Below are 144,179 nucleotides of genomic sequence, written 5' to 3'. Positions count from 1 at the left end.
CATCAGGGTTGAGCAAAGATACCTTGACATTATATTGGATATGGATATGGTTCTGTGAGACCTCAAGTGGCAGACATGCCTAGTATACCTCGACGACGTCGTAGTTCTTTTTCGGAAACGGTCGAGGAACACCTGAGATGGCTGATGTCGGTTCTACAAACGATACAGACCGCCGGTTTAACACTGAAATCAGAAAAGTGTCACTTTGGCTTCGAGGAACTCCAGTTCCTTGGTCATGTTGTAAGTCAAGGCGTCCGCCCTGACCCCGACAAGATCACGGCCGTCGCAAAGTTTCCAACGCCAACGGATAAGAAGGCAGTGAGGCGTTTCCTTGGTCTGTGCTCGTATAATCGAAGTTTTATTGCCAAATTTTCACATACTGCTTCACCGTTAACGTGCCTTACAAGAGAAGTCGTTGCCTTCGTAGAACAAGCAGCATTTAATGATCTTCGAGAGCGCCTGCAAACACCTCCTCTACTGGCTCACTTTGACGAGTACGCCCTTACAATGATTCATACGGGCGCTAGCAACGTAGGTCTTGGTGCTGTGCCCGTGCAGTGGCAAGACTCAGCCGAGAAAGTCATTGCATACGCAAGAAGGATGCTCTCACGTGCTGTGTCTAATTACTCAAGCACAGAAAAGGAATACCTTGTGGTGGTATGGGCGGTTATGAAGTTTCGCCCCATATCTCTGTGGCCGCTCCTTCAATGTTGTCAGCGATCACCACTCACTTTGCTGGCTGACGAACTTGAAATATCCGTCCGGTCGACTAGTGCGTTGGAGCCTAAGGCTTAATAAATTCGATATAACAGCGGTGTACAAGCCCGGCCGAAAGCACTCCGACGCCGACTGCCTTTCAAGGTCAGCGATTGAGCAGGAAGTCACAGAAGATGTAGAAAACATGGCTTTTATAGGTGTTCTAGACACGATCATGATTACTCGTCAGCAGCGGGAAGACAGCGAACTGATTTCGCTTATTGATTTTTTCGAAGGCCGGTTTACAAGTGTGCCCAAAACATTTGCAAGGAGCATGCCATTATTCTGCTTCCGTAACGATGTTCTTTACAAGAAGAACTTCTCTGCAAGCGGAAGCAGCTGCGTACTTGGTGTCAAAACGTCTCTGCATCATGAGGTTTTGCAAGCCTGTCATGATGAGCCCACACCTGGCCACCTCGGCTACTGGCAAACACTGGCCCGAGCCAAAGGGAAATATTAGTGGCCAAGGATTGCCACCTTTGTGAAACATTACGTGCGCACGTGCCTCGATTGTCAACGATGCAAACCACCACATATGAAACCCGCTGGGCTACTTTAACCAGTCCATGTGCCCACGACCCCATTTGCCCAAATCGGGATGGACCTTCTCGAATCATTCCCGACTTACAATACTGGCAATAAGTGGGTAATAGTTGCCACCGATTAGGTGACACGCTATGCAGAAGCCAAAGCCCTTCCAAGCGGCACCGCAGTCGAAGCAGCACGATTCTTTATTGAAAACGTTGTTCTGAGGCACGGTGCACCAACGGTGATAATAACGGACAGAGGTACTGCCTTTACGGCTACACGCCTAAAGACAGTGCTTAGCCTCAGCGGCACGGCTCACCGAAAGACCACAGCCTATTACCCGCAAACGAAAGGCCTAACAGAATGCTTGAACAAAACTATCGCCGACATTTTGTGTATGTACGTCGACGTAGAACACAAAAATTGGGGTGACATTCTACCGTACACCACATTCGCTTACAACACTGCTCAACATGAAACAACGCAAAAGACCCCATTTAGCCATCTTCATGGCCGTGAAGTGACGACGATGCTCGATGCGATGTTTCCACATGACTGCGGTGATATAGGCATGGACGCTGAAGCTTTTGCGCAACGCGCTGAAGAAGCGAGAGAACTCGCCCACGTCAGAATTGCCCCAGAACAGGACTACGACGCTCGACGCTCAATCTACGGCGCCGCTACATCACATATCAGCCAGGTGACAAAGTCTGGGTTTGGAGTCCCATCCGTCGGCGAGGGCTTTCAGAAAAGCTCTTCAGGCGGTATACTTTGGTCTGTACAAGGTTGTACAGCGCCTCAGCGACCCCAACTATGAGGTAATCCCTGGCAGTCCTACTTCCTCCAGGGCGAGGCAGCGTCTACCGGAAGTCGTGCACATTGTGTGCATGACGCCCTATTGTTCGGAATGATGTGCCACACCACGTCTGACACATTTTCCTGCCGCTAGGTCAGCATCGGGACGATGCTCTCTCCGGCGGGAGGCAAATGCCACAAGCAATATGCGGCACGTAGAGAAAGACGAAGATCTCGCACGTTGCAGAAAAGAAGACGAGATCCCTGCGAGATCGTTTTTCAGTTTGCCTGCAATTAAAGCGTCCTGCCCTGTTTTATAAGTCCCTGCTGCTTGTGAATCGTGACAATATCATGATGCAGATACGAGGTACTTAGAAGGTAAGTCATTGAGATACCGATATAACAAACATGCCGCGAATTGATTATATCCAACACAATATGCGACATTTTTACCTTATACGATACTTCTATACCTTACACAAATGCTCATTCCAGCTACATGTTTCTTGCAATAGTTGGCAAACATTGTTCCTTTGAACTTCCGCCATTAATACGCAGAATTTCATTGGACGTTCTAGCGAAGCGCTACATTACCTTTCCGTAACAATTTATGTGGCTGGCAAGACCCCCATCAAACTAAAGCAGCTTTTCTTATAACTTGCCGACATTATAATTCATATGAGACAGCGGTCTGAGGGCTAATCCTAGAGCGGGTGAGCCTCTTGTTTTGCTACGTGGTTATTTTTGTAGTGTGCAGAGGTTCGTAATCATTCCACATGAAGGTTCCGATTTCACACTGAATATACTGACACATGTTTTATGGATTTAAGGATGTCAATAAATATTTTGTTATTCCATAAATTTATCTTTCTTGGACGTCAATAAATGGGCCTGCTTAACAATGGGATAAAAGGCTTAAGCGAATGTTCAAGGTGCTCGTCACTTTGGTAATGGTTATGTTAATAATACTAATAATTTCTGGGGATTTACATGCCAAAAACATGCTTAGAACGACAGAAAGCTGAGCTAGTTGGTAAGGATTTATTATGCAAAAAAGAGGTGAGTCGTGCAGACAGGACACAAGAGTAGAGAAGTAGAGAAGCGTTCGTGTTGTCCATTTCTCTACTCTTGTGTCCTGTCTGCACGCCTCACCTCTTTTTTTGCATAACCAAAACCATGATCTGATTATGAGGCACGCCCTAGTGGTCCATTTCGGATTAATTTTGACCACCTAGGGTTCTTTAACGTGCTCCCAATGCACGAGACACAGGTGTTTTTTTGCATTTCGCGCCCATATAAAAGCGGCTGCCGCGGCCGGGATTTGATCACGCGTCCTCGTGCTTAGAGGCGCAAAATCATAGACGCTAAGCCACCGTGGCGGATAATGGTGATGTTCCAACTTCGAAGTCGAGCTGTGGGCGCCGCTGATGACAGTTTCGCAAAACGAGCAACTCGTCTTATTTGTCTCCGCCAAATGAGAAAACAGCAGATCGTGTAGGTAAAAAGAATGGTCTGTCTAAAATAGAATTTGTGCGCGGAATTTCCTATTACTTGTGTGATGTTAAGTAGAAAAAAAAGAGCTTTCAGAGATGCAGCTGTAGTTGAAGTCGAGATTATACGAAGCATTCATGATGCGTAGAGAACGCTTGTACGAATAATGTAACTGTTGAATAGCGAACCGTTATGTACAGAAAATGAGCTGCGGTGTTTATATCTTTAACCAGGACAGAATTTTTGTAACAGCAAGGTATAACTTTGAAAGCAACCTAAAACCCAGAAAAAAATATATAAATATCCAGTGGCCCCAGTTCACATACCCCCAGCCGACTCAGTAGACACATGTTTAGACTGCGCTATCATTGAGATCGGCCCACGAAAGCAGTGAGATAGACTCGCCCGCTAAAAAGTGGCTCGGCTAAGAAACGAACGGTTCGAATTAAAACGCACCCAGTACAGCTCTCATCGGCTCTCTAAGAATAACGAAGCCTCAGATTAATGAAGGCCTCAAAAGGCTCCGAAACCGCTTGTGGTTCATCCAGTCTGCAGAAGCATGACCTTCGAATAAGCTTTTCTTACCCAGAGAAAGCCATCGCTGTCATGGCCCATTCGCGCCACTAAAGACGGATTTCTCCGCATGATGTAAATCAAATAACGAATTATACGTTTTTGTTTGCTACAAGCACCGAATGCGATAGGTTCTGTCAAAAATACAGCACCGAAAGGCCAATCACATGGTGTAACAAAGGTGATCGTGAAGGCAATGCTTCTACCTGCTACGCGCCAAAATCACGTCGTAGACGTGATTATTTTTGTAATCTGTCATGTCCAAATCCGTCCCCAGCTGATGTCAAAGCTGATCTTTAATAAGCTGATGTCAAAGAACATGCTTTTGCAAGTTGCATGCAGCGGAAGCGATTACAAGAGGCGGAAACGTCGAGTTTTGGACACAACCTCACAAACAAGAGCATCGCCTTCGAAATCGGCTTTCTTTTTTTTTCCGAGAGTTGTCACTAGTGTGCAATAGCTGGTGTCTACGGTGGTGTCCTAATCACAACCCATAGCAATGGCTCTCGCGGAGCAATAAGTGCTGTATAGAGTGTATTAGAATGAAGTCACTCTAGCGGTGTGCAATACCAGATATAGAGTTCCCTACTCAGAGGGAACTTTGGCGCTGCAATTGTTGAGCCACCATGGGAATGGGAGGAAGTAAATGGATTTGTCTGATGTTAATGCTTGTAAATTCAGACGTTCTTGTGGATTCGTTTATTATACCTTGTATGCATTTATTGTAAATTTCAGAGCAATCTATGCTTTTAAAAGTGCAGAAGGCGCTGCGAACACGCACAATCGCTACTGAAACGCTTCAGCTTGTCGAGCTGGACAAGTCGAAACGCGTCAAGCTTCTCAAGGCAATGGCTTGGCCGCGATAAATTGATAAGGGCGTTTTATGTCGTTCCTCGGTGCATGTGTCCGTGGCGTAATGGTTTCAATCAATATCGGGCGTATCTGCTATAGGTACTGTGCTCGAATCCTGCCGTCGGAAAATTTTATAATTTCTTTATTTGTTAATTTACTATGCACTACTTTGTTGAAAATGACGAGTTTACAAAGTCGCGAAGCCAGTTTGCAAGAAGAACGAAGTTCAGGCAAATCCATGTACTTCCCATAATTACCATGCTGGCTCAACCGCCTCCATTGCAGCTCCCGCAGACACTAGCGCCGTAATTCCCTCTAGTAATTATTTAATGAAACACCATAATACCAGAAGTCAAGCAGGTATACATAAAACTGCTGGAGCCAACGTAGCCTGTACCTACCAATGGGCGGTGGGGGCGCTGCGCCGCGCGCGCAGCGACCATCTTCCAATATGCAAGAAACGGGAGCCGCAGCGCCCCTCATCAGGCCCCATAGCAAATTTTGGTTATGCACTGGAAGTTGTTACTTGTCCTCTCGGAAGCGTTCTGCCGCAAACAGTTTTCCAATCGGCTCATTAATAGACGAGATAGAAATATTGCAGTGCCGCGAACTCATGATTTCAGCAGGCGGGCTCCACTGGCAGGCAAGACACTCTCTCTACTCGCTCTCCGTCTAGCCTCCGCAAGCGAAATTCCCTCCCTGCGCGGACCTCGAGGATCGCGTGACGCGTACGTCACAGGCCCCGCCTTCATTTTTTAGAGCGCAGCTCTTTGGCGTCCGTTCCTGGGTTTCGCGTCGTCGTCGGCGTTGTCGTCGGCCTCGTAACCAGCTCCGCCCCCCTTTCATCCCCCCAGCGCTAGCAGCGACCGACTGATACCGCTGGATGCCGCTGACGCCGCTAGAGAGTCAAGATAACGTGACTGCATAGAACACCGTCGCCGCCATGCAGAAAGAGGAGGAAAGGGTCCCCCCCCCCCCTGTTCTTGTGTGGCGGATAGGGTGCTCTTCAGTTGCCGACGCGCCGGTTATTTCACGTAGGCCCCGGCACGTCGACGAATACGTGACCACCTTCCCACGGCTAGACCTGGTTCTTAGCGCTGCGGAAGCGAGGGTATCATATTGTTTGTGTCGGCATCGGCGGCGTTGTCCCTGAAACCAACTCCGCAGCTGGGGTTGACTCACTATCGGCGTCAGCGGCACCAGTCAGTCGCTGCTATCTCTTCCCTCCTCCCTTTATCGTGTTGTCCGCTTGCTGCGCGCGCTTCTGCCCCCATCGTTTGCCGCTGGGTGTACACGCCGCCCCCCTCCCCCCTCTTCCTGCGAGTCTCCGGTTGTCAAAGCGCCGGCTCGAACTTAATTCCTTTCTTCGCTCCTCCTCCAATGCGACCCCTGTGCGGTGGCAATCAGAGAGCCAGATCGGTGGCGGCGGATGTGTATATGTGCACCGCCCGAGCCGAAATTGCCGCTGCCGTTCGCCCTGTGCGGTGGCAATCAGAGAGCCAGATCGGTGGCGGCGAATCTGTATATGTGCACCGCCCGAGCCGAAATTGCCGCTGCCGTTCGCCACTGCGAAATTATCTTGCTGGTAGTAGCTGCCTACTTCGCCCCTACCGCACTCACGAAAGACGTCGTGCACTTCCTGCAACTCGCATTAACCGTCCATCGATCCACACCGATGTTAGTAGTGGGGGACTTTAATGTTGACATAAAGACAAACAGCAATTTCCTAACACTTATGCGGGAGAACATCCCGTTCCTCTCGCTCGTAACGCGTCCCACGGCTGTGACAACCTCGCGAGGCACTTGTATAGATCTCGTCTTTGAGAATCAAGCATTGGTGTACCAAGTCGAACATATATCAGTCTATTTCTCCGACCACAAAGCTTCCTTCATGACTGTCAAGAACTGTTAGTGGAGTCTTTGTTAAAGGAATACGTGTGAAAAATAAAAAAAAAAATTCTGTGATAGCGCATACATGTGTTGCTCGATTTCTTTGCCTCAATCTATCGAAAAGGTGAAACAGCTTATTTGCTGCGCTCAAATTTCGCATTAGGAAGTAACGTAATCGTCGGTAATTTTTTTCTTCTCGCTCTTTTTTCGGCGCTATGCATCTCCCTTGACGGCGTCGTGCGCGAGCCGTTGTCTCGTTTGCGCAGAGCACGAGGTTGCGCACTGTGCACAAGGAAACATGGCTAGCGGTATAATTCAGTGCTACACGAATACTGAGGCACAAGAAGCGTCTCGAAGAGCATGACCACGCGCTGGAACACGGTATAAAATGGCCTAGTTTCGGTACCTGCACACGTGACCGCTCGACTGTGGGAACAAGCAGGCGAAGCGCAAGTACCATCTCTCTTGCTTCGGTGCAGAGCAAAACAAAAAAACATGCAGACATTCCGTTTGTGCGTTTTATTATTTCTCTGAACGTCAATTCATGAATTCAAGCAACAGACGGCACAGATAATAGATGTAATCTTGAATTATTCTCGAAGTCACGTACATGTCACCAAGAGTGATGTCACACTGCGGACACCTGTACGTAGGAGCAGGCACACGAGTACGTCATCCTCCGGCTTGGAGGACAGCGGCCGCGAGGAGAAGAAAAACCGGCGTTCGGTTTGAAATTTCAGATCTTTCCGCAGCGCGTAGCGATGTAATACTTTGTAGACACGATCGTTACTGTGCGATGTAAGCTCAAAATGGCCAGACCTGGTGAGGGGTCCTTTAATGTTTACGGTGAGCACTAAAGGGGAAGTAGTCAATAATAAGGAGCCAAATGGCAGGTAAGAATGCAGTCAACTTTATTTTGTTTCTTTTGGCGTTCTCGTTGTAAGCATGAACGTCGTAGAATGGTCTGTAATACTGTTTTTTAAATATAATCAGCCGTGTCAGAGCAGACCTCACTTTTTCGACACACATTTCCCTGTTTCTTTGTTTCCTCATATGATGGAGTGTGATGCTTATGTAGAGTTCCGCCACTTTCTTGCACAGACTATATATGGGGTTGTCAAAAGCATCACAGTAAAGGATATGCTCATCGAGGCTAGAAAACCATTTCTTTTCTCAAGACAGCCTCAGGACCTCCAAAACCAAGTGTTTTGGCTTTGCGTACTTCAAATTTAAGCATTCAGCTTGCAGTCATCGTAATCCCTTCTCAGAAGCAGCGCAAATCCCAATCACGCCCTGCGAAAGAGAGACAAGCCCATCTCGGCTCTTTTGCCTCACTAGAGGTGGTTGCTGATCTGCTTGCAGAGCCACCACGCACACCTCACAACTCTTTGTCCCGACCACCTTTCTGGCAACAAAGCCTGCGATATAAGGCACTGCAGATTCAAAAAGAGATGACAGGCTCTAAGGAAAGTCTACATGGTGTGTGTACTCATGGTCCTCTGGCTGTAAAAATGGCGATGACTTTGTTGCAGCTATAGCTTTACCTACGCTTTCTTGAAGAGCTGCTGTGCCACTCAGAACGGACACGATGTATTTTGCTCAGTTTCCACTATTTGATGAATTTTCTTCAGTTTGCACCAGAAGCCGCTTGTACGGTGGCATGAACAGCGCTGCTGTCGGGTTATTATTGTGCCTACCTGGTCCTCTAATACACCCAAACAATGTTGCCTCGTGGTATTCACTCATTGTGTGAGTCAGGGTGTACTTAAGATCACCTTGACCGACCAGCTTGTGAAATATTTTTTTCAGTTCTATATTCACGACGAAGCCAGCAAACCCAGTCTTCTTTGCACTTTATAAAATGGGTATCCCTTTCATGGCTTTCACAGCCATTATATAAGCTTTGGCTCTGCAAAAAAACAGCCTCCTGCAAGCTTAATTTTGTTTCATGATTGTATTGCGCTTAGTGTTACACTGATGGAACTAGTAGACCAACATAAGGAATAAAACCTAGGCGTGCTGCGCCTCGTACGTGCGTCCACGTTTTGTTCTTTATGTTTGTCCATTAGTTCCGTCAGTGTAACACTAAGCCCAATAGAATCATCAACGCCCACCAACTAGCCCCGTTTATTGCTTTACTTCGTTTTGCTTACTAGAACGACTTCGCGAGACGATTTCTGGAGTTGAGCACGTGAAAGAGCTGGTCAAAAATTCTTATAAATTTTGCAGTACCACTTGCACCTTTGAACTCGGGCAATCTTATTTCAGTCTCACAAAACTTCAGAGCATCAGCAACTGACGCTCTTACTGCCTGGACGGCGAGCCTCACCTTCATTTTCTGCTTTTCCCATTTCAGATGGACATTCGCCAGCTTATTGCCTAGCCGCAGCCCTTCTTTTCGTTGCGATGCTTCGAGTGCTTTTATGTATGCCCACTTCACATAGTTGCTGTCGCCATCAAACAAGTGCCTGACGGTTTCCAAAGAATTACGGATGAGTTTGACCATGTGACACGCATCTAGGATTATGTACGCTTTTTTGATAGGGTTGCACGGGTTCTGAAAGAATGTTGAAAAGCGCTCAGTGTATGGTATGCGCAGAGCAACTTCGCCATGGTGGTGTTTGATGCAGCGCCACGAGATGTTAGTGAAACAACCTCAACACTTATTGACGTTAGCTTTTCAATACACTCTTTTGTTAGCTCGGCTTTATCTGCTCCTGTCAATAAATCAATTAAAAAATACCCAACTGGCAACTTATGTCACAAGCTCAAGCCAACGAGCATATACACACATGCATTCTTGGTTTCAGGCAGACATTCATCATACATTGATGTCCCAAATTCCACATATCCAATCACTTAGTCGCCCACAAGCTCAGCATGTTTCCTTGATCAAAGTACAGTACAAGTTGTCCGTGTGGCACTGGACAAGCTTTTTTAAGAAAGGTGGCGCCTGAGCTGTGAAGCCAGGTCGCAGCCACGGTGGCGGTGTTTCATTAAACTTCGAGCGCATATACTCATAAGCTGACGGATAATAGAAGTGCAGCGCTAACGCGAATGCACGCAGTGGGGATGGGTACGTGCCTTCTTGGTCTTTTGCTGCTTGTAAAGGAGTTGCTGCACATCAATGGAAAAAGCTGCAGTGAACACCTGCATTCCCTCCGCAGACATGAGCTTTTGGTCCCTGATATCCCTTATTATCTCTTTAGCAGACTCGTCCTTTTTGGTGAATCTCCGCTTGCTCTGCTGCGGAATTTTGATGTTCTCCAGCTTTGTTATCTGTTCTTGAGAAACATGAAACATTTCTTTGTTATGCTGCTCTATAGGTTACGCATCTGCCACATCTTCAACAACTTTGTTAATTTCAACACCTCTGTCGGCTGGAGTACTCCGAGGCCTCGGTGGTGATCGCTTCGTTTTCTGCTGAAACGAAAATTGCCCAGTTTAGAACTACTGGCTTTACTGGCTCCATTGCGTAAAGCAAACACAAATATAAGAACAGAAAAACCACAAATTTAAAACAAAACAGCTGCTCGAGTTGTGAGCAACCCTTTTAATTGAGACAACACAGCAACCGACGACGAAATCTAGGGAGTCGTCTGTTTAACTTCAGCGAATGGAAAACGGTGCGTACATTTCCTGTTCGCCCTGCACACCCGCGATATCAACAAGTACAATAACCTGTACTCACCGGCTTTTGCAGGCGCTTTAGAAATGAGTCAAACACGGTCCGACAACTTCCCAGTCGCAGCCGTCTCGTCTGCCCGGTCAGGTCGAAACAATCCGGCGTGAAGTGCCTCTAACATATGTGATCATCGTCTTTTGGCTTCCCGCCTTCCCGCCGAACAGCCGGCTCCCAAGTGCTTCGCAGATTTTAGTCCTTAGGAAACCTGTGTGGAAAAAACCGTGACCGTCAGGAGACAGATTGCGAGCTGTCACTGTGCGTTGCGACAGACATAGAAGTTTTCATGAAGCTAAAGATGTGCTACTTACAAGTGAAACGTAATCCCAGAGTCTTTTTCGCTCTATTTGTGCAGCCGTACGCAAGGAGGTTCACATAAAACTTGCTGAAACGGAGGAGGCGCCCCTGAGCTGAAGCCGCGCGTCGCCATCTTGCCATAGGCAGAAACCGCGCCTTCCGCCACGGCAGCCGCAGTGCGTAGTCAGCGTGGTGGTGTCAGGACGTTGTAATGGTTACATCGTGCCTTGCATAGGGCTGCACAAATTGAGCGAAAAAGGACTCTGCTATTATGTTTCACTTGTAGGTAGCACATTTTGGCCCATGACTACACACACTGAGTGTAGACTATCCAGAGAGCCTGTCATGTTTTGTTGAATCTGTAGTGCTTATAGCGCAGGCTTTGTTGCGTGGAAGGAGGCCGTGACAAACAGTTCTCAGGAATGTGCGGGGACTCTGCAAGTAGATCAGCACCAACCACTAGTGAGGCAAAAGAACCGAGGTCGGCTTGTCTCTCCTTCGCAGTACGTGATCGGGATTTTCACTGCTGCTCAGAAGGGGTTATGACGACTGCAAGCTGAATGCCCAAATTTGAAGTACGTTCATGTAAAGGCAAAACACTTGGCTTTGGAGGTCCTGAGCTTGTCTCCAAAAAAGAAATGGTTTTCAAGCCTCGATGAGCATATCCTTGACTGTGATGCTTTGGACTACCACATTTATATCCTTTGCAAAAAAAGGGACCGAATTCTGCATAATCATCCGACTCCATCACATGACAAAAGAAATAAACAGTAATATGAGTGCCCAAAAAGTGAGGTCTGCTTTTACAAAGCAGATTTAAAAAAAAAAAACGGTAGTACACGGCACTTCACCGGCGCTCACGCTTACAAGGAGAGTGTCAGAAGAAACTTGACTGCATTGTTAGCTGCCATTTGACTTCTTATTGTTGTCTATTTCCTCGTTAGTTTGCTATAACCGTTAAAAACCACGGCGGGGAGACGCAGTCAGCGCGGCGGGTGCGCTGCGGCTCATGGAGGAAGGAAAAAAACTAGGAGGGAGCGTCACGTGATTCTGCTAACCTCTATAGTACACTATAGCCTCGGTAGCCTCGGCAAGCAACCTCCTCTGAAGCCGCCCCTCCCGCTCGCCACGAGACGTTCATTTCAGGGATCTCCAGTCAAAACAACGTCTCGTTCTTGTCGTACACCCCCTCCGCTCCAGCAAGTTTTATTTAAGAAAAGCTGTAGCTCGGGCCCAACTCCGACGCGTACTATTCAAATACATGTAGAACGCAAAAACGCTTTTCTGAGATAACCATTGGACCGATTTTAATGAAATTTATTGCATTTGAGAAAGTGAAATTCTAGTGACTGTTGCAAGCTGACTTACGCTTTTATGAGGTAACCACTACACCGATTTTATTGAAATTTGCTGCATTTGAGAGAGAAAGTGAAATGATAGTGACTGTTGCAAGGAGAATTTAGATTTAAGGCATGAATTTTGTTGAAAGAATTTTCAAAAAGACGAAAGTTCGACAAAAAGTAGAAGCACAAACTGTACAAATTAATAGCTATCCATCAAGAACAGATATTGCGGTTCTGTATACGGCATCCATTAGATAATTGAAAGCGGATAAATTGGATGTGTCTATTTATATATCACAGGAATTTGTTACGTTGTGCACAAGGGTTCTGCAAAATCTGTCAGAAGTGCGTAGCGCCGAAAAAAGAAACAAGGAGAAAAAAATGAAGGCGGGGCCTGTGATGTGTGCGTCACGCGATCCTCGAGGTCCGGTATGGGAGAACGCTGGGAAGTAATTTCGCTTGCGAAGGCTAGACGGGGCCAGTGGAGAGAGCGTCTTGCTTGGCATCGGAGCCCACCTGCTGAAATCATGGGTTCGTGGCACTCAAATATTTGTATCTCGGCTATTAATGAGCCGACTTGGAAGATTTTTTTTTTGTGGCAGAACGCTCCCTAGAGTACACGTAACAACTTCCAGGGTATAACTAAAATTTGCTATGGGGCCTGGTGAGGAACCCTTTAAATGCAACGAACCTCGTCAAGTATGGTGTAGTGGTTGCTGAGAAAAACGAATTATCCTTCTACATGTATTTAGATAGGAGCACCCGAGCTAAAGCTTCCTCATCCGTGGCTTGTTGCTGGGACCTGAGTGCTGGATATAGTGCACTAGAATAGTCTAGCACACTCTAGTGCTGGCCCCCGCAATCACCGCATGCAGACAGTCACAACATTTACTTCGAGATCGGTAAATGTTTCCTGAGGGTGTTGGGGGGAATGCGTGCTGATGCGTGTTTCGAAAAAGTAAAAGTTCTGTTAAAGGGAAGCTGAAACGGTTTTCAAATTCCATGAATTGCTGGGATTGGGAAGAACAGACCCATTAATTTACGGTTCTGAAATTTTTTTCTTCGTTTTGTTAATATAAGGGGCGGAAATTGCTTTCTAAATCCTCCCCGCGGACACGCCCCCGTCGCTTCCCGGAGTGCCGGGTGAGGAAGCAGCCGGAGGAGATAACCAGCGAGAGTGACGTCGTTCCCGGGGAGCGTGCCGGCGGACCGGCGTGCTGGCATGTGCTGGCGTGTTTCTTTCCGTCCTGCGCTTTACTAAACGACGCTACGAGAGATCTGCCGCCGCTCAAGTTCGCTTTCCTTTGCGATTTTCGGGAACTGTGCTTCCTTTCTGTGCTGGGTGAGTGCCTACAGCCAAGGGTGCCCAACGTGCCCTCATTCTGTGCAGCATTCAGCTGCGCGAACACAGGCGGGCGAGACGATGTGGTGTTTCCCATGTTCCCGAAGGACAAGAAGCTTGCAGCGCAGTGGGTCCGTGTGGTCAGGAGAGAGAATTTCGTGCCGACGAAATCAACTGTGCTGTCCTCGGACCATTTCCGCGACAGGGATTATCATCGGAGCTTGACAATAATGCAGTCAATCGGTACTCCAATTCCGGTGCTCCGGTGCCCACATTGATGCACTCGAGAAATGCGAACATTTGCAGCCGTGAACATCTGGTAGCACAGTTTTAGCGTAGCCGGATAGCCTTACGACCAATGCGGAAACGCGTTGTTGCTAGCGTTGCTAGGTTTGCCTAGCGACATTCGACGTACTGTTGCATTTACCGTAAAGTTACCGTGTTTACCACACGGCGGTGCTAAAACTGCCTAATATCTGTATGTTAACACTAGTATGCAGCACGAATACCGATTCTTGATCGAGCCACAATCGCAAAGTCGTCGAACCATAGTCTGAATGTTGCATTTATAATCCCCCTGGCCATCTCGATCTGGATGTGTATGATAAGCAACTTCCATGAATCTACATCGCAGCACTGTATGAGCGCGCTTTGAAACGCGGTACTTATGTTCGCGATCGTGTATCAACACGCAAAAAACCACCGAACTTTAGAGAAGCACCGGCAAGGTGCTTGACATCGCGGAATTAATTGCACCCGTGTTTACAATCTAATGAGAAGTTAGTGCTTCGGTATTCTTCCAGCAGCAAGTTCCCAGTGACACTTTAGCGCGTTTTTTTCTCCTGTCATTGCAACGTGCAGCTACATGAAAAAAACATACGTACCAGGTAATATTTCCAATGCGCGAGAAGGTGCACACATTGTTCTCGCTGTTGGCACCCTCAATATCGTCGTTGCCTCCATCGTTTTCTGTATCGGCTATCGGTTCGAACATGTAAGGCGAAAATACAAGCTGTCCAAGCCAGCGACAACGTTCCATAATGCTTACAACTCATCTGTGAAGCCAGACCAGAAGAGCGTGCTACCACAGAACACCTTTACACGCTCTGAAACGGCGGCGCCGACCGGTGATCCCCGTGAATGACGTCACAGCGGTCCCGACCAATCACGGGCAACAGCGGCGTTCGCGCGATGCCCTGAGGCGCTGGTGCGCGTTTTCTTGCAAAAAACAGCCGCTTGCGTTAGTTTCCGCCCTTTTTAAACTAGATATTCGTGTTCAATGGACTAAAAACTGTAGAATGCCGCAGGAAACTCATTTTTTTTTTCGAAAAGTGTTTCAGCTTCCCTTTAAAACCAGGAAATATGCTATATTTGATTGTTTTGACTTCAACATGGCGCTTGATGGGTGTTGTCCGAATGCACGGTTCATAGCCCATTACACGCTACGAAACATGGGGCCCCAAATCAAGCAATGGAGATCTGGAAGGCAATGCTTTTGCCATCAGCCTTCGATATGAGGTGAGCCAACGTTCGGCTCTGCAAGCTAAGATTGTCCTTTCCTCTCCTAGGCGCGCTTTAATCGCAGCAATTTTACTGATGCCGCTACAGCTACTACAATTGTTTCTGGGCTGCTTTTCGGGTGCTTTTCGTCCCCAGCCTCTGCCCCAGCAATCGTCAGGTGCACAACCTATGTGAATGGGCAGTAACGCTGAGCTTAGTGTCACCTATTACTCCCCCACCTCACTCCGTTGGCTTCTGGATTAGATTGGAGTGGCTCGCTACGTGTTTGCGCGCGCTTTTCCGAGCGCAGATTAGTGTCTAACAAACGCAGAAATGAGTTTTTGCCGCGCATGTGGCCAATAATTGACTCCCACCACAGCCATGTGAGGTGCGACTCCAGGTGGACTCTCTTTCCGGTGACGGCGGACGAGGGCGGAGCAGCAGCTGCGCCTCAAGGCCGTGCTCAAGAGCGTCGTCGCCGGGTGACGTGACCAGGAGCAGCTGCAACAGGCGCCGCCGGGAGTCGCACTCAAGGTTGAAGACGCGGAGCCAGACGCTGACGAGGAACGCCGCTAAACAGGTGGGCTGGGCAGATAGATCTCCTATGGCTCTTAGCAACAAAGATTTCCCTCCCCTTCCCAAGACCCCCAGAAAGATTGTGAGGAATGCATGCAACTCCAAGCGCTTGTAGTTAAGCAGAATGTGCAAATCAATGCGCTTCTTGCGCGCACGGAAGCATTAGAAAAATCGAAAAGCAGCAAGGATGACACAAAACGCAAAATTGCCAAGAGGGACGCTCAACAGGAGCCCCCGGTAACAACTAAGGAGGCAGAGAAAATTCAATCGAGTCCGTCTGAGAAACCGGCATGGGCCAAGCCCATTCAAGCCCTCACCGAGATGGTCACACAGCTTGCCAGCCAGATCGGCTTGGTAATGTCCAAGATGGCCAAGTTCGACGCGCTTGAAGCTAATGTCAACCAGCTCATACTAACCACTCAGAAAGCTCAAAATGAACCCCGTATGGGAAACCATATATGATAAGTAGTCTCACGACTACCAACCTGAGCCAAGATGGTGGCCAGGCGTAAAAAAAGGAAGGAAGATACAACGACCTTATCCCAATGGAACTGTCGAGGAATTAAGGGCAAAATAGGCGAATTACAGCAATACATAGATAATGTGGAACACAAACCGGATATCCTTGCAATACAAGAAAGGAACTCGCGACTCAAACTCCCGGGCTACGTCACATACACTGATCCCAGAGAGAAAAGGAGAGCGATCCTAGTCCGAAACAACATAGCTGCGACACAGCACATGACCAGACAGAGAGGATGTGAACACGTTCTCTTGGAAATTCACAGCAGAGGCATAGGAAGCAGACAACATCTTTATACTCAACGCATACTGTGGGCCCTCCATAAAGAACCTGGACATAGAGGGCGCGTTACTCGACAGCAATGGAGATGCGGGTAGCCGACCCCTATTGATATTAGAAGATGCGCCTCACTCAATATGGAGCTACAAATTTTGCTGCATGAGAGGCAGGGTGCTGGCGAACCTCATGGATCAGCACAACCTAGCCCTACTCAACGAACCAGACACTCCCACCCACATGGGCACAAGTACGACCGGGGAAACCACTCCAGACCTTATCCTGCTGAGTGGAACCTTGGAGGTGTCGTTGCGGAACACGGGCGTAAACCTGGGGTAGGACCACAATATACTCAATATTACGATCAGGGGCTCGCGTTCAAGGCCCGAATGGGAACAACAAAGATAACTGACTGGGACAAACTTTGAAAAAGGCAAGCAGCCGATGAAGACGAGGACACTAAGAGCACCAAACAGTATGGGGAATGAGCTAAGGAACAACTCGAGCTGGTAGAGAAATACACCCAGAAAATCGCAACCACACTGCAGGCACCCTGTGTGGACACAAAGCTTGCCTACCTTTGGGAAGCACGGGACAGCCTCACCAGACACTGGAAGAAACAACGACACAACAAGAAATTTCGCAAACGCATCCTTGATCTCAACAAGCAAGCCACTGAATACGCGTCCAAGCTGTGCAGAGAGAACTGGCCGGGCGTGTGTGATGGACTGCAGGGCACCCTGTCTACCAGGAAGACGTGGTGCCTCCTTCGTCACTTGATAGATCCTCTCGGCAGCAAGAGCGCCACAAATCGAAGCCTCACGCGCACCCTCAACAACTGTACTAGGGGTGCCGACAAACTCATAATCGACCTGGGAAACTACCAATCTGGGAAACTTCCACAGGAATGGAAAGAGGTAGAAGAAGTCCGCTTCATACCCAAGCCTAGGAAGACACCTCAAATCGACAACATGCGACCGATATCCCTCACGTCCTGCGTTGGGAAGGTCATGGAACGCATGGTACTTAAGAGGTTGCAGTGACATCTGGATGCCACCGATGGGATGCCAGAGACAATGTATGGCTTTAGGCAACACCAGTGCACCCAGGATGTTCTCGTACATCTCAACAAGCGGTCAACGAAGCAGGCGCCGCGAGCGATACTAGCGCTAGACCTCACAGGTGTCTTTGATAACGTCACGCATGAAAGTGTCCTCCGCAACCTACGCAACACAGGTTGTGGAGTAAAAACGTACTACATCCGAGACTTTCTTCGTAACCGAACGGCCAGGATCAGAATAGGAGAGGAGACATCCCAACTGATCTCCCTGGGAGATAGAGGAACGCCACACGGTTCGGTCCTTTCCCCCCTCTTATTTAACATGGCTCTCCTGCCGTTGCCCAAGCTTCTCGAATCAATGGATGGCCTGGGCCATGCATTTATACGCCGACGACATCACCCTCTGGACTGCGAGGGCAGGGTCGGATGGCTGGATGGAAAACACGTTCCAAAAAGCGGCTGACACGGTCAACAGTTATGCGAAGAGCTGTGGCCTTTGCTGTTCGCCTCAAATTTGGAGCTGACCATTGTCAGACCACGTGCATAAGATAACCAAGCAGAAAACATAGAAATCACTTTCGAAGGGATCGGGATTCTTCCAGTACCTCAACTCAGGATCCTGGGCCTCCTGATCCAGGCAGATGGCAAGGCAACAGCCATGATTAGAAAAATCAAGCTCACGTCATACCAGATCTTGAACATGAACAGACGAATGGACAACAGGCGGAGGGGTCTGAAGGAATCAGATATCTTGCGCCTCGTTCAGGCCTTTGTTACCTCGCGAATCGTGCACGCAGCGCCGTACCTGCAACTACTCAAAAAGTACGTCTTACAATCATTATTCAAAAGACTAGCGCAAAATAGCAGGGACGAACACAGAGAAGACGACAGGACGAGCGCTTTTGTCCCTGCTATTTTGCGCTAGTCTTTTGAATAATGATGACACACCAACTAGCACAGCTTTCTGCCTTGAACGTCTTACAACTTGACGCAATAATCTGGAAAGCCACGAAGCAGGCCTTGGGTATTCCCATAAATTCATCCACGACAAAATTACTTCAAATAGCAGTGCACAGCACAGTAGCCGAGCTCGTAGAAGCCCACCTATCCAATCAAAGGGTACGCCTTAGCCAAACCAAGGCGCGCAGAAGCGTCCTCCGCAAGATCGGATGGCAAGAATCGCACTACACCCGCCACGACCAATTACCCGAAAAGTGGAGTGAGAAGCTGGAATGTAAACCACTACCGCGCAACATGGACCCCACAAGGCATGCCGGACCACGCGACGCCCGGGCAAAAGCCATCTCCAGGACCCTGGAGGAACACGAACTGTCCTATATACAGACGCTTCTCTATCCAAACGCTCCACGGGGTCAACAGTTGTGGTCACCGGGCTAGAAAAGCTGGTCACCTGCGCATCAATCAATCAGTCTGCGGAGGAAGCAGAAGAAGCGGCAATAGGTCTCGCACTCCTGCAACCTAACGTCACCAAGATCGTCAGACTCACAAGCTGCATACAAGAACTACAGATCTGGCTGGGTGTCCCTTGCGGCACTAAAAATCCTCGGACAAGCTACGCCTCCTAAACAAACAATCGAATTAGTTTCGGTCCCGGCTCACTCCTCAGTTGAGGGCAACGAATATGCTCATCAACAGGCCCACGTGCTCAACCCCGGCCCACCGAGGAGGCGGCAAGGGGATGGCAACCCATCACAAGTTACATAGATATAGTCAAATATTACATGAATCTCTGGGTCCGGACAGGCCGCTATTGGAATCTGAACCTGGCAACGTTCAACGCTAGAACATTATCTAGAGAGGAGTGTCTAGCAGTGCTATTGGAGGAATTAGCGGGCAGTAAATGGGATATAATAAGGCTCAGTGAGGTTAGGAGGACAAAAGAAGCATATACAGTGCTAAAACGCGGGCACGTCTTGTGCTACGGGGGCTTAGCGGCGAGATGAGAACTAGGACTCGAATTCCTGATTAATAAGGATATAGCTGGTAGCATACAGGAATTCTATAGGATTAACGAGAGGGTGGCAGGTCTCGTTGTGAAACTTAATAAGAGGTACAAATTGAAGGTCGTACAGGCCTACGCCCCTACTTCCTGTCACGATGACGTGCAACTCGAAAGCTTCTAAGAAAACGTGGAATCGGCGATGGGCAAAGCCAAACAAAATACACTGTACTGATGGGCGACTTCAATGCCAGGGTAGGCATGAAACAGGCTGGAGACCAGTCAGTGGGGGAATATGACATAGGTTCTAGGAATAGCAAGAGAGTTATTAGTAGAATTTGCAGAACCGAATAATATGCGGATAATGAATACCCTATCCCGCAAGCGGGATAGCAGAAAGCGGACGTGGTCCAGAGGTGCCTGAACGATGCGGATGGTGGCGTGTCCGTGTAATCCACCCTGGGTGGAGTCGCGGCCTCTGGATCTGAGCTCTCCCCACCTCCTAGGGGTGCGTCACGGGCAAGGTGGAGTCGGATGGAAGAGAGAATAGTCAAGATGCATTTGAAATCTCACAAGTAACGCCAGAAGACGTAAGAAAGCCTTGGGAGCGATGCAAAGGGGGAAGGCAGCTGGTGAGGATCAGGTAACAGCAGATTTGTTGAAGGATGGTTGGCAGATTGTTCATGAAAAACTGGCCACCCTGTATAAGCAATACGCGTACCGGAATCTTGGAACAACGCGAACATAATCCTAATACATAAGATAGGGGACACCAAAGACTTGAAAAATTATAGACCGATCAGCTTACTGTCCGTTGCCTACAAAGTATTTAGTAAGGTAATCGCAAATAGAATCAGGGACACCTTAGACTTCTGTCAACCAAAAGGACCAGGCAGGATTTCGTAAATGCTGCTCAACAATACACCATATTCACACTATCAATCAGGTGATAGAGAAATGTGCGGAATATAACCAAACCTTATATATAGTCATCGTACCTTGCTGGTGAAGCAGCGCACTGACACGGACACAGTAAAGACACAAGAAAAGACGACACTCGTCTTTTCTTGCGTGTCTTCACTGTGTCCGTGTCAGTGCGCTGCTTCACCAGCAAGGTATGATGATTACTCACCAACTAGCCCAACTTTCCACTTTACTGAACATTATATATAGCTTTCATTGATTACGAGAAACCGTTTGATTCAGTCCAAACCTCAGCCGTCATGAAGGTATTACGGAAACAGGGTGCAGACGAGCCGTATGTAAAAATACTGAAAGATATCTATAGCGGCTCCACAGCCACTGTAGTCCTCCATACAGAAAGCAACAAAATCCAAATAAAGAAAGGCGTCAGGCTCTCGAATGCTATTCACAGCGTGTTTACAGAAGGTATTCAGAGACCTGGATTGGGAAGAATCGGGGATAAGAGTTAATGCATAATACCTTAGTAACTTGCGATTCGCTGATGATATTGCCTTGCTTAGTAACTCAGGGGACGATTTTCAATGCATGCTCACTGACCTGGAGAGGCAAAGCAGAAGGGTGGGTCTAAAACTTAATCTGCAGAAAACTAAAGTAATGTTTAACCGTCTCGGAAGAGAACAGCAGTTTACGATAGGTAGGCAGACACTGGAAGTGGTAAAGAAGTACATCAACTTAGTGCAGGTAGTGACCGCGGATCCGGATCATGAGGCTGAAAGAATCAGAAAAATAAGAATGCTGGGGTGCGTTTGGCAGGCATTCTACGATCATGAACAGCAGGTTGCCACTATCCCTCAAGAGAAAAGTGTATAACTAGTGTGTCTGACCAGTACTCACCTACAGGGCAGAAACCTGGAGGCTTACTAAGAGGGTTCCACTTGAATTGAGGACAACACAACGAGCTATGAAAAGAAGAACGATGGGTGGAACGTTAAGGGGATAAGATGCGAGCAGATTGGGTGAGGGAACAAACGCGAGTTAATGATATCTTAGTTTAAATCAAGAAAAATGGGCAGGGCATGTAATGAGGAGGGAAGTTAACTGATGGTATTTAAGGGTTATGGACTTGATTCCAAGAGAGGCGAAGCATAGCAGGAGGCGGCAGAAAGTCAGGTGGGCGGATGAGATTAAGAAGTTTGCAGGGACAACATGGCCTCAATTATCACATGGCCGGGGTAGTTGCTGTTTATGCAAGCATTTTGCAAATGCGGCTCGCTTTTAAGCACCCCTTTTTATGTCTAAAAAAACAAATAACCATCCAGTATTCTTTCTTTAACTTTAATAAGCTTATCATATAGCTCAGTGCTAACATACAGTATTTACAGGTAAGGTTACAGAAAGCAGTAATAATTGACACTAAACACTGCTTGGATGGTGAAAAACATGGCAATCAAGTCATTCTTTTTTTTTGACAACCACCTTTTTTGGCATAGGGGCTAAGCAAGTGGTGATGTAGCAACACTGTAAAGACTGAATAAGATGAATGTGGAATGCCTTGATGCCTCTTTCTGTTTTTGATTTTGCCTTCTAAAGGAATTTATTCTGTTTCAGATAAGGGGGGCAGTTTCGCATCTGCAACAGAACATCGGTGGATATTATGTGAAGCACTTTTTTCATGCTTTTTCACTACCTGGGCAAGGTAACATTCTTGGTGCTTCATCATGCGATTTCTACAGTCAACTTCCTTTAATTCTACTCTCACGAGACCGATGGGTCGAATTAACATGCAAACACCTGCTGAAACACGGTTGATTCGTTTGGCAGTATGTGCTTGAGTAACAGGCCTCTGAAACGAAGATGCATCAACTTTATATTTGTCCAAAGTATAAAACTAAAGCAGAAATGACCTAACTCCAAACCAAAGTAGAAACCTAATGTGCCCGATTTTTTAGAATGGCAGCCGATTTTCTAAAGTCAGCTTCGCCATATTACAGCCGTGATATGCGATAAGGCATGTGAATGCTACAACCACGCTTTTACTTTCGCAATCGATTGCACAGCTAGGCAATTTTCGCATCAATATCCTTTGAAAACAAAAAGTGTTCGTTAGAATCAGATACGTACCACAATCGGTCATTGTCAGCTACTGTCACTGCTTGAAAATATTTCTCGGTGGGTCAAAAATAGGCATTTCAGAGAGGAGATGGCGTTTGTTTAACGCATTCACTGTCCCCTAAACTCTGCTGAGACAGACGCTGCCACTAAAAGGGGTCGTGTTTGGGGTCTGGTCAAGTTCGCATTATCCGGCTAATGCCAGTTTTAGGATAAAAATAATGAATGTTTAAGCCCTTAAAAATGCATGGGCGCCGACCAGGACCTTTGGCCAGGATCGAATTAGCTGAAAATTTAAATTAACTGGAGTCAGATTATTGCAAGTTTACCGTACACCATTTTCTGTTGCACAAGGACTTGCCATTTTAATATGTAGTTTTCTTCTATAAGTGTGGCAGTGGTGCTAAATTTAGCATTTGTTCAAATCATCCATTGTTCCAAGGACAAGTTACAAAGTAGGGGCACACTTTGAGACTTGCAACATTTGCACATATAAAGGCAGGACACGTTAACAGCTGTCCAATTAACATAAGTTGGCTGCATTGTCTGCATAGCATGTGGTTGCTTTTTTGAAATGTGGTCACTCTGTAAAATAAAGTTGCATTTGTTTCAAATAAATTGCTTAACTATTGCTTGTGTGTTTTCCTGTGCTCTCTGTGCTGATTGCGCTTTTGAAAGTGCGGTGAGCGACTGCAGACTGAACTGTACAAGGCTTCACTTTATCATGCCAGGAAGTATTTTTGGCTTGACAAAGGAGCCTTAACCCCTTCCATGCAAACACACTTTTTGTATAACATCAAATGAAAGAGAGTGACCTCATGTATTTTAAAGGCTGGCAGTGTTAGACAGAGTGAAGTACAAATACAATTTGCTGTTAAGTATTGCTGCTAAAAGCTCATGTTTGTGTATAGTATGCACATTCAGTGCTGGCTATGCCGTGGTAGAGCCCTGAAGCAGCTTTCACCACGCTGCTTGCTATAGCATTGCTGCGTTTTGCAACCTGAGGGCAAAACTATATATACCTAGAAATTGAGCAGCGCAATTGACAGTTATTTCGTTATGTTTGACGCACTCCTGGCCAGGGAGTTTTCGTCCATTAGGCAAAATAGATGGCCGCCTCGGACGCTGTTTTGGGAAGACTGCAGCGTACCTCGAAAGCCCCCTCACAATTCTTCACCAGCAGGTTTTGCCAGCGACAGTAGAGGGGGGCACAATAATGACATTACATGGTGCGGCACAATACCTTAAAATGCTGCTGCTTCTGTCTTCAGTTTACTATGACATGCTGGTGCACCTCAACATGGAGCAACCCCATTTTTCTAAAATTCTGAATTCTTCAACCAACATGGTCTGGCTATGTAGATCACTGTATAAAACCGGGGAAAACAGCATGTCTAAAAAGTACAAAAGCTGGTACAACTGTAATGAATGACCTGCAGTCATCCGAAATGTGTAAAATCGCAAGAATTGGTCAAGCTCAAACACTGCAGAGTTTAAGTAGTCTTGGCAATGTTTTTTTCTTATGCGTGCGTAGCTGTCATTCACTTAAGTACAATACGAAACTTTAAATTCCTTCTATGCGCAACAAATATATCATTAACGCAACCATTTAAACGGCCCCATAATCTGGTGACAACATTGCGTAGTAGGTCACAAACAAATGATGCATGCTGCAATTGTTCATGAGTAAGCCATGCCATTATTAGGTCATTGAAAACTGAGCATGTTGCGACCACTATGCAGCACAACATTAGTCTTTCCTTTCTGTCTTGGTGCACACTGTGGAGTGGGTGCATGTTGAAAACCTCAGGCGATTAAAGTTAAGCCGGAGTCTGCAACTATGGCATGCCTCGTAATCGTATCGTGGTTGGGACAAAGAACACTAGAATTAAATTAATTTTTGTTTAGATGTTTGAGAAGAGTCATAAGCAAATTTATTTAGTGAAGCAATACTTAGCACACACTAAGAATCGCTCAAAGCGCACGCAGCTTTCAGTTGCATGGTGTGCTCATAAAAGCTGCCATGTGGAACCACATTAATATTGAAAATTCAGTCCAAAAGTTTAATGTCAGTGCTCCTTTACATGTAAGCATGAGGGACACATGTTTAAAGGCATCATCTAAATCCTGTGTAAGTATTTATTGGTGAATATCAAATGGCCCTACATCTAAGGAAATTATAGTGTGTTATGACAACAGGAAGCCACAAGATTTTTGTTGTGAGCTCTTCCTATAGAGACAATATAGGGCAGCAACAAAATAGTTGGGCCTAGTGAAGAATTCATTCAAGACCCTTGCCAATTTGGCAGGTTCACTGTTACTAAAGATAATGAAGGCCAAGCACCTCGAAATGCATGCCCAAGCCTCATCAGAATTGCATCACTTATTTCAAATAACTTTCATCTTGTCATTTTGCCAGATTAAATGTTCTCGAATACCTGCTTGGCTGGTTTCAAGAACCTTTAGAGAACGGTTTGGTTCCATTCGAATGCAGCATTATCGGTCTTTAGTGAACTAGACCCATCTTTACTGATATGCAATTAAGTAGATCAAAGCAGATGCTGTCAAAGTGCATGTGACAGAGTGTTTGGAGTGGGCATTCCTGGGTGATGTTGCCAAGAAGGGAGTTGTGAGCTTAATGCACACAGCAGCTATAGCATATGAAAACCAGCACTTAATTAATTTTTTAGATACCGCGGGGCTTGCGCTAATGCGGGTCATAGCCTACTATAATTTGCACCGTATATGGCCCTTGACATAACAAGTTTTTTTTTTATTGTCCTACAATATATTCCCTCTGTGTACAATCAACATCTCTGCCAAGGACAACAGAAACAGTACGATTGGAAACTGCAGAATTCTCCATCTGCGTAGGTGGCTGGATGATTGCCGTATAAGATGCTTTGTGAGCTGGCATTGATGTCTAAATCTCAACTCATCTGCAAGCGTACAAAATAGGCTTTGGGATACCTTTACCTCAAGAAGAGAGACTAGAATGACTGTTGCTTGTGGCATATGGCACATACCCATGACGAGGGATCGGCTAAGATTCACCATGAATACAACATCGAATAGCTTTATATTCCCACTATCTTGATAGTACATAATACTGATATGTAACAAAAATAAACAACAAAGTAACTGAAAAACGAACAGGTCTACTATGATTGAGCCACAAAGGGAAAGATGGAAACATTTGTCTTAATTGTATAAAAAAATGTGCCTAAGATGTCACCTTCCCAGCAGCAACAATATGATCATGCATAAACTAGCATTACTCTTCAGGCACACTCCAGGCAGCTCACGCCATTTTGTACAAGATTTGAAGCACAACAGACAAAAGGGGTAGCTGTCAAAATTTTTTTTGCGGCTGAATACCTTCAGCATAAAGGAAGAAAGTTATTCTATTCCATATCCTCACATAAAACAGCAATATTGTTACAAGCCATTTTCACACATTGAAGGCATCAGCAATGTGATGAAGACAATTGAAGAAGCACTCATGTTCTTATTTCTACTGCAATACAAGCCTACCCTTGGTCATATGAAGGTACATGTGCCAAATTCAACATTATAGGCACCGTGTACTGTTATGAGGCACATGGAACACACATCCCAAGGAAGTGAAATATTTGTAATGCAGTTACTGTTGGTGTCGAAAGAATTTGGACAGTCAGAAGGGTAATGCGCTATTTACAAAAAAAAGAGCCTACAGGCCTGCTATGCAATGCTTTTGCCAAACTATCCAAAACTTCAATGTGTGCAAGTCCACAATAACCAGGAAAAGAAGTAAACAAATTTTTTGAAGATGGAATGAAAAAGAAATGTTGCGAAAATTGAGAAATGAATTCTCTGTACTTTCTAGTGGCACGGATAGACAGTCGGTGGGCACAATTTGAACTTGAATTCATGGCAGTGCTGCAAGGGGCAAATACCACACTCACACTTCCGAGAAACGTCAGTTACAATGCTGAGTTGGAAGGCAAACTTTGCAAATACTTCTTCAGAAGTTCAAGCATGTGACCAGTAAGTAGTTGAGCATGATCGACTAGGGGAAATATAATCAATTTCACAAATAGCACCATTCCAAAAGAACTGGCACACTGCATTGATTTCTCAGGTGACAACTATTTTTCTAAAAGCCTCTGTGCGCGTTAATACAACCTGAGGCAGCATAAATCTAGGTCACATGGAATCAAAAAATACAGCGGCGAGTATAACTCTTAAATTTGCTGTCTCGCGAACATGAGCGAAAACTTCAATTTCATCAGATTTGCTCGAAAGGAACACTCACGGACGATAACCCTGCTGCCCATCGCCAGTTGTGTGAATAATAATAAAAAAAAAACATCTGCACGATGAATAGACACTTCGTCGATATTTGAGCAGATCGTTGGTGGATATCAAGAAATGTGCACTGGATAAGAGCGAAACATGTAACCGACTGTCTGACGGAAGTAAGGCTCACAGGATAAGCTTTCTCTATCTACACCGATAATGCAGTACGTATTGTGTAATTAAATCACCCGTAATGCGCAGCAATTACCGCACTCGATTGAAGTCACCATCGCAGCGACGCGTCATTTATTTCAGGACCACAAAAACCAAGGCGTTCACCTAAGTACAGCGGCGGTTTACCTGTCGGCAAGCCGCTAACTCGCATATGACGAAAGCAAATGCAGGTTGTCTACCATGTTAACATTTCCAAATTGCCTGAGCTTTCCAGGTTTTGCCTGAGTGCCTTTGCAAAATTCCCTGAGTGATGCAGAACTAATTATGTTTTTTTGCCAAGCCAAGCTGAAACCATATCGCCCGGTGCTGTCACTCTCTAGTCATCATCATCATCATCATCATCATCAGCCTGATTACGCCCACTGCAGGGCAAAGGCCTCTCCCATACTTCTCCAACTACCCCGGTCATGTACTAATTGTGGCCATGTTGACCCTCCAAACTTCCTAATCTCATCTGCCCACCTAACTTTCTGTCGCCCCCTGCTACGCTTCCCTTCCCTCGGAATCCAGTCCGTAACCCTTAATGACCATCGGTTATCTTCCCTCCTCATTACATCTCCTGCCCATGCCCATTTCTTTTTCTTGATTTCAACTAAGATGTCATTAACGCGCGTTTGTTCCCTCACCCAATCTGCTCTTTTCTTATCCCTTAACGTTACACCTATCATTTTTCTTTCCATAGCTCGTTGCGTCGTCCTCAATTTAAGTAGAACCCTTTTCGTAAGCCTCCAGGTTTCTGCCCCGTACGTGAGTACTGGTAAGACACAGCTGTTATACACTTTTCTCTTGAGGGATAATGGCAACCTGCTGTTCATGATCTGCGAATGCCTGCCAAACGCACCCCAGCCCATTCTTATTCTTCTGATTATTTCACTCTCATGATCTGGATCAGCAGTCACTACCTGTCCTAAGTAGATGTATTCTCTTACCACTTCCAGTGCCTCGCTACCTATCGTAAACTGCTGTTCCCTTCCGAGACTGTTAAACATTACTTTAGTTTTCTGCAGATTCATTTTTAGTCCCACCCTCCTGCTCTGCCTCTCCAGATCAGTGAGCATGCATTGCAGTTGGTCCCCTGAGTTACTAAGCAAGGCAATATCATCAGCGAAGCGCAAGTTACTAAGGTATTCTCCATTTACTCTTATCCCCAATTCTTCCCAATCCAGGTCTCTGAATACCTCCTGTAAACACGCTGTGAATAGCATTGGAGAGATCGTATCTCCCTGCCTGACGCCTTTCTTTATTGGGATTTTGTTGCTTTCTTTATGGAGGAGTACAGTGGCTGTGGAGCCGCTATAGATATCTTTCAGTATTTTTACATACGGCTCGTCTACACCCTGATTCCGCAATGCCTCCATGACTGCTGAGGTTTCGACTGAATCAAACGCTTTCTCGTAATCAATGAAAGCTATATATAATGGTTGGTTATATTCCGCACATTTCTCTATCACCTGATTGATAGTGTGAATATGATCTATTGTTGAGTAGCCTTTACGGAATCCTGCCTGGTCCTTTGGTTGACGGAAGTCTAAGGTCTTCCGGATTCTATTTGCAATTACCTTAGTAAATACTTTGTAGGCAACGGACAGTAAGCTGATCGGTCTATAATTTTTCAAGTCTTTGGCGTCGCCTTTCTTATGGATTAGGATTATGTTAGCGTTCTTCCAAGATTCCGGTACGCTCGAGGTCTTGAGGCATTGCGTATAGAGGCTGGCCAGTTTTTCTAGAACAATCTGCCCACCATCCTTCAGCAAATCTGCTGTTACCTGATCCTCCCCAGCTGCCTTCCCCCTTTGCATAGCTCCCAAGGCTTTCTTTACTTCTTCCGGCGTTACTTCTGGGATATCGAATTCCTCTAGATTATTCTCTCTTCCATTATCATCGTGGGTGCCACTCGTACTGTATAAATCTCTATAGAACTCCTCAGCCACTTGAACTATCTCATCTATATTAGTAATGATATTGCCGGCTTTGTCTCTTAGCGCATACATCTGATTCTTGCCAATTCCTAGTATCTTCTTCACTGCTTTTAGGCTTCCTCCGTTCCTGAGAGCTTGTTCAATTCTATCCATGTTATGCTTCCTTATGTCAGCTGTCTTACGCTTGTTGATTAACTTCGAAAGTTCTGCCAGTTCTATTCTAGCTGTAGGGTTAGAGGCTTTCATACATTGGCGTTTCTTGATCAGATCTTTCGTCTCCTGCGATAGCTTACTGGTATCCTGTCTAACGGAGTTACCACCGACTTCTATTGCACACTCCTTAATGATGCCCACAAGATTGTCGTTCATTGCTTCAACACTAAGATCCTCTTCGTGGCTTAAAGCCGAATACCTGTTCTGTAGCTTGATCTGGAATTCCTCTATTTTCCCTCTTAGCGCTAACTCATTGATCGGCTTCTTATGTACCAGTTTCCTCCGTTCCCTCCTCAGGTCTAGGCTAATTCGAGTTCTTACCATCCTGTGGTCACTGCAGCGCACCTTACCGAGCACGTCCACATCTTGTATGATGCCAGGGTTAGCGCAGAGTATGAAATCTATTTCATTTCTAGTCTCGCCGTTCGGGCTCCTCCATGTCCACTTTCGGTTATTCCGCTTGCGGAAGAAGGTATTCATTATCCTCATATTATTCTGTTCTGCAAACTCTACTAATACCTCCCCCCTGCTATTCCTAGTGCCTATGCCATATTCCCCCACTGCCTTGTCTCCAGCATGCTTCTTGCCTACCTTGGCATTGAAATCGCCCATCAGCATAGTGTATTTTGTTTTCACTCTACCCATCGCCGATTCCACGTCTTCGTAGAAGCTTTCGACTTCCTGGTCATCATGACTGGATGGAGGGGCGTAGACCTGTACAACCTTCATTTTGTACCTCTTATTAAGTTTCACAACAAGACATGCCACCCTCTCGTTAATGCTATAGAATTCCTGTATGTTACCAGCTATATTCTTATTAATCAGGAATCCGACTCCTAGTTCTCGTCTCTCCGCTAAGCCCCGGTAGCACAGGACGTGCCCGCTCCTTAACACTGTATATGCTTCTTTTGGCCTCCTAATTTCACTGAGCCCTATTATATCCCATTTACTGCCCTCTAATTCTTCCAATAGCACTGCTAGACTCGCCTCACTAGATAATGTTCTTGCGTTAAACGTTGCCAGGTTCATATTCCAATGGCGGCCTGTCCGGAGCCAGGGATTCTTAGCACCCTCTGCAGCGTCGCAGGTCTGACCGCCGCCGTGGTCAGTTGCTTCGCAGCTGCTGGGGACTGAGGGCCGGGGTTTGATTGTTGTGTTCATATAGGAGGTTGTGGCCAAGTACTGCACCAGGGTGGCCAATCCTGCTCTGGTGAGGGAGTGTGTTACCGGTTCTGGTCACCGGCATCAGGCCACACTCCAGGCCTGTTTATGCAATTTTATCAACACGCGGATTTTTTTTCTTTTTTTTTTTTTTTAATCCGGTGGAAAATTGCGCGGCACCGGGATTCGAACCACGGACCTCTTGCACGCGAGGCGGGTGTTCTACCTCTACGCCACCGCTGCTACCACTCTCTAGTAAGTAATATGAAAAAAAAATTTTAAAATACGACTTAATCCAATTTGAATACTAAGGAGTAGTGTTTATGTTATTCAAACATAGAATAGAAGGGAGAAGTTAGTAAAATGCACAGCAAACAAAATCTCTTCGAAAAAAATAGCAAATGGAGTCGGACATCTTGAAATACGAATAAAAAAGGAGATGCATACAAAAGCAAATGTTTTCGAATATGGGCTATTTGCATCAACTGATTGCAAGCTCAGTGGTATGAGGCCCGAACTTTGTCAGATTTGAGATTCTCTCTCAACAGCTCGTAAGTCAACCTCAACTGTTCTTACATACTCTCAGCCCGCGCACGACGCCTCAGTGTTGTGTTTCTCCTATTTAAAGAGTTTATTTTGGCTTGGTTGAGGGACACTCGCATCTCGGCATCAGCCAACACTTTGTTTTTTAAGCTCAAGCTCCTTCAAAATGGCGGCAGCACACTTCCTTTCCCGTTGATGCCTCAATGCGTTGGTCCTTTCTGTTCTTGTACTCCTTCCGCCACTCATTCACCCCGCGGACCATTTGAAGCATCTTCTTGGTCAGTTACACAGTCCACGTCCGAGTTTTTGAACTCCTTAGGGGCTGCGAAAACGTCCGAAAAATTGACCAGTTGGAAAAAAATAAATGCATGTCATTTATTGCCCGTAAGGGCTCAAACCGCCACAGGCACATTCGAAAACGCTCTGAAGGCCTGTCGGTACACGTATTAGGCATATCGGTGCTCGTCCTCTGGTAGGAAATACCGGCTGCACGCGTGTATAATTAAGGAATACATACTGTGTCCCGTGGCAATATCCCTTTCCCAGCCCTGTTATGCTTCACTGCAATACTTTTGCGTATGCTTCACCAAGTAACATATTTGTACGGAGGCGAAGCTGACTTTCGGGATCTGACATTATGCAACGCACCGTGCTTTACAAGCTTCTAAGCCAATCGCGAAGACCGCAAAGGCGGAGTCCGTGCCATTGCTGACAGCAGTGAATTCTCTCAATAAAAAACACGGCACCCAACGACAAGAAGCTTTATAGCGAACGTCGAAGCAGCTAGGCCTAGCGCAGTGGTGGCTACGGTTGCCAGCGAATCTGCGTGCGAGAGCGCCGATTTCAGGCGGCGAGGTAATCAAAATGGCACCAGTGGTGGCGTTAACGCCGTTTCGGACCTGCGGTCAAGGCAAAACATCCGGAAAATCGGACGGCGAAGAGTTCTTGTGTCCGAAATTTCAGACGTTCTGATACAAATTGACTCCATGCAGCACGTGCTGGTACCGCGAAGCCGTCCAAATTATCGGGAATCCGGAAAGTCGGTCGTTGACTGTACACTGGTAGCACCTCCAGCCGACGACAGGACGTCAAAGACGATTCATTACGATTCCTGTAACCGATTCCGATTCCTGAAACCACCGTAATGTTCGACGACAGAACGATTACCCCTCATTTTAACTCTTATTAAAAGTTGTCCGTGAATGCGTCATGAGTTCAAAAAGTGAATTACGCACACAGCTTCACTGCGTACGTATCTTAAGCACCACCGTTATGCTGCCGCCGTACCACGCAGAAAAGTTAGCTTTACAGTTTGAAAAGAGTTCCGTGACACGATTTAAGGCCTGCAGTGCAGCACGTTTTAAAGCACTGGGATCGCTTAATTTTTTGCAAGCTTTCTACTGAGCTAGACATCCAACGATATTAAAAGCAAGATATGCTCACCTTCCCTTGAAACAGAATCGATCAGCCTATTGCACATATCGGGCGGAGGACTTACTCGTGAATACTTTTACTATACTTTTACCAGATCATCTGCCTTTCACTACGGCACACAGCAGTAAATACTCATGTCATCTATGACATTAATCTATCTGTAATCAACTAAAAAAAGCTAAATTATCCCGTGAATCCTTTTAAACAAATTTTTGTCTTTTACGGAGGCTAGGCAAGGGAAATTTATGCCGTCGATCTAGCATTGCAGCTGCCACCTATGCTCGTTGTTTACATTTCTTGCACCGCTCCTCCTCTTCTAGTTTCACTATTCAAACGCAAAGCATTCGTAAATATGTTTTCTTTTGTATATTTGTGAATTTATTCATTTACCGCCAATACAAGCGCTTTGTGCTTGCCAAAATGGCAAGACAAGCGCTGAACAGATCGCGAAAGCCGACGACAGCAAACAGGTTATAGCTAGCGCCACTCTGCTCGTTCGTTCCTGCCCTAGCGGCAAAAGGGGCGAACTAGACAAGGCGTACTGGAGGATGGAGATCTGCGCAGGTCTGGAGATCAGTAGGTGGCGGTGAAACCACTCTATGCTGCGCTCGGAAGAGCGGGTCCAAGCACGTAGCGAGCCGCGCCAATCCAATCCAGAAGTCAAAATAAGGGGGGGGGGGGGGGCAGTAATAGGGTACACAAGCAGAGACAAGCTCAGCACATTTCTCGCTGTCTGCGTTATCTGCTTATGTCCTTTGGTTCTGTGGTGAATTCGCTGAAGTTAACGTCTTCGACTGCTCGTCGCTGCTGTGCTGTCCGTTGATGTGACGCCGTGTGCCGCGGGAAGATGAGTGAGAGAAATTTCCTAGACGTTCCCGAGGACAGCGACGCGCCGTACGAGTCTCTTTTCCTTCAGGTAAAGACGGTGACAGTTCGTAGACTTTTATTCCTAGGTGATCCTTTGACTGAGAGAGGTGCTCCGACTGCTGGACATCATATCGCGCTCCTAAGAGCGGGCTGTTTGAAGCAGATTGATACGTTCCTGTTAAATTTCCAACTACCCGCTCTGACGAGCGGGTTCGCCAGCGCTGTGCACGACAGCCTCAAGCTCGCAGGCGCGCATTGTGCATAGAAGCTGAAGACGGCGATAATGCCAAAGGATTCTGATGTTTCCGTAGAGCTTATGAAAACTCTATAGATGTTTCAGCACCGGCCATGCTTGGCTGTCGCAGTTTTAACATGTGCAGCAAAAGTGTATGACGCTTTTGTACTCGGGCATGGGTTGCGTGATCTAGCCGTATCTAATCGGTGTTTTTATTTCAACAACTTTAGAGACAGATTTAGCGCTTGCTGCTGCTACGTTCTCGCCCTGATTTCTCAACACGATTCATCAACACGTTATCACAGCTGTCTAGTTTCTCAACTAAAGATTCCACTTGACATCGTCATTTGCGTGGTTGATACACACTTTTAGTTGTTCATAGACAGCGGCAAACCAGGTCTCTGCAGCGACAGCAGTTTACCTTGATGGGGGGAGGTGGAGTTCTCATTTTCTCTCCCTCTTTTCTTTTTCCTGACGAATAGGCAGGCAAACGTACCTAGTGCTTTACTGAACGATATGGATATTAAAAAAATGCGACGTTTCTGGAAAGCTTTAGTAATCACGAAGCAGCAGTAAGCAGCGAGTCTTTGAAAGTTGTTCCAACACACAGATTGCAGTACTGGAGGGCCCATACTCTCATCAGAAGTCGAAGCTAAATTATTCTTGTCATGGGTGGAATTGAGAAATGCACCTAAGGGTGCTATGCAATTACATCTGGTGCTGGCTCATTAGTGTTTTCCTAGTGTTTTGTGTCGCCGTCTCAAACACAGCCCATTCTTGCCAGGTACAGGAGATGCGCCGCTCGCAATGCCCAGCGAATCGTCATGCCAATCGCTGTTGACCTTGTTCCCCCAATATGCCACAAACTCACTGTGGGAGAGAGGCCAACAGTTAGACAGTAGTGGGTAACTACAGAAAAATGAAAGCTGCAAATAATAATGCAACAAATAAGTAGTGAGTAGGAGCAGCCATGCTTTGTCTTGTTTTCTCTGCTGGTCACCCACTGAACATGCAGTGCACAGTCGTTTAAACCAACTCACCGTTTGTAGCCTTCATATTCGACAATGGCATCATAGCACCCATTGTGACGCAATGAGACAACAATATATAATGCTGCATGAATTGGGTGAACAGGCATGTTAGTTAAGAAGCAAGACTTCTCTCAGGTACCTCTGGCTATAACTTCATAAGAGCCTCACTGTCTCATACTATACCCATTATTTGAGTGTAAAACAACATTGCAAAATATAATCCATCATAGTCCTGCGGGGTCAGTTAAAATATATGTTTTGATTGGGAAGTTAGTAAAGCTTGTCTCGGAAGAAATGAAGGAGCAGGAACAGAAATCAAGCATCTACACTTTTGTTTCCTTTTCCCATGCTGGGAAAAACGAAGGGATAGAAAGTCAGCAGTGGTGAATTGGAGAGAAAAAACTCGACTCTGCCTTCTCTTCGAAATCAAGAGATGTGCATATGGTCGGGGCACGTGATGCACACGTGCACCTACTCAATGGATACCAATGCACAGTAGACTGCTATGCTGCATCGCACTATCATGCATATATGTATTGGAAAATGTATTATGATGATTAGCCATAATGAGGTGGAAATTTTAGGTTTAACAACTAGTGCTTTTGACAAAATTAAATCCATAAATATGCTATTCAGGACTGTATGGCATATGCTTGTGCTGCTAAGATGTTGCCCACTGCCGCAAAAAACACGATGCAAACAGAGACCTTGTGTTTTGTGCTTAAGTGTCAGTGTCCTTTGCCACCTTAGCAGTGCAACCATACACCATAGAAATGAGCTTTGTGGCTTTGTGGTAAGATGAAGGAAAGTTCTTAAAAGGGCAAACTGTCATCCACTCTACTCTAGCACTAAGCCACAAAGAAAATGTGTATGGGTGTACTTTGTACCTTTGTGCTACTACCTCATGAAACTCGGACTGTTTCTCATGAAACCTGCATGTTGTACCAAAAACCATGTGGTTTTTCTTTGTGGCTGCATGCCACAGTCCGGTGGATGACAATTTTCTCTTTTATCGACCACATGCCATACGGTCATGCCACACCAAGTAACTTTTGTTGAAATAATGCTGATTGTTTATTATAACTACTACACTGCAAACATGTTTATGCTTGTTGATAAGTGGAATAGAGTTGGTCAGTGCAGTAGAAGTTCAGTGCATCTCAGATGAACGCAGTAATGGTTGTCGAATGGGGGCCGTCTCATACTGGAGCCAGTATTCTGACAGAGGGGCATGTCTTCGTCAGGACTGCGTTGTGCCATGTTTGGTTGGACACGGTTTCGCAAGATCTCGTTGCCAGAGCTGCTACTCACGTGTGTGTCCAGTATTGCAGCACATGCCTATGGTATTATGTCCTACACGATACTAGAGTTCTTGCTTGTTAGGGGTGACAGTTAATCACTTGAGGTTGGGAAATGTGCAAGCATGTGCTGAACGTGATAAGACAAGTGTAACGTGGAGGGCATTGAGCTGAATTTGTTCAGCAGTTTTGGTTAAGATGCTGATGGTGACATGCGCTGGTATTTTGTGCATCCTCTGAATTTATTTCTTGCCATGAGCTAAAGGAAATGGTGCCCTTATCGTACCTGTAACTTAGCAAGCCAGAGCCGCTCCTTTTGCTTAATTCTAGTTCTTAACATCCTCCATTTGTACTAGCCGATGTTGGTGGTAACATCGGTGGAGTGCCGCTTGGACCAGTGACACAGTGCAAATGAGAATATCATTGGAATAGTTGCATTATTCCGTCCCTTTAATCGCCATTGCCTGTTTCGCATCATCATCATCATCAGCCTGTTTTATGTCCACTGCAGGACGAAGGCCTCTCCCTGCAATCTCCAAATACCCCTGTCCAGCGCCAACCGATTCCGACTAGCGCCTGCGAATTTCCTAATTTCATTGGTCCACCTAGTCTTCTGTTGTACTCGATTGCGTTTCCCTTCTCTTGGTACCCATTCTGTAAACCTAATGGCCCAACGGTTATCTAACCGGTGCATTACATGACCTGCCCAGCTCCATTTTTTTCTCTTGATGTCAACTAGAATATTGTCTATACCCGTTTGCTCTGGATTGGCATATGGCAAACTGCCATATGTTCTGCATATGCCGGTTTATTAATAATAATAAGGATGATGATAATAATAATAATAATAATAAAATGTTTTTTCACCTTAGTACTAGTTAATGGAAATAAACATGTAGTGATTTGCCTGTTTATAGAAGTTCAAATTTGTGTTATACAAGTGTGAGATATGTAAAAAAATAGTCACCTGCTCACTCGTCTTCATTTGCACAAACTCTGCGTTCTGCTGCCCGGTGTGAGGTAATGGGTTCGATTACCAGTCCCGATGGCTCTATTCCGCTGGAAGCCGAGTCCAAACGCTCTCATGTGCCGTGTTTTGGGTGCCTGTTAAATAACCCCAGGGGGTCAGAATTAATGGCCCATTCTGCAGCCTTTGGGATGTTCAACTCTGCGACTTAAATAATTGAATTGATTCTTGTGCATGGTGGGAAGGGCTGTGGAAAAAGACCGGGGCTGTTTTTTGGTACCTTCTTCCAATATTTGTTTGTTTGATACCTGCCAACTCTTGGGATATTAGAAGAGAAAGACACTTTGTCAACTAAGGCAACATGGCCAACCATGTTGGCCATGTTGCTTGTTGCATGTTGGCCAAGTGTGCTTGTACAAAAATGCTAAGTGCTTCTCCTCTTGCTGTTTTGCTGCGTCAGCAACCGCTGTTGTCGAGGCTGGTTTTGCAGTGAGCGAGTTCACTGGACACGCTCACTTTTGACTGCACTCTGCAGCACTTGTCAGTAATAGCACTATCGCTGAGTTACACTTGCTCGTAATGATACAAAATATACCTCTGTGACTGACAAAGGCATGAAGTTAATATAGTCCTCTTTAGTGTCCCGTTAAAGCAGTACATAGCCCAGATTTTTTTCATCCCACTTATTTTGCTGCGATAGCAACTCCATGCGGTTGCTCATGTTGTGTGTCTCAATTTTTCGTTTCTCGTGTGGTTTTCCACTACGAGATGCAATTCTAACTGGCCCCATGTCGCCATCTTTTACACCACGAAGTCTGTTTCCCAATATATCCACTAAGAATGATTGCTTCTCAGTGTGACCAGTTCAGTAATGCTTGCCATGTGTAGCATAGTGTCAGGCATTAAAAAGAAGACTCGGCACATCAGCATGAATGGAGGTAGCAGTCACATATTATCACAAGAAAACGCGAGTGGGCTAGTCGGCTCGGTGTGGTCGTTGAAGGCTGCACGATGACCGTGTTGCTGAAAGCTGTCAAACTGGCCTTTTCAATTGTTTCCTTCTGTGGCAAACACAGGGGCATGGATGCACCTTTTCTTTTGTCAAATTCTGAATGAACTCTGGTTTTCGCAGCACAGTGTGTGTGTGTATGCATCAGCGGTGTATCATACCACGAGACTGCCGCAAGTTTTGATGGTGCAAAGAGTCTCCTTTTTCACATGTATGAAGCTGCGCTACTCTTTGTGCCTTTTAAATTGATCACATTAAACGGTAACGTAGTTAATTGTTCTTTGCATTCTCTGGGAATGGAGGCTCGTGGCACATCCACCGAGTCAATGACTATGCAATAAAAGCGAGACAGAAAGGTTCTGTCAAGTGCTTATTTTAACTTGCACAGCAGATTGTAAAGAGAAAAGCTGTTTTCCTGTCTCATAGCCACGCTTGTTATGCACAGAAGAAATATTCTAAAAGAAGTGTAAATATGTTCTCTAAAAAAAGTTTTTTCATCTTATGCTCACTGACATGTGTACTGCTTTGAAGGTAACATGTTCATTTTCTAGCAAGTGATCACTTGCCAAAGTAAAGCTTGTCACTTTGTTTTTTTTTTGGGGGGTGCTTTTCAAATACCAACTCTAAAAGTAAAGTATCTGGCTAATTAATTGGACAGCTTGGTATTAACCTTCAAGGACATGCAGAGTTTTCACTCTTCTCGGTTCCAGGCTGACAAAGAATTCAGGCAGTTTGTGAAGACCTTGGCTGATGAGCCCCATGCTCGGAAACTCAAGTCAAAATCTATCAAGCCAGCACCGGGGTTCTGTGTGAAGCTCAAAGACACGTCCACTGGTGGCAAGCTCTTCATTAATGTTTGCCACACTCCCGAGGTAGGTTGGTAATATTTGGCAGAGAAAATGGGTGCACTAATAAGAAAAACATATTCTGTAAGCAGGCTTCTGCGTATTGAAGATGCCTGACTTCACACTTGCTGCACTGTTTCAGGCAAGGATTGGTAGCAGCAGGGGTGATACAGTTGAAGCTCAGTGTAACAAATGCAGGTATAACAATTTAAGATATAATGCAGATCAACAATAACTCCAGTGACATCAAGTTACCACTTGATTTCATGGGAGTTATTATCGTATGATGTGGGCTGAACTGAGGTAAGGAAATTGCTGAGGATTGCCATATTCATATTCTCACCTGGCAACTTTTGTAATTTTGTCATAAAGTTTATGAATTCGGGTGCATTCTACAATTTCAGGGGTTTTCTTTAAGTTCAGCGAAAAACAAATTCTGCTCACAAAACATTTCGCTTGTTGGTCTCCGACTACAGCCTTGAAAGTCTTACGATTGTGAAAGGACCCCGGGAGGACATACCTGCCTGGAGCAAGCTTATTCAGAAAGCCATCATTTATTCCAGAAAGCCCTAGAGCAGTGTTTCTTTCATTTACCAAACACAAGATTGGTAATAAAGGCGAGTTTACTGAGGAGATTGTCATATTCATTCTTTGCAGTTGCTTATTTCTTAAAATACGGCAGTCTTGGTTTCAAGTGTACAGCGTAGGCTTCATAAGCGATAATTACAAAGAATGCTGTGCACTATATAACAATACCCCAGTGGGAAGTTTCTGCCCTAATTTTTATAATAGGTTTTCTACTGCCACTTCTAGTTTCATTTTCCAGTAGGATACTGTGTCCACACAGCATGTGGGAGCTGGACATTGCAATGTTTTGACACTTGCTCCAGCTTGCATGTTAGTAATCATGCTGCTACATCAGCCTTCACAACAAGTAGCAGCGTACAGGGCGACCTAGTTAGCTGGAACGAGACAGTAAACTCCTGTAAAACGAAACGAAAACTGCATGTTGGAATTCCATTAAAATATTTAGGGTGCTCTGAGGCTTGCCTCTACTTTTGCTCAGGTTTAGACGTCTAGAACATTCATTTAATGCAAAAGAAAAAATAAACAAATATCATGTTAGTACCTATTTAATAAGGAACCATTGTGTTTTGTCAAGTTCTTTGTTGGTGAAGAGCTCCAAACGCTAGAGGCCAATAGAGAGTTCAAGGCCAATAGAGGAGTTCAAATGTCTCCCTTTCTGCAATGCACGCTTATTAAGTAGGAGATACTCCTTTGTCATGTATCACCCCATGTGAACACAGTTCCAGTAGATAGTCCAAAGGCTTTTGGAGTGTACGTGTTTCAGGGGTAATAACAGCATTAGCTACCACATGACTCAAACTGCTACCACTGCTCCCATAGCTTAATAAAATAAAAGTAAAATCACCTATGTCTTATTTTTATAAGTTTGGGTTAACATGAGCCAACAGTCTATTGACCGATTTCACCGTGTTCAGAGGGCATGCGAAGCTGCTCTGCTGGTGCCATGACGGCAGTAGTCTTCGCGGCTGTTCAACTCTGTCATAAGTGGGTAGTTGTGGAGAGATCATCGTGTTCACCCTGCTGTACTTTGCTTCAAGGCAACATTGACGTGAATGCAAGTTGTGCATTTATCCGGTGAAATCATAGGGGGCTAGTTGGGAGGTGCATCTCCTCAGCACCATTCCTGTTTAGATTCATTTTACTCCCTGCTTTTTCATCTCAAGGGCTGAGTGGTTTTGGCATGGTACCAACATAGAACGCTCCTTACCATACATTTGGCATGCCCACAGGCACTGTGGGCCTGCTGCCGGGCAGTGGTAGGGTGCTGAAGCTTGTTGTGAAACCAGCCTGTTTCTTACTGTGGCACGCAATGTTGTGCAACTGTGTTGCGCGTCTGGTTCTGACTTGTCGTGCACTTGTGTTGCTCCCCGTCGCAGCTTCCAGAGCCGCAGGACATCAGCGATGAGGAGCTCATACACATCCTCGGGTCGGACGACCCCACCACATACCGTGTCCCTCTCAGCCTGGGCCTGCCCCACGAGGAGGTGGACAAGAGTGAGTAGAGACGTGTCCCCTTTGTATCTTTGTATCTTTTCACCACTTTTGTCTTGCTCGAAGGGGTGTGAGAACTGCAAAGAACTGTGGAGGGCTGCTCGTAGGAAAGCTCTGGGTGCCACTCTGCAACAGTGATAGCCCTCCAACACTAACAAGGGGATTGATGTCAACTTGAAACTTACCACTGGTGGAAAAGGCAACAGTCACGTGAGAAGACAGAGCTTGCGCTACAAAAAGGATGGCACGATGGTGGTGCTGTCATTGCAGCAAGATGCAAATGGTGAAAGTGGTACAATGGCTTACGCAGTGGGGGGCGTGGGCCCACATTTTCTTGCAATTAACTTCGTCTTTTATTCTTTCCTCCCTTCACCATTTGTTCGAACACTGCTGCACCACGTTTGTCACTGTTATTGGCCACTTGGTGTAAGCCAATGACGAACGGCCAAGAATATTAGAAGGGGAAATTGGACATTTGCTGAATAATACCCCTGTCACACTGGGCGTTTTAATCTCATTCGAATGAAATGGCATTAGCACCGAATGACATTATTCGGCTGCTACACAGCAATCTTTAATGCCATTAGCACCGAATGACTTCCGCAATCGAATGAGCTCGAGAAACTCATTCTGCTTGCACTTGGAGCGAATCTGTTCTCTTAACTCCAGAAACAAAGCAAAACAGGACAGAGCGTTTGCAAATTGAAAGCCATACTCTTAAAGAAATAATAACTTTTGCGTGTTTTAATGGACTTGTTACTTGTTACTTGTTACTTGTTAAAGACAAACTCTGTACGGCAGGCTGCCGCAAAATGTTGTTACTCAAGCTCAGCAGCGTCTGGCCGCCGCCCATGCCGTCGGCACTCTGCTCGTCGGCGATATTGTAAACACTCGGGTGCCTGGTTGCAGGTTTTGGTTAATCAGGCATCAGCACGAGCAGCGGGACGAGCACACTGGAACCAGGCAGAAACATTTACACTAAATCGAATTTGGGAGGACAACTTATAGGACCTGCATCGGGCACCTACCTTGTTCTACTTTACTTGCCACGCTTTTACGGAATGATTGCCATTGATATCGCCACCGAATGACATTAATTTTTCGAGTGTATGGTAGCACCTCTGCGTGAGAATGACATTCGTTGCACCGAATGCCATTCGATGCTAATGACATTAAAATGTCCAGTGTGACAGCAGTATAAGGTCCCCGAGTTTGAAACCCACATAGAGACGGATTAAGTTTTCTGATGTTCACTACTTCTGGCCTAGCAAACACGATGATGTTAAGAAATTATGAGAATGCCAGCAACAACAAGTGCCATAAGAATTGCCTGAAGTTTTCTTAGCAGCTATCATGGTGAAGGACACCGATTCTGTGAGAAAAAGATGTCAAGAAATTGCTTGTGTTGTGTTTTCTTGTTAGAAATAAGTAAGCATGTCTTTTATTCGGCCACTTCGCTTTACTGGCCTGTCCTGCCAGTCTCGCACTTAGTGCCTAATGCCTAAGAGTGGTACAGGCATTTTAAAAGCCCTCAAATATTGTTTGGTCCTACATAAGCACTTTCAGTGGCTACCACATTGATAGACAAGTGATTCATCACCAAGAAATTCTTATGTAAATTTTGCCTGTACTCTTGCAGTGTCTGATACAGTACCCGAGTACTTTTGTCAAATAAACTTTGAAACTTAGGCTCTTGTAGAGGCATGGAACTCTAACAATATGAAAAGCTATTTGCTGGAACAAGCACACACCCTTGGCCATTGTGTGTTGGCACTAGCATGCTATATACAATCCATTTTCAAAGAAAAATCTAGGTAAGAAATTATTTACCTATAAAATGGATTACAGAATGAAAGCCTGATGATAAAGTGTCAGGACCGATGTAGGGACCCTATTACTGGTAATGAGAGAGCTATGTTTAATGTTTAAGACTAAAGCTGTGATATACCTCTTTCAGAGAAATTTCAATACTTGAAGTTATTCTTCTTCTGATTGTTCAATTCTTACATGGAACAAAAAGGTAACATCAGCGAACAGTTTTGCTCTTAGAAAACTCGGCAACAGTGACTTAAGAAATTATTCGAAGTGCTTGCAGCAAGAGCGCCCTATCTTGTAGTTGGGTGTGTGCATGGTAGGCCCTACATTTTTCTAGACACAAAAATGTTAATGATGACCCAAGAATTGGATGTTCGTTAACCATTCATTCAGAGGAGATGGTGCACGTTTGTGGCCTTTTCTCACTCCTGAGGCATAATTCGTATGGAATGAGGATGGAGCAATCAACAGCCTTTTCTATTGCTACATTCTTGATTGATTGATGACCTGTGCTCATCGTGTGGAAACATGTGTGAGAAAGTGGCGACTGGGGCCTTCGTGCTGATAAGGCTCATCCCCCGTTAACTTTCAATTGGGACGCTGTTCTTGGTAAAGTGTGGAGTCTGCAGATTCAGCAATCCACCTTATGCCCCAAATTTGGCCTGCACTGCCGCTTTCCTGTTTCCCAAGCCCAAAGTGGCACCTAAAAGGATAGGGTTTCAGGGCTGCTCAAGGTTTACAGAAATCCGTTACAGCAAACTCAAGGGCATTCCAGAAAATTATGTCACAACCAATTTTGGAGACGTCGCGAAGCAGGCAAAGCTGTGGATCGAATATGAGGCCGAGTACTTTGATCACAATAAATCTGTAGACTCCCTCTGTGGTGTCTCCTATTGCCGTTGTGCTGCTTTGGAAGCTAAACTCACTCATTCTATCAGCCAACCAATCAATCATAACTGTTTGTGGCCATTGGGCTTCTCGTATAGCAATGACACAGCCTTGAGCAAGATGCGTGGCTTAACAGCATTGAAGGCGACCGACTCAACAGCTATTGAAGAGTTTCTAGCCTGGTGGGAGGGTGAGGCATGCAGGCAGTTTCTCTCAGCCCTAGCTATCTCGCATGTACAGGTTCCTTTTCTGAGTGCAGCACTTGCTGTCACGTGTCATCTTGCTGAACTATCTCCCCTCTGCTAGCAAGTACAGCAGACGCGTACTTGCTAGCATGCTGGTTTCATCAAAAGTGCGGGTTAACATGGGTTTGCTGTCCCACAGCGAAACTAAGCAAAGGTCTCCTGACTGTCGAGTTTATCAAAGAACTTGGCTTGACAGAGGTTGTGTCTAAGGGTGTTGTTGGAGGTTGGTTCCGATGGAGAAAAGAAAGACGAGTCTTCCCATCTCAAGGACAGAAAGTAGGGTGGTTTTTCGCAAAACAAAAGGGACGCTGAAAAGTGGAAAAACAGAGAAGTTGAGTTTTGGGAAACCTAGAAAAAAGGAATGTAGTGAAATGAAAATACCTTGAAATTTGAGGGGCATTTTGTCAACAAACAAAAGCACGGGTCTAGCCAAATGCATTGGTTCAGTGCTAGCTGCTGGCACCGCCCATATACTATGTCAACGCTGGGCACAAGCAGTCACTGGAAAGACAGTCGCAGATGGACAGTCACCACTAGGGAGTCTTCTGTATGAAGCAGCTAGTCCTGCATCAAATCCTTTTCCAGATCAGTTCTTTTGCACTGTCTCTATTTCATGCCACTTCGTCCTATTTCTTTACTAAACTCGGCATGCTATCAGTCATGAAATCGAACTCAGAGTTGGAGCTGGCATTAAAGGCCAACTAGAGCGAAACTTCGAATCATGTAAAAAGCCCTGCTTCATATGATGTAAACACATAAGCCAACCTCCGTGCAAAATTTAATATTTGAAACTTGACTATAGTCAGGTACAATTTTAGAAGGCAGCGGCATTCGCTCCTCATAGGCGGATGCACACGAGCCTCCACCAATGGGCGCGCACTCTAGACGGACGTCATGAGCCGGATGGCCGGTGATGCCACTGACGGAGAACACGGTCGCCTGTGCTTCAAAGTGGTTGGGACTTTTGGGCGAGGCTATTTCTTTAGTCGCGGTGGAAATTGGCTGCCACACTTTGGTCATGTGGGCCTTCTCTCCTGCCTTCTCAAGTTGTACCCAACTATACAGGGGGCTTTTTTAAGCTGCACTGAATTTTTTAAACATTGTATATGGCAGATAGCACAGTTCTAACCCTTGATCTAATTTACTCAATGTGGTGGCCATTAGTTCCACGAGAAATAAAAATGTTCATTTGAATAAAAAATGAAATGCTTATGAACTTTTTAATTAGTTACTTCACACCACACATTCCAATCTACGAAATATAGTCAGCGAGTTCGCATGGCATATCCACTTTGAATGAATTCTCTGGACAGCACCAGTTCAGAGATATTAATTTCCAAAGTGCCTGATGAAATGCATTGGCATTCCAGTTATTTCTTTAAAAAGCCACTGTTTTATGCATTGAAAAAAAGAGTAACTGAAACACCATTGCATTTCGACAGAGACTTTGAAAATAAATATCTCAGAACTGGTGCTGTTCAGAGAATTCGTTCCAAGTGGATACGCCGTGCTAACTCAGTTGCTGTAATTCGTAGATTGAATTATGTGGCGTAAGGTAATTAATTAAAAAGTTTATTAACGTAGTTACATTAATTATTCAATAAAGCATATAGATTTCTCATTTTTTTCATAGAAGTAATGGCTACCTCATTGAGTAATTTAGATAAATGGTTAGAATTGTGTTGTCTGCAACATACAGTCTTTGAAAAATTTTGTGCAGCAAAAAAAAAATGCAGTCGTCTTTTGTTAATTCAACCTTGGCAGGACCGGTGGTATTGATCAAATTAACCGGCAGGTCAAATTAAACAAGGTGCTCAAATAAAAGCACCAAAATACAGCGCAAACTCTTTTGGCAGTACTTTCATGATTCTAACAAGCCACCGAATAAAACGGGCACCCACTTTCTATGTGTGCAAAGTAGCAAACTAACGTAAAATGACATTAAAGCTCCTAAACATAGTAGGAATTTAACGCACGCCTGATATTTTAACAGTGGCAGCCGGTTTCATAAAGTCAACTTTGCCGCAATACATAAGGGTTAAGCGTTAAAGCATACAGTCGCCGCGTAGGCAGTTTTGGTATTGCCCTATTGCACCGAGTGGACAATTTCTCGCTCAATTTTCCTGGAAAAAAAAATCCTATGCTAGAATCGGGTAAACACAGCAATCAGACTTTGTGAGCTACAGTTATTGCTTCAAAATCTTGCTAGGGTAAGCCGAAAAATAGACATTTTTGACAAGAGATGAAGTATGTTCAGTGCTTTGACTGACCCCTAAGCTCTGCCGAGACATGATGCCACGAAAGGGGTCACTAAAAGGGTCAGGCAGGAGGGTGTGGACTCATCACGTTTGCATTATCTGGCGAAGGCAAATTTAGAATCTAAATAACGAGCCCATACAGGTGCCGAGGTCTTTGGCGTGGATTGAATTAACCAGAGTCATATGAACAGAAGTCTGCTTTAAATAAAGTGCTGTGGTTACTGCTCACCTGAAATTGAACAGAACATAGAAAATTGAGAACCAGTATGGAGCTTGGGCTGGACCTCCGAGATCCGGTAACGCTCGTGGTGCACCTAACATTTCGGCGGCCATGTTCTAGGATGTGCGTGATATCCTCCAACTTGAATGTCTTTGTGTTTTCTGCTGTTGTGCAATTGTAAGTGGGTTGATTAAAAAAATGAGTTTCCAGCCCTGAAGCTTCTTCAGTATTACTTCAACAATACTGCTTATCTATTAGTCTCTTCATTCTAGCTCGCCTTTAATTCCATTCTTACGGGCAAACCCTGGAAACAGCACAAACATTGGGAGCTCTCTGGTTGCTTTCTGTGTGTGGTTTTCTCTTATTTTTTTGCTGTTGACTCTTTAGGTGGAGGGCCGTGTACGGTGTATGACGTGATCATCAACGAGACTTTCTTCCGCAAGATCAGCTCGAACGAGCTGTTCAAGACATTCCTCATCACAGTGGCACTTGACGGCATCGAGGAGAAGTACAATGCACACCCCGACCGAGGTGAGTCTCTTGGCCTTGTGATGGCTGTGTTGCAATAACTTCAACTGCTGTTGCATAACATTTATAAAAATAAAAAACTAGAAAAGCTGAGGGGGGCATACTGGAAGAGTCCACCTAGTGGACTGTCCATTTCGGCCGCTGCTACAGAATACACCCCCTGGGCATTTGATTTGAGCTTTTGCACATACAGTATTACCTTGTTCATACGTTTTGGAAAAAATAACAAGAAAAAACGTAATGACCGTGAGAATGTACAATCTGAATTAACTAAAAAAAATTTGAAAGACTCAATTTTTGTTGACATCCATGTTATTTGAAGTGTTGTGCGAATTGTTACGGCACAAGGGAAGAGATGCTGATGCGCATGGAGCTGGTGGGACATTGGCAGCCCGAAATACCTTTTGTTTTCCTATTGCATAGTGTTTAAGACGGCAGCGGGAAAACTGAAACGAAATTGAGCATGTAGGCAACGCCGGATGCTGCTGGAGCGAAACTTGACGCTCACATCACGCTACCTGCAGCAGGAAACAGCAGGGTGTTTGGGTTATCACCTACTAAAAGCATGCAGTATGCTTCCAACGGCACTACGGCCCACACGCTACTGTAAAACGGATAGGCGAAGATGCTTATCGCAATAGGGCAGGTGGCAATAGCTGTGGATGCGGCGTGCTATGACCCGGGAGAAGATTTGCTGGTACCGGAATAAGAAAACTATGGGGTCATCTACTGTATTTACTCGAATGTAACATGATGCAATTGTAACGTGAGGTTCGAATTTTCAGTCCGTGAAACAAAAATACAGAAAACCGTGAGTGTAACGCAAGATGAACAGAAAGAGAAATAGTACCTTTATTCAAGGAGTCAATTCAGAAGTGAGTTCTCTTCACTTGTCATCGTTGTCTGAGAAGGACATTGACCTTTCCTTGGGTGGTATTATTGGGCTATCTTGGGAGATAGTTTCACTTTCATGAAAATTTCCGTGACTCGGCATTGAAAGTGTCCCTGACAAGTGTTCCTAGCACTGCGCCAAGCTCATTATCAGTGCCAACAGCATTGTCGGCCGTATACTTCGAGGGGTTTGGTGCCGAAACGAGTCAAATCTCGCAAAAGCGAAACTATTTCCGAAAGTGATCGCCCAAATATTAAGTCATCCACGCTGTCGAGCTTGTCTGAGATTAAGTACTTCTTAAAAGACCGTAAAACCATTTCATTCGGGGGCAATACCAGACCTGGATGCGGCTCTTCCAACCAGCCGCTTATCTTCAAAGGGCCCTGCCATTGGCGCTACCATACGAGGATTCTCGACTTGTGACATCAAGCTGCTGAGCCACAGCGGAGTTTCCCAGCTCTTCTCTTTTGAAGCAGCTTTGAAATTACTTCTCTTTGAAGGAGCCATCATATGAACGCTCTACGTCACCATAACGTTGCAAATGAACATAGTCGAAGTGAAAAAGGCTGCAGGGTATTGCAGCATCGTAACCGTAACACCATTCACAAGCACAACTAAAATGGTGTCAATTCCAACAAAAAAAGTTATGGCTTTGGTCGACTTGTCCATGGATTGAATCAAGACGTACAGATGTGCAGGTTGCCAGCGTAACATTGAAAAACTGCAGAATTTAGAATACTTGTTTCAAAATGTGTAATTTTGCTGTTATTCGAATGTAACGCTAGGGTCGAGTTCAAGCAATGAAAATCATAAGAAAAAAAGCTCATTACAGTCGAGTACAGTAGAACCTCATTCATACATTTCGGAAAAAATGAATTCGAGAAAAATGTACTAGCTGAGGAAACATACCATCCGAAGTAACTAAAGCAATTTGACGAACTCAACTATTCTTGATATTGTCACGTGGTCGTGACGTCAAAGAACACAGTAGCAATAATGTGAAAGGCAAAACTAGCTTTTATTGGGCGAACCTGTGCCCACAAAACAGGCTACACTTAAAGCACAACAAGAACGGCGAACACAGTCGGCGATCGTCGAAAATCTGATCAGCGGGTCAAGCGTCGGCTTTTATACAGCAGTCGTCGAATGTTCCAGAATAATCGTTTGGACCCGCGTGCCTTCCACAAAGTTCTATACCATTCGCGTCACGCAATGAAATCAGATAACACGAGGTCCGGCGACAAGAGACAGCGGATAGAAGCATCGATAACTTTCCAGAAACATTGGATGCATGCAGGTGCGTCCCGCGCTGTGCGATAACATTTGTTAGGCGGCGAAACGTGGTCGCCTGATAAAGATAAGTACACGTGTCAATATCTCCATAATGCAAAGTGTCGCACGGATCACTGCAACACGAGACGCCGGCGAGTGGAGCTGGTGGTGCTCCGATGGCTCAAGATGCGTTCTGTTTTCCTATTGTGCGATGTTTCAAGAGGACAACAGGAAACAAAACGAAATCGAGCTGGTGGGTGATACCGGATGCCACCAAAGTGTAACATGATGGCCGCATCGCGCCCCCTGCAGCAGGGAATGGCGGCACGTTTGGATTAAAGTCTAATAAACCCATGCAGTGCGCTGCCAATGACACTATGCACCATGTCCTGCAGAACAGATAGGTGAAGATGCTTATCATAATGGATTTGGCGGTGATAGTGGTGAATGGCTGCGTGCGACGACCCAGGCGGAGATTTGCTGGTACTGGAATAAGAAACTTTGCACACCGTCATTTTCATGTGAGACAGGCGGCTATACACTGTTCTTGATCACGTGCGCCTTGCGCCTTTTCTTGTTCACATGGGATCTAGCGGCCAGAAAACATATACCGTATTTACTCGCATAATGATCACACTATTTTGTCAAAATACATTGACTCAAATTCATGGGTGCGATCATCACGTGAGTTGAATTTCCTGCAAAAAAAAAAGAGATTTTTTTCATCCCGCAGCAACAACTAAGCACAAGATTCTCATTCATCCAGCCTTTCTCATGGCATCTCACGACCACATTTTTTGGCAGCTCCTCACCTTTAGGCATTGTCTTGCGCTTGAAGACGACATAGGGCGGGAGCTTGCGTTCGTCTGCCGTGCACAACAAAATAACAGTAACTCGTGTTTTCTCGTTGCCGGTGAACCGGATATAAACTTGTTTCGAGCCGTTTTCGTGCACGGTGAGGGGCAATGGCATGTCCAGATAAACCGGCATTTGGTCAGCATTGCTGATTTGCCCTAGCTGGAAGTTCTTGGACTTGTGCAGCAAAATAATGTGGTGCTAGAAAACCACAAGCAGCTCTTCAAACGATTTGGGCAGCTCTTGCGAAATCGAAGTTCGGCAATGTAAGGAAAATCCAGCATGGCACATGTAGCGATAAATCCAGTGCTTGCTCGCTTTTAAGGCGGAGCTTGGTAGCCCTTTTTCTCTTGCAAGCTCCTTCGCTTCTGCCTGCATAAGCTCCATGCTCACAGTTAGATGCATGGCTTGCTGTTGGCGTATGAACTCCGTCAGGATGAGTTCGATTTCCAGGACTGTCCCACTCTTTGGGCTGCGAAAGCTTCTTTGTGTTCTGCTACACGCGAAAAGGGCTTCCTTCTGTTGACGCCAAACTGCCTCCCGGCCACCCTGCTGCTGATGTCCTGTGCGGCTAAAATAACCTTTACAGTGGAACCCCGTTCATACGTTTTTCACCGGACCGAGGAAAAAAAACGTAACAGCCGGGAAAACGCAACAGTGAGGAAAGCTCCGAAAATGAATGAAAAAAGTGCAGCTTCAACTATAGACAATTTATTTCCACAGAGTGCGCTTAGAACTTAAAAAAGTATAGAGTGGTGGCTTGCCGTTTCTTTCACTCGCTAGAAATCACCACACGTTTCTCAATAGCCTGGAAGGTCGCATTGCTGTCAGCGTCACTGTGAGGTGCGACGTACCTGTGGAGGAGGTCCATAGCCGCGACGGCTTCTCCAAAGCTAGGATTGGCAACTCCCCGGCATCATGCGGCTCGTGCTCCTCCTCGTCACCAAGCCACGGCAATGGCAATGGACGAAGGAATATCCGCGGGAAAATTTGCCCTCTTTGGCGTAATCATGCTAACGATTGTTTAGTATTGCTGCGGAGCGCGCGCGTCCGAGCAGCCCGGTTGCGCACAGCGCGGCGTGGTTTCGCGAGAAATGTAAACAAGAGAGGAGAGCTGGCCCGATAGGCAGAGCAACGCCAACTTCCGGCTTCCCTTTAGCTATAGCTTCACAAAGAGTGACGTCAGGGCCTCTCCTGAGTTTCCTTCCTCCGTGAGTCGACCCATTCAACAAACCATGCGGGGACCGTAATCACAGTGATGATAGTGAGAGCATTTTTCATGAATGGCCACCTAGTGGCGGCCTCTCGAACTGGCGTGCGGCTTCTTGCAGCCAGTTCCATAGCCAAGCCCAGTCAAAATTCGTCGAAAGTCAAAATGGCGGTTGAAGCGCGTTGCCTACTTTAGCCCAGGCGGGTTCGGGTTGCGACGCATCATGCGGGAACGTTTTCACAGCTACTACGCAACAGCGGGGTTCCTTATACATTGGATCCTATGGAAGCCATGCCGGGACCGGATGAAAACGACGTAGCAGCCGGGAAAACGCAGCAGTGAGGAACGTAATAGCGGGGTTCTACTGTATATTGAAAGCAGCCGAGTACTGTTTTCATGGTCCGGACATCTTGGTCCTTCTATGTGGAATAAAAAAGATGCACTTCGCGAAGTGTGGTTTGCACATGTGCTGCCAAGGTATGCACTCAACAATAAAGGAACGATGCTGTGGTCACGCAGCAATAATGGAACCAAGTCGTTGCCACGCAGCAAAAAGGAAGCCAAGCCGTAGCCACGCAGAAATAATGAAGTCAAGCCATAGCCACGCAGCAATAACGAAAGCAAAACTTCTAGCTCAAATTTCTGACTGAAATTTTTGTTCGGATCCGCTTTTAGTACAAAGTGAAAATTTGGGACGCTAATAATAAGTAAAAACCTCGTATTATTTGGAGCGGTTATGGTATTATAAGTGAATGTTTACAAGTTGATATGGCCGATAAGAGCACTATCCTTACTTCATACGGCTGTATACTAATTTGCTGTCGCAGTCGATGCTTCGTTTTTCGGGCGAAACTGTGCCTTTTTCTTTCTTTCTTCTTTTCGTGTTACATCTTGGAGGCAATGCTCTTTATCTACGAGGTGTTCTGCTGAGTAGCAGCACCAGGTAATGTCTATAACACAGCGGCTGTGACGTTTGTCGGCGCTCGCAGTACTGAAAAGCATAGCCTTTGAGATTTGTGGCTATTACTCAAAGGAAAGCATCATTGGGATACGTGTTTGGGTGCCACCACTGTGTATAGTGGAACTTGGCAGCATGCAGCCAGTGCATCTACGAAAGTACAATGGAGACCGACGTCACAGCAGGTGTGATGCGTTTCGAGAGTGCATTTTAGAACACAGCTCTTGTTCCTGCGGCAAGCGTCAGTGCGCATCGCGTGCGGCCAATCATGCTACGGCGCCTGTGCTGCACCAGCCACAACGCCATCCCCTCTAGACATCGTCACACACGCCGTCGGCTGTTCTCTTCGGAGCATGTGCAGAACGATCCCCAACCAGCGCACCGCTTTGAATGGCTACCTGCGATTGTCACTGAAGCGGTGTGGGCACCTTTTTTTCCCGTGCCATGTGATGTATTTCCGTGCCCAATGCGCTGACACACACATCAGCGCAGTCGGCGCAACGAATGTGTGAAAGGCGCAAGAGCCATTTGACGTCGGGCGTGTCGGGCCGCATTGACCGTGTCCGGTTATGTTGGCTGCGCCAGTGCTTCGAACTATAGACGTTGTTCTCACCAACGTGACGTAGTGTGTGCTCACTGTTGTAGCTTCGACGGGGCGGCTGGACAGAGGATCTATGACATGAGGCCTAAACGGCCGGGGGGCGCACAGTGCCGCAAGAAAAAGCCAGACTGCTTCAGTCGGGGACCAGACCAAGAATGATTTTATTTCTGCGAGGGGTAACGCTGCAGGCAACTTACAGCGTTTGGCGCTGAGTGGCACCCTGACGTAAATGACCCAAAACCGAAACCAGAAGCCAACACAGGATACCACGCTCACGCTACGTCGGGCTATATATGCGCCTTAACCCAGCTATTTTTTTCTCTTTCATTAGTTCGAATTCTGCATAATTCGAATTTTTGTAGCATCCCCGCGGAATTCGAATTACCGGGCTTTTACTGTACAGTGCAGTCCACTTATAACGATATCGATAAAGACGAAAAATATGATCGTTATAACCGATGATCGCTATATCTGGACTGCAGTTATCAAAAAAAAAAAAAAATTTAAACGCGTTTGCGCTCTTTACCTTTGCAGCTCTGAACTCGAATTCGCTACTTGCTCTAAAGAATAGATGATGTATACAGTAGGCCGTGAAAAACAAACTTTATTTCTAGCGCCAATGACCGTGTCAAGGATTAGGCGCGCCGAAATAGTCCGAAATCTGCACTTGCTTTTGCGGCAGCTTCAGCTTCACAACCGCGGTGTGCATGGATTCCAGCTGCTGCGCGAACACTGGCGGCAATCCTTTAGCATGCATAAAATCAATTAAGGAGTCGATCGACGACAGTGCACTTTGCGTGGACATCGTGGTCGAGGTCAAGGAGCCACTGTCGATCTCGTTGTCGCTGATGCCGTCGCCACCGTCGCACAACTTTGCGTCTGTCGAGACAGCACATCTTCGGCGATCGCCTCGTCGGTGACCTCATTGCAGAACGAGGCAGCACTGTCTGCAGTCAAAAACTCCTCCTTCGACACACCAGTAGGAACGAGCTCCCAGAGCTCGGTCAGCGACTTCCACCGGGTCGGTCTCAGCGGGTTGGGGAAGTTCGTCCTTACGCACAAAGCCCGCCTTCTTTAAGCCATTGGTGATGAACCACTGGTAAAGCGCCTCTTCAACATCGGCGTACAAGGGGTCTCTAACCCCTTTTCCGCCGATCGGAATGGCCGCTGATAGCTCCTGCCTTCACAATCGCGGTGCTCCCGGTTTTCAAGATGGTTGATATCGTTAACTGGACGAGCTCATACTTCTTCACGAGGGCGCTCACCTTGAAGCCGCATCGAGAGTCCTGCAAAATATCCATCTTCGTGTCAAGCGACACAGCTTTGCGCTTTGTCGGCGCTATCTTCGAACTGGGTTGAACCGTTGGTTGCACGCTGCTTCGGTGGCGTCAGCCTGCTATCGCGAGAGAGACGCGGGACGGGCGCCACCGCGCCGCTTTGCTTGTCGCTTCTTTTTTTCTTTCTCTCTCTTTCGGAGCGACTGTGGCCGACGCGCATGAAGCAGCTAGTGCCATCTTGTGGCGCGCTGCGCAAACGTTGGCTGCGCCTACTCGTGCGCGGGCGGGGCGAGACGCGCTGCGCGATAATGGCGGCAGATACGAACTTACGGAGGTAAACATCGCCTCGTCTCGACATCGTTCGTTTCAGGGAACTAAGCAACGCAAACGTTACGATTATTTGGCACGGAAAACGCCGTCCAGACTGCAAAATTTTGATCGTTATATCCGATATGCGGTGAATAACCTATCGTTATAAATGGTTTTTTTCCCCATAGACCTAATGCATAAAATGACACTCTCATGTCGACCCATCGTTATAACCGATATATCGTTATACGTGGTATCGTTATAAGTGGACTGCACTGTATTTCTGACACGGCTTTCAGACATGGCTTCCTGATGATGGCAGTGTCTCACAAATAGCCAAGTAATGCGCTCGCATTAAAAGTGACTGCGCGCTGGCATTTTCACATGATACGGATGGGTGAATATTGCAAGGAAGCTGATGCAGCGGGTGGCTATTGTTTATTGCGTGAGCCTTCCACCTTGTTTACGTGGAATCTAGCGGTCAGAAAATGTGTAATTTGTTTGCATTCAACAGCAGGGAGCGGCAGTGTGTTTGGGTTATTGTCTATCAAAAGCGTGCAGTACACTTGCAACGGCACCATGCGCTGTGAAACCAGTAGGTGAAGGTGTTCATCAGAATAAGGTTGGCAGCGAGAGCTGTCAACCCTATTTGAGCAGGCGAGTATTGTGGGGAAGTTGCCATAGTGGGCAGCCATAGATATTCTTGATCGCACGCCCCTCGTGCATTGTCTTGCTTACATGGGATCTAGCAGCTCAAAAATGCATCATGCGATTACAGTTTGGTGATGTATTGAACTTTGTTGCCGAAAGACTGCGTTTTTTGGGATGCATGAACCAGGAAGAAATGAGCGTAACTACAACGAAACGTCATTAAACCGTGGTTGGCCGGAGCTTGGAAAAAGTATGTGCTAAACGGTAGTACTGCTTAACCGAAATAGCATGAGATCACTCAATTACCTGTCAAAAACAGAACTCGGAGAAAGCGCGATGAAAGGGCAAAAGACATGCAGTATTTCTTATTCATTTTGCACGACAAAAGTCTGTTATTTTTGTTTGATGCCGCAGCAGCCTAGCAGCAAAGACAGCAGCGTCAAACTTTCTTAAAGGGCCCCTCACCAGGTCTGGCCATATTGAGCAGTGTGCGCTAAATACTGTGTTTGCAAAGTATTACATCGCTACGTGCCACGGAAAGGTATGAAATTTAAATCCAAACTCCGCTTTCCCATTCCCTCGCGGCGACCGCGCTCCAAGCCGGATGATGACTTACTTGTGTCCATGCGCCTATGTATTCGTGTCCGCAGTGTGACGTCAATCATCGAGACACATGACTTCGTGAATTATTCAAGGCAACATCTGTTATATTCTCTTTTTTAAATTATGAGGTTTTACGTGCCGAAACCACTTTCTGATTATGAGGCACACCGTAGTGGAGGACTCCAGAAATTTCGACCACCTGGGGTTCTTTAACATGCACCTAAATCTAAGTACACGGGTGTTCGATGGAGGTGAAATGTGGCCGCCGTGACCGGGATTCGATCCCACGACCTTGTGCTCAGCAACCTAACACCATGGCCACTGAGCAACCATGGCGGGTTTCTGATATTTGTGTGATCTGTTGCTTGAATTGACGAATTGAAGTTTAGAGAATAAATATAACACGCAAACGGAATGTCTGTGTGTGTTTTGTTTAACTTCGCACCGAAGCAAGAGAGATGTACTTCCTCTTTTTCTGCTTGTTCCCACAGTCATGCAGTCACATGCACAGGTACCAAAACTATGCCATTTTCTACCGTGTTCCAGCGCTTGATCGTGCTCTGTGATGTGCTTGTGTCTGCCTCCGTATTCGTGTAGCACTGAATTATACCGGTCGAAGTTAAGAGAAAAAAGAATAAAGGCATAGCCCATGATGTATGCGTGACGCGATCCTCGAGCTCTTGTATGGGAGAACGCAAGAAAAGAATTTCACTTGCGGAGGCTAGACGGGGAGTGGAGAGTCTGAAATCATGGGTTCGCGGCACTGAAATATTTCTATCTCGGCTATTAATGAGCCGAATATAAAAATTTTTGCGGCAGAATGTCCCCTAGAGGACACGTAACAACTACCAGCGTAAAACCAAAATTTGCTATGGAGCCTGGTGAGGGGCTGTTTAAGCTCAGCAAACACTCGCATGAGGCTGATATAACGTGCAGCTTCTGCCACTGTCGGGCCTTAATCGCCCGTGCTGTCGCTTTCTGTGTCTTCTTCATCCCTGTCGTTAGGCGACACTTCGGCATTAACGGAGGCAACGATGGTGAAAAGACGAACCTCGAAAAGTTGAACCTCGTAGCCGACATCTTTTTGCAGTCCCAGCAGCACTGCTGAGCATCTCTTTTGCATTCCAAATGCCACACAGTGTGGTCAACAGTAAATCCCTCCTGCATGCCAGCGCCAACATTGTGCCACGTTTGATGGCACAAACAATGTCCAATTGTTCTTTTGTGCTGAGCACCTGGTTTTTGTCCTAGCTTGCACAGCACCACAAAACAGGCCACAACGCTCCGACTCTGACAAAGCGTCGAAATGATGCTGATGTTGACGTGGCTTCACCCTTCCAAGCGCCCTCTGTGTTTGCGCTTGGAGGCCATTCCAATCTCTGAGGCTCATTGTTCTGCTGGGCCGACATACAGCCGTGATTTCATGAAGAAAAGTGGAAACACTATGTGTTAACCGATATGTACGCAATAAGCTGGTACAGTTTGTGTGGATACTATTATGTTCAATGGCCACTGAGTCGAGAATTTGGCTTTACTACTTTTAAAATGAAACTACTGTTTAAGCAGGTACGGTCTAACGAGGTTTTACTGTACCTCCAGTTGAAGTAGTAATGAACAGGTTACAGAGGCTCCTTTTATAACTTGCAATGAAGTTACAAGGGCCTTACATGACATGAAACAAAGAAAAGTGGCAGGAGAAGATGGAATAACAGTCAGTGTAATCACAGATGGAGGAGACATGCTTGAAAAGCTTGCGGCCCTTTATACAAAATGTCTCGCAACTTCAAGGGTCCCAGAGAAATGGAAGAATGCAAACATTATACTAACCCTCAAAAAGGGAGACATTAAAAAATTGCAAAATTATAGGCCCGCTAGCTTACTTCCTGTATTCCCTTTTTTTTTTTTCGCCAATCTCTGTATCTGTTGTGTGCACATGTGCATTGATGATAAACTGCAAGTACAGTGCATGTGTCTTGTTCCTCTTTGTTTCATACTGAAATACATTCAGTATTGAGTGTTCCTTCACAAGATTTTTATGCTAACAGAGAGAAATAATGATTTGTTCTCACCCGGAAATGAATTATTGCGCCAAGCCCACAGTAAACCAGGCATCAACAACGCTGTCCAAGGTTGGGGGATGAGATTGGGATGCCACCTGTTGCTATGCTCAACTCTTAACGCTCATGTGAACTTTTATGGAAAAAAAAAATTTCATGCATACGCACCACAAATCTGATCTAGTCCTTACCACTGGCACTGTCGCCACTAGTTAGGCTTTGTTTGGCAGCACATTCATGGATATAGAGTCGTCCTCCGGGCCATCCATGGCATAAGGTGTCCCTGTTACATTAAAGCTATTCACAGCCTTGTCCGATGATCCCACTTGCCACACTCTCAAAATCGAAAAACAGATATGCTGTACCAACACTCTCTTCGCTTGTTCAATCGATGTCTTCCCTTGGTCAGCCTTGGCCATCCGTTCCGAATACAGTAGTGGCATCTGCCCTCTGCTTTGAATGGCCTGCTCAAGGATGCTGGTCGGGCCAGCAGGTATGACTGCCAGGTGCGTCCATGTTTCATGCAGTTGGTGAGGTGGCCACGAAAACTGTCTGAACTGCACAAGGCCTTCTGGGGTGCTTCCTTTCTTTAAAGGGAAGCTTTCCTTGTAAACCCTCATAGACCATTCTGACCATGGTTGCTTGGTGTTGCTCTCTTGTAAAAAAAAAAAAAAAAAAAACGGATTCCATACACTGTGGGAATCAATGTGAGTGAAGCTTTGTATTCCGTTTGCTTTGATTGATGATAATTAGCACTGATGATGGCAGCAAATGTGTAATTTCTTCAGCGTTTAGTCCAATAGGACCGTGGTGAGTTGATGTTAAACGTTACCTTGCGTGCACCACTGCTGTTTGTCTGCATTGTCTGCAGAACATGTTTGCTTGAGGCGTTGTGCGTCATTGTTCATAATCTCTGAGAGGGTTGAGCATTATCATTGCCTCACATTGCGTCATGGCAGCAGCAGTCCGCACCATGTTTTGCGGTGTAGCAAAGCTCCTCCTGTTCCATGCAACACTTCTTTTGGCCCTGGATGTCCGCGACGCTGAGTGCGTGCCTTGGAGTCATCTTGCTGATGCGTGTTTATGTGCTTCTTCTGCATACGTGGCCAGCACGCTGTTGACATGCCAGCTCCAAGCGCTTTTCAGGCTGCGGTCGATTTGTAATGTTTACACTATCACAGGCCATCACGCGATTTCCACAGCCCAGCACTTGTGTTTTTGTCGCATAAGAAAGCAAGCACAGCGCATGCCATATGCACAAACTGTGATATGCCACCGCTGCGCCGGCCGGAATGTGCGGAGGCACCATCTGGTGGTGTTGCAAGAAACCCAGCAGTGCAAGCAAGCAAGACCGCAGCAGCAGCGCCCGGGAAGTTGGGAGAAGAGGCAAAAAAAGCTTAACTTTAATAGCTCATACTTAAAAAAAATTATGTGCCCCATGGTGGAAGTGAACCTCAGTTCCCCAGCACATCAGCCCAGTTATCCACCACAGTTCACATATAGAAGCTAATGGGTTGACTCTGGTTGACAGAAAGAATAAAAATTAACATTTCAAAAACTGGCAAAATGCATTGATGCTACAGCTAACACTCATCGGCACTGTGGATAATGGTGTGCTTATAAATCTGATAATTGATAAAGGAACATTTGTGCATATTGCTGTCGACAGTGGAGGCGCATTCCTTGAAACTAATGCTAAGCGCATGATTTCTGCTAAATAGATTTCATTAGGTTATTGTCCGGCTTCAATTCCAACATTGGTACGTGCTTTCTAAACTTAATAATTTACACTGTACTAGTGAAGTTTTGTTAATTAGTGAACATCACTCTGCAATTTTTCTTGCAAGTAGTGTCAGCCATTTCAAATCCAGTTTACCTGAAAGAACTGCTGTATCGAATACAGAGGTTTTTGGGAGGTCTGTTTTTATTAAGAAATAGATAACCCATTACATGCCTGCCAACCCTCCCAAATGTTTTCTAAAATTTGTCAATTTAGGCTCGTTCTGCAATTTTGTTAATATTGCGGCATGTTTTATGAAAAACGATGTGTTAAATATAAGTTGGGGTGGTGCGGTATTGGGAAAAAGATGCGTACCAAATAAATTGTGATGCTATATATGTGCCTCTATTCATGGCAGCCCAAGATGCGATATATCAGAGAGGCAGTTGGAACAAATTTATTGAGACAAGTTCTTCAACGAAGCCTAATTGGCAGTAGCAGAGTTAAAAAAGTCACTGTGATCTATAAACACTATGTTGGTAGTCTGTGTTCCAAGTGTGTTGCTCCTTGTGCACTACGTCTACATGTTAACTGCGAGTATAACGGGTTAATAAAATGAGTATGTATCACACAAGTAGTATGTGCTTAGGGCTAACTAAAAAAGTATGTGTGCTATCCCCTGCCCCACCTTGTGTCGGCACTATTTTTCATAATTTTGTAACTCGTAAGTGGGCAGCAGTGCCAATGTCATTATATTCAGCACTACTCAGACGAAACTAAACTCCTTGATGAGCCTAATTCATGGACTAAGTGGTTTGACGAAAATTGAAAGGGCAGGCTTGTATTGAAAGTGTTAAGGGGTTGAAAATGTAGAGTGCTGCTCTCTGATGAACTGGACGCCAATTGCAGCGTGACATTATGTTTTGGTCCTGTGCAGACAACTATGTGGTGCTGAAGAACAAGCTGTACATGGGCACCATGCCTGACCACTGCATACAGGATAGGAAAGGACCGCTGATATCCGAGCTCCCCACGTGAGTCCCATCAACAATTTCTTGCACGTTTTTGTGGCGTGTGCAAAACTGTTGTGTTGCGGCTCTGGTGTCCTGAGCAAGGTTGTTATGCGGGCCGTGGTAGTGCAACAGAAGCTCTTTAAGTAGGCCTACACGATGAGAGGGTGTCCAGAGCAGGACGAGAAATACAGGCTTGAAGTTCCCATCCCAGTGGAGATGGTTGTAACTGGACTTTTGAGCAACCTGGTAGACGGACAGACAATTGCAGGCTATTGCAGGATGTCAGCATGGGCAAGGGCATCACGTGTGTGTGTGGAGTACTCAAGGTCGCATCAGAAGGGGGTAATGTGTTGAGTTGAAAGCGGGTCACGGCCGAACTATAAGAAAGGAGAGTAGCTGGCAGTGGCATGTTGTGAAAAGTTATGGGTGAAGGTAACTAAAGGTAATGCAGTGTGCCAGGTGAGGTGATCATAGGAGACATACATAAAAGGCATGTCTGTGAGTGTATGGTTCAGATGTTCAGTAAGTCAATTGCAATGGAGTTGACAGGCTGTTATGAATTTGTGACAAGTTGAGCACAAGTGCAGAAGTTCACCCACAATAATGTGTGCAATAAGTCTTGCACTGTTTCAAGAGAAAGCTTAATCACAACACCCTGTACAACCGAGACAAGAATGTCCTGGTTAAAAGTGGAGTTGCCAATGGCTGCGCCTTCCACTAGAGAGGTGAATTTGAGTGGTCTCTGGCCAATTGTAGCAGCCGTTGGTGCAAGCACGCTCTCCAGGCTCAGTATACTTCACTACCAGAAACATTAGCAGACTACCCGAGAATCAAAATGTAATGGTACATTTGGCTGGCCATTTTTTAGCGCTCCAGAGTTCTCTGGCAAATCGTAATACATATTTGGCTGGTTCTTTCAAAGGGCTCAGAGACGCTCTCACTTTCAACCTGCAAGCATGATCGAGATGGCAGAGTTCTGGTTGCATGGCTTCTGCAGCTTTCATTGTTGGCGCGATGTCAGCTACGGCAGCATGCCTCGGCACCTGCGTGCCTTTGTGAACAAGAGAAACGTGCTGTGTTTCTATTTCCAGCCTCCAATTGCTCTGGTTAGCAACTAGGCGTTTGGCTTGGTCCTGCTTTCTCGGGCTTCGATGGAGAGTGGGCTCCACGTCGTTGCAGTCCGAGTCGGAGCTCGGTAGGGAACAGCCAAATGTACCATTAGACTGGCGATCTGTGGCTCCGCAGTTTGAATCCTCGCAGGCACTTCAACTCTCGAAACGAAGCTTTCTTTGCCTCTTTCCCCCCTCTTGTGGCTGCTGTCAGGCCGAGCATGTACTCAGTAGTCTTGTCTCGATGCGATGCTATGGCCTCGTAGATAGTACCGCATTGCTATTGCAGCATTTGGTTATTTGCGACGTCATGCACGCAAAGTGCGTTTACGCTGGGGGCAACAAACAGTGAGACGTGAATATTTAGTCCAGAGACAAAAGAGAGCAACATAGATAGGAAGACAATGGTGGCTTTGAACATAATCGCACACGTGCTTGTAAATAAATGCAAAGCGGGGCAGCATTGATGGGACAGTGGGGAAACGTAACCATTTCGTTTGCAGCTGCAAACAGCTACTTGGAGAAATACTTTGTACAGGATGCCAAATCAGTTCTGTGGAAAACCAAAAAGAGGAGGAAGGTTGATGAAAGGGAAAATTGTTATCCATGCGACTGCATTGTGAAGCTACAAAGGAAGCCTATGCAGATCTTTTTCAGAAGTTTGTGTGTGTCTTCTCTGTAGCTTCGCTATAAAATGGGTGGATGACAGTTTTGCCTGTCGTTTTGTACAGCATGAGTACAGCTTGGTGCGTAGTGTGTACAACAGACTGGTTTACACCAGCTGTGTCTGCAGTGCTGGAACAACACGTTTAACCTGAGGAATGTGTTTTCTTGTAGAAACGGGCCCAGATTCATTGTTTGGTTCATACTTGCAAGTGGTCGCTAGCCGAAAGCAATTGTTTCTTGCTAAAAAGTTTCACCTAAACTATTTTCCACACCATGTGGGATCCGTGTAATTTTGATTCTTCATTTATAAATTTACTTATAAACGTACTTTACTACTAAAAGATACAGCAACTGTAGGGTGACTACACTAGGTGATTAAACGAGACTAGTTTTTTTTTTTAATTTAGTGCAAGGCAGAGAATTCTTAAACAAAAAGAATACGTATTGTCTGAGTACTACACCCTTTGTTGGCTAGGGTGCTCCACTGCTAAGCACAAGGTCACAGGTTCAGTTGGTTCAGGCCGCGTTCCAAGAAGGGCTAAATGCAAGATTTCTTGTGCGCTTAAATTTAGGTGCATGTTGAAAGAACAACAGTTGAAATTAATCTGGATTCTCCCCCTTCTTTCGGCATCTGTCAGCCTGTGAGCTACATTAGTATGTTAGATGCCGTAATATGATTTTGATTGTTTTAGTACTATAGCTGCCGACTTCAGTTCTGCAATTGCAACATGTGAACTGCAAATGTGATAAAATGGTACTGCCGAACATCTGTTTGCCTGATTGCTGAAGTGCACATGTACAATTGACTTCTGGTAATTTGATGCTGACGGGACTGACGAAACTGGTGGTATTATTCAGTGGGTTGAATCAAACAAAAGGCAAAAAAAGAAAGCCGAAACGTGCCATTGATTTACTTGTCAGTATTTACCTTTAAATGTAGCTTTGCTGCAACAAAGTTATGGTATGTGGTGAAGCGTACATAACGGGGAAAGGTGCCACTGTGACAGGGCACATATTCCTTACTTTACATACGTACATGTACTGTCTCTGGTGACAGCATGAGCACCAAGATGCCTCATTTAATGTTTACTGGCAGGCCTTTTCAGCTTTAGGTGGACCCTCGCTCTTTTGTTGGCTTTAAACGTCCCCTTGACCTTCTGAGTTTCTTTTTGTCTTACCGTCTGCCTTTCACTAGCTTTCTGGAAATACAGATGGTATTTCTCCGGTCCTTGGAGCACAGTACATGCACTACGGGCACAGCCCATTCACGTATAGAGGAGTGGAGGAGCGACGGGAGAGAGGGGCGCGAGGCTGGCGATGTGGAGAAGGCTGGAAAACAGGTTCTACTGTATGAGCATGCGGTGGCCATTGGATTGGCGGGCGAGGATGCAACAGCTTGAATTTCTCCTTTTCTTTTCAAGGATTTTTCATTTCATTACCTTCTGGTACGGACATCCAGCAGCCAGACTTCATTGTTATAACCCATAATGCAGCATGGGGGCATTGTAGTAAGCGGATCATTTCACCCTATAAATTATACCAAATTGACGTTGCAGCAGCTCCATATTGTTATAACCATTACAATGTTAAAATTCATATCGTTATCGGCTTCAACTGTACACCACCTTGACCAGGTTTGCTTTGCTGAAAGACAGCCAGCACAAACTCCTGCCTCGGCTCTCTCTGGTTATTTAGCATGTGTGTATATCTGTGTACGAGTGTTTTTGCTTCCCGCCTTGTTCACTCTTGTCCATTATTGTCTTCGTCCTTCCATTGTGTCCGAGCGCCTTACTTCACAGTAGTGCGCTGCAATTATTCAACATGTGCAACCAACAAGCCCCGACCTTAGCTCTTACCATTCAGGATCTAACTGTGGCAGCCGGGTATATAACCTGCGAAGCAGTGCTTGGCAGCAGAGCAGCATAGCTATTGAATGTGTAGTCTTTCTTCTTTATATTTCCTTAATAGACTTCATCTCAATATTACCAAATCAATCAAAACAGACTTTCGAAGGAATACTTATCAGTCCAAACTGATTCAGTGTGTTTCTGTTTAGTGTGCCTTTAAGGTCTGCTCAATGCTTGGTCGATGAGTGTTCTGGCATTCCGCCACCATGAAAACGTCACTGTGGCCAGTGATTGACCCTGTGACCTCATGCCCAGCTGCTGCACACATTAGTCACTGAGGCAGGCGCACTCTTTACTGCTTTGTGTGAATACAATTTAACCTCATTGATATGTTCTTGTAAAGTTTTCTGGCTCTTATGCCCTGAAGCACAGGTTTCGTTTAGCTCCCGTAGGTTCACATGTATAAGCGTCCCGTTTGTTACATTTCTCTTTGCGGTTGTTATGTCCATAAACTGTGGCATTGCTCTGCTGATGCAGCATCTTCTGTCACTGCTGCATGTCGCCTTTGAAGACAGTCTCTTCATAAAACCTGCCATTCTGCACAGAAAGACTATCATTGTCATGTCCAGATCATTGCCGGTCACCAATTTCAACACGGCTCCAAAAGTCAAAAGCCAAGATGAGGTGGAGGAAGCCATAATTGGTAGCTCCACACCCATATTTGTGGATACTGTCTCACGGTATACAATACTTTGCGCAGTTACTTCCATATACAAGGCTGCACAGAAACTGGAAAAGGGCTGTGAGACTATGGGGACAAAAAGAAAGCTGTTGTTATTGAAGGCTTGACCCAAACACTAAAGGTAATTTTACAAGCTCCATGTTGTGTTAGTCAAGGCAATCAGTCTAACTGGCCCTGCAGCAGTAACAAGCTTTACTTAGGGGGCATTTTCAGCAGTTTGTCGGCTTTCTATTCAATTTCAAATAAAGGTTTGTGTAAGCGTAGCTTCTTATCTCATTAGTAGTGCTTCCACATCAGCTGTTACATTTTTATACCTGCCAACTCTCCAGCATTTTGCCTACAATTGACATATTTGTGCTCGTTTTACGATTTCATGAATGTTGTGTCAAATTTTCCAAAAAGTAGGTCCAGTTCATGAAAAAGTTTCGAAGCTGTCGAAGTATGGGCTAGTGCCAGATGGCGCCAAAAAAATGTTTTGAAGAAAAGTCAGTTTTACCCAAAAAGCGAAGCATCGATTGCGATGGCAAATTAGTAGACCGCTATACGAAGTAAGGATAGCAGTTTTATCGGCCGTGTAAACTTGTAAACATTTGCCAACTAAATTAACAAGCGTGGTGTCACACGTTGTTACGAACAGCCTGCAAGAGTACCGACCTTCAAAATATTCCCAGCCAGCCGCACCGGTGGGGGTGGCGATATTCGGAGAACCAGACTTTGGAATGCGCCCGGCCCTCTGCGATGACTTGTTCTGGGAAAACAACAATACGCCGTGTCCTCAAGCGAACACCGCCGTTATGACTAAACGCAGTCGGTGGATCAAGTATTGTTCGTGGTTTCGCCGTGGCCGCCACGGGTTGTTAGAAGCGGTGGAAATCCGGGGAGCTCCTGGAAAATATTTTGCGCTGCCGTCTCACGCAGCTTAGAAATCATGGACAGACACGGCGGCCATTGTCTGCAGAGTCAACACTGGGTGAAGAGGCGCCTGTTTGGAGAAAATCAGCGTGTCTCCGAGAATATCATCTCGGCGTGGTCAGTGAAACCAGTGCGAAAGTGTGTGTAACCCTCCCCCTTAAAGGCGGGTTGGCTACGATGACTTTGACGCTCCGAGTTTGTAGCAGGTTGAACGGCCGTTTTTCCCTCGCCTAGGGAGGACTGAGTGTATTTAATGAGCCCTTGGCGGCTTCTCAGTGTGCATTCCTCTTTCTGTCATGTTAGACTGATAAACTGTAGCCTTCTCATGTAGATACTGTAAATAAATCCCATATTCCTCGTTCTCAATGAGAAGCAGTCCTTCCCTTCAACAACGTCCTCACTATAGATAAGTTGGACGATGGCATGGGCCAGCTACCATCTATTTCGTGCCCGACCCCAACCATGACAACGTGCACAAGCAAGCATGAACACATCTCACTTGATGACTGCGGAAAGTTGCCATCAAAACGCTAGAGTGAGGAGCGCAGCAGCAGGAGCGAGTGAATTGACCTTTGACCTTCATGCTATTTCTCACTTCAATGCGAACTAAGCGTCGAGAACACAGCGCATACAAAGCTCAGCCTTCCGCACACCTAGGCTCTCTACTCATTGCAGTTCGCTTTCAAGACGGGGCCCACTTGGCCACGCCGTAGGCAACAGCCGCCGGAGTAAAACGTCCCTCTCCCACCGGTGCGACTGAAGATCACTTTCAAGTTAGGTCTGCATAGACGTGATGCACTGCAGCCACCAGAGTACAATGAGCACCCCTCTCCCTCCCGTCATTGCCTTCGGCGTGCCAGCTCCTCGCTTTCCTCCGTCTGTTGCACATGCAAGATCGAGTCACCATCGTAGGCCGCGCGCTTTCACTCGCATATACAGCGACAATGTTATCACCCTTGGACTTCATGCGGACATCATGGTGATGGCGTAAATGGGCTTCGGGTGTCTGTAAATGGCTATCGCAATAGAAGGAATTGTCATAGTACCTGCATCGCCCTTTGGCGGTTGCACTAGTCAACTCTACCATATACTAGACTAGAGGGATACTTGCTTTGAGCAAGTTTATCCATAGAAGTTTCTGAAGCAGGTGAAGTTGGCAACAGCAGAATGTCTGAAAGAAATCTATGATCTGAAAATTGTGTGTTGCTTATCAGTAAAGGTAAATTATCATTAATGGGGTATACCATAAAATGTGTTTACTCACGGCAAACTTTTTTATAGTATGCTTGCTTTTACCAAAGTGCTTCAATCCTTTCTGACTGGTCAGGAACTAAAAGCTTGGCTTGGGGACAGAAGCTGCCGCTAGAATGCAAAATGCACTAGGGCACAGTTAGCTGGAGGCGAAATGCAAAGGCTCTTGTATAAATTTAGGTGCACATTGAAGAACCCCAGGTGGTCAAAATTAATCTGGAGGACCCGACATAATCGAGTTATGAAAGGAATTATTTGAATGCATATTTTATTTCACCTTCCAAGTAAAATGCAGTCGAGAGTCATTGCTCTGTGTATTCACTTTCCCTCTGTTCGTTGTGTTCCTGTTGCAATGCAGTTAATAAAGAAGAAAGGCGAGTGCTTGAGACCTTTCTTAACAATGACAAAACTTTAATGGATGTCTTGAGCACAGTTGTAATGCCACTCGGTTGAACTCAACATTTGCATGCATAAATACAAGACACAGAAAACTGCAGATCATTCCTATGACTTGGGCCATGTATGAGCTTCGGCACACCGTAATGGTCAATGGTTTGATTTTATTACTTTGGGAAACACTTGTTCCAATGGTTGTAGTGTTGAGCATTTTCCATGGTCAGATTGGCTTCTGTAACTATCTGCCAGAAGTGAGATGTCCAGGCAAGTTGGCAAACACTTGTGATGTAGGGCTTAATTGTCTATGAAAACACAATAACTGTGACTTAATGAACTTCGCCATAAAGATGAGCAGGCAGTAGAGAAAGGATACTATTTACAGCACTGTATTTCTGCATATGTGAATACATAACCTTTAAGAAGTATTGTGATAAAATTGTACTGTTTGAGCAAATAATGGGCATTTTTTACGTTCTGATGACACAAGTCTCATGGAAATTATGCCAGCCTCTTGCTTTAGATGAATGTTGTTTAAGCTTTCATGGTTTTTAGTTCTCTTACAGTCTCTGCACAATAAATGTTGATATTTGTGAGATTTGTTCACCTCTAACATATTTCCAACACATCACATGATAAAAAACTGGTAACTCGCTCGAGAGACATACAGGTATGAAAGATTACAGTGACACTTGTCATGTTTCTTCACTCTTGAGGCGACGGCTCACCACATAACGTGTGCTGCAAATGCACTCAATAGAAGCATTGAACTTGCAGTATGTATTTACACCTGTCTCATTTGTGATGTAATGTTTAAGTATGTAGTTGAAGTGGTTTGGGCTTAGCTTTTTACCTACATTGAAAAATTAACACCAAAGTATCAGGTTTTCTTTTTCTTGGTCACCATGCTGAGAGTTGTGGGTGTTCAACTTGGGCTACACAGAACACTCACTCCACACTTGAAAGATGAGCGACCAGGAAGGCTATTGGGCAAGTTCTCCAACATGGGAGCCTCATATCTACATCACAATATAAACGCTTAAGGCACCGCCTCATCACATACTGCCTATTGTGCAAGTTATCTATGGACGGAAAACATTTGCAGTGAATGCCTACCACTGTCCCATAAACTTGAGTAAAATCTGATTTCATCAGCAGAGGTTGCACGTGTAAGTACATTTATATTTAAAAAAAGGAAATGTAAAACATAACCACTCGGCATATGCTGAATATTTTACAAAGAAAAAAACCCTTGCTGGCTTGCTAAGCTATTGTACAAAACATGGTTGGATTGAAATTCCTGGCTTTTCACGCCTCATAAAAGAAATGCTGGTCTGCAGGAAGCACAATTTTCCCGTGCGACTTGCACTTCATGCCCAAAAAGCACAAGACATTGGCTTGTTTGCTGGAGTTCCGAGACCTCTATTTCCCGCACATTTCCTCCCGAGACCGTGCAAGTCATTGTCCAACTTTGCTGTGCAAACGGTCTCTTTGTTCACTGGCGCAAATTGTTTGTGACTCGGCACCACACAGCTGTCTGGCACACAGTTCAGAGGCAGTCCTTGGAGCAGGTAAAGAAGTTCTTTTGAAACTGCACGGTTGAGTTGAGGACTTCCATCCATTCAACGTCGACATTGTGAAAGAGGCCATTGGGGAACGGGAGCAGCTTGCAGCTATCGAGCACAAAGAAATTGATCCGGTAGTGTTGGAATCCCTTGAGGGCATCGCTGAGCACCTGTACATTCAAGAAAAGGGTCCAACATTGCAATACATCTTGTCTACATTTGACGAGCGAACCAGATCTTATGCCAATATCACTTGCAATAACGTCTTTGCAAACCTTATAATGCCAAAGCGTTTAGTTCTCATTTTCCTTTTCTTTTAATCTGCAAGATGCCTATGCTTCTTGAAACCATGGGACCTCATATTACGATATAATCTGTTTGTAACATTGCTTGCAATCTTTTAAAAATAAAATCTTTCAAATCAGTTCTGCAAGAAAACCATTAGGAGGAGGGAGTTATAGCTTCATACTACTTACAAGTGGAAATAATAATGAGCCTGAAATCAAAACAACATGATTAGAAAAACATAGAAAAGACAAACATGAGCATTTACAAGCCTATCTCTTCAGTTAGGGCTCATTAATCTTTTCCATGAATGTGAACCTACCTGCGCCACAAGGAGCTATATTACGTTGTCTTACTTACGCCTGGATGACAATATTTTCTATTTTGGTGATTCAACCTTTAGCTTTGCACACATGGTTCTTTAGCCGCAGATGCAAACCGTTGTGGTGCTCTACACGGAGTGTTGTCTAGTCCTAAACGACATATGTGGTGCACTTTCCAACAGGTGACGGTTTCTTGGCACATATCTTGGAATGGTAAAATGCTCTAACGAAGGCCAGTTTTCATTTTCAAATCTTGCACCATAATCTCGGGGTTGTCATTGTCAAAGTGATGTTATGGACTTCATGCCATTTTCACACATCTGGGTCACTTCTCGAACTCGAGTGAAAAAGTACAAAGTATCAGATTGTCTCCATGAATTTATGAATTACCATTTCTTTTGAGCTGAAATTGGTGTGGGTTAGAGATTGAACAGTGGTAGTGAATGTTCAAGTTGACATTAAAAGGGGGAAAGAAACTGAGCTAGGCAGGCCATCTAATGTGCAAGGTGGATAACCAGTTGTCTAGAATCATGGAATGGGTGCCAAGAGAAAGGAACCACAGTCAAGCATGGCAGAGCTAGGTGGCCCGATTACCTGTAGCTGCAGCCACATTAGCGCAGTGCGCTACTTCACAGGGAAAACCAGAGGGCAAACTATATTATGGCATGGCCAGCTGTCTTCCAGGCTTGAATCCTTCTTCGGCAATACTGAGCCCCCTAGTAGCTGGTACAAAATGTTTTCTGTTTGGTATTTTAGAGGTGTGATGAACCAATAAAGGCCAACATAACATTTATTTTGTTTCCTTTGTTTCAAGTCAAGTAGTCTCGTAACAGGAAATTGCTCATAGGCCTTTGTTGGCAAACATGTGCTCTTCAGTGTAATTAACGCAAAGTGCGGACTACATTCTGTCAGGTACGACATTGGACATCTCCGGAAAACACAGGATGTACTAGTGCAAGTGTTAGAGTTGCAGCACACATAGGCAACAGCGCTGATGGAGATATGCTCCCCTTCCCCCCTTATCACATTATGGTTAACCAAACTATATGGAACAATCACTGTAATGAACAGCTGTACTTATTATCTTTCATAATTTTGTCACCAGCAACATAATTATGATGTAGTTATGTTCTGCATCTTTTCTCATTTGAAGACAATAATAGTGCATTGCAAGCATGTTTGCAACCGTTTGTTGTCCGACCACAGTGTTGCAAGATGATGGCGCCCACGTCGCTGTTTTTAGGCACTGTCTTCCGGTGTGATGCATGTACCAAGTAGTGCATTTTTTCTATTCTGAAACTCTCTTGCATTCTTTACATCTGCATGTTTTAATTGGTAGGATGTACTGACCCATATTTTCTATGCTATAAAAAGTCTGCCTGTGGCATCTAGCATGGGAAAGGATGGCACCTTGTAAAAATGGTTGAACAATACCTACAAGATACATTAACTTCATATTAAAGTTGACAGACATTGTGAACCTGGCATGTATTTTAATTCGATACTAAACATGGCTAAGAAATTCCAGACCGGTGTTATTGTGATGTAATGACAGCACAATTTGCTGACACCACGTAGCAGTAAGATGGCGTTGTTGATAAAGATATAAACGAAGGCCACTCTAGTGCTGCGCACGTCCTTTCTTGAGCTGGGTGACAAGTGCAATGATTGCAGCAGCGGAGAAAAGCTAGTGTGCCGTGATGCCACAACTCGTACAGCTGCTAAATACCGAAACCACTTTATAGAAGCAAGAATTATAGAAAATTTCTTAGCGTTCTCCAACGCTTTCTTTTTTTCCCCTCTAGGGCTTAAAAGCGCGTGTTCACCTTCATTTCACATGGTGCGAGTGCTCCTTTCAACGGGACACTAATGGCAATACTAAGTTGACGTGGACTGTTTAAATACCATTGCAGAAACCTTGCAACACTTGTCTTGTGCCAAGAAAAGACTTAGTTTATGAGAAAATTGCATCTGAAGGGTCCAAATGCCTTTTTCGAAATTTAAATCTGCCACCCAACCCGGGGAGTGGTGCCATGTTGCATACGCCATCACCATCGTTTGCTGCTGTTGGCAAGTAAATGCCCACCTGACAGACAGCACTACCAAGCGAAGACAGAGTGGTGAATTCACCGCTGCAGCTGCTTTTTGGTCAAGTGGCATAGACCGTCTGACATCCCGCGACATCACATGGAAGTTGAATTTTGTGCTAGTTGCAGTTTGCGCGAGTTTCACGAGCCAGCAAAACCAGCGCAGCACTACGCGATAACGAAACTAGTGAAACGCAAAAGAGTCGGCGGCACAGAGTCAAGCAAGAATGAAACCTTTCGACTACCCGCGTCATTGTCAAGGGTAATTTCAGCGAGTTCTTTTCTCTAAAGACTGAAATAGAAGTGGACAAGTAGCATTTTATTTCCTCTTATAACATAATACATGGATGCTTTTGCAACAGATGGTTGAGTACTAGTGACAGAATTTAAGTGAGGAGTGCTCTCGTCATCAGGCAAGTGCTTGAATGTCCCGGGGGAATCTTTGACGATGTCCTGCATTTACCTCAATTTCTCGATTAGTAAGGCTCTGTTCGCAATAATATTGATGCCTTAGAGATTCTCGAGCACTTATGTATCACTTTAGCTTGACTTAATATTTTCCTTTAGTGTCCTTTTAAGCGGGCAATGTGCAAAGCGTACCTGGTGGTTCCGGATGTTCTTGCACGTAGCGACCGTCTCGACATCGCCGGGTATCTTGCTGGGCAGCTCGATGCACTGGCACGGGTGGATGTCCTCGCGGCGCGGGCATGCCGAGTTGTCCGACCGGGACTGGGTGGGCGCCGAGTACGTCGTTGGCGGCAGCCTGGGCCTTGCCGGTGCGGCGGGGAGCGGAGCTGCCACTGTAGTTGCGCGCCTCGTGGTAGTTGTTGGCGTAGTGGTCGTGGGACGCCTTGTGGTCGTCGTGGTGGTTGTAGTGGTTGTAGTAGTAGTGCTTGTGCTAGTGGGTGCTGGTGATTCTGTTTCAGCTTTGGACGTCGAGACTCGAACGGGCGGGTATGCGTTGGAAAGGCTGTGCGAGAGCAAACAGACAGCAAAAAGAAAAGAAAGAAACAGTCAGGGGGTTGCAAAGTCAGGTTTAAACAAAAAGCGCGAAGCGCAACTTTCGAAAATAATGTGGGAGCGCGCACCGTAGTATTCATAGCCTGCACTCACCCTTGCCTGGACATTATTCTTCTGTCAGGGGCAAGGGATGGTATTTGCCCTTATCAAATCCTATCACCATCGAGCATAGGCTGATCGGATGAATGCCTGGTATGTGGATGTGCTTGAAAGCTCTGTCTTTTTCCTTTTCTGCTGCGCGTTTTCACAAGCATTCAGATCCGTGGTTCATGGTGACGAAACAGTGTATTTTAGGAAGCCTGTGCACTAAACTAATTTGGCCTGTTACTGATCTCCCCTGCAGGTCAGCCTACTTTTCCCTCGCTTTTGTCAAAACATCGGACCCAGTGTGATCTTCGCAGAACATAATGGCTGTTGCATAAACGTTATGCCAAAAAAATTGGGCACAGCGCAGTGAAAATTGTAAAATGATGTTTGCAGAAAGCACTGCCTTAAGACACCTGCATTTCCCGACGATTTGCAAAAAAAAAAGAAGTTTTACATTTGCGCTACTTGTCGGACTGACTAGAAGTTGTGACAGGTTTCCAATCGCATGAGAAAATCTCTACCGATGTATTACTGCACTTTTTTGTATCATGAAGATTAGAATCAGTGCTTCTAATCGCGCTCTTTCTTTAATAGTTCACTAGACGATGTCTGAGTAATGCGATTCTTGAAACGTGAATGGCAGATGCGAAGCCACTAGCTCTGAGTCTTTTAACCAAGTTTCTTCACATACGTGGGTCGTGTGGGGCAGGACTTGCAACATAGCGCAGGCTTTGTCAGAACTTTCAAAGGCGCTACACGCGTAGATGAACCTGTTGTTGGTTTGTACAGTGGGGCCATTTGTGACGTAATCACTCAGAATTCAAAGCTATTAGAACCGTTGGTTTTTTTGTACTGACCTTAGCTTGCTACATCGTCCCTGCAGCTGAACTGCATGGGTTGCTAATCTCTACCACTCGCGGTGGGGTTTCCGAACTTTGTATGTACACTGTTACATGCGCGGCATGAGAATAAACTTGATTTGGAACGGGAGTCATGCGCGTCGTCTCGCATGTGAAACTTCCACAGTAAGCCACACTTAGCCCGATTTCCTTTGCACAAATAGACCTTGAGCACTCATTTATTGAATAAAGTTTGTTTATGGCTTGAAACTACATAAAACTTCAATAGGGGACCGGGAAGAAAAGCAATACATGCTTGGCGGAGGTCTCTGACCGAGCACACTAGCGTTAGTATGGCGCGCATAAAAGAATAGACATTTGATACAAGCCATCTTTGTAATTAAACATAATCTAAAGCAAAGGTTTATCAGCAGTTAAGGAAGTGCTGCTATCGAATTCATGCGTTGAAATATATTATTCTCTCTCTGGATCGGCCTTTTTCGCCTGCACTGTTTGTTTCGCGCTACCACAATCCTTCCTGTACACTTCACCTGGGCCTCGTCGGAGCGGCAGAAGTTCCGGGCGACGCGGCCGTCGTCGGCGACGAAGTTCCGTCCTCCGTGGAAGAGGGCACCACCTCGTCGTCGTCGTCGACTTCGCCAGCGCCTCCCGCGACGACGTCACCGTCGTCGTCATCGTACTCTTCGGTGAGCTCCGTCGTCGTGGACGCCGGCGAGTCCGCGACCGTGATCGGTGCGTCCGCCTGGCGCGCAGCGACCAGCGGCTCGCGCACCACGTGAGAGGTCACGTGAGCGGACCTGGCCGCCACGCTCGCCACGGACGCGGCCATAAGGACGGCGACAAAGGCGGCTAGACGAAGGTCGAACCTGCCTCGAAGTTCTCGGGCCGCCATGACTGCGATCATGCTCGCGCGTTGCCTTTCTTTGGCTGGCGCTGGTGTCGAGCTCGTGCAAGCGGCCTGGGTGAATATAATACACAAAATTACTGTTATGTGGTGGTGGCAACACGATTAGATCGAAAGAAGCAGACTATTGTTGATATATTTTGCGCCCCCCTCCCCTAGAACAAAGAACCAAGTGTGCAGTCGAACATTGCCACTCGTGCGTGCGTGGTGGCCCATTGTCGGGCCAACACTTACATGAATCGTCCATGCAGTTCGGACGCACGTAAAGACTGCCTTTACGTAACAGGCCTCTGAATGGGGGTAGTCCGGCATACTTAAAGTGGACAAGCAGCATGTCTTCATAAGCTGCGTTCCTTTTCTGCGGCAATTATTGTTCGCAATTGTGCTTACAGTCGCTTTTTTAGCTAGCGTGCCGCGCTGTGCATACATGTTACCTACCGCGTTGTTGTTTACAAGAGCGCGTCAGGGAAAGAACTACAATCTGCGTCATGTAGAAACTTCAAAATATTGCCACTTTGTGCAGGTTTGCGCGCAGCAACGGAAAATAGCGAAACCACAGACGAAGAAGCGTATAACTCAATCTGGCAGCATGTTGTCCTGGTCATCTCGTTGCGAAATTTCACCGGTCTCGCTACGCGATCTTACGCCTTTCCAAAAGGCCATAGAGGTCCGGGCGTATCCTTGCCTGGGCTACCGCGCAAGGTGCACATAACGATATCGCGTTGTGCTGGAACGTCATAATGTTATTGCGGTCAAATTTTATTGCTGCGGTTTGTTCATTCACATGGCTGGCCTCTTGGGCCGTAACAGTAGGGCTTATAAAGTGTCCTTCACACAGGCGCTATATTCTGTCAAGTTTCGAGCGGAGGGATTTGACAGGGATTTGATTTGACTTAACAGTGCTTGACCCGTCTGTATCTTTAACGTGTCACGTGCTCATCGATGTTTGAATGTTGGATGTCTCACACAACAGCTAAGGCTTGCGTTTCGATGTGCCAATGGTTTCGCTCTACGTTGGAGACGGTGCAGCTCCCGTATTGGTATACGACTTGGTCGTCGTCACCAGCCCCCTCTGCTTTAGCATCTTCTGGGTCCGTATCAAAGCTGAGATGGTCTGGCTTCTCGCTGTCAGTCGGGCAGAGCGTGCGGATGCTGAACTATATCGGTGCTAAAAACGACGATTCATTCATTGCAAAAGCGTTATGTTTTCCATAATCCCAAATGGGCGCGAAACGTGCACGAGCGAGGAGGCAGGGGTTGCACACACATGCTGTGTGCTTCCAGTAAAGTTTCAGATGGTAATGCCGATCTGTGTAGCCGGCCCTGTTCGTCCCACGTGTATACCGCGCGATTTACAATTATACGAGTAAACCAACTCGCCCAGTTCTCGTATCTCGCTAGTTATGTTCCTTTTTTTTTCACTCGAAACTGGAAATCCTTGACAGTTGCACCACGGTATTTCGTCCATATATGTGTAACGGTCGTCGTTAAGGTCTAATACTATACGATCGCGACAATCACCTTGGGCGCATATATACATATATTCACTGTCCTATGAACACTAAAGCCAGGTGAGCGCGTGAAATGGAAGCAGAGCGATGGACCTCGACTATACCTGTTTCGCTCGTGCGGCGGCCGCTCCTCGCTTCGTTCGCCGACTCGCTTCGCGGTCGATGGCTCCTATGGACGGGCCCGCCTACACTCACCGACGGTGGTCAACGAGATACCCGGACACGGGCTGTCAGGCGTGGCGCCTTTTAAGAGTGTACAAAGCGCGTGCCGGCACGTGCGCGATTTCCCACGGCGTTTCCTGTCGCGTATGTAAAATCGCTTTCTCACCCGCGTATATAGCGGATAAGCGTGCGTGACGTGACGTACGTGGAGGCGTTATTGCGACTTACTGCGATATGCCGCTGCAAGCGCATCTCCCGTGTACACGTGCAGCTGCTATTCGGCGATCGTATATAGCGTTTCATTTTATGCCGTGCCTAAGGTAATTTCGTCGCGGTTGCTCGGTAGATACGTGGGCGTTGTACTGGCGAGAGCGAAGTGGTAGGCTCCGATTCCCTTCTGCTGGTGTGGGTGTCATAGAAATTACAAATTCACTAGTGCGTGATTGCAGGTGCAACTTAATCGAACGTTCTTTAACGACCGAAAGTTAAGCAAGTCGGTAAAAATCCGTTGCACCGAAAAAGCAGGCGTGCCCGCGTGCGCACACAAATATATGGAACGATATGAGGACCTTTGTGTTGTCCATTTTCGTTCTACTTGCGTTTGCACGCCTGCCCTTTGAGTACCACGAATTGGTAGAACGTGTTGTAGGACTAGTTTGCTTACACTTGCGGCTTTAACAGGCACTCAGATGAAGGCAGTACTATCAATGCACAGGACAAGCGCTCGTGCTACGTCTGCCTTCTTTCGTGTTCTTTTTTTTTATGTGGGCTTGTTGAGCCCGCTGGTGTAACTGCGTGCTGCTGAACGGCATGCCTAGGTCGTTTATGCCACGAACCTAAATAGGATTTTAACGATGGTAACATTATTTTTGGTGTGCGTTATGGAACTCGGGGTGTTGGAAACGTACCCCGAGCAAGTCGGCGTTTTTCGTTTTCGGCGTGTTTTATTTTATTTTTACCTCCTGCACTTTTTTCCCCGCTTGTTTGTTTAATGAACGTCCAGGAACTGATGAAAGCTTCGAGTGAAGAGATATATGTTAAGAACCTTTTTTTTTTTACATTGTCTTCCCAGCTTTCAGTCGTCTGAAAATTCAAATGATCAAGGGGCGTACTGGACAACCGAATTTCTCTAAACAATGTGCCCCGGTGCAAACGACGGAATTTGTCACTGACTACGGCGTAGCTCGTTCTGAAGCCACTACCTTTCTTTCCCCGCATGCAATGTGCATTCGCGAAAAATCATCCCCGTAATGGAGGTGACCTCGCGGTATGGTGCGGCCTTGGCTCGTTGACTCCTTTGAGGAAGCACCGCGCAGGGCCACAAACTCAGCCGCGGTGGACGCGCTCGATGTATCGCGGCGAAACAAAACAAAAAAGGAAACGCCGGCAGGCGAAGAGACGTCTCTGAATCGGGTGACGCACCCTTGTTTACGGTGTGGTGTTGCATTTTTGTGCTGCGTCGAGCCGTTGCCTTTGGGAAGTTCAGAAACAGACCGTTCCCTTCAGGATGTGCGACCGCTTTCCAAACGAGTTTCAATCCCTGGGTGTCTCACGTGCGAAAGTGAATAGAAATAAAGGAAGTTACGGCGACGTGTACTACGTGGGTTGCGCCACCCGTTTCGACGCAGGGATGAAATAACTTGAACACAGCGCGCCATGAAAAAAAAAAGGGCTTCCTTTTTTTTGTTATTTTATGTGCTCTGTGTTACTTGGAGCTCGATTCTACGACTACAGTTTCAACTCGGGATACGTTATCGCTGTCATACTACTTGAACCACAGCTTGAACAACAACCACTATAGCTCGTCTTGATCGTGTTTTAACCCAAAACACCATCAGTACGAGCTATAGCAGTTGCGGTCTCTCCCCGCCTGCATAAACAGTGCGACATGACTCGCAGCTTTTAGTTCCTACCACTCTGTTTACGCAAGTGAGCGTTGTGGCTGTTACGGATCCAGGCGCTGGTTTAAATTCTTGCGTTCACGAATCCCGGCCACGGCGGCCTCATTTCGCGATGGGGCGAAATGGGAAAACACCCGTGTAGTTAGATATAGGTGTGCGTTAAAAAAATTCTCCGAATTATTCCGGAGCCCCCACTACGGCGTGCCTCCTAATCACATCCTGGTTTTGGCACATAAAACCCCATAATTTAATTTTTTCGCGTTTTACAAATGCTGCTGACGATAATTCTCTGTGCTTGCTTTAAACGAACGTCTTCGACCCCGAAAGCCTACAAATAAATATACTGGCAAATTTCGGCGATCCGTAGATAAGTTCCTACAATAGCTTTTCTACGGACCAGTTTTGGTATCGTCGCCCAGGAGGCGTACATATATGCGTCACGACGCAGAACATCGTGACGTTTCGGCGTTCACTCCGGTTCGCAAGGTGGTGTGCTATGAGCAGCAGCATAGCAGTAGTGCCGTTACTCGCACAAGTGATGCAGAAAACAGTCATAGCAGACGACTGAGAGAGTCTAAGTGAGTGTCAAAACGTCGTGAAGTTCTGCTCCCACGTGACCACCTTCTGCGTCATGACCCATACGCCTCCTGCTAAACAAAAATGAAAGTTGTTCGTATAAAGATTATTACACAAGCTTATTCACGGTGCTCGAAGACTTCCCACTGTATATTATACATGTTTTAAGGCTTTCGAGCTCGATGACCTTTACTTAAAGGAAACAAATGAAAAATTCGAAATCATGTCAGTCCTGCATTAACAGAGCCTTGGAGCAGCAGTCAGCGCTTTCGGTGGGAACAGTGCTGAGCAAAATTTATGCTTTTCCTCGACGGTAATGCTGAAAATGTTCAGTGATCGCGTCACCAAGTAGGAACTCGCTTCGTCATCGTGATGACATCCGCAATTGCCTCGGCAAATTTCATTTGTATCGTTGCTGGACGCAAGGTCCGGTGTCTCGTTGAAATGCTTTTATGTCTGGTCGACTTTGTAACTCACGGTGGCATCACTGTACTGTTTCGTTACTCATACACGCGCTGCGAACTCCGGAATTTCTCCGGAATTTCATTGAGAGCGATGCGTAGTTTTACGTGATCAAACTTTATATTGCTCTTGCTTTACTAGCAAGGCGCCAGTGAAGTCAGTAGAAGCAAAAAAGAAAGAATGCTAGCCGATTACTCATTCTGGTGTCCTCATCAACCGACTCTATGTCACCGTACGTCGAACACTTCCCGTTTGCGCTCGACCTCGTACGTAACGCGCACACAGGTGGCGGTTTTTCCCCCCAAGACGCGCATCGTGTTGAGCGAGGCAAGACGCGCGTTTCGTAAGCCTGGTGGCGTCACCGTGATGCCCCGGCGAGATAAGCAAGCCCCCGCGGTGCGCGCAAACCAAAAGCAGCTGCGGACTGCACTTTCTTCTGGCGCATCGCCCCGCATACATATGAGATTGGCTCACCGCTATTTGGCATCCATTTCCGAAAGCGTAGCTTATCGCAGGAATTCTGGCAGACTCAATATCAAGAGGACGCACTGAGCTAAACCACTGCGCGTGCGTTCGTTAAAAAAAGAAACCTTTAGTTCCAGAGCTCCTGTCTAAATACGTGGAAGCTGAAAAATTGTTTTTCTCGGCAAACACAGCACCCAGTTGGCCGAGGTCTGTTGCCTTTAAAAGTAAGATGTAGTGACTGTACGAATCAGATGTTTTTGTTTAGGTAGTCAGTTTCTTTTAATTGTCGACAATCGCAAAATTAGAACAAAGAAAAGGAAGCAGCATAAGTACCAAGTTTGCGCCTGTGTTACTCAGCAATAATAACAAAAAACGATAATGCAGTTCTGCAATCTGAATACATATAAAGCGGACAAAATTGGTGTACTATACACCACTCTCAAAAGTGCGAGTGATAATGCGAATGAAGGTTGTCCGAAACGATTGAAAACACTGCAACAGTTTCGCGTAAACTGTAGATTCACATGTAAAAATTTTCCCCTTTACATGCTATAATAGGTGTAGTTTACAGAACTTACACATCTGTTTTTGGTGCAGCGTTACGGATTTTTAAACTTTGTGTTTCAATTTTTCTGAAGTTTACTAGTTCTCCGAGCTTAAAAAAATGACACTAGGCTCTGAATCGACGATATTCTGCTTCCTAGAATCGCTAGAATTTAATTTCGCAATGCAAAACGTTTCATCCAAATTGATTTAGCGGTTGTCTCGCAAAAGTACCTTTGCACATATTCGAAAAGTTCGTCCCGAGCTAAAACTTCCTCCTAACTTCTCGACGCAAGACAGTTGTAGATAACTTGTAGGCAACTAAATCAAATCAAAGTACACGAGCATTTTATGCTGCCATCGCGGCCTCCGAGTCAGGGATCGAACCCGACACCTCGTGCTCAGCAGCATAATGCCTTGGCCACTAGATAGCCTATCCCGGCGGGGTAACCGTCATAAGCAGCAGCAGCCCGGTAAGCCAGGAGAGAAACAGTATCCAAGCGCAGGTGGAGACACCGCCTTGAGTTTCCCCCACAATCTCGTCGTGACGTCATAGATTGTGGAGGTGTCTCTTCGGGCCTAGTTAAATGTTTTATCTATAAGGATGGACTGTATTGTATTCTAAACGAGCCAAAGCCTGAACTTAGCAAGTTTCGAGAACATTGACTGAGCCACGACGGCCCAAGTACGAGAAAAAAGCATGGCGTCATGCTGACGCACCGGCGCCGGACTTTCGGTGCGAGATTCCTATATTTGCAAGTTTCGCCTTCATTTTGTCTCCTGATAATCAGCCTATTACCGCAAAATGAACGCAGATGGTGTTTTTTGAGGAATATTTTATAATACATACTGATTTAGCGTTACCTTTAAGATGCCTTTAAAGGAGTACTCATTTATTGAAGTCGTAGACACACTATTGCACGCTTCTATAGCATGTAGAGGGATGACATGACACATAGGAAGTATAAAAGTGAGGAAAACGTGTTCGAGTGTCATACTAAAGTTGGTCTCGAAAGGGACGGTCCTGGCATCGACTTTGCGACGCCATATTTGCTGACGTTATGTTGGAATGGCTATGCATGATGACGTTGCTCATAAAATATACTAGTAAAAGCGCTCCATGCGTTTATTCTGGGTGCGCTCGCTCACTTGTGAAGGCGACAGTGATCGGAGGAACCAGTGTATCGTGACGTCATAAAGCCCTGCCTCAGGGTACATGAATGAAAACTATTTGGTAAGAACAAGCGTTATTGTAATTTTTTTATGGCGCTGTGGCGCTCGCCAGTAGTTTCTTGTGGTCTATATGGTTTGAGCTTCCATGTAACGCAAACAAATTACAAGCTGAAAATGCCTTGTCAGCACTCCATTAAGCTTTCAGGCAGGTCCCGTTGAATGACGGTTGAGAGAAGTCCGCGAACACACGCAAAGTGCCTCGAGCGGCCTGTCGCGCGGAAATTTTTTTTCGTCTATTCGCAGGCCTCTTTCATGTTTCGAAAAACACTTGAGTAGCGCGTATTGAGCAACAAAAATCTGTATTGGGAGTTTTTCATGTTGCTCTACAATTTTTCTCATTGATACTTCATCTATTTAGAATATTTGAGAAGTTGATTCATCAAGACTAATTACATAATTAGTCGGAATGCAGAAATTAATCTGAGCAACATTACCTTGGTTCTAGCTCTCCAGCTACGCGGCATTTGCATATTTTAAAAGTTTGGCTCAAGTTACGTGGGGCACCGTATATGCGTGCACTATATAGACAACTTGTGTATGCGGGCGTCGACGCCCACCGAACGTGCCCGAGTGGCGAATGACGGCCTTCCTTGCCTCCCACCCACCCCCTGATGTTATGAGTTTCAAAAGCCTATGGTTGCTTGCATTGTTTTTCGTCTTCTTCCGCGCCGCATTGGTGGTCCCGCACCCGCGCACCTAATGCGCGACCGGAAGCAGCTAGGCACGTCCCTCGGGGTGCGGGCATCCGGTTTGCGATGTAGCGAGCGTGCTAGTGTTGGGCGTTTTTCCCCCCGCTTTTTTGTTCTCGGACACGCATCGTTATATTCTTTTCTTTTTCCTTTCCGTGCTTAAGCGTCTCTCTCAAACAGCAGCCTGTGGCCAAAAGCCTCTGGGTTCTTTTAGGTGTTTCTTTTAACTCCGCCGTACCTCTACACATGTGGTGCGTGCTAGCGGGTTTTTCTTGCCCTATTAGCGGTACACTAACAAGCGACAGTCACTGAATGTAGAATGCTAAAGTAAACCTTGACAAAATTTTTTAATTCATTTGGCGGAAGAGGGTTCGTTGTATAGTGAATGAAGGCCTGATTTCGCTGTATTGAATTTTGCGCCACTACGTCATCGTGGTATCATTGATGTCAAAGCCCTTTCTCGTATCATGGGCAGTGTTGGTTCGGGAGAAGTTCTCGAAGCCTACAGCCTTTCAGGCACATGTGGCAACGTTGCGGAAGCTACGCAAGTACTGCGGTCACAGAAGCCTTGCTACGCGCGTCTCATTCGCAGTGCGGTTATAGATCCGCACCTACCTGGCGATGCGTGACACGCAGAAGCATTCGCCGAAGAGACGACGCCACCGGCGTTGGTGGGTTCGTCCTGCTTTGCAAGGGCGCGCGTAGCTTGGTTACGTCACCTTGCCAGATCGCTTGGTCCTTGTGCTTCGCGTGGTACTTGTCGAAAAGGACGGGGCGGTTACGCACCAATTCGATGAGCATTTCCGATGTCGCGACGCGTTCGAAGACTGCGATATGACGAGCGCGTCGAGCTTGGCCGCCATCTTTCGAATGCTGGGACGCGCTCCGATTGGTTCGCGGTGAGGGAATCCGGCGGCAGCTGCCGCAAGAATAGGTCCGGGAGCGATCGGCGCGGAATGGGCCATTCCGGCGGATCTCGTCGCCGCTGAACTGGTTTCCGCGCCGCTCCAGACGCCGAATGTCTCAGTGTCAACGCGCCACCTTATGCCTCGTTCAGTCTGGCAGATCGCGGACGCCGGACGAACGAAAATCATGGCCGACAACGTCGCTTATAAGCCAAAACGCCAAGGCCTTTTCACACAGACACGTTTCCAGCTGGTCGAATCGGAAGTCGGGCTGAGACATCCCAACCCTGCATCCTTTTGCGCTATAGCTTGTTCTCGTCGGGCTGAAATCTAAACTGGCAGACTGTGTCGAGACGATATAACAGTGCGTCTTTTACTTGCTTTCTGCTGAACGGCTGACGGACCCGTATGCGTTTACTCGCAGCGCATCCTGCATAACCGCGTCGGGCTCAGCCTGACACGATGGTCAATCAGCTCGACCATATGTGAACGCTAATGTTTAAAGGCGCGCCACTGGCAACCACTTACGTCGGCTTCATGAAAAAAGAAACATCGCTGAACGATGCCGTCGCCTTAAGGATTACCTCGCTTACCCATCAGAAGGTTTGCTTAAATGACGCCTAACACTTTGAAATGCGTGTTGGTTCATATCTCTCCCCCTCAGGGTCGAGAAAGCGACCTAAACAGAATTCACCGACCAAAGCGTATATACCGTAGCACAGTGTAACCACAAAGGTGCACAAATCGTGATTTGTTGTGACATTAAGCTCACAAGTTGTAGTCATAATATGCCAGATAGCAATGCAAAAACACAAAATAAAATCACCGATGATCACGACACTTCCTATAATGCGAAATTTGAGTGCAGCTGTATACGCGTTTGCGTTTCGTGATAGATTGGCTGGCGCGGACAATGTCTCGTTCGACGCGTTACAAACGAGCGAAGTGTGGTACGACTGCCTCGCTAATCGAGAGAACACGAGGCAGCGCGCGGGTGACGCGTGGGCGCGATTCCGGGCAACCGCCGCAAACAGGCCTCCGCTCGTACAGCGCTTTGTTTTGATGCGCTCGCCGCATGCCTTATCAGTAGTGCCATCGGTCAACAGACGACGCGCGCTACACCTGGCGCTGTCTCGGAGCGATCGTCGCCGCAGAAGCGGAATGTCGCTCGCCATCGGCGGCCATTGTCAACTTTTGCAAATAAAGATGCATAACACGGACAACATGAGGCGACATCAATACGTTCACATGAACCCTGGCGAAAGTAAAGTCCGGATGAGTCGACTTGTCGTGCCACAATGGCGATCATACGGTTCACAGAAACTGGCGTGTCCAGCCCTGGCCGGACCCGGATTGAGTCGGCTCCACTGCGAGCGGTGGGTCTTTTCAACTCGCTTGACTAAATGGGTGTAAGCGCGGTGGTGCCGGTCTGACTTGGGCTTCGCCCGCTCGCGTCAGTTCACGTTAGTGAAAATATTGATCACACTGCTCTGCCTCTCGTTGTCCGCATTTCTCAACAATAATATTTGGCAAGAAGTTACTTGGCAACACTTCCACGTGTATTAAGGTTGCCCTCAAAGAAAATCCAAATGCCATTAAAGCCTGCCGAAAGCTTTTTTTTTCTCCCCCGCACGGAAGGTGATGAAAGCGGCGGGGCATCTTCGTGACGTCTCGCTTTGTAGCTTCTTTCTCTCCCTGCTCTGGCTCGCATTGTGTGCTGGGTATTCGGTTCGCACACCACTTGTGCTTGGCCAAGCAGTCGTCTCACTCTTTAGACACATCCGCGAAGGGGGCCTCCTCATTGGAAAAGCGCGGGCACTTGGGTCTCGCAGATCTTTGTGTCGAATCCTTCAGTCTTGAGTTCCGATACAGACAGGCCCCTCCGGTTTCCCTCCTGACGCCATTCACGCTGCCACTCAAAAGCAAGCGAATCTCGTACGGGCGCATAGAGACCGCTGCGCCGTCTGACGACCTGCGGGCGCGGCGCCTTCGGTGCACTGGCCGATTATCCACGCTTCAAGCCGAGTCGTTGGCGATTCCTTGTCTTGCCTGCAAGGTCCACACGCTGTGAAGCGAATGAAGCCGTCGACGAGGTACACAACAGGTGGAATGCAAACAACGCGCTGTCATGCTGCAGCTTTTGTTGTGGCGGGCATTCGTGCAATGACCTTGGCGTTGCACGCACCTTCCCCGCGCGCGGAAACGCACGCGGGCTTTCTCGCTGACAGCGAAACGAAACGCTTCTCCGCTGTACCCCTCCATTGTTCAGCTCTCGGAGCGGAGCGATTTGACCTTGCCATCCACACCGCTGTTTCACAGCGTTCGCCTTACTTGTTGGGTGGGCAGTTTCCCGAGACGCTCATGTAAGCAGCTCAGCGGCAGAGAAACCAGCGCAAGGGAGGATGAACACGCGTGCGTTCGTCTGCTCGCGCCGCACCTGACTTCGAATTTGCTTCCAAGCCGATCATTGGGCGTATACACAGATCTAGCGACGGCCGCATTATACGTAATCTTATACTATGCGCTGGAAATGACGCCACGAGACGATTTGTGGTGAGATAATATGCACACTTGATAGCCCCCCCCCACCCCTAAGAAAAGCGTAGTGTGGCTACAACTCGTCAAATAAAAATCAATTGCCATAAGGGAGTTACCGTTAAACTTATCGCCCTTTGGCGACTGCGGCTAATCTCCACGTTTGTGCGTCCTCCGGAGTCCGCACGCTCTCGCGTCACTTTCCCATTTGTTCAGAGATCACTCACTGCTCAGCTGTCCATTAGGGCAAGACTCGTAAGCCATCACGACCCACACGCGCCGTGTGCAAACGCCCGCCCGTGCGTTGCCGGCCCCGTATCATCCGCCATGATAAGCTTTGCGTTGCCTGTCGAGATTTCTAGCTCAGCTAGACGCTTAGGCGAGTAGCCTATAGTCACCGTCCAGAATGGGTACTGCCTACCATACGTACACTTCTGCGCATAACCTTCCCGTATGACAGTACGAGCGACTTCAAAATTTACTTGGTGGAGGCTTGCCACCAGATTAAGTTCGATCAAAGGGCGGAATCTCACCGGCGCTCGTCCACTAACCCCTCCACCCTCCTCGCAGCCAATTTCATCCGCCATTTTCTTTCTCACATGCGCAGAGCGGCGCAGTACACATATTCGAGCTGTCCATGTGATTTTTAAATATAGCCCGTGACGTCTTGCACAATTCTACCTTATTGAGCTAAATTATCCTTAGAGGCAGACATTTGTAAAAATAAAAGTGAACATTTGATTGTTTCACATTTTTTTAACTTTTAAACTATATATTTACATCACGCAACACGTTGCAATCGATGAATTGTAGCCGCTGACCTTTAAAGCCATATCCATTTTCAACGAATTTTGAGAGCGACTGTTCGGTAATTCGTGCGACTGGTTTTTTTCTTTTTGTTTTGTATTGTTTTTTCTCATCTATCGCATTCCTTTTCCCCTCCCCTGGTACAAGGTAGCCAACCGTAGATATTCTCGGCTTAACTTCCTTGTCCTACCTTCGCCGTTCTCTCTCTTTCTCTGAAGATGACACGAGTTTTGAGATGCACATTGCGAAATCTTGCTATCGAATGCGTTGGTGTAGCAGTAATTTCGAGCCGGAATGTATAAAAAGAAGTTTTGTAAAAAAAAGTAAGAACAACAACACTGCATTTTTACAACTTTGATTGCGCTTATGTCAAAACTGACGCTAGCTTCAAAATTAATTTGAAGTTGATGTGCCTTGTAAAATCAGTGGCTTCAATTCGTGTACTGCAAGATGCTTGCTAAAGATGAAATAAACTATGGGGTTTTATGTGCCGAAACCACGCTCTGATTACAAGGCACGTCGTAGTGGCGGATTGCGGAATAATTTGGACCAAACAAGTACATGGGTGTTTTCACATTTCGTCCCCACCGAAATGCGGCCGCCTTGGCCGCGATTCGAATCCGCGACCCCGCGCTTAGCAGCCCAACACCATAGCCACCAAGTAACCGCGGCGGGTAATGTGAGTGTTAAAGCAATTAGTCGAGACTAATTGGTTAAATTATGTTTCTAAATTATGCGTATTCATTTCCAGTGTAAGCGGTGTATTCAACTATTGCGACTCTATGTAGAATTATCCTAAGTGCTGCAAGTGATTTTTAAGAACTCTGTTACCATGAAGATAATCCACCTGGTATAACACGGTGCAAGAAAAAAAAAAAAAAAATAGAGCTCGAGCGGGAGAAGCGCAGAATTTTACTGCTATGACTGCGGACAGATTTTTTTAGCGGTTGTCTGGGAGGTCCACGGTTCGTGTCCGATCTGGCGACATCACTTCGGCGATCTGTATCCGAAACATGCTCCTATCCTGGCCGTGCACTTCGTTGTCAACAGCGTCGGACCACGTTTCGAACAACATGGCGGACGGAAACTGCTTCCGGGAGAATACAGTGCCGACGAATATAGGGTGCGTCGGTGGTACTTCAAAAGATTTGGATACTTAGCTTTGAAAAAAGAAATTAAACAAAAGCGTATACAGGGACTTCATGGCTAAACATTTCCACAGAATTGCCTGTCTGATTGGGAAATTGATTAGGACTTTCAGGCTGACTCCGACAAAATAACTGAATTTTATTAGCCCGACGTTTCGGAGCCCATTCGGCTCCTTCTTCAGGAGCGCTAATAAAATTCAGTTATTAGAGAGTTTTAGAATAGGGGCCCCAAACGTTTAGGGGCCCCAAAGAAATAGCGTCGAAGCAACTGCGCATGCGCGAGACGCAAACTGCGTTTGGGTTTTGCGTTGGGAACGCTATTTCACCGATTTAGCGGGAGCTCAAATAGCGTTCCCAAAAGCTTTGCGTCAACAAACATGGCGGCACCCATCGAAGCGACGGCTCTAATCTAGCACCAAACTGGGTTCGATTCGCGGTAATGCGAGAAGTTCGCAAGCTGGGAGAAGTGACTGCAGTTATCGCTTTCTCTCAACTAGCGTGTGTTATGAAGATTGATTCATTAGACGCCGCTGATTCCGAATTCGAGTGTGGATTTTATGGCTCGTAGGCCTAACACGGCTAAGCTTGGCTGGTGAAGGCACGTAAAGTTGGTTTTGTTGCTCCAAACTAAGCACAACTAATTGTTTGCTGCTTGAAGAATAACCTCTAAATTGTAATTAAACGCGAATACACGCAAGTCAAAATTACTATTCATATCATCAGATGGTATATTTTATTTAATTATTTTTAATCGTTTTTCTTTGACGCCGTAGTGGCGCTGTCAGCGCAAGACGCTATCTGCAAACGGAAAGCCCTATTCTAAAACTCTTCACTCCTGCGTGCCCCAACGCTAACACCCGCAAAGCTCTTTGGGGCCCCAAAACATTGGGGCCCCTATTCTAAAACTCTCTATTTTGTTGGAGTCAGCCTGAAAGTCCCGAGGGACTTTATTGGCACAATGACCATTGCGAAGACCTCACGTGTGAGCCATTAGTACGTGCCACCTCCTTGGTGCATACATGTTTTGTAGTGTTTTCGGCACAAAGCGCCGGGAGTTTTTTTTTTTTTTTTCTTTTCCCGGTGCGTAGCTGCGTTCGCGCCGACAACCTTGAAGCGTGGGACGACCCGTTGCCCCACTGACTGGCGCCGCGCGCGCCTGCCTGGGGAGTGACACCGACCACGGCGCTGGCGAGAGCTCCCCGCCGCCGTGGCTTCGCGTTCTCTCCGGCGCCGTGCGGCCGCGCAAGCGTGCTGCGACGCGTGTGTGTGGGCAGACGCGAAAAGTGGGGAAGCGGAAGAGAAAGCGTGGGAGTATACCTTGATCCAGCCAAAGGCACCTTTGACCCAGCTCGCCGAGCTCGCCGTACTGTCAACGCAATAGTAATAATAGTAGTGGTAATAATAATAATAATAGTTTAAAACTGCTTGAAGTGTAACATACAGATTGGTATGCACGGAATGTCCGTTATGTAAGATTTTCGTTAAGTTTACGTAGTCTTAAGTAAGCATTTTTACTTTGGAAACAGCCTATAAAAAATTAACCCAGCTTAAGGATTGTGTGTGTGTGTGTATATATATATATATATATATATATATATATAGCTCCAGATTTTTGACATGGTTAATTCATTGCGAAATTACACGTGTGAAATGGCTATGCATCCAGAGCGAGTGCCACGATTCGAAATTTCCCGCAAAATTTGCTACGGGAAACTTGTGGTGCTATTATCCGTGGGAAGTGCTACGGTGGTTAAGCCCGCATGGAAGTGACCGGTAGTACAGTTCAGCCTCGACGTAACGAACACTGATAAGATTATCCGATACCAGGAAATAACGGTAAAGTGTTACAAAAAATTTAATTGTGGGGTTTTACGTGCCAAAACCACTTTCTGATTATGAGGCACGCCGTAGTGGAGGACTCCGGAAATTTCGACCACCTGAGGTTCTTTAACGTGCACCTAAATCTAAGTACACGGGTGTTTTCGCATTTCGCCCCCATCGAAATGCGGCCGCCGTGGCCGGGACTCGATCCCGCGACCTCGTGCTCAGCAGCCCAACACGATAGCCACTGAGCAACCACGGCGGGTAGGTAAAGTGTTTGCCACCGATATCAGCGTGTAACGAATATATTTTTACGATGAATATCTGATATAACGAAGGTATCATCGCGTCCGTTTTAAACTTCATTACCACAAGCTTGGGCTGTACGTGCGTTAGCCTAGACTTCGTCCTTCTGGCTGCAAAGGACTTTGCGGCTTCTCAAAGGAACAGCTTCCAACAAAATATATCGCGTCACGAACGCCACATTTCGCCAGCAACTAGGAATGTGCGCAGACACTTATTGCTTTCGTTGGATTATAGAAGAGTGTCGTTGCCCGAAATTTAGAAAGTAATAAATAGCGCCACGAGACCGCCTGAGGGTATACACCGGCTAAAAGGTTAGACAAATCGACGAACTAACAATCATTCCCACGGCAGATCAATGACCGCAGCACCAAGGTTCCCTCTAGCAATTTGTGTATAGGAAACTATGCCCGGATCAGCCGCGCATGTTGTCTCTACTGCGATCGGCGGTCATGGCAACGCGGTTTTCCGCGTCCGCCGAGCTCACGCGACGCCTTGGGGAACGCCTCTCTGCCCTCGCGTTGTAGGCCGCTCTGATCGTTTTGCTTCATGCAGAGTCGCGTGAGGTATCAGCGCCGGTAATTTGCCAGCGGCCCCGATGGATGCAGACAAAAAAAAAAATTACAGGCGCGACAGGCACTACGGATACAAACAAGCGCGGACGTGGATTTTCCTTTCGCGAACGCGGTGTTTCCACTTCTGCAGCGGCTGTTTTCGAAGCGTCCGCGGGGCCCTCTCGTGGTACAAAATAATCGCGCCTTCGGGCTCTTCAAGTTATATGCAAGACGAACTAGCTCGCCCTAATCGTGTGGTTGCTGCTGTAAATAGCAATCGCAAGGACGGGCTCAAAAGCGCGTATCACAAAACCGACATAAGTTGACATTATTTTATACGTCAGCTGAAAAAAACGATTCAGGACGTATGCGCAGAGCAACGCATCTGCTTGCGACACACAACATTGACACGCACGCATGCCACCAGGAGAAGTATTAATGACGGCTGTTATTGTTTTTTTTTTTTTATATATATTTCGGCCGTGAATAACAGCTTCGCCCAGCGCACTCGTTTTTCGTGTGGGTACTACACCTTCCAACCAGGACCCGCTTTCCGAAACTATACTAAAGTCTGGCGAGTGCTAGAAGACCGGATCCACACTGACTCCAGACATCTCATCGCGCCGGCCAACCCTGCCTCAGGAAGTGCTACGAAACTCTCCCGGCCTCACGACCCGTCGCTTACACCACTTTCAGTCGTCCAGCATCGAAGACCCACGCATGCACACCGAAACAACAGTGCGCCAGCGCCTTTCGTAACGGAACCTTCGTAAACCGAGAGAACAAACATCGCGGTCCGGTTTATCGAGGAGAGTAGATTCAGGCGCATGTTATACTTCGCGTTCGACGTCACTCGCCTTCTGTGATGGCTACCACACGAAACACGATCCCTCCTGAGCCCAGCAACGGAACCGGAAGCTGCCAAGGAGCCCGAGTCCATCTCCCCATTTCTTTCTTTCTTGCACATAAACTAAACATCCATACATTAAAAAAAAAAGCTTGGTTTAAGGTACGTAATGGCGGTACAGTAAACATCTATGGCTGATTAGTGATGTATAGTTCTGTTACAGCATTGTTCCAAGATTTCACTGACAATCTCTTTGCTCGTCGGTGAAGTTTCCCTGCATCCTTAATATCAACGAAGTTAATCAATGTAATTTAATATGTCGATGCCTATTCGTATACTTTTTTTTTTCTTCTGTACATGCTTTGCTGGATAATTATTCGATCTGTACGGAAGCAGTTCGCCGAGCATGTAGACTTGGCTCGCTCAGTGCTCCATACCTCTGTCGCAATTAGTTCGTTTTCTCTGTCCGCGTCCTGCGCAGCTAACACAGAACTGAATTTCAGTACAACAATGAGAAGTAAAATGTATATCGTTGCTTTGGGAAACCGTCCAGTTCTAGCTCGCTTCGGTTAAGTAGCGGCATCAGGAGTCGCTCGACGACGTATCACTTGGTTTGGGTTTCTGTGACTTTCGGCGCATATACTTGCCAAACGTCTACGATTCTATCGTAAAGTGCCCGATTTTGGGAGCTTGTTTACGATAGTCGTATTGAAACCAATGATCTCGGGACTTTTCGTTCGAGCCTGTGGTTTAGGGGGAGGACTTATTTCGAGTGAATACAAGTACAGTCGCCGAGCGATTTTTCGGACCAATCGTTCGACAGCCCTATCTGCCGCAGCGGCGACACGAACTCGTAAACCAACAGCTGGATGCTAACCCAAATTTCGGCCGCCGTTACGTTTCATCAATAGGCTGCATAGCTGACTACTATGTGGCTGTAGCGTTGCAGTGTTGATCACGAGGTCGCTGGTGTGATGCATCATGATGTGGGCGGAACGCAGAAACGCTCGGGTACCGCACATCGAGACGGTTGATCAAAATTAATCCGCAGCCCGCCACCATGCGACGACCGTCATAACCCAGTGTTGCGGTTCCGGTACATTAAACGCCACAATTTCTTTTTTCTGGCGCACATTATACTTTCTGCGGCTATATGGAGCAGAATGCCTGTTCAGAAGGCCCCTACAGAACAAAGGCTGCGGATGTTTAGTAAAGCGTCCACACATCGGAGTAAACAGACAAGCTTTCCTATTTTTCACCCGATTTTAGTACGCGTGCTTTTTTGGGGCTACGACTAATTTTAATTCTAATTGTAAGGATCAAAGGTCTGCTTTCCGTCCTTCAATTTACCTAGCCGGTATTCTGCCAAATTTTGCCCGGCGCACCGTTTCCGGAGATAATTTCAAGGGCAGCCGTCGTTAGAGATCGCCGAGAGCTATTAGCCCGTAGATAAGCGACGCACTAGGCTTCGTTCCGCCTATTGTCTCTGTCGCCAGCTGCTTTCTTCTTGTTATCTGTCCTGGCTATCGGTCCCTAAGTGCGCGTTTACGGACGGCCGCATGACGTGTGGTGCTATTGCGCAATCCCTAATGCGACAGTGAGCTGACGTGTTGACAGAAATATCTGGGGGCGGGCGGATGGAACGCGCGCACGTGCGTGATCCAGCCGCAAAGTGGGTCGGCGAGAGAATGAATCGGTGACTTCCCACGTGAACAGCTGTTCGTACTACGCGGTATTTGGAAGCGCACGCGATGGAGTGGCGAACGAGTGGGAATGTACTCTCGCTACAAAACTTATTGCAGAACACCAGTTTTGGGATCACGCAATAACATCGCCAGCAATGCTGTTAGCATCACGTTATCAAATGTTAGCCATATACACTCATGATCTCATGTGGACCAGAAGGTCTGCTGGAAAAAAAAAATCCTCGGTGCCTGGGTATATACAAGACGGAAAACTGCGTGCCACAATTGACATTGCACATATCGCAGTGGATTCGTCCGTTCCAGTTGCCAAGAAATTTGGTAGATTTCCACAATACCTGGTCCTAATACTTTTGATCGCACGTGTACTACTCGGTGGGCCGGGAAGCGGCAACCACCTACGCCTCCTTAAAATAGCGCTTGCCTACCTTTCGTGGACCGGTGGTTTGGTTCTTTAGAAAGCCTGGCGACCGCACAGCCCTGGTGGACGAGCGAAGCCTCCAGCCGTTCGCTTCTCGAACACACGCACACGCACCCGAACGAACGCAACTAAGCAGCGTAGTCGACGACGAAGAGGCCCTTTTTCAGCGTTTCAGCAGCGCAAATGTGATTGAAAAGATGATTAACACGTGGCCACACACCTTCTTCAGGATAACCCCAGCTGGAAGCAGACGCCACTGGCTTCGCAGACGAAACACGCCGCGTTCGTCGTCGTTCGGTCGGTAAAGCGCAGCGTCTCGTCTGCTGCTGCGGTGTCTGTCTCGGTCGGCGTCTGCGCACGCGTAGGCTCGCGGTGGAGGGGAAAGCGCGAGAACACACCTGCCCGACCGTCCAGCCGGTCGCTGCTACTCTGACTGGCCCCGGCGTGGGTCGGTTGGCTCGTGGCTGGCTTTGCGGCGCGACGCAGATTTGTGGAGAGAGCGGGAAAGCCGGCCACCGGGGAAAGGTAGCACCGAGAACCGGTGTCGTTCGGCGGTGCGCCGCGTGTCGTTTGACTGGCACCGCCCTTTCCCCCTGCGCGATTACCGTGTCTGTCTGACGTGTGCGTGGGATCCCAGTTTGCCGCTTCTGTCGTGCATCGCTGATGGTTCTGGTGATATCTTCTTTATACTATACAGGAACTGGAGCGTGCTCCCTGTTTGATGTTTTTCGCCGACAATTAATCGTACAAAGAACTTAATCTTCCGCTATCAATACGGGCACCTAACTTGTTCGCTCTGGGATGGTCATCGCCCGAAGCAGATTACATGCCCATTAGTACCCGACGAACCGGCCTTACGTGGATGCGGTGAACGAACAGAGTCGCAAAACTTGCATGAAAGTGCCGTCCGCAAGTGGCCATCACAGCGACGATGCCGTGTATAGCTATCATACTGATCCCTATCAAGTTGTGTATACGCGGGTCCGCATTGGCAACCTCGTTCTGCCAAGGACGGTGTAGCTTAAGTTACCAGTGATACCAAACGCAGATATTGCGGTCTTTCGGCGTCTCAAATACATAATTGAGGGGTTTTACGTGCCAAAACCACTTTCTGATCATGAGGCACGCCGTAGTAGAGGACTCGGCAAGTTTCGACCACCTGGAGTTCTTTAACGTGCACACTAATCTAAGTACACGGGCGTTTTCGCATTTCGCCCCCATCAAAATGCGGCCGCTGTGGCCGGGATTCGATTCCGAGATCTCGTGCTCAGCAGCCCAGTCCCATATACGTGCCAACGTTGTGCGACGAAGGGTCACAATGGTGTTGGAGGAGTGTGATGTACCCGCAGTGTCGGGTTAGAGTCCAGGAACGATGACGGAGCACCGCAGGCGTAGAGCGTAGGTTTTATATACTGTTAAAAACCAGAGAACCTGCTTATATAACCTTTGCGTGCAGACTGACAAAGTATACTTCACCTCACAAGTACTTTGCAGCACTGTCGAAGGTATGAGGCGTACGCGAGCAATAAATATATCCTTGCGCAGCGGAGTATAGTTACGTGATTTAGTTATTGGCGTAACTAACTGAATATTGGCGGCCTTAGAGAGTTTTATTCTTGCTTCATATATGATACGTTACAGTGACATGTTAGGACCCTAGCGCATGCACGTCGTATGCCAAAAATCATCGCGGCGGTAAGCAGACGACGCGGCGCGGATGAACACATCTTGAGTGGCATTGGGCCTTCCCGTTGGCTATAAGGAGGCCTGCAGCTTTCTCAGTGCTGCAAACGACTTGTGAGATGGGGTACAGTGCCATTAAAGGGCACCTCTCTTAATTGGAAATAATTTCAGCTGATAGGAATCTCTAAAGGACAGCATCCTTTTAATGGAATAGTGCATATTACATTCAGTGGCTTCTTTGTTTTGCTTTAATTCTCATGATTTAGCCATTTGTAGTGTGCCGCTGGTTGCCACATGCGCAGGACGTTTGGTAGGGTTATAAGGCCCCCGTATAGAGACGCGCAGCGGCTTTGGCTGCAAAAGCGACGAAGCCACGCGGACGCGCCGTTCCGCTCGGCTCAGTCGGATCCTGTTGGAGCAACGGTTGGAGCCAGGGCAGTGTTCTGGCTTCCGCTGCTGGCTTGAAAGCTGTTTGTTCTCGCAATTTGCCGGGATGTTCTTATTTGAGTGCCAGGACAACGGCTCTGACTTTTGGTTCAAGGTCACTTGAAGGTCGCCGACAACGGGAACTGAAAACATTTCAGGCCTAAAAATTGCTGGAGTGGCAGCGTCCGCACTTCCTTACCAAGCAGAGGTGAAACCAGAGCTTGTTCCTAGTTCACCTCTGAAAGTGAGCCGCGACAGCTCAAGTCCGCTCACATCTCAGTTGACATGGTCAGTTCTTGTAAATGCTAGGCCAAGTAGAAGATAGTGAAGGGTAGTGGTTTATGGTTAAAGTTCTGCCTTGGGATTGCCTCTGGCAGCGTACTGATATCATGGTGGTACATAAATTTTGACAGGGCGCTTAGGCTTCCATTTCAAAGCAGTGAAGGTAAGGAAAACGTCGAACAATATCTATGCCGCAAAATTAACGGCGTTAAGCCTATACACACGAGGAGGGAAGAAAGCGTTTCGTATATTCTCCGTATTCGCTAACGTTTTTACGTGCCTGCGGCAAGATCGTATAACTCTGGTTTAACGTTTGGGTCTCTATTCCAACAATTCTTTGAAACCTCCTTAGAACCGAGGATGTTGTACAATAATTTGCTGTAGTGGCAACACCCGTATAGGTTCTTACCAGCAGAGATGAAGCCAGCGGTTGCGCTCCATTCACCTCTAAAAAAAGAGCCCTGAGAGCTGAGGTCCGCTTGCAGCTCGGGTTTTTGCTCCGTTATTGTAAATGAATGATCATTAGAAAATAAAATGCTCGTCGTTTCTGGCTAAAGTATTGACTTCGGCTGAGCACTGATATCATGGTCTGTTTATAAAATTTCAAAAGACGTTCATTACTTTATCCTGAAACCAGTGACACAGGCATGTACGTAGATATGGATGAGTGCGGAAAATTTTAGCCCTATATAATTAACTGCAATGGACTTAATGGTCTTTCGTGCCCACCATAAGATGGCGGTGTGGATGGTCCAGCTTCACTTCTGGAACATCATGGCCACTTCAGCCATCTTTTTATATACCCTCCATGGTTAGAACGAACACCTTGTGAGGAGCTCGAGCGCAGCGTTAGACTTCGCTGTTGCTTTCAATGCTTTGCCATTCAAACGAGACTGGCAAAGTTGTTGTATTATTTGAATAATCTTATCTTTCAATATCTCCGCTAACAAGTGGCGTTTCACGTACCGCTTGCATCCGATAAACTTGAACCCGACAAGTGAAATGCAGTGTGCGTTTGTGAATCGCGTCTATACCGGCAGCGAAGTCTCTCTTCACTGCATATCGGGGACGACGCGACCGGGAGTTCGCGTATTTTGCCGGAAGGCGGTGTTCTGCTCTTCCTTTTTGTTCTTGCATTTCTTTTTTTTTCTTCTGTTCAACGCGCGAACAGGTTCCTTGCACTTTCGACGCGCGATGCAACCGCCCGAGTTCCGCGCTGGTGACTCATGGCCGGAGAGGGGGGGAGTTTCCCGCCGTAAATTCCTCGCCGTTTCTTTGCGGCCTCGCGTAGATTGTGAGGACAGCTGAGATAGTGGCGATAGCGCTTCACGCGTTGAGGGACGCTCATAAGTTCGATCGTGGCATAAAACCAGCGACCCCTCCCCCCTTTATTTTAGGTATTTCCCGTGCGCGTACGGAGCGAACGTGCGTGTTTGTCTTGATCATTGCAGCAATGTTTTCGAGTCGGCGATGTAACGACGGAGTGTTAGGCCCTTGGCGCCACCTCATAGGAAGAGCACCCGCATGCGGTCGCGGAAAAGTGACGAAGTGTTGCTCGATGTATAGCGGGAGCCCTTCGTATCCCCGAATAGTATAAGGACCTGCTTCCAGGCCATGACGTTACAAAGGTGGCTGCCTAACCCTTGGCAACCGCGAACCTGACGATTCTGGCAGGCGCGCGTGGTTCTGTTTGTTCCAATTCTTATTTTTTATTTTTTTTGGTCGTACGGGAAAACGAGCTTTATATGCCGCAGACAGTACTAAGGCCATGAATCGAGGTGGCTCCGCCTGACATCGCAAAAAAGTGTTTCTTTTAATATTCTGCCGAATGCGCCAGCGTGCTATCGACGTCATGAGTTTCTTGTTTTCAAACATGAAACATATGCGCGTGTTCTGCCATTACTTATGGCTTAAACTTGGAGGGTAGCATTGAAGCTTGAGATGAAAAATTCCCTGAGGATTACGATACTCCCTTATACCATATTTGAGCGCAGCTGTATATACGTGTTTTCATTTCACGATATATTGAGGCAAATAGTTTGGAAGAGACATGTAACAGAGTGGGGAATCACCGATAATGTGATCTGTGGATGAAGCGCCTGGGCTTTTGTACATGAATCGTGAAAGGTTTCAGTGTAATCGCTGGTGCCGCGTGGCTCTTGTGAATTAGGAGCGCGCAAAAGATTAGCTTTAGGTGGAAGCTAAAGGAGGTGTAAAGCGGGCAGCCTGCCTTTCTCACTCAATATGGACAGCTGAGGGTACGCCGCGTCAGTAGGAGGAGCGTCGTGAAGACGGTGGAGTTTACAGGTGTTTTCCTTTTTTCTGGCAATTATCAACAGAAGCCGCTGCCTCTTGGCTTTGGTGATCTGACGATGACCGATGTATATGCAGCCTGGCTTTGCACGGTGTCTGCACGCATGTAGGCGCCCCATACGTGATGGCGCTTGGTGGCGCCCTCGTCACGATCGGCCCTCGCCACCTGCTCTCCGGCATACTCTCCCCGTACTTTCCGCGCTCTGGGCGGCTAGAAATTGCTGCTTGCCTGTCACGTGACGAGGGACCATGTCCCATGATCTCTTTCCTCATATAGTTTATGACTGTAGGTTTCAACATTATCACGTGATACTCGCTTCTAATCTTTTCCCTTTCTCGCTGACATTGTCCTCGGCATTCCCTTCAATGTTGCCTTGAACTAAAATAGAGCTACAAAGCACCGAGGTGTGTACGCCATCATGGCGCCGATTGGGCCGCAGCATGAGCGCTCTGAACGTAGTGAAACCAGTCTATCAAGAGGGAAGAGCAGAGCAAGTGTGCTTCACTTTTCTCTCTATCTCTCGCTCTGTTCCGAACCCGTCTTCAAAGTAATAGTCAGTGACCTCCAAGACGATTAGCATGTATCGAATCTCAGGTAAATAAGAAACATAAGAACTCCAGCTATGCGTGACTTCCGCTGCAAAACTGCCTGTATATTTGTGCTCAAATTTCGCAAAGGGGCGATGTTTCGGGGTGTGTTGCGGAGAACATTGCCGCTTTTCAATCCATTACCAGTCTGTTGCTTTCTTTTTTTTTTTTTTGTCCACAATCAAATATACGCGCATGCGATGGCGCCATCTTTCGCTGTCGGGGCGAATCACGGCGTGCTGTTTCTGCCTGCAGTGAAAAGAACGGCGCTTCCGTTTTGTCAACAGCAGAAACGTAACTGCCAGAAGTAGAACAGCCAATGTTGTCACGTTTAAAGTCTGTAAAATGAAGCCGCGCTGTTCCATTGTCTTTGTTTCCACTGCGTTTAATGAACGACGCTCTAGGTAACTCTAGCGCTTTAATGTATTTACTGCTTCCTAGAGCTTGCGTTCCCTCAAATCGCGGTTCGGATCTGCATCCTGAGTCGTGCGCGCTTGACAAGAAGAGACAACGGCACACATAGCGTATATGTACTTTTACTCGGCTTGTTTCACTTTGTGATAGGTCGGGCGAGTGAGTCGCGAGAAAGTTATTTCCGCTTTGTCGAGTAATTCAGTCTTTGAAGAGGCCTGGTTGCGTTGTGTGCGACCGAGTTTTCTTTTTCTTGAAGATTCTGTTCAGATCGATACAAGAAAGTGCTAGCGAACGGTATAGCGACTTCCTTCCTGTATGCTGCGCCCGTGTGTGTGTGTGTGCGCAGCTGCGTGTAGGCTTCAGCCCAGTGTGTGCACAAATAAAGGACACGTGTCTCCTTATTTGGTTTGGGTTCAATTGCCCGGCTATGGCGGTCGCATTCCAGTTCGAGATTAGAGTAGATTATGGGGTTTTAAGTGTCAAAACCACTTTCTCGTTAGTAGGCACGCCATAGTGGGGGACTCCAGAAATTTGGACCACCTGGGGTTCTTTAACGTGCACCTAAATCTATATACACTGGTGTTTTTCGCATTTCGCCCCCATCGAAATGCTCCCGGCGTGATCGGGATTAGATCCTGCGACATCTTGCTTAGCAGCCCAACACCATAGCCACTACATTCCGGTGGGGAGGGAATCCAAAAAGAAACACAACATAGACATGGTGAACTGGGCGAGGTGCGAAGACAACGGAAGGCCACACGACGAACCCTGTGCACAACATTGCGTGCGCAGGCAGCCTGTTGGTGGCGCGGACGTAGGTGAGATTACTTCCCGTTTATCTGCGAGTGCTGGTAACGTGCCTGAGGAACTTTATAGCTCACGATTGTGCAGTGTCGCAGAAAATACTCACCTATACCGAGTATTGGGTGCACGTCGAATAAATTCAGGGGGCCTAATTACATCGAAAAGCCTTCGCCATGCAGGGCGTCTATCTTACATAGTTTTGATGTCTTGGGACATTAAACGCACATCGGTAAATGAAAACCTCGCTGTTATATAGTTGCGACCTTCAGCGGCAGTCATTGGAAACGGGAGAAGTGCAAGTTAGCGTGCTGGGGCGTTAATCCCCTTGTGAACACGGCGCAGGCATGTGCAATGATCGACGTGGACAAATAAAGATTTTTTTTGTGTGTGTGTGAAACTTTCTTTAAAGTGAAGCATAACGCAGTTACAGAGGGCCCGATAAACGGCGAGCGACCACGTAGACTTCGCTGAACTGTCAGAGCTGATAAGCAAGGAGAAAGTAAGAGATATGACAAATCGGAAAGATCGAGGAAGTAGGGAAACAATCGGGGTAGCACATCATTCAAAAGGAAACTTAGCGTAGGAAAAAGCGAGATGTCATGGGGGTCATGGGCCTAGTCAAGCTGTCGAGACAGCTTTTAGCTCTTGACCCTTTCCAGGACCGATTATTTCTGGAAAAATAAAGAATTAAATTGAATGTATGCAGTTAGAGATAACGGGGTGTAACTGCATCAGTAATTTTGATAATGTACTAAAGGCAGCAGATGACTTTATATATATTGAGTAGTACTGTACGCGCAGCAGCCACCCAACAGTGATTGGAAATAGAGATGAACAGAATACAGAAGCTCGATGTGTACACTAGCGATGAGAGTAGAAGGGCTCTGCAATGCATGTTCTGGCGATAAGCAGCAGGGGACGGTAGAATGTCAGTATACGTTCAGCGATCGAATTTGGCTAAGATTACGCAAGAGGCTCGGATAACGAGATGGATATCTCGACACAATAGCAAGATGGGGCGCATATGGAACGCAATTGCAGGTTAAGAAAGACAGACTGCCGATATCGACGATTATAAAAAGAAAAAAAAAAACTGCACAATTACTGCATTCTACCGGCAATAATGTATGAGGAATAGATTCAAAGGATCACACGTAAGCTTGAGCAGAAGCCAAGTGTAACGGTGCGCATCCAATGTCGTATCCCATACTCGGCTAATAAATTTTTTTGATTGATTGAAAAACGACACGGGTAGCTTTAGGAGACAAGAACGCGTCGTGTTCATACCATACATGAGTCGCATTGGCCGATATTATACTAAAGATGAGCCAAGAGACGACGCAAAAACGAGAGACCGATGACGACGATGCCACTCACTTTGATGTCACGCATTTCGATACCGCCTGCGAGGGCCTACATAATTATTCATCGGTAAATAACTACATCGCTTCTAAACGAACCCAAAGCTCCACCAACAGCAAGTTGCGAAAATTTTACTTTGCCACATTGGCCCGAATACAAGAAAATGTCTTTGAAGTCCGTGATGTTTTAGTGACATACCGGCACTCGTCTTTCAGCGCGAAAATAAAAGCGCAAAAAAATTGTGCAAGTGCAGCTTTCATTTTATTCTCGCATAATCAACCTGTAACCGCGTCAAACAAACAAAAATAATAAGTTTGAGAGAACAACAGTGTTTAAGTATTTAGTGTTCATCCTTACTGTACAATTTAATGTCTTCTTGGAACACACGATCCGCGAAGCCTGTGCTAGGTTCGGCGCGGTCGCCTTGGCAGAGACGTCGATGCACTGTTGGCGTGGATGGATTCGGCATCCACAGAAAACGACCAGCGTCAGTATGTCGCGCCTTTGCCGAAGGCCGTCGAATTTAGGCTGCCAAATCAGAGTTGCACACCTGCGAAATATATATTTGGACCCGCCGCGGTATACAGCCCAGTAGCTATTGCGCATTGCGCTGCTCAGCTCGAGGTCGCCGGTTCGAATCCTGGCTGCGGCTCTGCCGTCTTTAGATGAGGCCGAAATGCAAGAACGCTCGTGTGCTTAGATTCAGGTATGCGTTAGTGAACTCCAGCCGTTCATTCATCATTCATCACGAGTCTCCCAGTACGGCGTACCTCATAAACATCATGGTTCTGGCACGTAAAATCCCAGAGTGCGATTTTATTAATTTAACGAAATTTTTCTTTATCAACGCTTTGGTGAATCAACGGATCAAGAAGGCGTGCATACTGGTCCGACGACCTCGCGCTTGGCAGTGGAACGTCGTAAGCATAGAGTCGCCATCGCGGTACGTATATACTTTGAAGGGCAATTGAAAACATAACGGTGAATTTCTGATACGAGGGATGCAGACTTAAGGGACGATATCGGCCGGACGTATAAAATATTGCAAAATCAGTGCAGAATAATGCAAGGAAGCTTTGGGTTTCTGAGCAGAAGGCAAAGCCGCCCTGTGTGCGCATTGTATTATGCACCGTAATGCGTGTAAGCGCTTAACCTTTCATGCAGCATCGTCGAGCGCGCGAGACGCGCGATTTCTAACATTACGTCATCGGATCGGAACGGCATCGGATGCCAATAGCGGAAGCGAGGAGGTGCTGTCGATCGTTTCCGCGGGCTGGGCTGCCTGCTATATACAGCTACAGCCTGGCTTTGCCGCCCGGTGTGGTTCGTCGCGCCGGACTTGGTATCGTGCCCACCTGTCGCCTATACTGTTCGATGGCCCAGTGACGCCGTCACCCATGAAGATGCCCCCGAAGGGGAAAGGGGTGGTGTGGGAGGGCATAGGAAGTGCACCCCCCCCCCACCTGTGATGACTCATACTCCGGCCTCGCTTCGCTGAGCGCGCGCACTGAGCCACCTGCGCCGGAGCCGCCCCCTTACCGTAGCCGTCGCCGCCAGCACATGCTACACGCATCTGGCGCGTGCAATCTTGCGGCGTGGTCGGTAGCCGGCAGACGAAGAGGTCGGTGCTGTCGCGTGTTTATTTGCGCTGTTCATCGTGTTTGCTCGGGAATAACGCAGCCGGTTTGTTTCGCGAAGGCAGGGAAGGGCGAAAGGGCAGCGAAGGTGACCCCCTTCTGGGAGAGCAAGGGATGCAGACGCGTCGGGAACAGTCGAGAGTGATGTAGCGTGGGGTCGCGTGGTAGAGGGTGAGGCGGGTGGAGGGAGTCATGCGGAGATTCTCAGGTGTGTTCTGGACAATGCCTCCGCTTGCATGCAGCCGGTTGCGCTTTGCTGCTCTCGCGTGTTTCGCGGCCGTGTCTCAACCCAGCGGTTGCTCTTCTCGGCATGGCTTCTTTGAAAGCCCAGGCGGTCGGGCAACCGACGGTATGGCTGGCGGCTGCATCCGCGGATCGGTTTCTGGATTCGAGGGATACGGGTGCCCGTTGAAACAGGCTGGTGGTTTTTGCCACGGAGCTCGCTGTTTTTCACATTTATGGTGCGTTCACACCTTCGGCCCGAATTCACATCCGTTGTATTATGCGAATAATCCATTCAGTCGGGTTGTGCTATTTTTATCTTACTTGTTCCCTACCTTTAGGCCACCTCGTTTGCAGCCGTTTATTGGTTGGATGTGTACAAACCCTTTGGTCAAGGCACCTCGGGCCTTGTTAGTCTTTCGCGGGAATCGCCAACGGTGGCTTTCAGTCAGTGACAACGTTGTCGTTTCTTGATTGCGTAGATTTCACGTAAGCTATGCGTGGAATGAACTTGGACTAGTTGCCTCTCTCTTTACACGATGAAATGGAAGTGTTTACGCTCGATTGCGGTGTCGGCTATATGCTGCTTGCTCATGAAAAACAAATATACAACACATATGCGTCCATACCCTCCTATATTGCACGTAGCAAATACGTGTAACATACGCATGCAACATACGGTTAACATACTGTACGTACCATATATCCCATGCAACTTGTATGCCGCCTTATTACACTGTTCGTTAATAATAATTATTTCACTTTTTTAAATAGTGTGTCCAGAGCAAAAGTGTCAAGGAGAAAATCGTAGATTATCGGGAAAAAATTCCGATTACACAAAAGTGCTTTTCCATGCCTGAAAGAAAGCGCGCGCAACTAGTCGCGCCGCCCTTTTTCTTGTATCGCGGGTTTTCTTTCAGGCTTCAAAAACACTTTTGTGTAATCGCAAATTTTTCCCGATAATCTACGATTTTCTCATTGACACCCTTGCTCTGAATATAATATATCTACAAAGTCCTCTCTCCCCTCCGTTCGTCTCTCCTCTTCTCGCAAGCACGCCGGTTGCGACAAAAAAAAAAAAAAAAAAAAACAACGCGGTACTGCTCATCAATTCTTTTTTCAGGCGGGAAACCCCCGTCCCATGTTAGCAGCGGGGCTTCGTCTTCCTCCTTTGGTGAGTCCCCGTGAATGATGTCTCGCGGCGCACGTACGACACGACACCATCACGTTACAGAAACGACAGGAGCGCATTTCCGTTCGAATGACGTCACAGGCGCACAGTGGGCTTCGCCGATAGCCGCTCGCGGGGCTTTGCTCCCCGTGTCGGCTCTGTTGGAGGCTTGCTTCCGCGCGAGCTCGTGTTCGCCGTGACGCGTGGTTCTCGTCGCAGCGTCGTCGTCCATCGTCGCTCCATTGTTTCACGCGCTGGCGTTCGTCACGAGAGCCGGAGGGTGACTAAGGCCCCGAGTGTTTTTTATCGCGTGGCCCGCGTCGCCCTTTGTTTTCCTGGCACACTCGCGGAGGAAGCCGACGCTGGCGAACACCGCCGCTGGGTGTCGCGTTTCGCCCTGGTCTGTGGCCACAAGCGCGGTCGGCGCGCCGAATTCCTGCTGTGGCTGTGTTTTGTAACAATCCATTTTGACCTTCCGATTCCTTTTGTCATTCGTCGCTGATGATAATATCTATTCTCGTCAGCTTCGAACGTGGCGGCGACAATTAGTCACCTGGCCTGCTTGAGCTCATCATCATCATCAGCCTGGTTACGCCCACAGCACGGCAAAGGCCTCTCCCATACTTCTCCAACTACCCCGGTCATGTACTAATTGTGGCCATGTCATCCCTGCAAGCTTCTTAATCTCATCCGCCCACCTAACTTTCTGCCGCCCCCTGCTACGCTTCCCTTCCCTTGGAATCCAGTCCGTAACCCTTAATGACCATCGGTTATCTTTCCTCCTCATTACATGTTCTGCCCGTGCCCATTTCTTTTTCTTGATTTCAACTAAGATGTCATTAACTAGCGGTTGTTCCCTCACCCAATCTGCTTTTTTCTTATCCCTTAACGTTACACCCATCATTCTTTCCATAGCTCATTGCGTCCTCAATTTAAGTAGAACCCTTTTCGTAAGCCTCCAGGTTTCGGCTCTGTATCTGAGTACTGGTAAGACACAGTTGTTATAAACTTTTCTCTTGAGGGATATTGGCAACGTACTGTTCATGATCTGAGAATGCCTGCCAAACGCACCCCAGCTCATTCTTATTCTTCTGGTTATTTCAGTCTCATGATCCGGATCCGTGGTCACTACCTGTCCTAAGTAGATGTATTCCCTTACCACTTCCAGTTCCTCGCTATGTATCGTAAGCTGCTGTTCTCTTCCGAGACTGTTAAACATTACTTTAGTTTTCTGCAGATTAATTTTTAGACCCACCCTTCTGCTTTGCCTCTCCAGGTCAGTGAGCATGCATTGCAAATTTGGGTCTCCTGAGTAACTAAGCAAGGCAATATCATCAGCAAATCGTAAATTACTAAGGTATTCTCCATTAACTCTTATCCCCAATTCTTCCCAATCCAGTTCTCTGTATACCTCTTGTAAACACACTGTGAATAGCATTGGTGAGATTGCATCTGCCTGCCCAACGTTTTCTTTATTGGGATTTTGTTGCTTTCTTTATGGAGGACTATGGTGGCTGTGGAGCAGCTATAGATATCTTTCAGTATTTTTACATACGGCTCGTCTACATCTTGATTTCATACTGCCTGCATGACTGCTGAGGTTTCGACTGAATCAAATGCTTTCTCGTAATCAATGAAAGCTATGTATAAAGGTTGGTTATATTCCCCACATTTCTCTATCACCTGATTGATAGTGTGAATATGGTCTATTGTTGAGTAGCCTTTACGGAATCCTGCCTGGTCATTTGCTTGACAGAAGTCTAAGGTGTTCCTGATTGTATTTGCGATTACCTTAGTAAATAGTTTGTAGGCAACTGACAGTGAGGTGATCGGTCTATAATTTTTCAAGTCTTTGGCGTCCCCTTTGTTATGGATTAGGATTATGCTAGCATTCTTCCAAGATTGCGGTACGCTAGAGGTCATGAGGCATTGCATATACAGGGTGGCCAGTTTCTCTACAACAATCTGCCCATCATCATTCAACAAATCTGCTGTTATCTGATCCTCCCCAGCTGCCTTCCCCCTTTGCATAGCTCCCAAGGCTTTCTTTACTTCTTCTGGCGTTACCTTTGGGATTTCAAGTTCCTCTAGACTATTCTCTCTTTCATTATCGTTGTGGGTGCCACTGGTCTGCTTGAGCTAATCAGGTATTGTTACTACGTATGGGGAGATCATTTCTTAAGCTTTCTTAATTTTTTTAAAAAATTGCTCGTTGCAGATGACATAATTCTAGTCCTTGCGCTGGATTATTCAGAAAGTCGGACATTACTTGCACGAAAAATCGAAATACTTATTTAATGAATTAAGGAAATCACTAGTGACCCTCTTAATTACTTTACGGTTTCCTAATTGTAGCTAATGAGTTCGCGAAGTGTATCCACTTGAAATAAATTTCCAGAATGACACCAATTTGAGGAAATGCGCCATCAAAGTCACCATAAAATTGAACTGCTGTTCCACTTTTTAACATGCTCTTTTATGCTTTGAATCACAAAAGTAACTAACATACATACATGCATATAACTGAACAATTAAAAAAAAATAATCGACGATGGTCTGTTTGCAGTTTCAGTTTTCATTGATGTAACAAAGGCATTTGACTGCTTAAATCATATTATCCTTTTTGCTAAGCTTGAGGCTATCGGTGTTCATGGTCCTGCGCTCTCACTATTAAAAAGTTACTTATCAGAGTTCAGATAGTGTCTGTGTCTAATGTCTATTCCAGAGAACAAACCACTAACATTGGCGTCCCTCAAGGATCCATCTTTGGACCACTACTGTTTTTGATTTATATCAGTGACCTACTTAACTGTTTGTCGTCTACTAAGTGCATTCTGTATGCTGACGATACTAACATATTAGCCTCTGATAAAAACATGTCACTTCTTGTTAACAAGCTAAATACTGATCCAGAAAGTGTTTTAGGTTGGTGTAATGCTTACCTATTATCTATTAATGCCACCAAGACTAAATTTGTTGTATTTTCCTTACATTAACAACATTCGGCATCCTCCCCTTCTTTAACTTTTGGCTCACACTCTATCTCTCCCTGTCCATGCTCAACTTTTCTTGGGATTTCTCTTGACTGCAGCTTGAAATATAAAGATCACGTTTCTCACATCAGAAAGAAAATGGCATACAGTATTCACGTTCTAATTAATACTCGTCCCTACTTTACACATAATACATTAATGTCACTATACCACTGATTCATTCACTCTCATATTAACTATGGCATAATATGTTGGGGTAACACTTATAACCCTCACTTGCATCCCTCCAGGTAATTCAGAACCAATCCATAAGAATTATTACAACCAGTTCATGCTTTGCAAATGGAAAATCCCTACTACATGAAAACATCATCCTAACCATTTCAGAACTCACCAAATATAATCTAGGAATTTTATTCTACAAATATATGACTAAAGAGCTACCCTCAGTCTGCTTCTCACCTTGTGAGCTGATAGCTCATAGTCACACTAGATTTGAACTCAATAATAATTTCCGTCTACCTAAAGTGCGAACTAACTATGGTAAACAGACTGCAGAATTTTCCTTGATATCGCTTTGGAATACTCTACCACCTATAATCAAAAATGCAAAATATTTATACCAATTTGAAAGAGAACAAAAAGCATTCATAATAAATATTTCCTGATATTGTCCACTTTTCTTAAAATTTTATTCTGTTTTATTTTTATTGTCATGCTGTTAACATGTGTTCTTATTACTCATATGCCATAAACATGTTTTCACATTACACTTAGCTCTCATCTGTACTACTGTTGCTTTAAACATTGTATACCATCATAAGTGTCTTTAACAGGAGGTCCCGATGCAGTCTTTGACTATGGGACCTCCTTATGTATACTACGCACATGTAATTATCTGTATTTTTGCTAATAACTAAATTATGAAATGCCCATGTATTTCTTCTCACACTTTTGGGAAATAATATCTTGGCATCCTTCATTACTCAATTGCTGTGCAGTTCAAGATACATTAAATGTCACAGTTGAATTCCTTTCATTCCTTTGCCTTCTGTAGGGCCCAGAAACAGCCTACTGACAGCAGTGGGGATGACGGCGACAAGAGCATGTGCGACAATGATGGCGATGACAGCACCACCCTCGCAAGGCGGGGATCGGCGAAAGTGGACCTTACGCGGCACACCCTGCCTGGACAGCGCGACACGCTGGTGGCGCGCTTCTCCCTGCCAGCTGTGGTTGGTACCACCTTTCTCTGTTATGGTGGGATGCCCGTTTATTGAGCTGTGATGTGGAAGGCTAAGATTTGTTACATCACAACAGGCACACACGCTTTGGGCTGTGGTGTCATGCGAGCAGGCTGAGAGCTTGTTGAAAACCATGTTTTGGAGGAGATATGATTACCATAAGTGTCTCCGATTCAAGTTTGCACTTTGCCATAATGCTTTTAAGGGACTCAAGTTCTATGGCAGTTTGTTCTTTGTTAAAGGCCAACTTCAATAAAACTTTTGGCTGACGTGAAATGCCTAGCTTTGGTTAATGTGGATGTAGAGCAGCCTCCTTGCAAAATTTTGCCGAAAGCTCGCAAAAGTGAGCGTTTTGATACTGAAAAATAATATAGAAGGAAAATGCCATTACTGCAGGCTGGCATGACCGTATTTGATTTTCTGATGAATGTTGCACACCACACTTTTATTCTGTGACTTTTTTTTTCCAGAAATCGGGTTCGTCACTGGCACTCGACATGGGAGATGACCATGTGCAGCTTACAAGTGATGAGCCAAAGTATACGTTCGACTTCTACCTCCCCTTCTCCATTGAAGAAGATGCGGCAGTTGCAGAATTTAACACAAAGCATCAGGTAATTAGGACATTTTTTATCATTCTCTGTTATATACAAGTTACACTTCGATTAAAAAATGCACAAAGAGTGCCTACAGTACCTATAAAGGAACCTACATGTAAGCTAAGTATATTGAAATGAACCTTATATAATGTTTTTGTTTTTTTCCATGGGTTCATGCAAGTTGCAGTTCAAAGCAGATTTAATATACCCTGACAATGAATTTTTTACAGATGCTGTAAGCACAATAGATATGTGTTATGGCCATTCAAGAGTGTTGATTCTAATTCATACTGAAAGAACTGAGCACATGTTGGAAAGGTTGCCATTCTTGATGCCTTTTTCTTCTGCATATTAGTTTCATCCTCAACACTCATCCTTCCTATGTGACAAACTGCCTATGGTGGAAAGAATTTGAAAGCGCACAGTAACATGCATCACAAAAGGCTTGGAACTGCTAATTTGAGCCAGGTAAAGCCAGGCAACAAAATATGCTGTTCTGTGATACTAGCATCTGGTTCATCGGGCTGTTTCCTGAACACAGTGAAGTCTGTTACAGCAGGAGGCAAACTTTACACACTCTTCACGTTTCCAGGTATCGGACTGCAAGAGCACTGGGTTTTGTCGGGAAAATGCCATTGCAGAGGCAATTGTTTGATTGTGATGAAAACTATGACTTGCCTGTGCTGCTCTTGTTATCGTTGAGCAGTCACTCTGTCTCTTGTGTTCTAGTTTGGCCTTCAGACTTATCAAAGCAACAATGCTGACAACAGTTTTCTAACATGCAAGGAGCACAAAATTCGTCTTTCCTGTTGTATGCTGGCATGACATGTTCGATTACGGCAGGCATTGGAAGTCACCCATCCATGTATCATTACTGTTGACATACAGGGGGCCAACTGTTTCATTACTGCTGTTTACAGCACAAGGCTATTTTTGCATTGCATGCCTTATCGGAATCTTGCCACCCTAGCCGAGAATCAAACACGCAACCTCGTCCTAACATCATAACAACAATACCACTCGGCCTCTGTGGCAGGCTACTATGTAATGCAAGTCTGAAAATATTAATTATAGAGGAACAAACTGCAAGATATAGACTTGAGCTCCAAATTAAGAAATAACTCTAAGGCACTTCACAGTCGTAGTACATTACTGGTAAGAATGGGAAAGAAACTGTGTCCCTGGATACATAGGATTTGCTTTTGCTGATACAGTTAACTTCTGTAAATGAACACCACTTCGTTTGCAATTTGTTCGTAATGTAGAATCCCTACAATCACTTCTTTTATTTCCTTTAGTCACAGATTTTCGTGCACAACTTCTTGCCAGCTCTGCCCAGCAGAGTAGCAAGGGTTAAAAAATCACAAACATTTATTGGGGGCCGCTTCAACCCTCTGCTTAACCACTAGGATTCTTGTTCACTTCATTGTACAGAGTATTGTTGCACACGACCACGTTTAGGAAGGCACAACCATGTTTGATGGAATGCTTGGTGTGCCACATTCATCAGTAATGGTGAAGGAATGGTTTTTCATTCTTCGTAATGCCTGCAGCGAATCATGAAATTTTACATGTGCTATGAGCCAATAATTCCAATTTTTTAAAAATTAAAAACGCTATGTGAGTGAGTGCACAATAAATGGAAATTTAGTTACTGTGTATTAAAAAGAATCATTCTACCACAATAACTTTCTTTCAATGAAGCCTGCAGCACCCTGGTGTAAAATTATGCAAGTTTGACTCATTTAATGTCAGCCATATCATAATTTGTGACTGAATAAGGTACACCTTAGTTGACAAACAAAGCTGTTGTTTTTAACTGGCACATGAAGGTTAGAATAATTTTGATTACAGGCATGTACTCATTGGTAGATTGGGATCTCCAACAGTCATGCAAATATGGCTCTTTTTGAATCAACTCTGGAGCTTGCTCGATCAACATCAAAAGAGAAGCAGCAGTTGTGTTCAGTGTCAGATGAGCTGTGGCACTAAGCTCGCAAGATGAGTGGACCTTGCTTTGTAGAGGGCTGAGAATTGTTGACATGGTACGAGGAGGAACTGCAGCCACAACTTGAACTCGAGTGCATAAATGTGTTTGCACGTATGTAAGTGGCATACTTAATTGCACCTGATGCCTTGCACATTGCAGATATATTAATGTGCATAGTTATGAGCAGACAAAAACGAAAAGAAGGACGAGTTTATGTTCCCTGTAACTAAGAGGGCGAATCAGAAAGTCTTTGCTCCTATATTTTTGTAGCCAAATTACGGCTGTAAATGCAAGGTCAACATATCCATTCCCAGTGGTAGACTCTTGTTGGACCGGCCTGGCCTTATCTGCCGGTAGCTTTGTGGCACGGCTCTGCCATCAGTTGTTGAAGATGGTGGTTGTGCTTCACACATTCAAGGTGTGTTATCAACAAGGTGTGATTCGTTTTCTATTGAGCAAGGGACGAATGTTCATTGAAATCCAGAGGGAAATGAAGCTCACGTATAGAGAAAGGTGTCTTGCTTTGAGAAGTGTGAGGTGGGGTCTGGTTAGTTCGCAAGAGGCTGTGAAGACTTGCATGACAATGAGCGTTTGGGAAGGCTATGCGTGTCACTGACTACTACAGGGGCATGTCAAATTTAGTGCTGCAATGGAACAACTGTTGGAACTACGTAATGTGGGGACTATGTGACAAAATAGTGTAAGGTATGTAGAATAACACATATAGTTGTAATTACCTGTATGTACCTTATTTTGGCCAACAAAAAAATAGCTGCGAGGACTTTCAGATTCTCCCTCATGTATACAGTGTATATAGTATGCACCGAAATGAACTATCCTACACAACTTTGTTAGCCACTCATTGCTATACCAACCTTTATGTTCGACTACACCTCACATAATGGTAGAGAGAGAAGTGAAGTGCAGGCTAGACTAGTATGTGATACTTTCATACAAAGGCACTGCTGACCTAATGTTTCAGCATTTAGTGCCCTGTTCGTTTTGAAATGCATTACTTGCAATGTCTATGTTCGATCGCACTCTACTGTTGTGAGACAGTTCAAGTAAAGGACCTCTAGGTAATTTTGCTGTCCATTTCGGTCTTGTCATTTCGTAACACCGTCATAACACTGTCATTGAACTTATGTTTGAGTGTCCGAATGAGATCACATTAATGGAAGTTGGCTGTGTAGGCATGAACACATAGGGAGTGTGCAGCTTGGGCGTTGGAAGAGTCAGATACGCTTTAAGCTTGTTTAGCTTTTGCTAGTGCTGCATATTTTTGACCAAGCTTTATAGATAGCCACTGTGGTGGCTTCGTGGCTGTGGTGTTGCTCTGCTAAGCACGAGGTTGTGGAATCAAATCCCAGCTGCATTTTCATTCCAGCAAAATGCAAAAACGCCCGTGACTTATGCATTGGGGGTACATTAAAGATCCCCTGGTGGTCAAAATTTATCTGGAGTTCCCCACTACGGCGTGCCTCATAATCAAATCGTGGTTTGGGCACCTAAAACCCTAGCATTCAATTCAGGCTGTATAGATAGTTATATTTGCAGAATTTCCGGAGCAAGCTTCCTTGTTCTTTTATTGATATCTTTACAGGTGCTGACAGTCACTGTGCCAATCGTGCCAACGGAGTCCTGATTCTACAAGCTTTTGATTGTTTGATGTCGCCAATTCAAGTTTAAGTGTAAATGGAACAGCTACACTGATTGTAAAAGCGCACCTGAATAAACTGTTTGTTTTCCATCAAAGTGGCCAATATAATCGTCAATGAAAAGAAAAATGTATTTGGCTCACATTAAGCAAAAATTTGCCAATTTAGGTAGTCATGATCGTCAGCCCATATAATGATGAAACAGGGGACAAGCGTACAGTTGTTTGAGAGATTTCTTGTCCTCTGTTTTCCTATGCTTTGTCTCATCTTTTTTACATGCTGATCATCATGAATACCAAGTCACATTTTGGAAGAAAAAAATGGCAGAGCGGTTGTTGCTGGGGAACACTTATACCATCCAGGATTGCAAGTCAATTTGTTGCACAATTCTCTCATAGTACAGTAATACTATTTCTTTCTTTGATTCCATTCAGTTTGATGCCAGCAACAGTGCGGGAGTAGCGAGAATGTCGCTGACAAAGGGCAGAAAGCATTCAAATAGAGTTGTCATGCTTTGGTGGCACTAGGCCATAAAAACATTTATTTTGTGTTGATGTTCCTGTCAAATTCAGCAAATAACTTCAGCAATGGAACATACGTGGCTAGTTGGTGCAGATTCACAGCCGTCTTGCGCTGTTTTACATGGGAAAACAATGAAGTGATGACACAAATCATAGGATAGCACAAACTGTGAACTGTTTTATTCATGGCAAGAGCTTCTTTATAGTTCCGAACGGACGCGGCTTTTGCATTGCGAGAAATGGCCAAAAAGTCGATTAAAGTAAAACACATTTTGAGTTTTTATAACTCTTTTTCTATGTGATTTGGAAATACCTTCACAGAAAGTCACGTTGCTCCAAAAAATGAATTAGCTAAGGTGGCAAGAAATTTTCGTGTGTCGCGAGAAAACGGCGTTTTTCAAGCCGCTACGTGTATAGAATGGCGCTACTGAGGGCCGCCATCTTGGTCTTGTCAGAAAGCCCATTTAATTATGGTGCTTCGACAATCTCTGCACAGGAACAAGCGCATCAAGAATGACCAACCCTTACGCTAAAGGAAAAGGGGGGTAAGCGAAGCTTGTCCTACGTGCACCTAACCTTCGTCATGGTTAAGTAACCCTCAGGTAACGTTGCCGGATTGCTTCGACCTCGCGCCCCCTCAGCTTGGGATCTTATGGTTGCTGTCTGATTGCCTGGGCTCGGGCTGCTCTAACGGCTGGATCGACGCGCCGACGGCGAGCCCTTTCACGGGCGAGTTCTCGCCGCCGCTCGTCGAACGCTGCCAGTTCCTAGGGGTAACGCACAACGCGTGGCTGCCCCATTCGTTTTCCGAGAATGAACTGAACGGAAACAAAGCTGGCGCAGCTCACGCGACACCCTTTCCCGCTCATTTTCTCCCCTGCGGAAGCGAAACGGCTCTGACTGGTTGCGCGCGCCTACGCAGCGGGAATCTTTGCTAATTACCTACGCGCCGGCGCAGCTGTGAACTCACCAAACCGCCCTTTCCTGCATCTGCTCAGGGAGGGACTGTTCTTTTTTGCGAGACCACAACGCCACCGAAACTTATGAGCCAATACAAGCTTCGCTTGAAAAAGCGAATGATAGAAGGTTCTTCAGAAGTCGCCTCTTGGCCACGCCTGCCATGACTCCAGCACGCTTCGCCATTGTTCTGTCGCTCTCCACGTAGCGGTGTCGTCTGTGCTTTGCACTTCGCCAGCTCTCGACGTTAAAGCCTCCGTAATTTTGACGAGAGTCGAAGCGGCCGCAACGCAGACATCGCAGCAGTGTGGCTGATCCCTCCGTTTGTGGACGTCTCAGACCCTCGGCTAAGCATACCGAGCAGCGGCGACGCGGGCTTCGCGACCAAGCTTCGCGCGCGGTACTGTCGCACACGCAGCTAGGCCCATCGAGCAGCAGTGCTTCGGAATTCGCGACTAAGCTCATCGCGCACGCAATCCCCGGACCCTCCACTTGCATTCCGAGCATCGCCCTCCCCGACTCGGCGATAAAGCATATCGCGCGGATTCCTCGGACCCGCGACCGAGCATTTCGGGCATCGGCGCCTCTGACTTTACGACTGAGCACATCGAGCGTCAACTCCTCGGACCCGTGGCTAGGGATTTTGCGCAATAACACCTCAGACTTCGTGATTTAGCACATCGCGCGGGCTCCTCGGACCCGCCACCGAGCATTTCGGGCATCGGCGCCTCTGAGCGTGCGACTAAGCACATCGAGCGTCGACTGCTCGGACCCGCGGCTAGGCATTTCGGGCGTCGGTACCTCTGGCTGTGCGACTAAACGTATCGAGCGTTGACTGCTCGGACGAGCGGCTAGGCATATCGCACAATAAAACATCATACTTCGCGACTAAGCGCATCGAGCGCCGACTTGTCGGACCCGCCGCTAGACATTTCGTGCAATAACACCTTGGACTTCGCGACTAAGCACATCGAGCGTCGACTCCTCGGACACGTGACAGCATTTCGGTCATCTGCACCTCTGACTTCGCGACTAAGCACATCGAGCGTCGACTCCTCGGACCCGCGACTGAGCATTTCGGCCATTGGCCCCTCTGACTGTGCAACTAAGCACATCGAGCGTCGACTCATCGGACCCGCGGCTAGCATTTCGTGCAATGACATCCCGGACTGCGCAACTAAACACATTGAGCGTCGATTCCTCGGACCCGGGACTAGGCATTTCGCGCATTGAGCGTCGATTTGTCGTAACCCCGGCTAGGCATTTCGCGCATCGGTACCTCGGACCCGCGACCAAGAGCATTGCGCGCCGACTTTTTTATCATATTGTAACATCTCGTAACAAAATATGTCGTACCATGCTTTCATAACGATAACCTCATCAGGAGCTCACTTCACTAATCCCCTTGAGTTGGCGCAGACGACATCAGGTTTCAGAAGGAAGGCATCAAACAAAAGTGAAAGCTGGTAAAGCACCGAGGCTATCTATGAGTGGCTCTGAGATCCTAAGCTCCACAGTCATTATCAAGGGAAGACGACTCGGAAGGCTTCTGAGAGCCTTCATTCAGTGGAACGTTCGATTCTACCGAAAGAAAATTTGGAGAACGCTTAATCTTCGCCTTTAGAGTTGGAACGTGATAGCATTTAAAATTCCTGACTGCTTCTCATGCATCCCGTCAACTGGACCGCATGTAAGCGCACTGTTTACCGGGAAACGCTGGCCGTGAACGCTATGCACGAAGGCGGCTTTCTGGTAGAAACGTGGCCCCTTTTGTGGGCCGCGATGCGGCGGAGGCGAGTGCCATGTGGAGGTGTTGCAAGGAATCGGGCGCGCGGCTCCGTGGCGCCCGAGATGGTCGCGTGCCGGCGCGCGCAATTGGCGGACGACGTGGCCGGTCTATGATTGGTAGAAATGCGGGGAAATGGGTTTATTTGACTTTCCGCGTAACAGGCTTATGTTTTCTCATATATTCGAATTATAGTCCGATGCTATCACGTCTGTAGGTTGTGTGTAAGTCGTACTTTCCGATTTTTTCTGCGTATTATAGCCTAAGAAATTCAGGTATTTCAGTAACTTCCTTGTGCCACATGGAGGGCCTGTGTATGGGTGGTTGGATATATATATATATATATATATATATATATATATATATATATATATATATATATATGTATATTTTTTTTTTTTTTTTGCCGGGAAGACGCTGAGATCTGGTTTCCTGCGACACGGAGCCCTTAACCCTATCGCACTAAAATGCTTCACGGATTGCATTAAAGATCGCTATAAGTGAGGCAGTCTGCAGGTACAACATGAACCATATTGTTGCCGACGCAGAGTTATGCTCCTCACTTGGTTTGAAGCTCGCGCATCATGCTCTTTGTACTATAGCTGTAAAGAATGCCGCGCAATAATTGTAGCGAAGGGACACCAGACTACAGGTCACATGTCCAAGAAGCCCCGCATCATAAAACGCAGCAACGGCTACTAATTTGATGCCTGTTAGAGAACTGAACAGATGGTGAAATTTGGAGCCGTTGTCAGAAAACCTTTTTTTTTCATTACTGCTCAGCTTTCGGAGCTGATTTCTTTGTTACTGTTTGAGTTACTTTGACTACCCCTTTTGGCCTTTTTCGACACGTTCCTTGGTCTACAGTACAGGTCGTGACATTCTTGTTGACTTTTGCTAAATCTATAATGTAGCTGTTCGTCTATCTGAAAAGCGTGCCTGATGCGAAGGTAATGCAAAAAATAATCCGTACATTTTATGTTGCGAGAAAAAAAGGAAGGAATATCGCGCCCTTTAGCACACATTTAGCTATGCAGTCAATATTCAACGAGCATTTTTCAAGCTTCTCAGGCCCTCCAAAAAGTGCGAAGAAAAATTTTTGCTGAATAAAATGCTCTCAAGATATCACTTTCAAACATGCATCGAAGCATGTCGAAGATATTCTGGATATGTTTGCCAATTTTCATCAACATTCTTTAAGGAATAAGAAAGTTGGTTTTCAAGGACACTTACCCCCTTAAAGGTTTCATACGCCTTTACTTGACAAAGCGTTTGGTGCTCTTGTACATTGCTTTCTTGTTTTTCCTCTTTTTCACAAGTTCGTGTTCTTTAGTTTTAATGTTATCGAATATTCTGACTTCACCTACATGTCAGTAAATACCTTGACATGAATAAGATATTTGCTAGTTCTCGCCTTCGTATGTTCGTTTGTGTCGTCATATCCTTTTGTTTTCCCGCTAAAACGATGCAAGACGATTTGACAACTATGACCCTTGTATAAGGTTCATATTGAGTTGGTTCCACTGTGCTTGAACTAGAGCGGATTCCACTTGGTGTAAGGAGCAAGGATCCAGGTTGTTCCTCCCTCTTGAGGGTACTGATTCTTTCTCCACTTCGGCTTCCGAGACGCGCCGCCAGAGATGGTCTCCGAAAGTGAAGAATGCTGCCGCTAAGGACAGCGGCGATAGGTCTGCTAGAGGCTTCAGATGGATCGAAGCCGACAGACACAACTGAAGGTTGAAGGCACTTTGTATTTACAACGTTCTGCAAGATATGCACATAGAAACGCACGGTGGAACTGTAACACATAGGACGATCCTATATCGGCAGAGCCTATGGTGCATAGCATCTGAAGTGTACTCCAGAATCTTGATCTTTACTGGCGCAGTGAATAATGGACAAGACGTCCTTGCGCTCCGTTCCGATGAGCCTCCTGGCCAGCGCACAACAGAAGCCAGCGGCGGTCTGACTGACTTCTTAGCTTTCCCTGTCAGAACGACCGCACGAGATGCACGTGGTGAAGCACCGATATTCACTCGTCTTGAGGTCAGCTTTGTGCGCTAATGGGCGTTAATTGCGTCGCAATGCGTCCCCCGCGTTTGCTCAGTGCCGTTCGGCTCGCATGACCAGGCCGGTGACCGCGGGGTGGCGTGACAGTCTGCGGAACTTGCGAGTACTCCACACAGCAGGAGCCGGAGCAGCGGCACACTGCATCGCGACGCCATCTACACTGACACGAGTCAAGCTACATACCTGCATATAATAAAGGGCACCCATTGGCTGTCTCGATCCCAGGTGCTGCCTGTAGATGGCGTTGCGATGCAGTTTGCCGTTGCTCCGGCTCCTGCTGCGTGGAGTATACCACTTTTGTCGGCGCCTGTACATCTGGTTACCAGTAATCGTCACTACGCGTGTCGGGTATAACCGGGCAGTGTCATGAACCGCGCACTGGTCTCATTTCGGTGACGTCACCGCGAAAGGCACACGCCGCTGGCGACCAGTTATCCCATTGTGTTTCCCTCGTGAAGCAAGGACCGTCGGTCACATAGAGCTAGCTCTCTCTTTGCCCTTTTTAAAGCGAAAGCCTTAAATGCCTCATCAGATGGCGGCCTTGAAAATGCGGCGTGCGGCACAGAAAGCCATGTGAGCTCAGCTCGCGCAGAGATGCGCTCGTGCCACTGCTCTCGCGTTCGTCGTCTTCATCCACAACTGGCCCCGATGCCGCTCGTCATGCCAAAAAAGGCAAATTAAAAGAGTTACTCAAACACGAAATAGTCGAACCCTCGAGCTTATGTGGAAGTCGAACACACGACCTTTGGTGTTAAAGTTAAGATAATTAAGGCACAGTTAATTAAAGTTGCGTCAATCTCGTACCTACGACCTTTGGTCGGAGAAAACAAGTAATAAGAAGTAACAACGCACTAGAATGAGAATGTCAAGTAATCAATATCTCTTCAGCGCCCAGGAATTCTCCTTCAGCCTCTTCGGCGTATGCTAAAGTGACTCAGCTTTTTGCAGCTGGTCTCTTCGACAGGACGACAAGGGGGGAAAATGCCGATTTCCAGCTTCCCGAGCTAATATTAAAGAAATAACTCGCGCTTTTCCAGCAGTTGGCTTACACCCCTTACCCAAGTCTAGGCAACAACTCGTCTACATTGTTGCCGAAACAAGAAAAAAGGCGGCTGCGTGTAACATCGCACTTGTGGAAGGCAGACGCGAAGTGCGGCCGTAACTGTGAGAAAGTATTATTTCGTTTACCAAGTCGATGTTACGCTATTCTTGTTTTCAGAAGTGTCAAAGTATTTCTGCTACAATAGCTCCATGTTTTCGTGGTTTCCTGTCCAATTGATTTTGTATTTAACCAGCAAAAACGAAACCAATCGGATCGAAAACGAAACGACGCTGCTGCAAGTGATACGCAGTTCTACGTGCTGCCGTAGCCATGCGTGTGCGTTTGATTTCCGAAGCACAGAATAAAGCAAGAATGCCTAATAATATAGCAACTGCAGTTTTCAGCAATAATTATGTCGTACTCAATAAAAGCCGACTTACTTACAGTAACCTCATAGACTACATCCGAAGTACTAAGATTTCACCGCCAGGCCTCGCCATTTACTGGTTTTTGAGACTTTCTTTGCCAATTTAAAATTATAATTCCTACTTAAATCCTGAACAGTGTGCTAGATTCTGTCACTATAAGTGATGATCATTTCATTTCCATCAACGTCTCACAGCACATTCTGGCCAGTTGCCAGTCGCTTTAAACGAGCCGCGCCTCGTAGTCTTCCGAAAAGGCACTGAAGTCTGCGTCGTCCAGCTACGACAGCTTCCTCCTGTAAAATCCGTCTAGACGGTCCCGATCAGAGGTCGAACAACTTATTCGGTTGGAACTTCCTGCTTCGCCCGAGGCGACGTCTAAAGACTTCGCCTCAGGCGATAGAAATACATCGCCGCTATCTTTGCCAGCTGTACTCTTCACTTGAGTAGACTGTCTCTGCTGGTGCGTCTCGGACGTCCATGTGGAGATGTAGCACTCGTACCCTCGAGAGGGAGCACGGAGAAACTGGATCTTCATTCATGGCCAGGCATCAGCCTTGCTTTTGACGGTTCAGTCACTCGCCGTATACTGTCTGGTGGTAGTGTTGCAGTAGGCGGGGTTAGCCTGGCATACATAGCCGGCAATTTTTCCGCCTGAGCCTCCTATGAGTTGAAATCGGGCGTGTGTCACCAAGTGCCGATGAACCCCGTGTCTCGCAGGAAGGCAATCAGCGGCCGTTGCACTCTCTTCCTGATTGCCACTGGCCCTTTGGGGAAAACCTTCGGAGAAAACGACGACTGCAAAGGAACTGTGCGTAAGACCACTTTTTTGCAGGCTATCGACCATCGCTTTCATTGTCACACTGCGGGCATAGCCAAATGAAATGTTGAATGTAGCCGATATCGCCACAGGAGGCACAGAGCTGGCAGCCCAAACCAAATAACCAAGCCGGCATGCACGCAGAGTCGGTTCTGATGCGGTACACCAGCGTCGCGTCCTCGCGAGTAAGTCCATGTATCACACAGGCTTGACCTGCAGTCTTGTGGATCGCCCTGAAGTGATTGCAGATTGCATCCTCAGGGTTCTGAAAAATGTTTATCGCTCTCACTTTTGGGACGCATGTCAGCGCTAGGCTTGTAAGAGTGTCAGCTTTTTCGTTTCCTTCAATTCTTACGTGGGATGGGATCCATAGCAATTTTACGTTAAGTCCCTTGCTCGCTATATTTTAATCGGTGCCAGAAATTGTTTTGTGAACTTTTCCCGAGGTAGGCGACGCTGTAGTCGTAATGCTGACTTTGAGTCCGTCAGCACCAAGACATGTCGTACAGAATAGGCCCGTAGTTTTTGCAAAGCAGCGTTGATTGCTGCGCGTTCTGCTGTTGTAGATGAAACTACGCAATCCAGGCGGCCAGGCCATGACACATCAAGGGAGGGTATGCAGAATGTTGCTGCACAGCTATCTGTTTGTGCACACACCGACCCGTATGTATACACTTGTAGGTGGCTTTGATACGTTGTGCTGATGCGCTCCAGTACGAGAAACTGCTTCGGCAGTTGGAATGGTGTCTTTCAATTGTAGCTGGGGTACACTGAGACTACTGGTAACGTCCGGGAAGTTTCATGGCGGGTCGAGACGACTCCGTTCATGCCATTCCATTCCTTTAAAGATCGGAAGGTGTTCAGCGCTGCATGGAAATGAGAACGACTTCTTGCTTATAGGCGACGGAGAAGGGCAGCACCTGCGGGGGGGGGGGGGGGGGCATCGCCCAACCTTAATAGCTGCATCACAAGGCCTGAAATGCCATAAGGCGAGTGCAAGATATTTGCTTCATCAGTAAATTTCTTGTCTGAAGCCGCCCGAGGAACTTCCATCATTAATCGAAGTCCCTTTCTATGTACTGCTTGCAAGCGCTCGAATTGGCTCGGTGATGGGGATATCAGAGGTAGCTGATAGATACTACTGTTTGTTATCACTGCAGCATTCCGTTTAAGCACGGACATACTCGCAGAATTGTTTCCCCAACGAACACCTGCCATGCGCTAAGTGCTTTGACTCTTTGCACTGATGCAGCCACAACACTTTCAAATGCGCGTCGCCGCAGTAGCTTGCTGTTGATGGTGACGCTCAGCAAAGAACACTAGTCGCGTGACGAACGCGATGGCCTCTGATGTTCATCTTCAGGCGTGTTGACTTTCGCCTCACTCCCAGGAAAAGTATGAAAGCAGAGCTTTCCGCGTATATAGGTAGGCCAAACGTCGATAAGGGAGGTTCCATGATGGACATTGCGCCTTGGGCTATACGGGCCAAATGTTTGTGTTGGTCATCTGAAATTGAAATTCAAATGTCATCTGCATAGATGGACATTTTTACTGCCATCAAAACTGCTTTCAGTACACTGGAAGGCTGGCTATGGCAACATTAAAAGGCAAGGAAGACGGGACACTTCGTTGTGGAACGCCGATTGAAATGCGTCGCCTTTCGCTCACTGCATTTCTGAGCTTAATCGGGACACATCGATCTCCGATAAATTCTTGTACGAATCGAAAAGCATTTCCCGAGACGTCCATGGCTTGGAGTCCGCTGATGATGCCTATATGAAGCACGCAGTAGTATGCTTTAGCAAAGTCCATAAAGATGGCGTGTGTCGAAAGGCCGTAGATGGTACTCGATGTGGCTTGGTAAGTCCAAGACACTTTCCTGGGCACTGAACCATGGAGTAAATCCGGTCATACACGATGGCAGCCTGCTTCCTTGCCCAAGATACCAAGTTAACCTCGTACAAATGAGCCGTTTCATTAATTTTGATGCATGTGATGTTAGCGGTACTGGCGGCAAGGTTAGAAGGATCCTTTTCGGACTTGAGCACTGTCACCATCCATGCTGCCTTCCACGCTTCTGGGATATCTCCTGCGCTCCAGGCATGATTAAATACGTCCAGAAGGGGGTGTCTTCGCTCGTAAGGCAGATTTGTCAGCATCTGATTGCTGATCAAATTGGGAACTACAGCACAGCGTCTTAATTTGCTTAGCGGCAAATCTAATTCACGAAAGATCAATGACATATCCATCGGATGGAATGATTGAGATCATGGAGGGTTCGCTACTTCTGCCGGTCTGCCAGATGCGTATAGACCTGCGAAATCTTCTGCAAGGGTTTGTTCATATTTGCTTTAAAGCAAGTGCTTCGAAAGGCCTGTGTGGGCGAATATTTCCCGAAAGGCTATTTATTACTTTCCATCTCCTTGTCGTGGGAGTAAACATCTATAAGCTTTCACAGAAAGCAGCGCATTGAACTGTTCGTAATCATTTTGCGTGGGGCCGTATTAAAGCGTTTGGCTTGTTCAGTTTTCGCTGAGGGATTTCCCCTTTCTTTCTCGTTACTTTCCGCTCCGCTCTCCGACAGGCTGCGCAGATGTTCTCTAGTTTCAAGTCAGGAGTTGGGAAATAACCTGGCAGTTTCGACACTGAAGTAGCTAACATCTTTCCCAGGAACATATCTGCGAACAGATCACCTGAGAATTCATCTAGCGCTTTTCTGTATGTGTGCCAGGGTGCCACAGTACAGAGTATCGACCAGCAGTCTGAAATACGGTGATGTTGGTGATGATCGGGAAATGGTCATTGCCCACCCTGTCTGGGGCCGTCGTCGATAATACGAAAGGTTTGTAGAATGTAACACGAAGTCTATAGCAATATATGTATCTGGTGGCCTGAAGCAAGTTGGTTTGCCATCGTTCGCCACACATAAATCAACAGCATCCGCGGCTGCTACAAGTTGCTTGCCTCGAAAATCTACAATCTTAATTCCCCAAAGCGAAGGACGTGCGTGAAAATCACCGCAGATTATTCTAGGCGGGGGGCAAGGAATGGAAAGGTCTCAGAAACGCCCTCATGGAGACCTTCCTTTATGTGCTTATGTACAGCGACGCAACGCTTAGTTTTCGGTTTCCCATACACACCTGCACAGCAGCGATTTCCAACGAGGTAGAACAAAGGCATTGGACTGGTAAGGTGACATGGGGTATTCCTCGCCTGAAGTATATCATGGCACCTCCGTTCGCAAATGACGGTATACTTCAATTGCCGTGTCTGATGCACCCCGAGATCGCCCTTCCGTTTGGAAGAGCGGCCTCCGATAGGGTTAGAATATGTTTGGGGATGTCTCGAAGTAAAAGGTTAAGTTTGCACAGACGCTGTATAATACCAGCACATTTCCACTGCATTATTAAGGGGCTTTTGAACAATGGAATGAACCAGGTGGGTGAGAAATTACCATATGCTACTGAGCGTATGTGGAAGTAGAGCAAAGTATTATTGCTTCAAGAGCCAGCACTGCTTCCATCATATCCTTCGCTAAACTCGCAGACCGTGCGCGGGTGCTAAAAAGAGCAGCATCGGCATGCTTAGCACGTCGTTTGGTAGAAATCCACGTGCGCGTTCTGCCAAAAGCACCATTTGCATGCACATCTTGTGGTTTTGGAGAAAACAACATCCGCGTCTACCAAAAGATGCATGTGCATGCATCTGCAAGTAGTCTGCAGTTTTCCTGCAGACTACTTCCAATCTTCCAATTGGTAGTTGCGCTCAATTCAATGCGGTCGCAGAGGTGCGCTTTTCGGGCTCTTTTGGAACAGTGGCGCTGACGATTAGCGTTTTCTCAATAACTTCTTTTGTCGGTTTGAAACGGGGGAAATTAGGTGTGCACTCTGTTTCCAAACTAATTAGTCGTTGCGTGCTGGACATCTTCGTGTTCGATGGTGCGCTTGCATCCTTCGGACCAAAGACACGCATCTTATTCCTTCGCTGAGCAGCTGTCCGTGCAGGACATCGGCCATAACTGGCTGGGTGGTTGCCACCGCAGTGAGCTCACACAAACTTTACTTGCATACGTCCTAAAGTCATGAGGCATCCCACAGCGCTTGCGTCTGTTCCCCACGACAGTATTTAGCTACATGCCCGAAGCGCTGGCAGTTAAAACAGCGAAGTGGTGTCTCCACGTAGTAGCTAAACTCGTGTCTGGTAAAACCGAGGTTAATCTCCTGGCGTTCATAATTTGGAGCAAATGCAAAAATGAAAGAGTCCTATTCAGACGACTAGATTTGGACACGACGGATCAGTCTTCTTGAATGGAACACTCCCTGAGGTCTCAGGTAGGTGAGCAGCTCTCTGTCTGAGTACCTATTTGCGACTGCTCGAACAATGCACGTGTTTTTCACATAACTTTGCGGGACACGGGCAGATATGGCTATACTGCCAATATTTTGGTCTCTAGAAGGACATTAGCTTGTCTTTCTGTCTACATTCAAGAGCAACGCTCCCTGTGCTGTGAAATAGCTCTTGACTGAGACTCCACCGAGAATCGTTTCAATCTCGGAGTTGAAGATAATAGGATTCACTTGCCTTAAATTAGCTCTTTCGCATGCTGGAGTAATGGCGTTACGCTGTTGCACTCAAGGTTAGTGTTCGAACCATCACTCGTTACCTGCTGGAATTCCTGCCACCATTTTATTGTGCTGCGCCACCTTGCAACTCTGCTGCGCGCGAAAGCTCGCTTACAAAGTACTGCCTAAAGTTTAGGGTTTGCTTTCCCTCATTGCCCTACAACTTTGGGGTAGATCTTTGCGCTAGGGGGCTGTGTAAAAGTTGATTCTGCAACAGCGAGAAGAAAGCGCCAATCCGAGGGACTCGATTTTTAATGGTAAGCATTCTTTGCGAACATACATACATACATACATACATACATACATACATACATACATACATACATACATACATACATACATACATACATACATACATACATACATACATACATACATACATACATACATACATACATACATACATACATATGCCAGCCAGCTAGCTAACTGACCTCTTACTACTTGTTGCTGGGTGTATGCTCATTTTCGCGTTGCAGGCGTGGTCACGGTGTCGTCGTCATTCGACTTCCGTCGTCCGGCTCTCGCCTCTGATTCTCGCGTACTGCTTCCGCCGAACCAGCTGGCGCGCGTAAGAAAATACGGGTATGTCGGCTGCGGAACACCGGATGGTGTTTGCCTCCGCGCGCACACTGATTCAAAAGCAAGTGTCCCACCCCGTGCACGCAAGCTGGCTCCTGACGCTCACAGAAAAGCTCTTTGAAGACGCAGTTTCGTCGAGAAATGCCTCAACTCGGACATTGCGTTCCTCAGAGGTTCACTCGAGCATGCAGCTCGAGAATGGCGTACTACTTACTGGGATGCTACTTGGCACAGAGGAAAAGGGGCGTGTTCGCAATGATCGAGCACGTTCTTTACGACCCCCTGCATGTCGGAGCTCCAAAATGAGCGCCTGTTCGAAGTAATCGAGGAGGTCAAAGAGCCGGTCGAGGCGCGCCGCCTCGGGATCAATGGCACAGCCAGCTACCGGCAATAGGCTTCGCTTACCTTGGATGCCCAGAGCAAGTGGGACCTGCATAATTTTTGTAATTAAAACCACACGAAGAAAATGTGCGATAAAGCAACAGAAAGCATAGGGCATATGTAGAAGGGGAAAACAAAAAAAAATGGACAAGAAATAATTTTGCGATAGGTGTGAGCCGCACCCACGCCCTGTGCTATATATTTTTGTAATTTTTTTAATCGTCCCACAATGCTACGGAAGGTAATGGGTGTTTAATCCTGTTGAACCCTAACCTGCATCACTGAAGAGTACGAAGCGTTTATCATACAAAATGATCAGTCCTTTGTGCTTGTGTGCATGTGTGTGCTTTTTGCCGTCCTTTCGGCGGAAGCACATCCAATCTTCTTCTCTCTGTAGATACGTAAGTTTAAAATTTATTTTGTTTATTTTAACTATTTATTGAACTGCTTATCATTTAATGAATAGTGAAAGCACAATATCCCCAAGCAGGAGAGGCAAGAAATACAGGGCATATCAGTATAGCGTGCACAATAACAGTTCAATATTACGTCAACAATATAATACTTCAAAATAAAAAAACATTTCTAGAAGTTAAGCCAGTGTTTAACACAGAATTTAACCAACTTACTTGACATCAATTGCGTGGCAAGAATAATAAAAAAAATGTAGACAGTATTATGCCACGGATTTCAAGGTTTCAAGAAAATGAAGATTTCCATGTGGAAGCTTGTTACATTTGGCAATTGGTTCGGGAAGACATGCAAGACTTACGCAGCTTTTTCTGGCAAAGTACGGAAATAAGGCAAAGGGTACCACGGATTTGTCGGGTTGTTGATTGGGTTATATTGGAGGCAGGGTCCAGGACAATATAGAGTAACTATAAAAACTTAAAGCTTGACATTTTTTAACTATAGGGCCTTGGTACCCATACATTGGAGTAATTCAAAGACAGTCATCACAGCTGCGTGTTTTAAAAGAAGCGAAACAAATAGCCCTTCTCAGGATTCTTTCCAGACTTGTGGTGTTCGTTTGTGTATAAGGGTGACACGTAATACTTTGATATTCAACTCTATAGGCCTTATCAATGACCCGTAAGTAAGCAGTTAGCTCAACTGAAGCGGGCGGAGGCACAAATTTCGAAAAGCACTTGAACATGTGCTAGTATTATGTGCATACCAATTCAACTTATTTGTAATTGTGACGCCAAGATATTTATACATCGTAACTTTAGTTCGTTGTTCGGAGCCGATAGAGCAAGGGAACTTAAGAGGTAGTTTTAGCTCACGATGTCTTATCTAAATGCATGGGAATCAAGAAATTGGTTTCTTCCCCAACCACTGCACCGTTCGGATGAGTTTTATTGCATTTAAAAGAAAATATTATCTCGTGATTGTAGGAATAAAGTATTTAGTTTATACCTTCATTCTTTTATAATTATTGATGTATGCACTCAAGTACGAAATTTATATAACCGTTACTTAGCAATAAAATAAATATACCACAATTATGTAAACTGCATCCTATAATAATCCTATAGTGGGGCAAAATTGCTGTATTGTACACCTCTCTGAAATATACCAGTAGCTTGTGAGTAGAATTTTAGTGAAACCGTCCTGTAAATTCATATGTCCAGTTTGTGCGCTCGAGAACGTATAACGGATGCAGTTTCCACAAAGGCGATATCTATTTTCGTACCAGAGATAGGAATTTGTAAACATCATGCACCAATTTGCTTCCACTTAGGAATTTTCGGCAGCATTTCTAGCCAATTTTAAGCCCTAAACCAAAATTCTCCTCCCTAGAGTCACTAGAATTGAAACTTCTCTCTCAATCACAACAAACGCGATCAAGCACTAACTTGCACCATAATACTACCGTGTATGCGACGGCCACATAAATTGTTTATCACGATGCACAGGCTAGACTTCATTATCGGTCCTTTGATCAGCTTAGTGGGCTTGTCAAGGAAGGAGTCCGTGTATCGCGGCTCATGCATAAGGCCGACTTACGTATACAGCAGTCAAGAATATGGCGACGCTTTTGGCTGCGTCGTGTGATATGATTTCATGATGACGGGCGGGAGCTTTGACCGAAAGCAGGATAGGTGCGGGAAACAAAACATTGATGGCAGTTGTCTGTTCGACGTACAAGAAAAAATCCTGTCCTCTCTACAGAACCACAACCATTATTTAAGGGCAGACTGCAACGTTCTGTCACATATTCCTGGATCGCAGCCAACTAACCTCGAACACAAGTATCTTTATATGCACGGCGGTCCTATGCTGTACTAACTGTGTGAGTGACACTATTTCTTGTATTTTGCCTAATTAGTTATTATGAACTTATCAAATATTATAATCACTCGAAAATTGTCCATCAGAAAATTCAAGCCGTCGTGAAAAATTACCGATTCACAAATTTTTATTGCTCTTACGTCGAGGTGTATATATATATCTATCTATCTATCTATCTATCTATCTATATATATATATATATATATATATATATATATATATATATATATATATATATATATATATATTACTGCCGCAGAGAGTTCTCCATACGTAAGTTACGAGCCCTCTAGCGCGGTACCCTTCCAAGCGCCTCGCGCATATGACGTGACAGCGCGTGATGCCCCAAGCGCTGGCACGCGTCGGCAAGCTTCGGCGCGCGCCGACAAGCAAACGCTTCGCTTCGCGTTGGTCGGAGGAAGAGGGCACGCAACCACTGGAGCGAAGCTCCGACGCACGCCGAAGCTCGCTCCTCGGCTGCGGCGCACTGTTGCTGGACTATTTTGTCTTCACCCGTCAAAGCCCGGCCTAAAACAGCCTGCTGTAAACTAAGCTTGACACAATAAGTTAGTGATCTGTATGCGCTTTTAGATATAAAAAACACGTTTAAATAATGAATATACGCCTGCCGTAACAGTTTGTTTTTATTTTTGAAGTAAAAATAATGCACAAAATATCGACATCAGCAGCGCTCGCGCGTCGTCTGCCTGCAAGATCGCTTTGCAAACACCTGCACGACGATGCCATATTATATAAAAAACTGTTGTACCATTTCATTTTTTGTTAGCTCATTGCACAGCCAACTATGTAAGAATTAGGCGTGCAAAGTATCACTGAAAAAATCTGTGTTGGAACTATTGTCACGTAGTGGTGACGGTAAATAAACAGTGCGACAGCGCTGAAGTCCCCCGTCCATTGAGTGGTCACGGCGTGGTTCCTGGTCATCGGTGCGTGAGAGAAGTGTGTTCGACGAAAAGACATCGCTGCCTGTTGAAAAAAAGGCTCTAGTTCACTCTCCTTGCGCAATCGGCACTCGCAATCATGCCCCGAACCTCCAGCAGAAATGTAGCACTCTTCGACGAAGCACGTTAAACTGGTTTATTGTGGTCGGACTTATGCCCTAAAACTAAGGCTGAAACACTTTCACAAGAATTTGCAAGGAGAGTTAACTGGAGCCCTTTTCAACAGGCAGCCACGTGAGTATTAAAATAAGGTCTGAAAGGGTGCAAGACACTACACTACACTACATTGCGGGCGAATGCAGTTGCGAACGATTACTTGAAGATTGGTCCATTATATCAAATTTTCATGATGAGCGCAGACGTTTGATATTGGAATCCTACAAAATCTAAAAAAGTCATAAGACGGGCATAGGCTATCCAATAAGTTATGTCCGTCCTAATGAAAGATTCGTTCGTAACGATTTCGTCCCATCATTCACACGCTTCCTTCTTTTTTAAGTATATTGAAGTGGCACCCTGTATACTGCTGCTTCAAAGAATAAACATTTAGATTTTATCAAGCGTCGTCGTCTGTTGCGCTTATCTTCCTGCTGAAAAAGATTTGATTGCTCATTTGTAGAACGGAATGATGTCGCAGCGTAAGCAATGAAAATAATTTTGAATTTAGTTGTCTTCGTGGTACCAGAGCATAGCATTAGCGCAACGAACCAGTTATATGTGTGGCATTCATTTGAGAGCAATGAAGAATTTTGTCTCCCAGTGTGTCAGTGGGACAATTGCCTTTTGGCAACTTTCTTATCAAGGGACTGTGGTACCATTAAGACACCTAAGCTTACAACGCATCTGAAAACAACGCAGTAAAGCAGGGGGTAATACTGAAATGCCAATGATTTCTACGCACGCCTGAACGTTGGAGAGCTCTTGGTTGATAAATTCCGTCGCACGTTATGAGAATAGTTGCACACCAGTGACGTGGCAAGTAGCTAAATGAACACTTTCAGATGTCCGCCCTGCTAAGCACCGTAGATTTAACACATATTGTAGTTGTCGAGTTAAACTATCCTCCATTTCATACAGGCTGTGGAGGCTGGATATACTTTTTGCAATAGTTGCGTTCGCACCAAGAAACAGTCCAGTGCTTTTACCAGCGATTAGGTGGAATTATATACTTATGCTGAGTAATAAATGAAAAAAGATTTATACCTTAAACATGAACAAGTTGTGTAAGGCAGCTGCCAGTACGATGTTCTAGATGATTTTGCGTTTGGTTGTTTTTCTTTTCGGGTGTTCTTTTCTTGCGAGACGTCGTGACACATGAAACGCAGGCTCGCGCGAAAAAGTGACCATAAAACTTCACCACGAAATGCGCGGAGTAACAGTTCATTGCCGTAATTCGTAGCTCGCATTCCATTACGGGAGAGCGGGAGCACTCAAGAGCGTCCCCAAGATGCTCTTTCAAGAGTAGCTGCGTTCCAGTGAACGAACAGGAGCAGTTTGGTGACGCCGAGGGCCAGCTCGGGCTGCTCCCGCCCAAACACAGGGGGCGCGAAGGAAGTCACGTGACGCAAATGCACCATATCCTTTTATTCTGGTCGTGTTTCCTTCGTTTTGGTTCACTGTGTGGCAGCAACTGGATAATCACCGCGGAAAGGGAATCAAAAGGGTCACGTGATGCACCTCTGCCTTCGTTGTAATGGGAGGGCACGCGCTCTCGCTGCGCTGCTGCTCGACTCTGCTCTTTGCCTCAGCGCCTGTTCTGCCAATGGAGCAGGCTATTAGTATAAACGGAGTAGAGATATGAAGGGAGGAGAATAAGTGAAGATGTGGCGTATTGCGTGATCACATTGCAGTGACGCTGTTAGCTTCTAGTTGGTCGGGATTTTTCGCGGCGTCATCATTACTTAAAAAAAAAAAAAACACACCCTTCACCTTGAAGCGATAAGTGCCTAGATTCTTTGGTATCAATCATGCAGCAGAGCATTCGTTTGAATAAAGAACAAGCGCGAAACAAGCATTCAAACCAAGTAATCGATGATAAGGCGTGCCTTCTTACAATGCGAAGGACGTAGCGCTTTCCGTATACGTTTCCGGGCAAAGATTATTGCTGCGCAAGCTGCCGCTGCGACGGCAGCTTGCGAAGCAAAGCAGTCAGTAATTGGAGCTCCTTACATTGTTTGAATAAAGTAGCACCGAAAAAAATGCATTGCTAAAAATAAAGCACGGACGCAACTAAAAATAATTAATGCACCATTACACAGTTCATACAACAAATGCGAAAAGTTACGTAGTGCTTCTACAAGTGCACTGTGTCAAATGTGTGACATACATTGTCACCCTCGATGACATAGTCACTGATCTTAAAAAGAAGCAGAAGAGAATAAAAGTCATGCTACATGGGTCTTGCGTCCGCGAAGGCATTTTTAAAAGGGGCCACAATGACTGATACGGGTGGCAAGAAATATAAAACAATAAGATAAAGTTCATTGCGCCGCGACAAGGTGAATGCAGCGCATGAGCAATTATGGAAAAGAAAGAAGATACCTAGCGTATATGCCCTAGGGTGCGCATAAAGGGCACACACAGATCTTGTAGTCATCAATCGCGAAAGCTGTGCACAAACTACGGTGCAATGGCTGCTGCAGAATGAAACCTTCCACTGAACATGCATTTGCGTCATGATGCGCATAAAAAGTTATATCAGGCTACTGCACGGCGAAAGCTTCTCAGGTTTTCACACAGTGCAGCGGTAAACAAAGCACACGACATTACTGATGCACGCGCTTTGTGACACGTCATCCTTTCAGAGAACAGGGTCGACCTTTCATCCAGTACGCGCTGCTCATACTTTCCGTGCCAGACACGCTGGTCAAAATATTGCCTTTGCACTTCACACAAATTTCGAAAGCCTGCCCTTGATGCTAAGCGCGGTACCATTTAACTTAGGCGAGACAATCGCGAAGCGTGCCTAAGCTGCCCTCGCCTCGGCCAACGTATTGCCTGCTGAATTGGATAGCACCGTCTGTTTAACTAAGGTCTCACACTTGAGTGCTGTGCCGGCGTCTCACGTCACAGAGCTTTAGGCCTTTTTTCGGAGCGTCGGAGTTGCTTGTAGCGCCATCAGGCAGGAAACGAGTGTCGCGGTCGCCGCACGTGCTCTCGCTGTGGCCGCCCGAAGGTTCGACCGTACTGAAAGACTAGGTTTCGGTGGACTCCTCTACGATAGTCTCCAACGCCGGTTCCAGAGAGGCGAATCTACGCGGTGACATCGAAAGCCTTCGTCGAGACGTTCTAGCTCGTCGCCGTAACTGGCGGGGACCGCGCGAGCTGTACAGGTAGCGTCGTCGCGGTGATCCTGCGAGTGGTCCAGGCTCTGCTTGTTGCTGCATGGGACTCGCAGTGGACGTAGATGGTCGCTGCAGCGACTCGGACAGCTCTTGCTCCGGTGATCCAGGCTGCGTCGGCGAAGGGGCCCAACTCGAGCTGGAACCGCCAGATTGTTGCGATGGCACAGACTTTCGTCGCCGACACAGTTGCGGCGGCAGCGGAAGAGGGGGATCACTATCGCAGGACGATGTCTCGTAGTCGAGCCCGCTCGTGTCTGGCGCGAATATCAGCGCCAACAGCTCGTTGCTGTCGCTCTGCATTTTCCTGGGCTTGCATAGCGAGCAAGGACAACCCATGGTTTTTGTTTTCTCAGGCACTGTCGTGGAATAATCTGGAAAACTTGAGGACGAAAGTTTGCAGTACCGTCCGTCACTATGGTTGATGTTGCCTAGTGGTCCCTGTTGCTAGCGTGATCCTGCGTTGTGAATGTCGACTCAGGATTCTTGCACTGCACATGAAGGTGCTTCGTCCGCTGATTATGCCTACCGCTCCACGGGCTCACTGAAAAAATGACGACAGCCGGCCACTGTGCGCAACGCTTACAAGTGCTCTTGGCACCTAGGAAGCAAGACGTTGCTGCTTTACGAGCTGGGCTCAGTGGTCTAGTGATGTTCGAGATCTTCATACATTTAATTTGTCAACGCCTCCTAGATAACTGCAAATCGCGCGCATCACGTCACATGGCTTTATTATGCAGGGTCTTGACGTCATCATGTAACCGACGATAGGGAAAAAAAGTGAGTCAACAGCGGTTGACATGGAAGAAAAACAAGGTATTCTGGGGGCGCATTAGTGATGTACAATTTGGTTTGCTTAGACTGTATTACCTTCGGCATCGGCCTAGATTTGTAGTTTGCACTGCATCCGCGATCGGTACGTATTTCCCGTGAAAGAAAGCCGCAATTTTGGTTTTAGGCACGCACAGTTTGAACGCGCGCATCTGGGTTTTATTTCGGCGTCTTGCGTTAATTGTGCATCATTACTGCTGCTTACGTAGCTCTACGATAACCTGGTGCGTCTTTTTCGTTCCAAGCTTCAATTTAACGCTGTTTTCATTTTCGTGCGTGCGCTAGAAGGCCCCAAGCCGTCTAAATTGACGAGACAAAAGTTGCCGAACACCTGGATCTTACGAACACGACATCGCTCCGATGGGTGTGGTGGAACGCATTTCTTAAAGCAGCGCCATCTGCCGCATTCAGCGGCGAGCAATGAAGATGAGGAAAGAGTTGAAGGAGTGGGCGTGGCCGCGCTGCATGCGTTCAAGGTGGAGACGGGGAATTAAACTGACGATCGGGCGGCTGACACGCGTGTTCACCGTTTCCCGAAGAGCGTCTGTGCCCCTTAGACGGAGTATGCATGCTTCACTTTAAGCTTTGTACTCTTACGTGTGATAACCTAGATCTGGTTATTAGGCACGCCATAGCGAATTGAATTATCGGGGTTTACGTGCCAAAAGCATGAACTCATGATGAGGTGCGCCGTTGAGGGGACTGCGGATTAATTTGGACCACCTGGGGTTCTTTACAGTGCACCGAAATCTAAATACACGGGTGTTTTCGCATTTCGTCCCCATCGAAATGCGGCTGTCGTGGCCGGTGTTCACGCCGTAGTGAAGCACTCTGAATAAATTTTGACCGCCTGGGGTTATTTACAGTGCACCCCACGTATGGTGTACGGGCGTTCTTGCAATCCGCCCCCAACGGTTCGCCCCGGCAGGAACGGGGCGAACCCGTGTCCTGTTGCTTAGCTGCGCAATGACACAGCCACGCAGCTACAATCTCGAGGGCGATAAGAAGTGAGTAGAATTGAAGACAAATTGTCGCTAAACGTACATGGCCCCCAATCGCAGCTAGGTTAACAACAATAAAAACAAGATGAGAAACATGGATGAAAAAGAAAGACAAACAAGCAACATGTGCTTACTTTTGATTCTGTTCTTTTTAACAAAATGATAATATTGGAAGGCGTTGTTCGTGCCCGATAAGACTGATTCCACTGCACTTTGCAGCGTCATCAATGACGCACGAAATAGTCACTGCCTCTATACGGTATCAACGTCCCTCTTCCACACAAGCATACGTTATACGTGACGCGTGCAGTGGCCTTGTAATACTTTTCTGCGTTCACTAGTTTTTGAGCGAGCCTTCAAACCGCTGTATAAAATTACGACAGCAAAGCGCCTGGCCAAGAAATACGCATCTCGCAATAATTGTGGCTGCTTTCTTTTGCCAGCGCAGAAATTGGACGGAGCTGACGGACCGCAGGCAGTGTTCCGTTCGGGTGCTACGGTCTTGCTGGTCGCAAAGGCAACGAGCGGCAGATTCTGAAGCGAAGATTTCGGAGCAGAAACTTTAAAGGTGCGCAAGGCGTGTACCTTCGACGAAGAGACACCACGGCCACTGCAGTTTTCTTCGCATCTCCCGCAGAAACGGCCAGGACTTCAAAAGCATGGGCTGCTTCCATTCGTGCTGCTCATCCGAGGAGACTGAACCGCAACGTCCTCTGTTGCAAGGTTCCGACTCCACCTCCAGCGGGTTCGGATCGGTCGTTCACAGCATCAGCGACATGAACGAACGTGTCCTGGAACCGCCAGAAGTAACCACAAGACAGAGGTCGGCGACCTTCAGCGAAGGCACAGGCACCGCTGCCATGGGCATTGACCACGGAATAAGCAGGGTTCGTGCTTGGTCGTACGGAGGATCCCGCGGCCACTACAGCTTGGCGTCCAGCGCCACTAGCACCCTGACCATTGGCTCAAAGTACGGTTGCAGCACGGACACGCTGACCGAGGAGGACAACTACGGCGTGGCTGAACAACAAACATCAGTGCATGAATGAACTGTTCGTCGACGAATCTTGCGATGTCTTCTGAACTAAACGTTTGTTCGTCATATCGTTCCCTACTAACCTCGTTAAGTTCAGCGAATTACCTCATTTCATCTGCTGTGCAGAAGAAATGACTGTTTTTCATCGGAATGGAAGTGTTTCGCAAGAATACGTAAATACTCATGCCGGAAGACCGGTGACACGCACACCACCAACGTTTATCCGCAAGTTCTCGTGACATATACTCCATTATACGTGAAATAAAGCTCTGCTTTTAACATTTTACAGTCGCCTTCTGTGCGCACTTGAGGCATACGAGTATTACGGAACAACCACCGAGTGTTATTAGGTGCGACAGTTCACGTTGCGTGTGCTGAGTCTACACATTGGAAACTCTTAACTTGGCCGGTTTACGGCCCACTGCTGCGAGCGGAGACTTCACTGCGCATGCGCAGAACACTGAAGCGGCCAGCAGGTTTACGGAGTGGCACCCGCTCGTCTGCTGGCTCTAGGGGGGAGTGCCGAGTGAGCGAGCGCCACGCGCTAGCACTTCTGCAGGAGAAAATGCCTCGCAGGTGCTTTACTGCTCAAGGATACCTGTGGCATCTGCGTGAAGTAGCAGCAACAAAACCTTTTGTAGACGACGTGAAGTGGATGTCTGTCTTCGAGAACGCAAAATGGGCGTTTCGCCGTGAATTCGCGCTATGCGCTATAAAGAGCCGCATTGACCATCAGAGTGGTTATTCGAGGTAGAAAGACGTGAGCAACCATAAAAAGGGAGTGTTTTGCAAAGAAAGCTTTCTTGCCGAGTTCGAGGCACTTTTTCATACGCATGCTTCTAAAGTGGCATAGAACAGCCCTTCTCGCAGGCAAGCGAACGCGTTTCGATGCGCAGTGGCACTAGAAGAAACCGACTTATCAGAAACCAGAACACGACGAATACAACACGACACTATGAATCGCCACTTAAAATTTAGACAACTAATTTATGTACGATGTACTGCATGTGTGTATGTGTATGTAATATCTAGCCCGTCTATACACTCCGAATGAAATCATTTCTTCGTATAAAGTATAACAGGCTGCTTATTCATCCTGATATTTACACCTCTAAAGCCACACGTCACATGCGCGCACGCATAGTTCATGAGCCAATTACACCAAGAATCCTTCGCTTTACAGATATTTCAACTGGAGCTGACCCGCGGTGTGTGTGTGTTTTCAGTATAGATCATGCGCTCAGCTGGTGCACATGTCGATGTGACGTCTACTATGTATACCAGGCGCCAGAAAAAACTTGCGTTGTAACTTGGGCTTTATTCAGTGGCCAACTTTTTCTAACGTTGCGACCTCAGTATTAGGTCCAAAATACCACTAATATCAAATAATACACTGGAAACACAATATGTACCTTTATTTTGTTGTTCTAGCAAAATAAAAGCAAGCTTGCTTTATATTTACTTCGTGATAAGTGCAATTGAGACTGAGTGGCGGTGCAGCGAAGTGCTCCGCTTGAGCAGGCGAAGCATCGCTGGGCTAAAACTCTCGTCTCGCTCGACGCTTCGCCAGGGACTACGAGTGGAACGAAACGTAAAGCCGCTGGCCTAAATGTCTCTATTGGAGAGCTATAGCTCAGCGAGTTTACAGGCCATCGAGCCCAGCGGTTGGACGCAGACGCCACCGCGTATGTGAGGTAAGCTGGGGCGGCCGGCGTGCTTAGCTTGCTCGATGGTCTCGTCTTCCCAGCGGAGCGCGCGCAGCGGACGAGCGTTTTTGCGAAACAAACATGGCGACCACCCGTGCGATCAGGGGCACGTCATCGGCATCTTCAAATGTGGCGCTGGCTCATGTGCAAGCGGAAAAGCCTCGGGGGTGTTTCACCACTGAATAGGATGTACGTGTCCAGCGAGATGTTTCACTAACGAGGCCTGTTGACGACGATTTGAAGTGGATGACCGTGATCGAGAACATGAAGCGAGCGTACTGATCTTTCTATAGTAAGTCTAGCCTTGTTTGACAGGTGGGGCAGCAAAGCGCTCCGCTCTACTCCTCTCGACTGAGCGAGGCATCGCATCGCTCCGCTGCCGTATCCGCTCGCTGGGCTCGCTGGGCCCGCTGGCCCGTAAACCCGCTCAGCTTTACAACTCTCCATTATCACGCTCTTTTGTGCATCGCAACCACGGCGGAAACATCATCGAACATACTTTCAATGGGAGCTTTTCGTTGACAATATGGCAGCTAATGCATGTATGCAATCGCGCTCAATGTGAGCTACCACGCGCCAGTGCGCGGCTAATTGTTCTCTCAGGCTGTGTAGTGGCGCCGATCGAGGTGCTGTCAAAGACTTAAAGGGGGAGAGCTATGCTGCTGTTTTTTCAAACATCAGCCGCCACGATGGCTTAGCGGTTATGGTGTTGTGCTGCTAAGCACGAGGTCGCGGGATCACAAACCAGCCGGGGCGGCCGTATTTCGGTGGGGACGATATGCAAAATAGACGGTTATGTCCGGTGAATTGTGGGCACGTTAAAGATCCCCTGGTGGTCAAAATGAATCCGGAGTCCCCCCCCCCCCCCCTCCCGCCCTACGGCATGCCTCATAATCAAATCATGGTTTTGGCATGTAAAGCCCCAGAATTCATTGTTTAGAACATCGCCCCTGGTCTCTTCTAGAATTTCACGTGCCAAACCATAGCCGCTCGTAAAGGTCAGGACAGGCGGTGGCCACTTCTTGTACGGTGATTTATCGCAGGTGAGAAAGGGTGAGATCACAGCTACGTTAATGTCGCGATTCCTCGTAGAAAGGGCAAGTTAGGCATTGAGCGGTAATATGGAAGCCTGTCTGATCACGTATCCAGAAGCAATGAATGTATGGTTAAACTCTGAGGGGATTGCAGTTATTATTTTCAGACGCACAAATGACGCGCAGCTCGCACAAAAGCTGACCACTGGTCTATGCTGATCATTTTCGTGGGATAATATTTCCTCAGGCCTGGCAGATGGCAAAAGCAGGCATGCACTGGCGATGTTCAAAAGGATAGCAGAACCATGTCTCTTCAGGTCGGGAACAAGGTGCTAGTTGGCGCTACTATCCAGTCTGGCTGAGTGCTTGGCCACGTGCTCACGTGTTTCAGCTGATACTGAGCGCCATTGTACCGTGATGATGATGATAATAATTTATTGGAATCCCTGTTGAAGCGGGGTGGTAACAAATAGTCACATAGCCTCATCAAAACTCCTTTATCTACCTTGTTCCACCACCTGTTCCTGTAACGAATCCTGTCTTAGCAATCACTTGCCAGCTTGTTTTCCCCATCAATACTCTAAACATCTCTTGTTTATCTCCACTGCTTGCCGACTGATTCTCTGGCTCCCAAAGCCAACCGGCCTACCGATCTTTGGTTTACTTCCAGCCCTGACAATATATGTGATTTTAAGCGCAAAATGGCATTTGTGAACGTTGGCGCTGGCACTATTACTCCTTGCCAAATTCCACGCGCTATCTCATACTTATTGTGGCATGCTTCATTATTGCTGCATTCGGCTTGGCCTTTATTTTCAGATTATCTTGGTAAGTGCTTGAGTAAGTCTTTGTTTCGTTTATGTATACACTGAGCCACTTATATCGATTTAGAGACTTAGGTGGGCTAGTTGGTTGCTGGCTTGATGGAACATTGATATAACAGTGCGTTTTGAGGACGGGACGCAGAAAGAATGGACAGAGGACCAGCCGCCGAACTTCAACTGAGCTTTTCTGCGGGAAAAAGATTGCACGAGCAGCAGTTGTTGCGCAGAAACATTGCGAACAACATTGCCACAGCGCACAGTGTCAGCACAAAAGCGGATCATCATGTCTCGCATCACTACTGAATGTCCTGATCTGCGCAAGATTAAAGACACGTTTCTAAGCCACGCTATAGCACCATTCTATACTGTTTTTGCCGCCGGACTTCGAAACTTATCGTGCAAATGTATCTCTTTCTTTCTTGACAAATTAAGTGACGCGGTGCTAGTGCAACCTTCTCCTTCCTTGGAACACGCCTTCCTGAACCGTATCAACAGCCACCCAGAAGAAACGGAAGCCAACCGCCACACCATGATAGGCTTCCGATCCCGCCTGTCCACGCAGCACGTCATGTTACGACTGAAGAACCAGATCCTTGACGACAAGACAAGAAACACCAGATCCATCCTAGGGCTAGACCTGGAGAAAGCATTCGACAACGTCGCTCACGAGCCGAACCTGAAACAAGTGTCTAATCTGAACCTGGGGGAAAGGGCCTACAACTGCGTGAGGGACTTTCTGAACGATCGCAAAGCCACCCTGACAGTTGGCGACCTCGAGTCCGAAGAACGGACCCACGGAAGTGCAGGTACCCTCCAGGGCTCAGGTATATCTTCGCTCCTTTTCAACTTAGTCATGTTGGGTCTCCCCAGCAAACTACGGGAAATCGAAGGAATCCACCACGCTATATACGCAGACGATATAATGATTTGGGCGGACCGTGGCAGTGACGGCCAAATTCAGAATGCACTACAAATGGCCATTTACAAAGTCGAAGAGTATATATCTCCAAGGAACGGGCCTCAAATGCTCCCCAAGCAAATCCGAACTACTCCTTTACCGGCCCACGCGCAGAGGCATGCCGCCAAAGAGCTACACGGGACTCCGGGAGTACGAGGAAATCGGCCTGTGCACCCAAGATGGAAATGCAATCCCCAAAGTAAACAAGATCAAAATCCTTGGGAGGATCAGAGGCCAACGGAGGTAACGGCGAAACCGTGAGGAAGATCGAAGGCAAAGTCACCAGCGCCACGAGACTCATAAAGAGGATAACCAACAGACATGCGGGTATGAAGGAAGAAAACGTCATTTGACTGCTACACTCCTTCGTGGTCAGCGACATCACCTACGTAGCTGCCTACCACAGCTGGTACGTCGCGGAAAACAAGATCAACACGCTCATAAGGAAAACGTACAAGATGGTTCTGGGCCTCCCGGAATCGACGAGCACCGAGCTCCTGGCCCAGCTGGGCATACACAACACCCTGGAAGGAATAGCCGAAGCACAACGCATCTCGCAGCTCGAACGCCTGTCGACCACCATGCCGGGAAGGCACAATATGAACAAGCTCGGCATAACGTTCCACAACCAGCAAGGCCAGAAAATGCAAATCCCCAACAAAATCAAAGACGCCGTTACGGTGGCAAACATCCCAAGAAACGCGCACCCCGGTTACAACCAAGGCACAAGAAAGGCAAGAGCCGATGCTCTGCTCCGTTCATTCGGCAGGGAGAGAAACACGCTCTTTGTCGACGCAGCCGAATATCCGAATGGCCAATAATACACCGCCGTAGTCATAGACACATACTCCAAAATCAGAATCGCTTGCAGTGTATAACCTAATACTCGGAAATAGCGGAGGAAGTAGCGATCGCGCTGGCTCTCACAGAACAGGAATGCGAAGTCGTATTACGAGACTCGCAAACGGCAGTAAAGAATTACGCCAAAGGTAGAATTTCCAAGAAAGCCCTGTCCATTCTGGCCAAAGCGGGCAGGTCCAAAACCGCGAGCTCGAGGATGGTATGGTTCCCCGCGCACGTCTCCACGGAAGGCGACGCGCTCCCGAACCTAAACGATACGGCGCACCGGACAGCGCGAGACATGACCCACCGCGCCGAACAGGGCAACGCTTCTCGCACGATAGCGAACACTCTTCGCCCACAACGGGACAGGCTCACCAGATACAATGACATAACCAGTGCATATCTAAACGCCAGAAGGATATACCCACCACTGAGTCATAATTGAACAGGAGGCCGTCGCCTGGAGACAGCTCCAGACGAACACCTTCCATAATCCATTGCGTCTGAAACGTGTCTTCCCAGATAAGCATCAGGATGACACGTGCAAATTGTGCCAGGAAGGACCATCAACACTCATACATGCTGTAGGAGTGCAATGTAGTTGTAGGAAGGATGGCAGTTGCTCCGGAGACCCTGTTGTCGAGGTGAGCTGCCGCTCTGCGCAGCTTAGACCTCAGAATCCAGACGTGGACAGTCCAGCAAGCCCGTGATGCGGCGTTGAGGCAGGGCCTTGGCGTTCCCCCGTGAGAGACCTGAGCCCGGGTCGCGTTAAACCTTGTCGGACGTACAAGGAAGTTGTATCCTCCAATCCGTCGTATCCATCAAAAGGCAGCGGCTGCGGAGCAGATCCAACAGACATCTTAGAGTCTATGTGAAGCTTCTGAGAAGGTGTAAATCAAATTGTAGAAGTTTGCCCATTACATTCCTGCGTTTATGACCTAAAAGAAACTGTCACGCGCGCATGTGCTCTAGAATACCCGTGCTACCGAATATGACACACGCGGTTATCCTCCAAAAGAAGTAGTTAGCTTTGGCGGTACAGAAGCATACGTGCGATTCTAGCCTAAGAATTGCAAGGATGCAATATTTCATTTGGAGGTCCTTCAGCGCACACTGCAAAATTACGTCTCAATACAACGTACAAACAGAATTTATTTTTTAACTGTATGCAACTGGGACTGCATCCCTTATGACATGGTCATAGGGTACATGGTCCATGGCCTCCACAGCCTAAGGAAAGTGAGGAAACAAGTGCGCCATGCTAAGGTAGTGCGTTCTTCAAAAGCACAATCTATTGAAAGCGATGCATACATTCGTGAAGCCTAATATGCGGAACCTGAACCGCCACACTGATTCCGGTATTAGATGAACGCGAACTTTTGAGGAAGTTTTAACTTGTATTGTTGGTTATGTGTTTGTATTTACAGAAACCTGTTTGAAAGGAGACATCGCAGCCATTTTGAATATGTGCCACAGGATTACGTTGTACAGGTAATAAATAAAAAGAAAGAGATTGTGAGCATCGGGCTCCTGTGCTCGTGGACCGCGGTTCGATCCCACAATCGGGCACCTAATTCAATTTCATTGCTGAGGTATGAGCTATTGGGCAAGACAGCAGCACCAAACAACCACGTTCACGAAATCTGGGAGGGCTCCTAAATAAAGCTTCGCTTTAGAGATCATGCGGGTCTAACGCACACATTGGAGTAAATGTAAGGCGAAGGTTTCGGGAACGCGTAAATATGTACTATACAACTGATCAACTTCAGTACAGATTATTTAAAGCATAGCAATAAGGTAACTGCCAGGCGAGACGGCAAGACACTAAGATTCCCACACTCTATAAGCGCCTTACACCCTTTGGGGCGTATCTTTGTCCCACAAGAACAATCGTCGTCTGTATTGGGTGTATATCTCTTTAAAGCTATGCACCTGATATTTGCAGGTCACTAACGGCATGCGCGTTATCATTGTGACATATCATTCTTGGCAGGAAAGCAGCGAACGCATAGTTTTAAAGAACAAAAGCCCAAGCATGACAATGACGGTTATTGTTGTTCTAGGACAAGGATACGCCCCAAAAGGCATAAGCTGTTTGAGACTGCTCCTAGGCGACACCGTACTACACTGTCTCCGGAGTCCGCCCCCTGAGCAATGTGTGCCAATCCTGAAGCTACTGCAATGGTAAAGTGCACTATCTCCATGATCAGCCCACTTATATCTCCATGATCGGCCCACTTAGCGAGAATCTAACCGAGAAGGCGCCCCAAACCCCGGCAAAGAAGGCATAGAAAGTTTTGTTTAGTGAAGGCGCTTGATGGAGTATATTTGTAATAGTGAGGACGTTTAAGTACCGGTTTTTCATTGAGCGACACCGGCGACGATGACACCACTGTCTACTTGCTCAGCAGTGAGGACGCCTGCGATGACGCCTTCGAGCTTGTGCGGAGCCGCAAACGAAGATACACCATCAGGGCATCTATATATATATAAATATATGTCTTCGAGCAGGCCAACGGTAGGACCAACTCGGAATACCGCAGTCAGTAGGATTCTGTTTGTACTAGAACTCGCTACTGTCAACCTGAGATGACTCGACAGACATCGGCAACTTGAAGCGGTGGCGCCATATCAAGTCAGAGACGTTAGAGTCAACCCACGAAAAATGTGTTGGTTATTGATGCCGCACATGAGACTGCGCTGAGAAATTTGAGTAAACTTACAGAAGTTGGTGGCATAAAGCTCCGCTCGTGCATCCCTCGGGACAGTGGTTCCACTACTGGTGCCATCTACGACTTGAACGTCTCTCCCTTCCGCGCTGACCGCGCGATTCCAGTGAAGCCTGCCGTTGATAGCGTCGCCATGACCCATGTGTATCGCCTCGGCATATCCCGCTGTGTGAAAATAATTTTCAAGGGCGACACCCTCCCTTCGCACGTCAGGGTGGGCTACTTTAGACACTCTGTGTGGCGCAAGGCCACTCCAATGCCGCAATTGTATGAGGCTGAGACACGTAAGCGCCGTGTGCGAGAACAACAGAGTTTTCTCACGCTGCATACTCTGGTGCAGCCACGGTTCGCAAATGCACCAATTGGCTAGCGTCCCATGATGCTACCTCGAAGGACTGCCCCAAATGAAGAAGGAAAAGGCAAGCTTGAAGCAGATGGCGAGTGACCGTTCGTCTCGTCGAGAAGTTGTTGCGACCGTTAGGAACAGACGCCCCCGACGCCGTCGGACTTCAAAAAACGGTGATGCCTTTTTGAAGAGTATGACCTTCCTGCCTACATCCCTGCCTTTCCTCTCTTTGCTATCTCTCTCTCTCTCTCCCATTGAGTAATTCCCTACAGAAGACAGCCGCGGGAAAAAGCACATTTGTGGGGGCAGTGCGGATGAGGCTACATTTATAACCTGACACGTTATGTCAGCGCTGTTCAGTGGGTGAGCTATTCAGTATATCATTGAAGTAGGAAAATTGGTCACACCGGCCATTTGATACGGTGCCATTTTGAGATAGACTACTCGGGAAAGGAGCCTTTTCGTAACTGTGACTTTTCACATTAATATAGTTGATAGCGGGAGCGATGACACACAGATCTCCAAATTTTTTTCATATGAGCTGCCTTGACAACTATTTTTCTGTCTTTGCTTTAGCGTGCTTCAGAATAGTGACATAAAAAAGCACGAACGATGGCTTCAGGTGATGCCACGTTCACATAAGAAATCGCACAACACACACACAAAAGAAGATGGCATACATAAAAGATCAATAATGAAGGAGATATTGTCGAGGCAGCAAATATCAAGAATTTGGCAATCTGTATCTCAGCGTTCCCAGTATCAAGATCAATGATAAACAGACAGAGTTCTTCCATGATTTTCGGACACGTTTTTGTATTTGGAGCAAATGGCTTTGTCAGGCTACTAAGCCTTTGGCGTTTGCTCCTGTTTCTGTTCCTGCAGTAGAGAGGGAGAGAGAGAGAGAGAGAGAGAGAGAGAAAGAAAGAAAGAAAGAAAGAAAGAAAAAAATGAGAATTGTTTTTGCTCATAATATGACCGTTAGTCTGTAGATATAAAAGCTAGATGAATATTCTGTTAACGGTTGGAAATTAGCGTCTGTCTACGTCGTTTTCCTGTTCCTTGCTGTCCCCTCCGCTAGC

General features: G+C 46.6%; 2 protein-coding genes across 4 annotated transcripts; one reads left to right on the top strand and one right to left on the bottom strand.

Annotated features, from left to right (window-relative positions):
* Positions 1 to 32,937: 32,937 nt before the first annotated feature.
* On the top strand, positions 32,938 to 112,082 carry LOC126519260 (PIH1 domain-containing protein 1-like). Its single transcript, XM_050168878.2, has 8 exons — positions 32,938 to 33,175; positions 38,377 to 38,538; positions 40,476 to 40,593; positions 46,404 to 46,547; positions 59,887 to 59,983; positions 107,552 to 107,729; positions 108,209 to 108,352; positions 111,931 to 112,082. Exons 1-8 carry the CDS (start codon positions 33,107 to 33,109, stop codon positions 111,970 to 111,972), a joined length of 954 nt encoding a protein of 317 aa, XP_050024835.1. The 5' UTR covers positions 32,938 to 33,106; the 3' UTR covers positions 111,973 to 112,082.
* LOC126519261 (uncharacterized) lies at positions 66,880 to 93,057 on the bottom strand. 3 transcript variants are annotated; one of them, XM_050168879.2, is made up of 4 exons: positions 92,607 to 93,057; positions 73,640 to 74,067; positions 71,743 to 72,112; positions 66,880 to 68,617 (listed from the first exon to the last, which is right to left on the bottom strand). In XM_050168879.2, the coding sequence occupies exons 2-4, from the start codon at positions 74,011 to 74,013 to the stop codon at positions 68,432 to 68,434; spliced, it is 930 nt and encodes a 309-aa protein (XP_050024836.1). In that variant the 5' UTR covers positions 74,014 to 74,067; positions 92,607 to 93,057; the 3' UTR covers positions 66,880 to 68,431. The 3 variants fall into 3 exon arrangements, with proteins under 3 accessions (XP_050024836.1, XP_054921185.1, XP_050024837.1); XM_055065210.2 differs by having other exon boundaries at positions 92,820 to 93,057; XM_050168880.3 differs by lacking the exon at positions 92,607 to 93,057 and adding an exon at positions 75,629 to 75,741.
* Positions 112,083 to 144,179: the final 32,097 nt, after the last annotated feature.

The sequence above is a fragment of the Dermacentor andersoni genome, chromosome 10, assembly GCF_023375885.2.
Source record: "Dermacentor andersoni chromosome 10, qqDerAnde1_hic_scaffold, whole genome shotgun sequence".
Lineage (NCBI taxonomy): Eukaryota > Metazoa > Arthropoda > Arachnida > Ixodida > Ixodidae > Dermacentor > Dermacentor andersoni.
The sequence above is the reverse complement of the archived record's forward strand: the minus strand, read 5'-3'. Positions and strand labels throughout refer to the sequence as shown.

What these genes read in the sequence shown, in the direction of transcription:
- LOC126519261 (XM_050168879.2), bottom strand. Translation starts at nt 74,013, where the DNA reads ATGATCGCAGTCATGGCGGCCCGAGAACTTCGAGGCAGGTTCGACCTT. An exon ending in GCCGCTCCGACGAGGCCCAG is followed by an intron (nt 72,113 to 73,639) that starts GTGAAGTGTACA and finishes GCTCTCGCACAG; the next exon opens with CCTTTCCAACGCATACCCGC. An exon ending in AGAACATCCGGAACCACCAG is followed by an intron (nt 68,618 to 71,742) that starts GTACGCTTTGCA and finishes TTGAATGTACAG; the next exon opens with GTGCTCAGCGATGCCCTCAA.
- LOC126519260 (XM_050168878.2), top strand. Translation starts at nt 33,107, where the DNA reads ATGAGTGAGAGAAATTTCCTAGACGTTCCCGAGGACAGCGACGCGCCG. An exon ending in GCTTCTCCCTGCCAGCTGTG is followed by an intron (nt 107,730 to 108,208) that starts GTTGGTACCACC and finishes TTTTTTTTCCAG; the next exon opens with AAATCGGGTTCGTCACTGGC. An exon ending in AATTTAACACAAAGCATCAG is followed by an intron (nt 108,353 to 111,930) that starts GTAATTAGGACA and finishes ATATCTTTACAG; the next exon opens with GTGCTGACAGTCACTGTGCC.